The 101628-nt window shown below is 45.4% G+C and overlaps 3 protein-coding genes across 6 annotated transcripts; 1 reads left to right on the forward strand and 2 right to left on the reverse strand.

Annotated features, from left to right (window-relative positions):
• Positions 1 to 33555: 33555 nt before the first annotated feature.
• AGTR2 (angiotensin II receptor type 2) lies at positions 33556 to 36756 on the reverse strand. Its single transcript, XM_084213151.1, has 2 exons — positions 36660 to 36756; positions 33556 to 35059 (listed from the first exon to the last, which is right to left on the reverse strand). The coding sequence occupies exon 2, from the start codon at positions 34984 to 34986 to the stop codon at positions 33868 to 33870; it is 1119 nt and encodes a 372-aa protein (XP_084069277.1). The 5' UTR covers positions 34987 to 35059; positions 36660 to 36756; the 3' UTR covers positions 33556 to 33867.
• Positions 36757 to 44431: 7675 nt separating this feature from the next.
• On the forward strand, positions 44432 to 45709 carry LOC311157908 (uncharacterized protein; the record flags this gene model as incomplete). Its single annotated transcript, XM_084212958.1, has 1 exon — positions 44432 to 45709. One exon carries the CDS (start codon positions 44432 to 44434, stop codon positions 45707 to 45709), a length of 1278 nt encoding a protein of 425 aa, XP_084069084.1.
• Positions 45710 to 48503: 2794 nt separating this feature from the next.
• Positions 48504 to 98093, reverse strand: PLS3 (plastin 3). 4 transcript variants are annotated; one of them, XM_084213124.1, is made up of 16 exons: positions 98055 to 98093; positions 68755 to 68841; positions 62035 to 62198; positions 59646 to 59775; positions 59082 to 59214; positions 57698 to 57779; positions 56897 to 57062; positions 55676 to 55818; positions 54251 to 54346; positions 53537 to 53732; positions 52810 to 52888; positions 52528 to 52642; positions 52275 to 52408; positions 51320 to 51443; positions 50630 to 50754; positions 48504 to 49812 (listed from the first exon to the last, which is right to left on the reverse strand). In XM_084213124.1, the coding sequence occupies exons 2-16, from the start codon at positions 68819 to 68821 to the stop codon at positions 49680 to 49682; spliced, it is 1887 nt and encodes a 628-aa protein (XP_084069250.1). In that variant the 5' UTR covers positions 68822 to 68841; positions 98055 to 98093; the 3' UTR covers positions 48504 to 49679. The 4 variants fall into 4 exon arrangements, with proteins under 4 accessions (XP_084069250.1, XP_084069253.1, XP_084069252.1 ...); XM_084213127.1 differs by lacking the exon at positions 98055 to 98093 and adding an exon at positions 97459 to 97477; XM_084213126.1 differs by lacking the exon at positions 98055 to 98093 and adding an exon at positions 91567 to 91585.
• Between the last annotated feature and the right edge of the window lie 3535 nt (positions 98094 to 101628).

Consider the following 101628-nt stretch of genomic DNA (forward strand, 5'->3'; position numbering starts at 1 on the left):
TCAAACCCTGACCCTCACCTGAGCAACTCACCCCGCTGCTCCCTGTGCCTCCCCGCGGAGGCACTGCCTGCCTGCCTCACCTATGTTCACTGCCCCGGAGACCTCGTTCCACTCCTGCTTGCGCCACAAGGGGGTTAAACACCACGGAAACTTCAGCATCTGAACACAACTTTCAGGTACAGACACAGAAAGGGCCAGTCATAAGGGTTAAGTCATCTGTAGGAGAGGAACTTGAGTAGAAAGCACTCCCCACTCCAACCACAAGGGTGGCTGTGGCATTTCACCCTTTATGGGAAGGGATGTCATAGAGACCTTCCCCAGGCATTCCATAACACAGAGGACACTGCTCAGAGCACACTCTGCGTACAGACATAAGGAGACACAGGTTGTCTGGTTGCTTAATTGCTCTCCCCTATTTAGAAATGGTCTTTTCCATGGCTCTTTCAGATCCACACCTTGACAAATACCTTTTGTGTCCAAATTAGTGGGACTTTTTGTTTAGCAAAGTGCTACCCAGTGTGTCTCAATGTAGCCACAACTAAGAGGTACACCAGGACTGTGTGGGACAACATCTGAAAGTGGGGAGGTAAAATAAGATTGTATTTTATCACCCTGTGCAGCAGATTCTCAAGGACAGTTATATTTTAGATACGGGAAAGATGCCAGTATACTCTTAACTTTGGAAGAAAAAGCAAGTTCAGGTGCAGTGTCCTGACAGGACACAGGCTTTGGGAGAAAATAATAAATAAAAATTAAAGAAAACACTCCTATACAGGCTCTCTGCAGTGAGCAGTGGAGAAACTAGTATCTCCAGAGAGGATACTGGAGATATCCTCCGATAGGAGCCTGAGGCAGGGCTGTATTTCTCCTGTTAGCTCTGCAGCTGAACAGCACAGCAGCACCACTGCATTCACTAGGGGCTGAGTCCATCAGGTTGATCCTTGAAGGCTGGTTCCTCACAGCTGGGATAGCCACCCACCAGCCAAGCACCATGCCAGCCAGTCACCCCTGGAATGTCACAGCTATGAATACAGAATTATCAGCCAGCAAACCAGAGCCAGTCTGGCTCTACCACAGATGAGATATCCCATCTCCTGACCAGCAGCCTAACTGACGTCATCTTTCTAGTTTGGAAAGCACCCCTGGATTACTATCAATGCCATTTACTGAACCTTCTGTTAATCCAATGGAGAGAAAAAATATTTTTAAAATAAGTTAATCTCAACATGCTGAGAATACAGCAAACAGTTCTGACATTTCCTAGGAGCAGTGAGATACCCGTGTTTTCCATTTGGTTGCACCAGTGCTATTATCAGATGTTGGGTATTGCCCTTAGCTAACACAAACAGCTCTGGTGATACAGCAGATTGTGTTTTATGTGCTTATTTAAGAATATGATGCGTAAATTCTGTTCTTAACCTCTATCTTCTGTGATAGCAATGCTTACTAATATTGGCACTAACATTGACACACACATCCAAAACTGATTCAGCAGACAAAGCTGGGGCTCATTTACCTCTCCCCTTCCCAACTGGTGTGAGCTAAAGACCAGAAAACCCACTTTGCAAATCACTTCAGAATGCACTAAATCCTAGCAGGCCTACACACACTGACCAACCAACAACAACAAAAAACCCCATGTTGGCCTTCAGGATCTGAGGAAGATGATCTAAATCATTTAACTGTCTATCAACAGCATGTAATTACTCTCATCCAGAACTCAACTGACAATGTTACACTCTTTAGAGGAGAGGATCAGACAGACAGGACTGCTATAAACTGACAGCTGAAGCAAGGCAGAAAGCTTAGAATGTTGGCTCCTGCAGCTGCAGGAATTACCCTCTCCTCTGCAGCTGAACAGAACCCAGCCCTACAGTTCAATTTAAATTAAGGCTTTCTGCCTAAGAAAGCCTTAACCTTGATTTAAAAACAAAGTGATTAAAAGTGAGACGATTTCCTTGGTGTTGAACTTAGACCAAACCTTTACCACTAACTTTAAAAAAAAAAAAATCAATCATTGGTCTAGTAGCCCATGAAAGCAAGGCAGCATTCTCCATCTGGTGAGAAATGTCTTATTTCACTGTGAGCCTGCTGTAAGCAAGGTGGAAGTGTATCTACAAGAGGGCATGTCAAGAAGTGGCCCTTCTGCTTAGAAGGCAGAATGGAGGGGTGAAGATGGTGCTGTCAAGGACAAATTACAAAGGCAACAGTTTCTGAAATGGCCATCTGTGACTTCAGAGAGGCACCTGTGGAAGCAGACAGGGTTTGTAGCAAAACACAGTCTGGGAATTACTTGCTGAAGAGGCCTCGTGCCAATACTGGCTTGCCTGGCTCTAATGGTTCATCCAACTGTTTGTGCAAAGGTAGGAAACAAATTTTCCTTCCAATGCTGCCAATCCCTTCAGGGTGAGGAGGTTTTGCTCATGGGAAAAGGAGTTGACCTATTATATATCCTTCCTGGAATATTGTTTTTTAAATCAGTTTTTGCTTTTCTTCATAACTGGCATGTTTATTGCTGCTGCTCAACAGGCCACCACACATTTACTCAATATGGATCTCGAGCCACAAATTTGTTTTCATTAAATGGAAATCTTGAAAAAATTTGATTCAGAAAAACATCGAAAGTTTTCAGTACTGTGGGATAAGTCTGGCTCACTAACATAACAGTAATTCATTCTACTATGAATTACGTAATCATATTAAAGACCTGTATTGGCAAAATCACAATGAGGTGCTTAATCCAATTTTCTCCAACTTCAGGACTTTTGGATTCATCTCTATAACCACCTCAGAGGTGACAAAAGCAACAAGGTCACTCCTACTTGCCTCTATGGAGAGTCTGCTATCACAACCCAAAAGAAGCAGCTGAAACCTCGCTCATTTATCTCCTTACAATGGAACAGTTGCAAAAGTGCTACAAGTGCAAAATGCTTAAGCCTTCGAAGTCATGCTCATAGTATGGGTGGAGACTTGAAACTATATGGAGAGCAAATTTGCCCTCAGGCCTTTTCAGCAGGTTGCAACCTGCAAATCATTAGTGTTATATGCAGTAATCAAGTTAGTGATGGGGAAGTTTTACATATGCGCGTAGAAAAAACTTATAAGACAGAAATAAATTTAAATATACCAATAAAACTGAAAGGTTCTGCAGAACTGCTTTTCTACAACACTGAGCTTGGAAGATTTTGTTGTCCCAGTGACTCAAGAGGAAGCCACAGGTCTCCAACCACAAAATTAATGAAGGTGTTTTCATGACTCTTGGCAAGATTGACAGTTGTGTATCTATGGGAAATTAATCTCCACTTTAGTTAATTTTATTCAAGAGTTGGAATGTGCTCCTCAATCACTTCACCCTCTGACCAAAACTCCAGGATAACATGGTCTTTCTTGTAGTACTGCCTCTCTCCAGTCCCTGAGAGCTCAGTCTGTCAGAGATTACTGAAGCTGACATACAGGAAAAAAAAGGTTGTTCCCAAACACAGGGCTCCATACAGAATAAGGAGAAAAGCAACCAAGAAAGATTAAATGTTGATAAAGGTTGAAGATGTTCAAATCACACAACCATCTCTGCTGAAATCCAGACTTGCATTAGAGTTACCAGAGCACAGTGAACAACAGCATTTGCAGCCCAGGGCTCCTCATTCCCCCAGTTCTGCTTTGGCTTCTGGCACACAGCATCTGAGTTTTCCATGAATCATTGCAGCCTTGTGCCAAACAAATGTCCAAGCCTTTCCAAGGTGCATCAGGCAGGTGTCACTCTACCTGCCCCCTCCCTGACCACCCTAGAGGCAGGTTCCAAACACGTTCAACTCGTCTTTGAGCAACCGAAAGGCTCTGTAAACACAAAACCTCGGGTATCACATGAGGGAGGACGTAACAACAGATACAACGCAGAAAAGGGGAGAGATAAAGTATGGGAAAATGAAAAACTGGAAGCATGCAATTATCAAAACTTAATGATCAGGGAGCGCAGAGGTGTCAGAGTGTAATGACTTTTCTATTAGGAAATATTTCAGAGGTGGGGCCAGTAGAAACTAAGGAGTCATTTTTAATTGAGTAAAACAAAGCCTAGGAATGAGTACGGGAGTAATTTACAAATATGCTGTACTGAGTTCATCAATCATTAACAGTTTCATTTTTAAATTCTTCCCCAGCATCAAGTGCCAATATTTCTGGAGTTCAGCACAGCCAAGAGATGCTGGTAGGTGGTTTAGGTGGTTTCTCTTCCCCAGCTCCCCAGTTCTATACTTTCTTGCTAATTGCTTAAAAAAAAAAAAAAAAAAAAAGCTTTTCACAGAAGATAACATAAATGCATAATCTTGAGAAGCTTTTGACTAACAGAAAGGCTTTGAAATACAGGTATTGGCTATCACACAGCAAAAAGAAGACCTTTCAGCTCAGTCCTTTCCTTGAGGTAATTTTACATATTGACATGCAGTCTTGCTATGTGATAGCCAAGAGAATTATCTTTGTGATTGTCCTTCTTCACAAAAGAACAAAAGCCGGGCTGTTAGTCCTGCCTGATATCTTTGGAATGGAAATACCTCCATCAACACTTTCCTCTGTGTGATTCCTGTTCCTGCAGGTCAGCAATTACTCTCAGAAAGAGCCTCATCCAAGTCACTGGGGCTTCTCACGTTAAGAAGAAACAATCTCGTATCAAGTAGTAATGCCATAAATGTCATAGTAATGCCATAAAGTCACCTGCTGCAACATGATTCTGAGTCCAAAACGAAAAAGCAAGATTTGCTAGAACATTAGAACAATTACTTAGCTGAGCATTTTCACAATTTGGAAAAAAAAAAGAAGTTAAATACTAGAGATATTTATATTATTCCTTCTGCTATCTGGATCTCCTACAACTCTTTTCATCATTAGACTTAGAAATCCTTTCTAAAAGAAACTGGTCTTTTTACCTTGTCTCAAGGATGGTAGCAGAGGTAGGGCTCAAGTATTTAATACAGCACAAGTTTTGCAGAGAGCATGGGAAGTGCAGCAGTCACAAGCATTAGACCCTGTCATTTCTTTAGCTTCACCACAGGACATGCTCTCCTCTAAAATCAGGGGGTGCATTTGCATTCCCCTTAAGCAGGGAAGAAAGCTGACCACCCCAAAATAATCCCTAACTGACTGGGAAGAAAAGCTTCGACAAGAAACACCCTAAGTTATTTTACCACCCACAACACTCACCCTGGTTGCCACAAATCTGGTCACTCCCCTGACATTCCTTTCCAGGCCCTCAGGCTCTCCTGAACAGGCATCCTCAGAGCCCAGACCATCCTCTTCTCCTGCAGTATCAGTATACCTGACCCCAAAGGGCCAGAGAATGGCTGGGAGGAAGGGATGGAAGGCAACTCCCTGCTTCCCATGGCCCTGCCATTAGCAAGGCAGCAGTGGCAACACCTGCTCTGGGGTGGATCCTCTCAGCACACTCTCACCTGACCCAGCAGCCAAAGAAAAGCCATTTTCTAATGAAACGCTGATTTTAACCAAGCCTCTCAGAGCTCCCAGCACTGAGGAGTTTCTGGACTTTCCCTGACTTCCTGTGCCTAAACTTGGGGCCCACAGATTTTGAATTTATTAGGCAGCATCTCAGCATGAGGCTTCTAGGATTACAGTTTTGGATTAGTGTTCCACAGAATTGCCACTTTAATTGATTTGGGGGAAGGGCTGAAGTCTCTGTCAGACTGCAAGGGGTCTCAGTATAGAAAGGTGAGGGACTGAGAACTGTCCTGATGTGAAGTCTCAGTGCAGCTGTACCTCTGAAAGGTGAATTGCTAAAATTATTAGTATACCCAAAGGCAGCAACCTGCTTCCACTAGGTTACAGCTGCTCTGTAGTGCCAAGGCTGCCCACTCTACAAATGTTTTACTCCAGAGGATAAAAAAAATACGCTCCACTTTCCTGAAAGATGAAGGCTAATGTATGAAATTTTACACTGTTATTTTTTTGTTCTCAAAGGACCTGCACTTTCTGTGGCTGGTTTTAATGTTCAAGTGAAAAAAAGTACTATGAAGACATGTTTGGGGTTTTTTTCCTCAAAGCTGGGACAATTATAGAAAGGCTGATATCTGGTGTATCAACATTTGGCACCCATCTGGACACCTCTGGATTGTGAAGCTTTGCAAACTTTTTATACAGTCATGAGTTTCTTTGCATAATCTTGGTCTGGCAGTTTTATAATCTCCTACACTCCTCCTTATAAACTTCTCCTTGACTGGCAAACAAGGGAGTAAAGTTTGAACAGGAGTGCAGGAAGGCAAAGCAAGGAAGTGCACTGACGTCCTTCCATGAGATGAAGCAAGACCCAAGAAGCTGTGTTTATGCACTTGGCAGGGAACACCAGGACAAGCCAAAAACAGTGGATTGAGCAGTCCCTGGAAAGGTACCAATAAACTGTGATGGACAGCAAATACTGATCCAAAGGGGGCTGGCTGTGAGAAATGCTCTGCTTTATGGTGGCAGTCTGGGTGTGCTGGCTGTACAATGGTCTCTTTCTTACCCCCAAAGGCTCACCTTCTCTCTGTTGGTTTGGTTTTGGTTTTTAATGGAGACTTGCAAAAGCCAAAGGAGAGAATCAGATTTTCTGTCCATTATGGGAAGTCTCCAGGACTGTTCCACACAGCACAGAGCACTTAAAACTGCTTTTAGGACCATGTAGAAAAATGCCCTACAGATTTATTGCTGAGTCATGGTACCCAGTGAGAAGTTAAAAATAATGGCAAGCCCCGTTTGAAGAACGGCTACTTCAAACCCAAGAAATGTGCACAGAGATTGTATTTGTTTGCATATCCAGATACATGCTCTGCAGCCATGCCTCCCACAGAGTATTTGCCCTGTTTTAGCAGCCTGAGGCATGCAGTTAAAACACATCATATTTCCAGGCTTCTGAGAAGAGAGGACCCGCCTTGATTAAAGAATTTAATCAAGTAATGTGACTAGGTGATTTAGTCAAAGCAGATCCTGTCCTACTGACATCATGTAACATGATAATTCTCCCAGCTGCACAGTGTAGCACCTGGAAAAATTCCCAGGAAACATCTCTCTGTTATTCCACCCAATCCCAAGCACTTCTGAGCTGATAATTCAAGGCTTAGTACAATCACCCCAGAGCTGTTGAAGTAGGGAGAAAATCTGAAGTAGTAATTTTTAATTTTCATTTAAAAAATCAATGGTTTATGTCCAAACCACAAGATTCTGTTTATTGATCGTCACTTTGCAGAATTTCATTAACTAAGCACATATCACTTCCTTCTACAGATGTTTCAAGGTAGCATTTCATTCAGGACATTCTGGTGGTAGATATTAACCAAAAGGTAAATTTACAGCATTCTTTCCAGTGGTGCTTGTAGTGCCAGCAATTGTCCAGTTTGTGGAAGAAATGCCAGCCATGCTTATACAAGTTTCTGTGGTAATGAAACAATCCTGTGAGGCAGGGCTTTGTTAGTTATGTGAAAATTTGCTTTCACTTTGAAATGAGGGGTTCCTTTGCTGTTGTTATTTTTTATTTGCTCCCTGGAAAGTGAATGTTGATGCTGGAATATGGTTGCATTCAGAAGGAATTGTTCAGGGTGCAGCTTAGTCACCTCTATTCTGATACATGTGCATGGAAACAGAACAAAACTTGCCTGAATCTGAATCTTCCTAGAGTATAAATCATGGTTGTCTTCTTTACTGGGACACTGAGGGATGGTCCCAGGTCTGTCTGCAGCATTGAGGTGACACTGACACGAAACTGGGCACTGGTAGTAAAAGGGACAACACATGGACACGAGTCCTTCCAGCAAGGGCTTAATATTGGCTGCCTTCTTTTTCTGGTGTTTCAATGCTTCCCATGTCTTGGCTTTTGCCCATTTACAGTGTGGCTTTACAGGCTAAATGACACAGCTTTGTGTCCTTCCTTTTAGTGCCCTTCCTAGCTAAGTGAATGTTGAAGCAGAGGAGGAAACATCGTGGTAGAAAGCAAAGCCAGACAAGAGAGCTGTGTTTACTCCCCTGCTTAACTAAGAAGACAATCACATTTTTTCTTAACATTCAAATTTCATGCACTTGGGACTTACCCTGGGTGTATACACCTGAAACACTAAATAAATAGATTTTTTTCTTTTTTAACCTCAACAAGATTACAAGGAGGTTGATAGTGCTGTAAAAGAAACATTTTCCCATCAAAGACTAAAATACTACTGGTGATAGGAGTTTAGTCAGAAATCCTGGTACATTTATCTTGACTGTTTGCTAAGGCTTTCCAGGGCTCACTTTGCAATGAATATTCTTTCTCCAAGGGCATGCATTGGCTGATGAAGTGGATGTGGATGGTGGAGAAGAAACTGAAACCTAGAGAAGAGTTCCATCTGCCAGCTAGCAAACAGATTTACTGCTATGCTGCTAGCTGTTTATATAAAGATTGAGGTCAGGTCCTTCCCTATTTGCCTAAACCAAGGGCAGATAACATCTCTACTAGTTTGAATATTTCAAGCACAATATTTAATGACATGGACACTTGTTTTAGGCCTTTCCTTTTGAAAGATAATGATGGCAAACACGAGAACACAATCACCACATGTCACTCTGAGCAAGGTCAGGAGATTCACAGGCACACTAAGGTCACAAATGATAAAACAGTCTGCAAATTGCTAACTTGCTAGCTTTGCTCCAAAATAGAAAGGATATTTGCCAACTTGGCACCCGGTTCTTCTTTACCAAAAGACTATATCAAGCATTCCTATTACAGGGTCAGGAAAAAGGAAGTAAATAGTTCTATAAAAATTTGTTAAAATGGATGATCTGCAAGGGTCTATCCTAGTTGTCTTCTTTAGTAGGAAGGGTCACTGTGGTGTCAGCAGGCACAAAGCAGGAGTTAGGAGACAATCCAATGTTCTGTAGCCTCATTCCATTCCTTTCAAAGTGACCAAACCTCAATTTAACCTGTCAAGGTTTTCCACCCACTACTGCAGATAGAGCATTTCCACAGTCTGACGCCTCTGAAGACAAAATGTACCTTTAACAACTGTACTTTGGTTTAATTCACTTTATTTTCCTCCTTTACTTTTCCCCACTTCTCCCCTTTCCTTCTGTCTTTCCTCTTGCCCTTTTCTACTGAGACCTGTCATATCTCTTCTCACTCTGGCATTTCTAAGGTAAATAAACCAAACTCCTCTAGCCACACCTTAGTTCCTCTGGTGATTCTGACATCCCTTTTCTGCACAGTCTGGATTAAGTCTCCAGTGTGGATTAAGCTCCTTTGAACATGGGTAACCACAGGCAGGGACAAAGAGCAGGGAGGCCAAGAGTGCAAACTTTGAAGACAACCTAAGCATCCTGTTTACAGGAGAACCCAAACAGAGGAGGTATTCTATTCTATTCTATTCTATTCTATTCTATTCTATTCTATTCTATTCTATTCTATTCTATTCTATTCTATTCCATCCTCCAGCCATTTGAAAAGCTGTTGATCCTAGCAAGGTGATAAAGTAGAACCAGTAAGTCTAAAGTCTTTATCAGCTTAATACATTTATTTATTAAGGTGTTTCTTTGGTTACTGTTTGAAGGTAGTTCCTTACTGGAAACAGAACAAACAACTAGTTTTGCAGAGGATTAGATCATATTAGTCTGTTTTATAAAGAGAAAAGTATTTAGGAGGAAGTCACTGGAGGTGAGATGTCTTTTTTAAATGGTAAACTCAATAGAACTGACTTTCCAAAGAACTAACTCATCTCAAATTCAACAAAATGTTTGTATTTTTTAAATTCAGACATTAAAAAAAAATAAAGGGAAAAATACTGTAACATAGTTTTTAAACTTTTATTTGCAAAATATCTTTTAAATTTTTTTGTAATTGCCTTTTTTTTCCTTTCAACTTAACCTGAGCATTTATATGACAACAGGCTCAGAAAGAGAACAACTCAGGCAATAATGCATCTCTAGTCCAGACTCCTGCCTATCAGGTGAACAGGTTTTTGCCTTTTTTATTTGAAATTAAGTAAAGAGGAGGGAAATCTAGGCTGAAGCAAAAAGTCAGGTTTTGCTTTACACTGAAACTATTTTTAACTTCAGAAGACAGAAGACAGGAGAAATAGCTTATCCTCATCTCAGAGTGAGCAGAGGCAATCAGAGGTGGCCTGTTTTAATATTGTCACAGCAAACATTTCTGCTAAAAGTCCTGAGATCTGTTTTACTGAACCTGTAGTAGAGGAAATGAGATTCCTGAATGAGAGAAATTGAGAAAAAACTTCCAAAAAATCAATACCAAAGCAAAAGCTGCTGGAGATGAGGGAAAGAAAAAGAAAATTAAATAGAACAAATCTTCTAACACCCTGAAATAATTTAAAGCTATAGAAAAAAAATTAAAACACGTCTTTGACAGCCATAGAGAAGCAATTCAGTAGGAAAAGGCAGGGACAAGTCATTAATATTTCTGAAGCCCAGAGGTGCAGTTTGGATATATCCTGGTATATCACAGGCTCAGCAGGCAGAAAGCAGTACACAGGTCATCTCCTCATGGCCCCTGAAGCAGAAATTCTTGCCTGACTAATGCCAGAAAAGAGAAGATACTTTTCTTCTGAGTAAAAATAAAAAAAACCAAACCCAGTAAAGACCTGTAGCATTTCCTCCACTCAGCTCTTCTGCTGAGGTGACATTTGAGATGACATGGGCATCCAAAGACTTGAGAGCAGGCTTTAGAACAAGGACTCACAGCTGCCATTGCTCCAGAGTCAATGTTGTGCATCCCATGCTTAAACAATATGGTAGATTCATCACACACTCAAATGTTGTGATGACACTATGAAACCTTACAATAATGAAATAATAACTCTGTGATGTCATCCAAACCCTTCAGCTGTCTGTCTGCAACTCTCTCTCGCTGAGTCAATTGGCTGTGTCTGCCTCACTGGATTGAAATGTACTTCTAAGTCTCTTTTATCTGGTCACAATACCTGAATTCTCACCATTACTGAAATCTGCTAGGCTCTAAATTCTTGGTCACACTTATTTTGTGCCGTGAATGAAGAAGAATTTGCAAATGAAGTAGAAAAAGTGTGGGGGAGGTGTGTGTTGACTATTTCCTTTTCTCTTTGAGAAATGCCTTTGCATCTGTTCTTGTTTTTTCCAGTTTGGACCACCTGATATATAACCCAGACACAATTTAACCAACATACACAAAACCTAAGCCACATGCAATCACAACAGAAATTCCAATTTCACAGCAGGATGGTGAGAAAGAGACAAAGTTCAAGCTTGATTGTAGAAAAAGGATAGCAAGCACAACTTGTTTGTTTACTATCACTATCTCCATTCCTCACCCCTCTGCTGAGATGCTGAGCTTAGCCTGTCTACAAGCCAAGCTGAGATGAGCCTTGGAGCCTGAGTTGGCCACGTTGGTCAAAGACACTCAGATGACCTCCAAGCTCTTTCTAAAAATATCTACTTCTTCCTCTTCCATAAGCTCCATGACAATTGTTTTCTTTAGGAGGCTCACTCATGTTTACAGTTGCTGAAGAAACCAAGATGTGTTAAGAGGACTGAAACCCACAGGGCTGGTTTTGCTGATGACAGGACCGGTTTCCTCCTCCTTCTCCTTGGCCAAGTTTTCAAACCCCAGCAATGATCTGGGACCTCCTTGGACAGGCAGCTTGAAACACCTTGCAGTGGAGCCTGATGAATGTGCTCTCTGCCAAGGCAGCACCTGCACATGGGAAGCACCTCAGCACTGGGAACAATGGCTCTTGGCTCTGCTGAGGGGCAAATTCAGAGCCAAGAACTGAGAATTTATTGAGAATAAAGCTGTTTATTCAATAGCAACATTTGAGTACTGGAGCAAACTCCCATGTGCACCGGTTTAGTTGTGTCTATTGGACAAAGCATTTAGATAAAATGCCAGTACAGCCTAAAAATTATGTGGAGCAATCCACAGCCAAGCACCTTTCTATATATTTTATTCTTCCTGTCCCCCTTCAGCTCTTTTTATGGCAAAACACTTGGAAACCATCAGAGGTAGAGTCTCACTCAGTGAAGAAAACTTCCTTTTTAGATAAACTTTTCTCTCTTGTTTATACAGGTAAGATAGAAGTTGGATAGCAATGGACTTCTAGTTTGCTTAAAGTAGTAGTCAAAGGGTGTTTACAGCTTTTGTAAAAGAATGTGCTTATTTTATACTTGTATTTATTCAAAATGAGAAATTATCATCCATTTCCTTGTATTAGCATTTTATTTTTTTCCAATAAATTCTATTCCTTAGATTCTGTTTTGAAAAACTCAAATAATTTCATGTTTCTGTGCCTACTCTATTTTCTGTGGATTAGACTATTTAGACCAAGAAGGAAATGTCAAGCTTGTTCTAATTCTTTGTTAAACTACACCATCATCTGTCAGGTGGATGCCTGATATAATATAGATATAATACAGATATAATAGCCATTTTCTTTTTTATTTGCAGTATATTCACATCACAGGACTTCTGTATGAGCAAAAAGAGTAATCGTAGACCAGGTAGAAAACTGGATTCCAAAAGGCTACATAAAATTCCTTTTATTTCCCAAATGGGACACAGTAGGTTCCTATGGAAGTTGCAGATTAGTTTAGGATAATCATGTCTATTTTCACAAATCCTACTAAATGAACCTTATGAAGACATGTTAATTGCTTTAAATATTGCAGGAACCTCCTGCCAAGCTATGCCAAATCTTGTAGGTTGCAATGTCTTTTCCGTGTTCTTCCAAACTCTGACTCTGTCAGCAAGTCCTGAACAGAGGAAAACTTAAAAGCCTCCTGTGTTGCAGGTCCATGTTGAGCTAAAGGAATCCTAGTTGGAAGGGACCCATAAGGATGGAGTCCCACTCCCTGCTCTTCACAGGACTATCTAAAGCTATCCCAAATGACCAAGAATGTTTTCCAGACACTCCTTGAACTCTGACAGGCTTGGTGCCATGGCCACATCCCACTGTGGAGCCTGTTACAGTGACCAACCACTCTTACAGTGAAGAAGCTTCTCCCATGTCTAATCAGAACTTCCCCTGACACAGCTTCACCCCATTTCCTCCTCCTTTGCTGGTCCCCAGAGAGAGGAGATCAGCAGCCCCCCCTCCTCTGCCCTCCCTGAACAACCTGCAGCCTGTGGTGAGGTCCCTTCTCTTCTCCAAGCTGAACAAACCTGGTGAGCTCAGACACTCCTCCAAGTCTTGCCCTTGAGACTTTTCACCCTCTTGGTTGCCCTCCTTGGAACATGCTCTATAATTTGATGTTCTTCTTACAAAGAAGCATCAAACTGCACATGGGACTCGGGAAGGGGCTGCACAGAGCAGCACAGAGCAGAGCAGGACAATCCCCTCCCTGGAATGGCTGCTGATGCTGGGGCTGATTCACCACGGGACATGGTTGACAAATGCAGCTTGCCATCAACCCAAGCACCCAGTACAGTTCTCATGAGTTAAAATACTCAGAACAGCCTGAGGAGCAGGGATGCCTGGTTGGAATTGTCCATTTCAAGGTGCCACAAGGTCTATTTTGTCGTGCTCACCATTCCATGTAACAAGAGGGAACACCAACAGGCAAACCCTGAATGCAGCAAACCCTCTTTGCCCAGAGTCCCAGAAACACACACATGAGGTGAAACCCTGCGAGGTGTAAATGTAGGAGGCTTCAACAGCTGTCATGGAGCTGTGCAAAGAGGCAACTCCCCGATACTGCCAATTGTCCTACTCTGCTTCTCTTTACTGCCTGGTTTGTTTCAAAGTTGTGAGGTTTATTTTTTCAAACTTTCCTTAAAGTTACTTGGTCTGGCATTGAGGAAGGTAATTTATTTACATAGAAGGGGCTGGAGTTTAAACACAAAGATGACTCAAGATAACCTTCCCTTCTCTGTTTTACCCAAAAGGAATTTACTGAAAGCCTTTATCAAACCCTCTCCTCCCTCAGACCTGGGAGCAGGAAGAGGCATAAATGGATTAGTGCATGTTTCACCTGCAGCAGTCACCCAGTACAGGCCAAACAGTGAAAAGTTCAAGAAAGTAGGTAACATTGTCACCTCACGAGGGTCTGGGGACCAGGTCAGTTGTGAAACACACTAACAGCATGGGGCGGCCCAGCCTTGAAACAAAAAGCTGAAAACAAGATTTAGTCTGACACCACAAGGAGAGGAAGCACTGGAGCTCAATCAGGAGGAATGTGTTGTGTTGCAAACTGCAGGGATTTATTGCAATTCCCACTTCCAGTAAAATCCCCAGATAAGTGGGGATCAGGGGGCTGGCTCTCTCCCCGTCCTTGGCACGAGAGGCAGCTCTTGGCTCTCCAGTTCTTCTGCTGAAGCCTCTCCTGTAGCTCTGGGTGTGCTGTGGTTTAACTCCAGCCAAGTACCACAGGACACTCAGGTCACTCCCTCACCAGCACAATGGGGGAGAGAACTGGAAGGGTAAAAGGTAGGAAAATCAGGGGGTGAAAAGAAGACAGTTTAATGGGGAAAGCAAAAGCCACGCACACAGGCAAAGCAAAACAATAAATTAATTCACTCTTTCCCATGGGCAGGCAGGAGTTCAGCCACATCCCTGAAAGCAAGGCCCCAACACACAGAACCATGACCTGGGAAGACAAATGCCATCACTCCCAATGTCCTTCCTTCCTTCCTTCCTTCCTTCCCTTCCTTCCCTTCCCTTCCCTTCCCTTCCCTTCCCTTCCCTTCCCTTCCCTTCCCTTCCCTTCCCTTCCCTTCCCTTCCCTTCCCTTCCCTTCCCTTCCCTTCCCTTCCCTTCCCTTCCCTTCCCTTCCCTTCCCTTCCCTTCCCTTCCCTTCCCTTCCCTTCCCACTTTCTATACTGAGTGTGACATCATGGGTCTTCTTTCTGCAATAAAGAACAGTGTCATTACAACAACTACAACTGCAGAGGGTCATTATTTCATCTGTTCAGAGACACAACCTCACCAGGGCAAGGATAAGGTAGAAATAAATGTGGAAGTGCATACATCCCTCGCAGCTCGTTTTGTGTGTATTTAGCACTCCAGTACAAACTTGCTGCTTGTTCTCTGTAGCTCAGTTGTATTCACTGCTTGCTGAACTTTTCTTCAAAAATGGGCAAAAAGCTCATGGCTAAATTAGGGTCAAAAGAGATTACAGTGGTGAGATTTAGATTCAACTTTATGTAACTGGAAGCTCACATCAGCATTCCAAGTCTGAAAGCAAGACTCGAAATTTTCATTTTGGATTCTGCTCAAAAGAATCTTGGCAATCTCACAAATAAATAAAATTTTGACAACATTATGAGCATCATTAAAAACTTGATTCTTTTTCTACAGCTGTCTCTCTGCCAACTGCCTGAAGTTAAATGCCCAGAGTCAACAGGAACATGCTGAAAGAACTGCAAGAAATAGCAACTTTGTTTATTCAAACAGGATCTAATTGGTATTTTCTGAAGATTGAAGATAAGGAAATATCAAATTCCCTAACTTTCCATCAGCCTAGAAAGTCCTGTGTATTTATGGAAACCACACACATACAAGGTAGGATTCTGACTTGGGCAATGTGGGATTTCACCTGTTGTTTGGGTATATCTTTCTTGCAATTTCCTCCTCTTCAGATAGGAGGAAGCTCCTGTATTGCTTTATACAAGGATTTATGTCCTACAGCTTGTGCTCCCTCCAGCAGCCTCCTCTTCCCACAGAGCACGGCCTTAAAGACATGCAATGTCCTTCCATAAGTGCCAGCAGCAGGGCTCAACAATTTTTCACTTTGTTTTGGTCTCTCCTTCATTTACTGCCCTTGCCATGACCTGATCTGTCCCTAGGATTTACCACAATTAAAACATATTTGTTTTTGTAAGTAACAACATTAGCTTAACTACTGATGCTAGAAAGAGGCTCTGCATTAAAAATAACATGCCTAAAATCATACTGAACACAAAGGATCTTGGAAGCCACGTGGTTTGGAATACACACACCACAGAGCTTTTCCTTTACAGGTGCCTGGATTTGGCTGCTTTGGCAGTGAGTGCCCAGCAGCTGCTGCCTGTGAGTGCTGAGGAGTTGGCACCTGTTGGAGGAAATTCAGCATTACACATTCTGTTATCTTGCCCATGAAGCAGTCACCCCTCTCCCTTTATTTGCATAGATAAAAACTTTCCATGCATGTGCCTCTGCATTGTCCTAAACACTGCCCTGTAAACCTGACCCATACCAAGGTGGCAGACAGAGCCTGTGAGTGTGACAAATGCTGCTCACACCAGACAGCTCCTGGCCATGGCAGGGATCCCTGGAAGGAAAGCAGCCAGCAGGCCATGACTAACAGAGAAGCAAGAATTGAATGTGAATCATCATCTTCCAAAGTATCAAAGCCAAAGCAATGTTGGGTGGCAGATACACACACATTGATACAGACTGCTGTACTTCCCTTGCCAGAGCAACACAAAGTTCACTTATTCTTCTTTCATAAGCAACCAACACTGGTAATTCCTGCTGGAAAGTACACTTGGTGGGCCCTCTCCTACAGCAGCTCCCTCTCTGTGGCAGTGCTGTCCATCCTGCTCTTCACCTGTGCTGCTCCTGCCCACCACAACACCTGTGTGCTTGTACGGCTGGAAAGTGTGGGCAGCAGGAGCAGGTTCCCCCAGGAGCACAGGGGCTGCAGGGATCTGCAGGAGCAGGTTCCCACAGGAGCACAGGGGCAGCAGGGATCTGCAGGAGCAGGTTCCACAGGGGCTGCAGGGCTGCCTGGCAGAGTTCAGTCAGCTCCTCAGGGAGGGGCACCCATTCTTGTACCATCTATCATCACCATTACCTTGGCATTCAGGTCAAGGTTAGCTTCAATCCTCTCTTACTAAATGCAGCAGTATCAGCTGCAGGAGTTTGGGTTTTTAAAGTTCTGTTTCTGCTTCTGATATTGGCTTTGTTGGTGCTGCACATAACATAGCATGAACTCAAATGGTAATGGAAATACAAAGATAGTTTGTTTGAAGCACTGTAAAAACCTTATGAGATCACACAAACACGTTGTGTAAACAAAAATAAATGTCTTGTATAAGCTGCTACAGCACTCTTAATCAGGAAGCTTTCATTGCTGTCAATCTTAGTCATTACCTTCATTGTTAATTATTACCCTCCCAAATTTTATTCCATATGATTCTTAAGATTGAGGCATTCTGACTGAGACAATCTTTGAAGCCAACACCACAATATGGAAACCTCTGAGAGAAGTGTCTGTCTATAACAAAAAGTACATGGAGGTCAGCCCAATTAGCCAGGTAAAACTCCTTGTGCATCGTGGCCAACTTAATGGGTAAAGGCTCCATCTGCTCCTAGTAACTTCAATTTTAATATTTTGTCCTAATACAAAGTTACTGCTCCATATTATTTGTAAAATGTATTAAATGTAAGACAGATGAAAATTCTGAGGATTTAGTAAAGCTTCAGAATGATATTTCACTTTGGCTGAGGTCACAGGAATCTAAAGTAGGAAATGGGAGTGGACATTGACTCTAGACAATGAACAATTTGTTCAAGTAAGCATTTAGAATTTGTGAAAACTCTTACATATTGTGCAAAACACTAATGGAAAACCCTTCATCCTGTGGTGCAATATCCACACTTCTGCCTAGGTCTTACATGCACAGAGATCTTTTAGTTGCTGGTTACAGCAGCCTCTGCCCACGCTCCAGCTCTCAGACTGAAGTGCACTTTGCCACTGAGTGCTTGCTCTTCACGTAGATGGTGTCATGATTTGTATGTTGTGAAGACATTTTGTACTCATTATTAATACAGAAGGATTCCTGTACTTTGAACATCATCTGAAAGACCATCTGTATAGTTTTCAGTATTAAATAATGCGCAAAAAATAAATCCATTGATGTTCCAAAGTTTTCTGAGAACAGAATTTATGATTGCTTATGTACAATGCTCCCTTCTCCTCTTGGAAGTACTCCAACAAATACCTAGATCCATGAGGATGGCTGTCAGGACTTCAAAACCCTTCTTGGGGACTGCACATACAGGAAACATTAGAAGCTTCCTCATTCTCTAAAGAAATGAAATGTTTTGGAAAGGCTGGTTTAGCTGAACAACAGCAAGGAAACAAGGTCAAGCTCAGAAATGGAGGCACCAGACAAATTCAGAGCTCTGAACTGCAAGCCAGATCTATGACTGAATTTCAATCTGCCTTAGGTAAAATGCCATGTCCTTCCTCAGAACTGGTCAATTAGATTAGAAATCTGGTAGGGAATCATATTTGATGATGAATTTTGTAGGAAGCCATGTACACAGTCTTAAGCAGAAAGCAGATTAAACAAAACTGAAGGTCACTACTGGCTATTTACAGTGCTGCATTGATATCAGCTGGTAGGGAGAATTTGGTTTGCCTTTTGGCAAGGAAATGCTTCTAAAGGTTATGACAGACTATCACAGAGAGATTGTGAAGTTTGGGGAGTGAGCAAGGGGAGAGATTCTGGGAAAGGAAGAAAGAAAAGACTGGAAGTAACTGCCAGGTCAGAACAACTTATTCTCTTGGGAATTTTATTTCCCCACTGTAGTAATAACCTGACCTGATTCAGTGGAAATTGTTTCAAGGCTAGGGAAAGGCAAACAAAAGCACGCATCAGAAAGCTGCAAACAGAACTGACACTGCAGGATCAGGATTTCATCACCTCCAGGAAAAGACAGTCTGAACATTCCCCACGGGGAATACCAAAACAGCCTCCCTTGCCCTACAGGCACATGACTGGACCCAAGGCAATTGCAGGGGAGAAACCAATCTTCTGCCCTTCCAGTAAGGGGCACAGACAGCCCCCAGTGATGCCATGCCCACAGCAGTTCTCAAGGATGAAATCAGAAACTACTTGAAAAATAATTGGCAGTTGCCAAATTAAATACTCAGAATGTTCTATTTGTTTCATAACTTTATGTTTGTTTCTACCATATTGCCATGGAAAGCTGTGGCATTTTCATTAGATCTCTCTAATTCTAAGTTCCTACAAAAATTATTTGCCACAGAGTCTTAGGAATAATGAAAAAAACTCACCAGTCTCATTCTTTCAATTGCTGTTAGATCTAGCTGGAAATTCACCCCCAGAGCAATTCTCCAAAGGAGCAGTAACTTGGTAGTGTTGTGCAAGGGTTTTTGGCAACATTAAATTTGTATCTGTTCTCTACAGAAATATTTTATTTTGACTTCAAAGAATTCAATGTTAATCTTTCTTTTAGTCCAATAGAACTAACAATTTTGGGTTTAACACTGCTGAAAAAGTCATAAAATGCCTTGACCTAGTAAAATTATCTTTATCTTGATCATTTAGAAGTAAAATGCATTAGAAAAAATTAATTGTAGTAAATAAAAAAAAGGTCAGCTTTTCATAATGATTCCAAAGAAAAGAATTCTTAGAACTTCTAGTCAGAGAAATGTTCATCTTTTTATTACATTGTAAAAGCAGGTGAGATGGATGGAATTACTGGCATCGTTTCACTTTCTCATGGCTCATAGTACATTCTTACAAATTGTAAATCAGAGACCATGTAGCTTGCCAGACACTGCAGGGAACTGGAAGCTGCAAACATCCATCCTGAGTGTGACACAGACTCACTGCTGCTCACCTCCCATCCTCCTGCTCGCCCACCGCTCTCAGGGAGCCTGTGGGAGGCTGGGATTTGCCTGGAATGCAGACACCTGGCTCAAGAGGGCAATTTCATCTTTCTTTTCCCTCCTATATGGGAACTGGGAGGACTACTAAGCTACAAATCTAACCTAAGACAATCCCTGCAGAGCATTTTGTAGTGCAGAGCAACTCAAGACCTTGCACCTCTTTGATTTATCAATAGGAGTAATACAGGATTAAAGATCTTGAGTGATTATTCAGAAAAGCTGTGTACAGAGGTGTGTTCCTCAGTCCTGAGAGCTGATGTGCCTCAGCAGAGGCAGAGCCCAGAGCCCTTGCTGCCACATCCCCTCCAGGAGCTGAGTGCAGTGAAGAGAGAGGCAGGGGTTCATCATAGGACCAAAATCTGTAACCCCTTCCCCTTCCTTCTTCCCTCACCCACCAGCCACCCTGCTCTGGATTTTGGGGGCAGATCCCCCATCAGCTGTGGGGTGCTGGCCTGTGTTTGCAGAGCATTGTCTGAAAGCAAAGCCTGACCAGCTGCTGTTCCCTGATGGCTGCTGGAGGATCACACCAGGGCTAAAAACACCAAGAACACGTCCTGGGGGAATGACTGTGGACCCCACTGCCCTGGAAGACAACAAAGCTGAGCTTCAGGCAGCCTCTCAGAAGCTGATAGCAGACACAGACCGACTGGGGAGGAGCACCAATAACACAAGAAACTACTTTAATCTTTTGTTAAATTATCATACCACAGGGTGCAATTAGGTCTTAGGACAGTGTAGGCTCTAAGGGCTGTACTTGTGTGTGGGAGAGGGGTGATTTTCTCCCTCCCAAAATTCATGTGCACGTTCCTCAGCTCCACTGACCTCCCTGAAAGGGTGGAGAAAAGTGAGGAGGACTTCACCAAAAGATACAGGTGTAGTAGAAAGCAAGGGCAAGACTGAGAATTCCTCCTTCTTCCAGACCCCTATCCCACCATATTCACCCCTGTTAGGCTTCCCCTATGGCTCTGCATTTCAGGAAGGTTAAAACCCCCCAGCCTGGAGCCCACCCACACAGGGTGGGCATCTGAAGCCTTGTGCCTGTTCCAGTTTGGCACAGTGAGTTCCCAGAGCCATCTCCCCACTGCGGTGAGAAGAGCACAGACAACTTTCCCCCTGTGTAGGAAAGTCCTTCCCTCAAAGGCTTCTCCCCTCAAACTGACTGATTAACACCCCTGGGAGCTTCTTTGACTCCTACATGGAGTAGTTAGGAAGAAATGCTCCCACTCATCTGGGGCTGCTCTGGAATCTGACCAGAGTGGTGCCTGATTTCCCAACACCCGTTCTCAAGTGGTGCTGGAGACCTGCCAGCTCTGCACGATGCCCCAGCCTGGCTGCAGAGGGTCACCCCTCCAGCAGGAACACCTGGCAGGGGTTTGGTTTGTAATTCCTTGCCTTGTGGTTACTCTCTGCTCCAGCTGGATCTTCCCAAGGTAGTCCTGATCCAGAGAAGGAGCAAAACTGTTGCTCAATAGGGAGAGTTTTGGGAGTGTTGTGAGATAAAGCTTCCAAGAAATTGGGAGGAAGTTAGGAATGCTTTGATTGCCAGATTAAAAACAAACACTGAGCAGCCCCTCTCCCTCCCTCCCTCCATTCAAAGGTAAATACAACATCAGCCTTTCCCCCCATCCCTCATGTGCTCCCAGCAAGTTCCTGTCCCATCCAAAAAACAGCAGTAAAACCTCTGACCTGCTGCCTAGTGGGAGAAAGAAGAGGAAGCAACATCACTGACTTTGCTGAGTGGTGTCCCAAGGCACATAACTGAGAATTAGAGAAATACCTGTTTGGAGGATTAAGACCCACAGCAAAAAGTTTAAAGGATTACACTGAAATAATACCTGACCAGTTCTTTAGGAGGCACTACACAGATTATTTGTGTCATAATTTTTGAGGGTAGTTTTCTGTGCAGTCTGTGCAGAGACCCAGAGGAACATTCACAGTTACACCTACTCAAATAGTTGCTTTTTATGACTCACAGAAGAAGTTTAGAAGGCTATTATAATAAAAAAAAAAAAAAAAGAGCTGACCTGTAGAAAGCTATTAGATCAAAAATCTTGGATAAACACCGCTCTGTTTCCTACATCAGGCAGTGATCAAGAAGAAAACTAAAACACAGAAAGACAATTAGGATGAACTAAAGAAAGATCCTCTGGGGAGGTGTCTTCTTCTCCAGTACAGAGGCTGGGACAAATTTAGAAACAGGCATAACTACTGGATGGTTGATTTCGTACTTTCCTTGGATTTTTCTCAGTGCAGTAAAGAAATGTATTTGCCAAAAAGTAAGAAAATTCTAACTGCAAATATTCTGTTTTATAAGGCCTTTCTTTAGGTGTTGAAAGTTGGAGAAAGAGGGTTTGATACTGGAGGCCAGAGGTGCCTTGGCAGCCCACCACACCCTTTCTTCTCAAAGAAGATTTACGGGCTTTACTGGTATTACCAAGCATTCCAACTGCAAGGAACTGGATTTTCTGAAGCTGAAATGGAAGAAGAAGCTGAAGGAAAGGGAGAAGCCACAGCTCTCAGTTTTGTAAATCAAGTGGCAAAGTCCAGCAAGTGAAGGAGGTGATGTGTTTTTTTATTTAAAGGAGTACAAGGCAGGGCTCCTGTATTATACCCTGTAACAGGTACATGTGCCAGCCCAGTGCTGCTCTCATCATCTGTGGGGTGGGGTTTCAGGGAAGGAGGAGGACAAGGTAAACAAATTTGGGAGAAACTCACTGTAAACAACCAGCTCTCAGGTCTGACCATATGCAGCTTGTGGCATTGAAAGTTAAAATCACTCAGGGAAACATGGTTTTTATCAGAAGGAAAACAAAAACAAAAGTTCTACAGAAACCAAGAAAAGCCAGGAAAAAGAAAGTAACCATGCCACAGGAGACAAAAGATAAATAAAATCAGGCAGCAAATCTAACTTCAGGTCTGAGGAATGCAGCACTAAAGTTCTGTGATTGCTGTGAACCAAGTAGAGATGGCCAGAGATTTGCCAAAGAGAAAAGGCAAGCTTAAAAAAAGAGGAGTAAAACCAACAATGACAAACAGGTTCAGATCTGAAGCACTGACCTGACAGCTTTGGTAGGCTGCACAAAAGGGAGAAAAGGGAATGCAAAGATTTGGCTTCTTCTGTCTTCCATCAGGAGTTATTGCAGTGGATGATACTAATGGGCAGCATTAGATTTCTCAATATTAGCTTTACTTTGTGTTGCAAGTGGCAAAAGAAAAATCTGATAGTATGGTGTTAAACAGAATCTTACAGAAGAATGTTCCCACTTGGCTGAAATATGCCATTTTTGTCTGTGTGTGTTCCCTCTACGTGCAATTTTTATCTGTATTATTTCTTCAGTTTTGGAAAGTTAAGACATTAGTACCAGGGAATTTTGAAGCTTATCAGAAAAGCTCTAGAGCATTCCTTCAGTTCTTGTATCTTAGGGGTTTTTGAACGTTTCCTCAGTTGCACAAGACAGAAAACACTGGAGGATTCTGCAGGCAGAAATTAGAACTGCTGATAAATCTACCACATGGTATTTATTTACCCAAGTAATTGCTTTGCTTCAGACAGGAAAGAGAGCAGGTTTTGTACAGGTACCAGAGAGAGATGTGGCAAATTTGCTTCTTGGGTCCATATGTACAGGAAAGAGAACACCAGTGTTCAGTTGCCCCAGTGCTCATTGCAGTGTCAAACACACCATTTGTAGACTCTGACTATAGTGCATTATTCCTGGATTGTGTTTTGGAAGGGGACAGGAAGATGAAGTCTGCTGCTCCCTTCAGAGCTGACAAACCTCCAAGGAGATTTCCTGACAGATAAAGATCAGCAGCACAAACGATTTGTTTACCTGAAGTATATTGACCTCCATGTAGCGAATATTTTTCTTCCCCATGATCAACCCAACTGGTTTGTAAATGATACTGGTATCAGTGGCTCCTGGGTGGAGGCAGTGCTGTGTAGACATGGAAGGATCAGCAGTGGTGCCTATGACACCTTCTGACTTAGGAGTGAGTGAGTTTGTGTGTGCAGTTCCTGTCACCTGCCCTTTTGTTTGCAGCCTGTTCGAATCACGCTCCCCCGCGGACGTCATGGTTTCCCAGTCTGATGGAAAACACAGCTCTGTGGTTTGGCACCCCTTGCCCACCATCCCTGCAGACCAGTGGACTCCTTCCACAAAGAATAATTATAAAAAACAGCCTTATAGTACTCTCTCAGTCTTGCACTTCCATAGAATTTCTTTTTTTTTTTTTAGGATTCCTATATCCAAATAGTTAGAAAAAACACAACCTGGCTGAAGTTGGACTGTGTAGGAGATAAGAGTAGTCAATTATAAACATTATAAATATCCCTCTTATCTTAAAATACTGGAATTTCAGATATTAGTGAAACCCTTAAGCTTCCCCTAGCCTGTGTGAACCATCGTCTTCAAGAATAGAACATGTATACAAGAGCACACCTGGGATAGACTTGATATTATGGGCTAGATTACTGGGAGGCATTAAAACCCAGCTCCAAGGACTTCTGTCCCTATTAACTTTTGACTAACTTTGTTTTTTATTTGCTGCAATCTAACTGTTTTGCTCTGGAATTTATTACCCACATAGATGCCAGACTGAGTTGGAGCTTCTACTGAAATATGTAAAAGAGCTGGAATTGCCACATGAAACTGCCACACTTTCCAAACATAATAAATAATTCACTTAGGAATAAAATCATATCCATGTTTATAGATTTTGTCACAATGAGTCCTCTAAATATAGCTTTTTCTCTGAAGTTATGCAACTTTAAAAAGTATTACTATTTTTGCTGTTACATTGCTATCCCCATCTAATCTGGTACACAACAATTTATGCCTGCAGCAAAATGCCTCAAACACAGAGCAAAGCTGATTTCATCAATATGCAATCTTACTTGTAATCTTACCTTATCTTCTGACTTACCCTGTACTTCTATGTAAATTTTTTTTTTGTTGAGAAGCCTTGTACAGCAGAACCCCATTCTTATTATGCTGCACAACAAATTAAACTGGCCTACTGGAATTCCATGTCACCAGGGCATGCACTGATGCCACAGTGCTGTCCCATCATGGGACTGTCCCCTGTGCTTGCAGAAATTACTGAAGCATTGATGTGCATAGTGAATATTTGTAGGGAATTTTCATGATAATGCTTGCATAAACTGATACAGGGTGCACAGAAACATTGATTTTGGACACCTCCTTTTCTGGATGTTTCAAAGAAGATACTCAGGACCTAATCTGGAAAGTACTAAACTTACAGAAGGTTCCAGCCCTCAGTGACTGATGAGTGAAACTAAGCACCAAAATATGACAAATCTAAAATTTAAGAACTTTGTGCTAGCCATCTTTATGGACAACACTGTGGCTCAGAAGAGGAAATGGAAAAGTGATTTTTCTCCTCTCAAGGAAATAGTTTCATGTGGTGTAATGCCTCATGTCAGATACAAATGGGGATTTACTTCTTACATGGAACTCTGTACAGTAGATTCACCTTTGAAAGCAAAGAGTGAAACTGGAGCTCTGATTGAAGACTAGAGCATGCAATACCAGCATTTAACAGAGATGCCTGATACATGCCTTGGGGGATTATTCATGCCATCTACCTTAGTTGTTCAAGTATGATAAGCACAGTCTCCTAGGAGAACATTTCCTCCTGCAGACAGTGCATGACAAGCCAGGTGTCAGGTAAGACAACAAAGAGACCTCAGGTCAAAACCCCACCAGTTTGGAGCCTCCTCCAAACTGACCCCCATGCTCTCATAAAAGTCAGTGCAGAAAGAGGAGCAATGCCAGCAAATCATTCACATTTATAACAAACTGCAGGGGTACCTTTTCCAACACTGAATATAAAGCAGAGATCCTGCAGGGCCAGAGGGATCTCTGCAGCCCACTGGGGTTTTCTGTGGTGCCCCAGCAGCTGGTCTGGCACCAGCAGTGAGGGTTCATGAACATCTCTCTGGCTGCCCTGCACCCCTTGCTCAGCTGGGACAGAGTTCTGTGGGGCAGTGGGGTGTTCACAAGTGGGTCAGGTTAATCACCAGTGGCACTGTTTTCTGAGGGCTATGTGAACTTCCAGGAGCTGAAAGACTCACTTTTTATGGCAAGCACTGGATCCACCTGTAAAACAGACACAATGAATTTTTAAAGTATGGCTAATTGAGATCTGATTCTTAATGTCTAACAATTTTGTTTTTTAAAAAAAAACCTTCCACAAAAAGTATTATTATTGCATTGAAGTTGTTTTCATACCTTCCAAGCAGATAGTCTTCTACAGCAGTCTGTAATTCAGCACTAGGTGGCCTCTTTCTTCTTTCAGAGAAGGTCTGATACATCATTATATCACATAATGACTTAACCAAAAGTAAAAAACATTAGGCAAATCTAAAGAACTTTGTTCAGAAGGATTTTAAGACAAATACTCCAAAACTGATCATTGTTTCCTAACTGGAATGCATTCAATGTAACTCAGAATACAGAACTGACTCTCTGTAACTTGGCTTGCAGCTTAAGCCTTGAGCAATGTTTTATCCACACAGGATACACATAATATTTTATTCCTGGAAAAAAAAGCCCAACAAAACGTGCCTTCATCCAACTCATAGATGCAAGAGCATACGGGGGGAAGAGGATGTGAAGATAAAATAATTACACCTTTCTACTCAGCTTAGGTTTTGCCAGGTGAGAGCCAAAGCAGCAGTCACAGCTTCACCCCCCTGCTCTGAACAAAGCTCTTGCACTCCAACACAGTGTGCTCTTTCTGCCAAGTGGTCTGCAAAAGCAGAAAACTGATGAATCACAGAGCATTTAAGAGACTCATGGGATGGGATTGGGGTTTCTAATGCAGAGACCAGCATAATTGTTTAATTGGAGCATTTAGCTTTCTTGAAGAGGCTAACAAGGAAATGAGCATTGCCTACAGCAAGAGAGCACTCTGGCAAAATGGCCTCGGGAAAGGGGTTCTTAATTTGCCTTTCAGAATTTCCCAACCACCAAAAGCACAATCACTTCATTGCAAAATCACTGTGCTTCTGCAGGATAAGCTTTGTGCTAAACAAATGCTTGTAGCAGTATGGGCGATTAGGTGAGATCATATGAGGAAATAAAATATGTTTTGCCATGGTGTGGCTGAGCAGTGACTTCCTCCATCAGTAGAAATGGGGATAATTTGTTTACAGGGCAGGTAAACGCTTCTTGCCAGGCAAAGAATGAAGAGTGGAGCCTGTAGAGCTAGTAAATGTGAGCCAGCAGAAGGGTGATTTATGTCAGGCTGCTTCTCTGGGGAGTTCTGTGGACATCCCCATGAAAAGGAAAGTTGTGACTTCTTTTGGTCGCCACATGAAGGTGAGCACAAGGCTGTCTATCCCTGCTGTGCTGCTCTGCCTCCTCTGCTCCTTTGGAGTATTTTTCTTCTCAAACAAGTAACAGGAAGGGTTTAAGACCCCAGTGAAGTTGAAGAGATTTCCTCTACGTATTGTCATTAAATATTTGATCTGAGACAGAGAGGAAGCAAGGCCAAAGGAAATGCTCTGTGTGACAGCTTTAGATGTCAGCTGCCAGCATTGCCCCAGTTTATTCTGGGTTCAGCTGGTCTGAACACAACACAACAAAGATTATAGGACAGGCACAGGTGGCATCACAAACATATCAAAGACTTATGACAGGATCCACAGTTGGAGGGAGCTCTGGGACGAGCCTCTCAATTCTTCGTGTGTCTCCAACTCGGCTCACCGTGTCACCAGTGTTGCAACAAGTCCTCAGCACTGTCACCTGCCCTGCCACCCAAGGAGAACCTGTGAACATTCCTCAGTAATTATTCAGAGGCTTTCAACAGACCCTCCTGCTGAATCCACCCTGTTCATTCCACCTGAATCTCTGACATTTTTTAAAACGTGGAATTTTTTTTTGATGGCATGCCTTACAAGAGTCTTGCTTAACCCAAGTGCTGTCTTTGCAATCAAGGACATCATTTCCCACCCAGCTTGGGTATGGATAAAATCTGCTCCTGCCTTCAGCGTCAAGACTGCTCTGGCTACTACTTCAGCTCAGTCAGCTACAGAGTAGCCCAACATTACCAACTTTTTGTTCTCATTACTTGTTTGTGTTCCTCATTCATCCTAAAGTTACCTGCAAAGTATCAAACATCAGAATTAAAATAACTAGAAAAGCAGTTTGTTGTGTCATAGTTCAGATTCATGTGTGACTCAGAACTGAAGGAATAAACATTCCTAACTCCTATTGGTAATTTCTTTTTCGGGTGTTCCAGTGAGTGAAAGAAAAGTCTCTCTGCATTCCTGCAGGGGAGGAAGATCAACATAAAATCAAATGAAAGACTGTCAGATCCCAGGCTGAGTGCCAGTGAAGTCCACAGGGCTTTACCCAGTTAATACAGCATATTTAGTGTCATACTATAAAGCCTTTTTTACTTAGACTTGTCCTTGAAAACAACTCCCTTGGGTTGTATAATTTCCATAGTAAAAGCCCATATATACTGAGTTACAGCAGTCTAGTAGCACAGATTCAAAAGAAAAATTAATCTTTTCACTATTAAACATGTCGATTATATTATGAAGTCTGTCTTGGTCTGGAAGTACATTCTTAAGCAGACTTTGTCAAACATTTTTGCTGCACACTGAATGCACATGGAGGAATCCTTCTGCAAAGAAGCACAACCACTTTGAAGAACAAATTCTGCACACTGTACTTATCTAACAGCCTTTTAGAATTTCCCAACCACCCAAATGCTGAGCAGCATTACTAACAGCAGACAGCTAATACAGTAAACAAGGACACTCAGCACTTTATAATAAAAAGGAATTCATAAGCACAACAGTAGAAATATGTATAGAGAGACAAATTGCAGAGTCCTTTCCTTGGGAGAAACCTGGCTGTGATTAGTGGAGGTGTTTGCAGGGTGAGATGGAGCACAGGAGCACCATAAGATCCATTTCACTACGTGTAAAACTCCCCAAAGCACTCACCGGAGCAAGTCAAAAACCACAAAGCAACGCTGCTCAGCATCTACTGAGAAAACTTACCCTGCTCCCCTGCAAGTGAAGGCCTTAAATAGTTGTATGTCACATAAACATCACCTCTTGGAGTGCTCCATTTTCTCCAGAGACTGGGTGCTCACTACATATTTTCCACCCTGCCATGACACATCTGCGTGCCTAGCGCGAGCTGCGTTCATCGTGTTCACTTTCCTGCCATTGCGAAAGAGCCGATGTTTGGACGCTGTCCTGACTGCTCCTGCAGATGTTTTTTGCTGTGCTTGTAGAAGGAGGCTGTGCTCTGGGTATGGCACTGCACCCTGGCCCGTGGGGCATCCCAGAGGGCACAAAGGGACAAGTTTAAGGCACAGACAAGTTACTTCAGAGTTCAGGGCCGTGCCTGCAGCACAGCAAACAGCTCTACATGCATGTGCCTCCTCCAGGATGAATGAACTGCAGTGTGTGTGGGCAGAGAGATTCAGAGCAGGGAATGCAGAACACACAGTAAAACCCAAGTTTAAACAGTAATAATTAAATGCTGGTTCTGTCTCCTCGTGGATGTATTATATGAACGTGACATCTTTTTATTCCGTTGCATGCAAGCTCTCCCACACATTGTTCAAGAGTAATTGTATCTCACATATCCATTACATCTCTGTCTAAATGCATTTAATGATTTTACCATTTCCCTTCCTGTTAGAAAGACTTCTTACAGTTGTTTCAAGGAAAGTGTGATTTCTAGAGACAGCCTTGTCTCTGTTCCATTTTAGCTGTCTGTCATGTAGAATTGACAGCTGTGTCAGATAAATCCCATTTGCACTATTGCAGGTGTTGATTTTCTTATTTAAATTTACAATAGTAGAAGCCAAAAATCGCACTGGATCCTGGCTTCCCATAACTGCTTGTCTTACAAGGATGAAGCAGAGCTTTGTGATTTTATGTTTGCTTGCTCCAAAGAGCTACTGGTTGTCAGAAGGGAATAAGGGGCAAGTTCAGATGTCCTTCATGAAATTAATGTCATGATGGTCATCCACTTCCATATCCCTCTGCTTTGCCCCTTGAAGTGCTTTGAGGATTAACTGAGTTCTATGCAGAGCTTACAGTGTCAAATCCAGGCTCTGCCTCAGCTGAAGAGGAAGTGGAAAGTAAACATTTGAAAGAGGCAATGAGAGAGGTTGGCTTGCTCCCTATCCTGGGACACGCTGATTTCAATAAACAAATCTCAATTTTTACCCATTTTTATCATTATTTCTTCTTTCCCATTTTGGTTCTAATGACAGCTGGCACACAGGAGGGAGCATCCTCTCTCAGACAGGTGCCTCACTGGATGCTCTGCCACGGCCGTGGCGATGGGATGTCCACTGCACCCAAACCAGAGGAAATGGGATGTTGAAGGCAGCAGCCTGGGCTCCTTCTGTAGACAGGTATCTCACAAGACAAAGCCATGGGAGACTCAAACCCTTCCTGGCAGAGCCCATGGGCCACAGGAACAAGCCCCTCTCTTGGACCCACCAGATCCTGCAGCAGGCAGATGTGAGCAAAGCACATCCAGGACCTTGTGGAATGGAGCAGCCCTTCCCAACAACAGCAGTCATTTTCCTCCATGGGAAGGAGATTTCAGATGAGATCAGCAAGGCTGCCAGCTTGGAGCAAAGGCTTCCAGAGCACCTCAATCCCCGTGCCTCAGGTTTCCTGCATTCCTGCCAGGACCACTCAGAATACCCAAAAAGCCTCATTTTCATCGGGAAACATGAGAAACTCCCTTGCTCCCTGGCACCTCCTCACCCTTCAGCCAGGACCAGGGGAGGTGTGAAGGGAAGCCAAGTTGTGGCAGTCAGCTACAGAGTGGCAAGATGATATTCCTGCTCAGAACCTGGCAGGAACTGCCAGAACTCTTGTGCTGAGTGGGTGCCAGCACAAGATTCAGGCCATGTTGAGTCCTCAGGGAGAACATGCTGTACCAAACACTTCTTATTGTATATCTTACATAAACAAAACATTTAGCTCACCACCCAGCACTAGCTCCTAATAAAAAAGCCAGGGGCTTTCTCTGTTGAGTACACTGAAGTTGTGTAGTCAAGTCAGCTCAGGGACACACACGGGACGCTCAAAGTGGTCTGAGCAATCAACTAGAGCTAAAAAAGGAAGCCACAAAGAGGTTTTGCTGAGCAAATACATCAGAGACAGACGGACCCATGGAACCATCCTTCCATCTCTCTTTGGGGAACGACCATCTAACAGGTGCAAAGTGCCCCAGGACGTTTCCCTCTCCAAACCCATCAGAATTTCCATATGGTCCATGACAAAACACCCCTTCCACAGCAGGCTCTCCTCTCCACTGACACTGCTGCACCACAGCACAGCCAAAACCCAGCGGTTGCTCACAAATTCATCTTTCTGCACTTGCAGAGCGCACACCCCAGAGGGATCAGACACTCTCCCAAAGTCCCTGCCAAAAGTGTGAGTGGCTCCCAAAGTCCAGGTGGGTGCTGTGGGATGGCCAGGCTGCCCTGCCCAGGCTTGCACAGCCCAGGAAGGGGCTGCAGGACTCCTGCCTTGGACAGGGGTTTGCATTTTTTAGGAGACCCTAAGGCAACACGGGGCTTGCAAAGGACCTTGCAAATATTGGGGTCTGACTGACAGAGGTTGGAGCCCTGCACAACAGAAAAGCAGCCCTATCAGAAAAATTTTCAAACAGGAGCAAAATTTTCTCTTGAAAGGAAAAAAGAAGTTTCTAAATTGCAAGGAAAAGCCTGCTTAAATTTCCATCCTCATTCTTTTGCTGAAAAGCGTGAAAAAATGAACACAATATGAGGAAACTCTGAAACCCCTCCCACACACACATTTTATTTTAAAAGTCCCTCAAAAATCTCATAAGAACTTGAGTATGATGGAAGAAATTCTTAGCGCTCAACATTAATCAGTTTGCTCTAAAAATAAAGCAAAACCCTTGATACAGAACCTCCCCTGTTTCCCCCCCCGTCTTGAGACAGAATTTTTGGGATGTTTGTTTAACCGCACTGCTCAAATTCATGACCTATTAGAGGTACAAGGCAGATCTAGCAAACAAAAATGTCACACTGGGGTCACTAAGTTTGTCACTCTTGCAGAATATGACATTCAGAGTAGACTTCTTTTGAAACTGCATTTTGAAAGAAAGAATTTTCCTCCCCTCTCAGTTCACCTCATATCTGATACTCTTTTTTTGTTCCCCTGTTTGTAGGAAAGTGACACTGGGTGCAGCTGTCTCAGCCTCTGCAAGTGGTTATCAATCCCTGCCCTCCAGCAGCCAGCCATGAGTTTGTCCCACAACAGTGGGAGAGGCTGCATTGCTTTTCTCTCCTCGGGAAAGCTTTATTCTCATTTTCTCCAGCCTCTCACAGCTGTAAATGCAACTGGATTTCAGATTCCTGTAGTATTTCCCTGCACACCAGGGAAAAGGCACAATCCTTGTTAAACACCGTTGGTTTTTAGCAGGTCCCACCTGACATGCAGCCTGTCCTGCTCTCAGGACAGGCACAGCTGTAGCACAGGAGCTCAGGTGGTGCAGTCAGCTTTTGATTTGAGATTCCAAAGACATCAATTGATGTCCCACTTGTGTTCTTTACTGACCTGTATTGCAGCAAAGGTAAAAAGCTTCCACAACCTCTCATTATCCCTCTGAGCTTGCTGCCTTGAGCACCTGGTGATTTTCTAAGTGTGCTGGTTTGTTTTGTTGTGGCAGAACTGCTTTGCTGTCCCCATTGCTAAGCAATTAACAATTTATCCTTCCAGAAATATCCAACGCCCCAGACACTATTAACTCCTCGGAACATTTTCAACAAAAACATTCCAGGGGAGCTGCCTGAGTAACTCTGCCACTTTCAGGGATAAGCATCTCTCCAGCCACATACCCCACTAGAGAACACCAGAGGAGGACAGGGAGAAGGGGTTACTTATGGTCAGGCCCTGTTCTGCCAAGTTCTGCACCAACTTTTCATCTCACATCACTCTGGGACTGACACATTTCTTGTAAGATCCAGTGAAGAAACTTACCCCTACCTACCAGAGGAGTGAACCTGCACCAGGTTCCCATGGTTTCCAGCCAGCTGGGACTTCCAAGGGGGCTGGCTTGACCCCGGATCAAAACTGTGAACTCAAGCTTCAAGAGCAACTCTGATATCAGAGACAATTCACTGAAACTAAAGATCTTTGGTCACTCACCCTGGGGAAACCTGCGGGCCATGGTAAAAGGTGCTAACAGACCCCTCTTTTAGACTGAGCCTACCAAAGGGCCCAAGAGGACCAGGACCTCTCCAGCAAAATGAAATTTCAAATAAACATCAAAAGCAACCTCAAAATAGAATCAGTATTTCCCAAATACTTTTTTTCTCATTCATTCTTTCAGTTAAAATGAGTAAACTCACACCATGGTTTTGCTTCTGGGTGACAAGACGGAGTCACTCAGGATTTCTGTATGCAGCACTCCAAATTCACATTAGGAATTGACATTTCAAATGCAAAAGGTGCACACAATCAGCACGAAGGCTGCTGGACAGTGTGTGGGGCTCAGCATGCTCACGTAGCAGTGGGACACTGCATGTTCACTTCCTGCAGCATTTTGTCACAAGTGACCACGCTGAATCAAGGAAAGGACCATCTGGCCTATGGACATGTTACCTGCTATGAGAAAGGTATAAAAATGTGCACTTTTTGGTTTTACTTTCCCACAAGAATACCCTCCCACCTTCAGCACTCTGCAGAGCCACGTCTCCACAGATTGTCAGGATCCCAGGCTGAAGCAAGCTGGAAGTATATTTGATGCATTTTACATACATCTCTAGCCATTTATTTAAAAAAAAATTAAAATATACAAAATAAATGTCAAAATATTTTCTTACAGGTAGGTACAGAAGTATCTGCACTGCTTTATTTACACATTCTCTAGTGAGAATCTCTTTTAGAAAATCAGTTTAGGGTATAATACTCAGCACCTATGCAATTGTAGCTATGGTGTAATGGTCCTTCAGTATATTTAGACTTCTGGTGTTTCACATAACATTTGCTTGATCGCAGCCATACAAAAAGCTGATTTTATAGTGCCATCAATATAGTTATTTGTCAGAACCTTCCCTCTGTGTGAAACTTGAGTTCTTGTTGTGAAAAAGAAGGAGGAATAAATCCCCGTGTATGACAAAAACGGCGAATGAATGGGCACAAAACAAAGGGAAGAGGAGAAAGGAATGTCACAACTGCAGGGACATCCAGCTGCACTGACATCACCCCAGAGCCTACAGGAAGGACTCAGGCTCCCCTTCTTTGCCCACGGGGGTTTCAGGCTCTCGGAAGCAGCTGCCCCTCCTGGCAGAGGAGCTCTCGCGGTGGCTGCTGAGCTGGTGGACCCTCCTCTTGAACAGGCGGTGCAGCTTCTCCTGGAACTGGTTGCCAATGAAGCAGTACAGCAGGGGGTTGGTGCAGCTGTTGGCGAAGGCCATGCAGATGCTGAAGGGCAGCGCCGTGTCGATGAGCCCCACCACCTCGCAGCTGGCAATGACCTCCATGTGAGCCAGAGCGTTCAGGAACGTCAGGACGTGGAAGGGCAGCCAGGAGATCAGGAAGGCCATGACAACAGCGGCCACCAGCTTCAGCACCTTGTCCCTCTTCTGCCTGCTCTTCCCAAACTGCTGTGCTTTAAGCAAGTGCCTCCTGATCCAGATGTAGCAGGTGGTGATCACTGCCAAGGGGATGAAGAAGCCCAGGGTGTTTTTCAGGAAGGCTGTTGCCGCAGACCACTGTGCATAGTTCTCATAAGGAAAGGCCATAATGCAAGCGTTGACCTCCAAGCTTTCAACGTAGTAAGTGTCTCTGAAATAAAAAGTTGGGAGGGAGGACAAGCAGGCAAGGCCCCACACCACCAAAGCTACAAAATAGGCTTGTTGTGGAGTTCTCCTCTGGGAGTGAATGGGGTGGACAATGGCGTGGTACCTGTCCACGCTCATGCACGTGATGAAAAAGATACTTGCAAACATATTCAGACACAGGACAGAGCTGGAGATCTTGCACATGAGAGACCCAAAGAGCCAGTTGTATCCCTGAGCGTAGTAGGTGGCCCAGAAGGGGAGGGTGGCCAGGCACAGCAGGTCTGCCATGGCCAGGTTGAAAATGTAGATATTAGCAACTGTCTTGGGGCCAGTGTGACGACAGAGCACCACAACCACCACGCTGTTGCCAACCAAGCCAAGAACAAAAACTGCAGAGAAGAGGGCTGGAATCAGTGAAAACTGGTAATCTGAAGAGGTAAGGGGGCAGGGAGGGGAGGAGTGCGGCACAGCTGATGAGTTTGTCAGCGCTGTAGACAGGACTTGGAGACTTTCCCCGGTGGTGACAACCAGGGAGTAATTGCTCTGCATGTTGGTGCTGGTGGAAAGGGAGTTTCTTCAGGAAATTCATGGGCTGGCAGCACTTTCCTATCCCATTGCTCACCTGCAGATCAGAAACCGTGTGTTAGACGAGCACTCTGCAGCCGTCTTAGCTCTGAAATCACACAGACACGATAAAATAAAAACCATTTGAAGCTATATCAGTAAGCTGAGTGCTGAAATACCAGGCAGCCCTGCTGAACTCCTTACCTCCATCCCACTGACAGAACACAATTAGCCCCTGGGACGTCACAGCACTTTTTAATTAGCCTGGCAGAGAAGAGAGCAGCTGGGGTTTATCTGTGATTACAGATGGTGCTTTCTGTGGCCAGCAGAGCAGAAGGATTATGGACTCAGGAGCTGCAGACACTTTGGGAGCTTCTGTGACCCAAAGGCCACGCTGAAGCTCCTCATGATCCTTTTCCCAGTTTTCTCATGCTATTTTCAGCACTCTGAGCAGTTAAAATAATATAAAAAGGCAGATGTGAAAGCAGCCATTTAAAAGGACTATTAGGAAAGCAAGCTGTGATTTTTTTTTTCCCAATTCACAGGGCTGGACACAAAGACACTGAAGGGTCTTTGCAAAATGTCATTCACTGTCAGTGTCCTTCTGACACATATCTGCATCTCCTTCCCTTATGATAGCTTTAATCAGAGCAGTAAAAGAGATCATTTCAATGTGGACACAAGCAATCAACTCAGTCCTTGCAGGAACTGGATTTAACAGTACTATGTGCCATTCATTTAGAAATATCAGAACTGGATTTCAGTAGGGGAAAATGTAGCTATAAACCAGCTAAAATAAGAGAGTTAATTGACAGGTCTGTCTTTGTTGCATTTCAACAGCTTGTGTCTGCACTCTGAGCAGGACATTTTGCAAACTTTAAGACTTTCTAAGCCACTGAAGAAGATGTCATACCCAAGTATTTTATTTTACATACTAGAAAGAGGAAATTAATTTTTAATTAAGTTTTCATGGAACCAGTCAGGCATTTAAAAATTCTTAAGGAACCCTAAAAATAACAGAACTTTTCACCAAAACAGATCTGGGTAATGATCTCTCATTGAACAGAAGGCAAGTGATCATTTCAAACATATTTTTCTGTATCGACAGTTTAAGGTACAGTAGCTTATCACTTGCTCATTGCAAAATACTCAATATGCTACTTTGGATACACTAACAAAAATTTTATTTTAAATATATTGTCTCAACAATTAAAATTCAGCAGGGGAATTTCTGCAGAGTGCTGGTATTTGAAGTCACAAATAGTTGATCATAAACCCATGCTCTGTATTCAAATGGGTCCTAAACCAAATGAAAGCTTTTATGTTTTACACAAATATTCAGAGAGGGTCTGGAGTCCCGTTTCACCCTTATGTCCTGAGCCCTTCACTTTAACACATAGAATCTGAAATCTCAGAATCAACCACAAAGCATTAGATACCCCCTGGCTCCAGCAGAGCGACCACACCAGAATTATTTGTAGTGCATTACAGAGAACAAGGTTTCATTGACAAACACCCTCCCCTCCTCTGGCCATGAACAAGTGGCTCCTGAGGATCTGCTCTGAGCTGCTCCTTCCTCCTCTCACTGCAGGCACGAGACATTCCAGCACAAATGGAACCAATGGAAATTATGTTCTAGCAGCAGATAGAAAACCTACCTCTCAAGCCTCCAGAATTCCGTGCTCCTTTTTTCCCTTTTCCTCCTGGTGAGTATTGCCACCAGCAATCTGCTCTCTCATATCTTCCCTTTTCCACTGGGAGACTTTAACCTACATAACTCCAGAACTGAAGTATGAATGCCTGCCAGCTTCTTTTCCTTTTGGAAGCAAAACAGTTTGAGAACCCCCCTTTCCAAGGCCACGTGAGCACATGCAGTAAATCAGGAGAGAGCAACAAGACAGCCAGAAAAAAAGGAAAAAAAAATAAAAAGGAAATGAAGCAAGCAAGAAAAAGGAAATTCACACAAATATCCCTGTGGTTTTCTACCGCAGCTCTTGGGCCAGGAGGATACACCCACACTTTGAGCCCCTCTCTGCCCTCCACATGCACACACAACATGTGGGAGCCTCCCTGAAAGGATTTGTGCATCCCTGGGGGCAGTGGGGCTCCCTGCAGTCCGTGGAGCCCTAGCACTGACTAACACATTTGAGAATGAAATAGGCTGTTGGTCCTGGCAGAATTGGCTACAATGTGAACACAGAGAGACAGAAAGTGCAGGAACATCACTGCATTCACCCCAGCACTGCCTGGGTGAGGGGCTGATCCCATCCCCCGGTTGGAATGGGAAAGCACTGCCCTACTGCTGGCAAAGACATGCACACTGCTGGGGCAGCAGGACAAACCAGGACAAACCAGGACAAACCAGGACAAACCAGGCAGCAGGACATGGCTGAGAGCAGGCTGGTTCTGAGGCTGCACTGGGGTAGGACATGACAAAATGAGCTCATGCCAACTCCCATTCCCACTACACAGAGTTTTTACATCTGCTCCTTCGTTGTCTCACGTGCCGTGCCTGGCCCCAGCCTCCTCTCCATGGAAGGAGCTCCAAGGGGGCTCCTGGAGGATAGCAATAGGGCAAAGGAAGCACCCAGAGGCTTAAACACTTTGCCCTGATGCCTGAGTGTGATCTCTCCAACAGCTGCCCATCTGCTGGGGGCACGTGTGCTGTGCTCCCCAGCAAGGCTCATGTGCCAAACAGAAAGAACCACTGGAGCCCCTGGCAGTTACACTTCCCTTTGTCCCTGGCCAGCACTGGACCCGAGCCCATCCCATCCTCTGAACACCAGCACAGCCCTGGGGTGAGGTGTATCCACCCCCAGTCCTGCCCTTGCTCCAGGACTGTGCAGCACACCAGGGACAGCAGGCATCACCAGCTCTGCTGATACCAGAGTGACCCAGAGGAGAGCTGGAGAACAGCCTTTTAACAGCATCTTCAGGGGAACCAAGGGCTGGGCAGGCTGTGGAGAACTGTCTCACCAGTTTCACCAGAGCCCAGCTGTGTCTTTGACCAGAGAAAGCTTCAGAGAGTGTTGAGAAAACTTATCAGCAAACTCCTATACACCCATCCCCTGGAGGTGAGTGCTACATTCAAGGCAGAGAGAAGTCCTTGGCAGCTTTTGTCTTTATCTGCACCATAATTCAAAGTCCAGTTCTTAGCATTCTCTGTGCTAAAAGGAGACTGAGTTATTTAAAGAAAGGGAATCCCACACAGAATATCTATTTACCACAGTGCAACTGCACAGATTTACTGCTTCAAGGACATGATGACAAAACAGTCCATGGTCAGGACTCAGGCTGCAAGCACACAGAAGAAAGTCGTGAGTCCTGCTGCAAAGGAGCAGAGATGCCCCTTCTGCCACCAATTTCCCCTGCACAGACCCTGCCTGGGGTCTGCAGGGCTGCTGACCCACTGGTGAGTGGCCTGAGATGCCAGCACTTGCTCTGAGCCATATTTATTAATTTTTTTGATAACGAGATGTGCCAGGACACCCTCAGCCAGGAGTCTCTGCTGCTAGTTGCACACAAACCATTGGTAAAAGGTTTTGCTCCATTCCTCAGCAAACACCCAGTGAAGGAAAAATGCACAAGAATGTTTATTTTTCAAAAATAACAAATACTAGCTGTTTAGACTTAAATATAAAGTTTTTATTTCCACACAACTTTTGATCCCTACAGATACTGACCGTGTTTATTCTGCTTTCCCCACGGAACTGAGACTTTAACAGACAAGAAATGGTCCTGATGGACACAGTGCAATGGGGGTCATAGCTCAGGCTGCCCAGTGGCAAATCCTGCTCCTGTTCTTTCCCCTGCCAATGCTCAGTGCATCTGATTCCTTACCTGATCCCAAGTCCTCACTGCAAAGCTGTAGAAGCTTGAGGTGTCTGGGGGTTGAATTTGGAGAAGGATTTCGAGTACATCTTTGACATCAACTAAAAGAATTTACAGTTCAAGAGGAGCAAGAAATTTGCTGCAGGCCCACATACAGCCCTGAGTTTGTCTTTCTATCTTCAAGCCTATGCACCTAAAGAGGTAAAAAGTCACCAGAAGTCTTTAAAAAAACCCAAACCAAAAAACCCCAAACCACCACCACCCACAACTCAAAGAGCACCTTCTGATCAACTGTCCAAATAAAAGGGAAAGGATCCACGCACTCCAAGCCCTAGGTCTTGGATTTTGCAGGGAAGTGCTGCCACTGTCAGGGATGGAATATTCCAAACAAGCAGCCTGACAGTGCCAGCAGGATGTCAGGGCCACCTCTTGAGGCTAAACCTTGCCAGCCTGCCAAAGGCTCCAAGTAATGTGAGACCCAGATGCAAACTGTACCCATGAGCTTGATTTCTTCCTTTTGGAGAAAGCAAGAGGGAAAAAAATCTTTTATAAATGTGCTCCCCAGGATGCATAACCCAACACAGATCACTGTGGCTGTGTTTGGTGCTGATTCACAGCAGGATCCCCTGACTCCCTGGGGCCAGGGCTGGCAGCAGGAGTTGGGGATCCAGCACCAGCTGCCAGGGCAGTGACGATTTTCATTGAGCCAGACCCTGGGATCAGCTCAGTTGGATGGAGCATGGTGCTAATAATGCCAAGACTGCAGGTTTGATCCCTGCATGGGCTGGGAGAGCTGGACTTGATGATCCTTGTGGGTCCCTCTGAGCCCAGAATATTCTGGGGTGTGCTGTGCCAAACATTCCAGCATTCCATAAACTTTTCTAAGCATTCCTCCTTCCTGCATTTGTTTATTTAAGGGTTTCTTTAGGGATTCATTGCTCAGTCCTGCAAGTAAGACTGGGGAATCTAGCTCACCCTTCCCCAGCCCCAGAGCACTCCTTCAGAGAGGCTGAATGCTTGCATCCTTTCTGGGCACTCAGGGCAGGGAGCAGGTGTGAGCACTGACCTCGAAGGCTGAGGCAGTGAGTGCCATTCCCATCCAGCACCCATGGCTCTTGCTGGGCCAGTTCTGGGTCCAAGCACTGCCTCAGGTACCTCTGAAGCATGTTCAGTTCTGGCAGTGGCTGTCTGCAAACCCGGTGTTTTGGCCAAGAGGGAGAGCTGACAGCATCCTCTAAGGCAGGACCTCGGTCAGTGTTCCCCTCTCCCTGCTGGAGCCATGATTTCACATGGCAGAACTCAGCTTTTTAAAGTGCTGCTTTTTCACAGCACAGCAGCACAGCAGTGGCCACAAGGGCCACCCAGTCAGGGCCCATCAGACACTCTGAGAGAACAGACCTTCTGTGCTGGAAGAGGTCAGTCTTGGAGCAGTTCAGTGAGTGTGACAGAGACATTTGGGAGGGAAGAGGGATGCCCTTCCCACCTTCAGCATGCAGAAAACTTATCCAAAGCATTTATTTTATGAGAGATGTTTGTGTCCAGCCAACAGCACTGCCAAGATTGAGGTTATCCTCCATGACATTGTTTGTTCAAATTATTGGCTGTAAGCATTTTACAAGCTACTAAAAGAAGTAAAGAAAACAAGCAGATAAGTGATTTTGAAAACAAGCTGCACCCGTTGCTATTAAAGGCAGGAAGTGCACACACCCTGGCACCACTGCCTGTTCTTGGGGCATGCCTGCTCTTGCTGAAGACAGCAGGACTTGGTCAAAACTCCATCCCTGGGAGCTGCACAGCTCCCAGCCATGCCCCCAACACACACAGACCACCAGACTCCAGGGCTTGCCAAAAACAGGCACAGAGCCTTCGTGGCCATAGCAGCATCAGTGGCAGAGCAGCATTTCAGCAGCTGAGACCACAGCAGGAACCCACAGTCAGCTTTCATAATTCATCATCACAGGTAATTTTCTCCTCACTTCTCTCAAACCAGTTGCTGTGATGAGCAGCAGAAGTCAAGACATTTGTGCCCAGATCTTGTGGGAGAGAGTTCCCTCCTGTCTAACTTCTGCTTTATTTGAATTAATAGAGTTGTCTATAGCCTGGCATTTAAAGGATGTGGGAGAATGCTTCACATTTCTCTTTAGGGTCTCGAGATGGTATTTAGGAAGGGTTAGGACCCTGTAGAAATTTTTGTAGAGTTGCAAAGGGACCAAAGGGTCTCTTTCCAGAGATCTTTTAAAAATAAAAATCTTCCTCCCTTTGCTATTTTGAACTATAACCACTGTAAACAGCTTTCCCACTTTTTAAGTGTTTTTACTAGAAATTCCTCTTATGTTCCAAGAATACTGAGATACACACAAAGGAGAGTTCACCAGCTAGAAAAAGCTTTGGGGGTGTCAGATTATTCCTGACATTTGCATATTCCACATTATTTAATCAATCTTTTAACCAAGAAAGCTATTAAATGATTCTACTAATTCCAACTTTTCCCAACAAAAAGTTTAAAGAATGCAAACCTCGCTCTTTTAACTTATTAGACCAGCAAGACCATCCCAAAGTAGAAGTTTTGACTACTGCCTCAATCTTCTAAAGAGAATTCATCTCCTTAAAATCTACAGTATTAGGCAAGGCTCTTGACATCAGCTACAAACAATTTCTGAAGGGGATGAGCTGGTCTATAAATCCCAGATGTCAGATAAATCAGTGACTGAAAAAAAAGACAAGAACACAACCATGGTCATGTGGTGGGCGGAATACATTTTAACAGAAGACCTGCAGCGGTTCAGCTTTTCCACTAAAGCTGGGTGGATGAGCCACCTCAGCCAAAACACATGATGCACTCCAGAAACCCTCCAAGCAGATGGAGGGAGACAACCAGAGTCCCTGCACGTGGAGCACAAAGAGCTGAGCCTGGAAAAGAGAACCCAAGAGCAGGATGCTAATATTTGAACAGACCATAAAGGGAAAGTTTGCTAAAAGGGTAGGTGGAGAAAAAACTCGTGTGTCAGTTCTCAAGGAGCACATCCTTACCTTGTCTGTGCAGCACCTGGCGTGGCAGTGACTGAAGCAGAGATGCTCAGGAAGCTGGAGCAGTGCTGAGCACAGGAGCACTGTGCTCTGCAGCACACACAGGACATTCCTGTGGCCGCTCTCTTGAGCAGCACTCAGCCCCCAGCAAAGGTTTAGCTCTCCACAGTGCTGGGTGTTGGCATACCACTGCACTGCTTCCAGCCCAAGGGCAGCTGCAGCCTGGGCTGCCACTGGTAAGGTTGGGCAGCCACAGCCAAAATCCTCTCGAGGCAGCTGCCACCCCACCTCCATGCTTTGTGGAATCCTTACAGGGAAAAATGGAATTGCCAAAGCTGTGACAAGGTGTAAAAGTCTGGTCACTTTGATACCTATGGGTTTCCTTGGCCCTGTAGGCTCTAAAGCAAGGAAACATTCTGCAGCTGCAGGGTCCTGTTCCACCACAGTGTTTGAGTCCAGTTAAGCAACATCTGGCAGCAATGAGCTCCAAGAGCTGCGTGCTTCTGGTCTGAAAATTTCCAATATGAAATCAAGGAGAGCTACACTACAGAGAGCACTGGGCTTTACAAAGAGCTAGACCACGGTAACACTGCTGGAATTACAACCTGAATTACAGCCAGAAATAAACCCTGTGTAGAATGAAAGGGACACCAGAGCAAGAGATCCATCTTTTTCAGCCTGAGCTACAAACGTCAGCTAAAGGCAAAAGCATTCCCCAGCACACATTGCAGCTCACTTGTTCTGCACAGAGATCAGCAGAAACCTGCCTCCTTCAGAGGGTTGCACTGACAAAGTCATGGAGGGATGGATATTCCCAGCTGTGCTGCATCAGGAGGCAAGAGAAGCCATGGAGACCCCAGCAGCAGGACACCCCTCCAAGGTGATGTCCTTGAAGGAGCAGTTCCAGCTGAGCCAGGAACCCAGAAAACAGATTCACCCACCCAAACCCTTGGCCTGACCCCAGACACAACCAGCTGGATGGGGTGAGCAGTGCACATTTCCACCTTCCTCTGGGGCTCCCAGGACCAGCCCCTGGGCACGGTGCCAGCACTGCTGCTCATGGTGGAAACCGGAGTTTGGCCCCCAGTAACACTGCACCAAAGCCTGTCTAACTAAATAAATGATGTTGTTTACAGCTGGAAGATGGTCTCCATTGCACAACGTGATCATCCTGGCCAAGCTTCCAGGGAGAAGCTGTTCTTCAGGGGATTGTTGCTTGAAAAAATGAAGAAGAAAACAGAACTAGTTGAAGCCAACATAGTGATTTAACAGCACAGGAAATATAATCTGCTTCTGCTGAGGAAAAAACAGAGCTGCAAACTTGTCCAGGTCACACTTACTGTTGGGCATACTGTATATTTGGGGGTTTAGCCACTGTCTGGAGAGAGCTGGCAGAACTGGGAAGAGAAAGAAAACCCAACCTGTAAAAAATGAAAAAAAGAAAAAAGCTGAGCCAGACCAAGAAATTAAGAGCAGGGAAATGCACTGGAAGGCAAGGGGCTGACAAAGGTGCTTCAAGAACATCAGAACACATGAGAACTCCAGCAGAAAGAAATGGAAAAGAAAAATTTAGAGTGGCAAAAACAAGAGCAGCAATTGTGTCACTAATGACCCATCAGCTGCAAGTCCAGGGTCTGGTCCTCCTGCAGAATGATCAGTCTGGAGATTGCTGATCCCTGACTGTGGAGTTCATCAGTCAGGCCCCCAAATGCACTTTCCCACTGCACCGTGGATATAGAATAAAGAACAGGGCAGGGCAAGGACACAGATTTTTAAGGACCCAAGCCCAGCTCCAGTTGCTCAGTGGCCTCTTCAGACCTGCCCTAGGAAGGACAGTGTGCCCTTGGGCTGCTCCACATTTCAACCACAGGGTTCATTTTTCACCCTTCATAGATGGCTCAGGGCTCATCCCGAGAACTGCCACTGCCAGGACACAGCACTCCCCTGTGCTTTCCCAGAGAAAAATGTCAGAGAAATGTCTCTCATGTCAGAGAACATGAGGCTTGCACAGCTCCTGGCAGTCTCCCACTTCACTGCAGGGGAGTGACAGCCATCACCAGGGGAAATCCCTGAGCCTGGGGCATCTGTCAGTGTGTGCAGCCTTTGTCAGGGTGAGAGCCCTCACCTCACACCTGGATGGCAGAGCCCCCTTCCACTGCTTTTGCTGAAGCCCTAGCTGGAGAAAATCACAAAAATTCCTCCCAGAAAAGTTTTTTTGAGCCAAGCAGACTCTGAGAATGGACATAAGCCATGGGCAGGAGTCTCTCAAGTCTGTTACCTGTTGCTGTTTGCAGAGGGCAGGAGGTGAGAAAAACCACTGTCAGAGCATGATCCTGGGCTGAGAAGTCTCCCTGCCTCTCAGGGCAGCACTTAATCAGCTCTGACGTGCCCAAACACTTAATCCCCACGGGGCTGCAGCAGGAGGAACCAGCTGATTTATTTTCACTGTGCACGGTCCAACCAACCTTGCCCTGCCTGTGGTTCACCTGCCCAAAAGGTACATGCTCTTTCTCTTGCCTCCTTCTCTGCTGACCATCAGGTATTAGATGCTGTGGCTGATGTGTGGCTGGTCATGTTCTCTCTCGTTATATTTATATTTACTTGTGCAGCAAGGGCTGGGCTGAGTATGAATGTCTCCAATTCATGCCCAAGCATGTGCAAATGTACACCTGAAGAGACCATCCTCTGCAACAGAGCTGGACTGAAAACCCTACCTGCAGAAATAGCACCATCCACCATCTCTCTAAACCTCTCCAACAATTATTTGCGGATTCTCAACTCCAACACCTTCAGAAACCTGACTTTCCTTCACAGCCTCTGGCTAGATGGGAACAACCTGACCTTCCTGACCCCAGGAACTTTCCATGCTCTCAGCAGGCTGCAAGAGCTGCACCTCAGCAGGAACTCACGCCTCACCTACCTGCACGCAAACACTTTCAGAGGACTCTTAAATCTCATCAGCCTGGATTTGTCCCACTGCAACATCTTCGAAATCCACCCACTTCTATTTTCACACTTGCCTTCTTTAGAAAGGCTTGATTTAGCCTCCAATAACATGAGGTACGTCCCACAAGCCTTTAGGAACCTCTCCAGCCTCACGAGGCTTTCCCTGGAGGGCAACCACATAGAAGCCATCGGCAGAGATTCCCTGAAGGACCTGGAAACCCTGAACGATCTCAATCTCAGGAAGAATCGGATATGGATCATCCAAAATGGGGCTTTCTCAAAGCTTCTCAGACTGGGCATGTTAAATTTAGGCCACAACTTCATCACTGATTTGCCTAATCAGCTTTTTGAAGGATTGATCCAGCTCAAGACCATGCACCTTGAAGCCAACAGAATCACTGCCGTCGACTGCACCTTCCGGCAGCTGCTCAACTTGAGAAACTTGTACCTGAACAACAACCAGATCTCCTCCATCTCAGACTCTGCTTTTCTGTACCTGAACAAGCTGCACTTCCTCCACCTGAGCAGGAACAACCTCAGCTCGCTGCCCGTGCGCCTGTTCTCCTCCCTGCCCGGGCTGAGGTACGTGTTCCTGTCCCACAACCCCTGGAGCTGCGACTGCGGCGCGCTCTGGCTCCGGCGCCGGACGGCCGCGCTCATCCAGGGGCTGGACTGCGCCTTCCCGGGCCCTGCCAACAGCACAGCGCCCCAGCAGCCCCTCCCCGGGCTCTGGGGGGACTGCCCCGTGCCCCTGGAGCTGCCCACCGAGGACAGGTGCAGGGGGGCTGGCACCAGCGTGGCCCCCAGGCCCCCCGCCCTGCCCGGCCAGCTGATCCTGCTGGCGCTCGCCTGCCACGCGTGGTACAGTGAGAGGGGATGGGGCACCCTGCTGGCCCCCTTCTGATGGGGGTTGGGGTATAAAGTGGAGGCAGCTTATTTGTTTTCTTGAAATTTGTCTATGAACGATGTTTTTGGCGGCAGATGGATTTTATATGCAAATAAAGAAATTTCATTATATAGGAATGTATTATTTCCTTTATGGGCTATACTCTAATCTGAAATGCTAAAATCAAAATTCAATGCAAATGCTCAAATTGGCAAGTTCAGGGCTGGGGCTTGTGCTGGTGGTGTGGGACAGGGAAGCACGTTCCCCTCTGCCCTCCCCATTTCCCAACTGACCACGGCCAGCTGGGACCTCCCTGGGAGGGGCTGCCTCCCTGTGCCCAGCCCACACTGGGCATATTGTGAGTACTGCTGAAATAGGAATCAACTGCACGTGCTCCAGGACAACTGGAGTCCTTAGAAAAGGCCCATCAGCATCACTGTGAGCACGTGGTACCTTCCCACCGTGGGCACATGGAGATCTCTGCTGCTGGACTGTAAGGCAGTGCTGGAGGTGTGGGCAAAGCCACCACCATGTAAAACATCACTCAGGTGTTCCTCACAGCACTGAACCTCAGCTAATGTGGCTCTGCATTTACCCCTGCAGGGAGGCTGTTTGTCTCAGGGATGGTCTGTAGTAGCTGAGTTTCCCTGCATGCTGTTAAGGAGCTCTGTCACAGCACAATTCCAGTGCCACATCCCCAGTCTGCCTCCCTTCAGCTGCTGGGAGACACAGATCAGCCTCCTCTGTCCTCCCAAATGGAATTTTCCATTTGTGCAGGTATATTAAAAGCCCTTATCCAATGTTTACTGGGTGCTCACAGAAGGAAGCAAAGGAATGTGTGCCAGACACACCACATTTGTCCCTGTCCTTAGAGGAATTATCCCAAGCTGATAAGAGGTAAGAGAGAAATAAACCCCTGTTTAGGGCTGAAAACACACAAACCTGCATAATTTGACATGGGAAATCTGCCATGGAGTGCAGAGCAGGCCCAACCTGTGCTGTTACACCAGGGAAGGGACAAAGTGGGGCTCCACAAAACCACACATGCTGCACCTCATTATATTTGTGGTTAGGTTTGTGCAAAGCATTTAACGGTCAATACAATAAATTTTTGCCTACATTGTCTGAGCTGTTTCATCATCTTCACTTTCCTCAGCTTCACATACTTTGAGAAGTGGTGGGAAAATACTCCAGCTGGTTTCTTGCTTTTGCATTACTCTCTATCAAGCTCCAGTAGAAAAAGGCAGAAGCAAAAAAGCAAGCAAAGTCCACCTCAGCAATTTCTTAAGTCCCTAAAATATTCAATTTTTTCCATTGAATAATACAAACTGCTGAAAAATTTATAGGGACAAGAACCTTGCCTTCTCTGAACACTTTGAGAAAACATTCCTTCCACTATTACACCACCACCTCATTAAAGAGTAACAGGAACACAACAAAATTGCTTCCTCTGTGCCATGATAAAAAGTCATACAACTATTTAACAAGTTATACACAGTATGCTCAGGGAAAACATGTGGCCACATTTTTAATCCACAAAAAATGAAACTTGCAAGGAATACAAGAAGAAGGCCAGAAAACACAGGTCCTGAAGAGTCAGTCAAGACCTTAAGATGAAGGATAAGGGCAACATGCACCCAACAAGGGCAGCAGCAAGTCCAACTGTTTAAAAAAAAAAAAGCTGACACCATTAAAAAAAAACCTTGCAAACAAAAAAGCATGTAATTGAAGAAGCAAAACGAAGTATAAATACTAACAACTAATTTATTAATAAAGAGCGAGAAGAGTTGCAGGAAGAAGGAAATGTGCTGAAGTTTACATCTCCTTGATGTGATGTAAAAATTTGAGGTGTGTTTGACAAAACAAACTATTTTAAATCCTGCTTGTTAAGAGTGCTCACTGGAGAGAAAGCACTGGGTTTGTCCTGATTGGCTGCACTGGACCTTCAGTGTGAGAGATCCACTTTACTTGGCCCCCAAACTTCTCTTTCTTAAATGCCTCCAGCACAAGGAGATGCTTTCCCATTCTGTATTTGTCAAAGTACCCATTTCCCCCCTTTAACCTGGTACCAGAGGCAAGAGACAAGACAGTACAGATGCACATGGCCACTTCCAAAGTCCAAGAATTTTGACTGTAATCACACCACACCCCCAGCCAGTGCCATAAATCACCAGAGCAGTTTCAGTGGGGTGGCTGTGACTCTACTTACGGTCTATCGCTCCATCTTGAGTGAAAACATGCAACTTCCTGTGGGAAGCTTTGTTAACATACTTTTCTTGTAAAAAAAATTGTCCCAGTGGAAAGTTTCCAGCCAGCTCTGCACAAGGCTTCATGCAGGGAATCACTGGGGTGGCTTTCTGAGCCCCCAGATCCAGAGCAGGGAGCACTCCCAGCTGGTGCCACCCCTGCAGATGGCAGGGCTCCTGCTCCTCTCCTCCCAGCTGCCCCAAACCCTCTTCAGCTCCCTGGCAAATCCCTCCTTTTCACCTGCCCTTTCTTCATCTCCTACACACAGGAAAATTAACTCCCTTTCCCTAAATTAGTGATACAAATAGTCATACAAATGTTAACCTCTGAAGCCCCCAAGGCACAACAGCACAGAAGCTGCTGCTTCAAACAAACTTTGCTTTCCAGGGACCTTTCCCTGCTGTGCTGCCAGCAGCACCAACCCCTCAGCATGCTCTGAAGGACCAGTACCTGGCAGCAGATTCACACCAGGCCAGCAGGGATGAAGCCTGTGTGTGGCACCAGCTGCAGCTGAAGACAGGCTGCCATGCTGGGTCAGAGCAAATAAGGAGAGAAGCGTGTATTTAAATGTTTTTATTTCAACTGATGCTTTGCCACCATATTACATCATTTTGAATAGCTTGGAATAGCAATATGATCTCAAAATATAGCAAACAGCTTGCCAAAGCAAGAGAATATGAAATCCTATGGATACAGCATCTTCCTTCTTTGGCGACAATGCTTCCTTCCATTTATCTCTAAAAATAATTTTCTATTCCAGCACATTTGCTGTTCACTTTATTGAACCCAGCTGTTTATACCATTTGCCTCCTCCCTGCACAAAACCTCTCCACAATGTAGTATGGTTTTGTATCTAACAGCATTTTAAATAAAAAAAGTTATAGTTTTCATGCAGATTTTTGTAAAAATTATTTTCTAGGTGCACAGAACTGAACCAAGATGCATACAAAAATGCATTCACTTCCATTCTCAGGTGTAACCGTGCCATCAGCAACATGATCACATGTTACTGCAAGAGGTCCAAGGATGGTGGTATTATCATATGCAGTATAACCTTAAAAAACAAACAAACAAACAAAAAAAAACCCCTTTTTATAAGCAGCAAGAGAAAAAACTGCCATGCTTTATTTGTAAAGTAATCAAAATAGTTAGATGTACAAAAAAGCACCATGTACAAAGAATACCAGAGGAAGTACATCTTCCTAATTACACATTTCTCATTTAGCATTGCGAGCTGGCCTGCAGGTCCCAACTTGTACTGTAGATTTATTTGCAAAATTAAGAATATGGTCAAACCTAAAATATGCTTGGACTGTATGATAGAAATTAAAGTGGACTGCAGATAGAAATTAGATTTGTTTCCATTACAACTTATACCAACCACCATATAGCCCTCAAGGGTGTAAAACCACACATCAAGTATTTGAGAAATAATGGAGTGAAAACAGCTCCAGAGCAATATTGCAAGATGCAGGTCTGCTATGAATGCATTTCTGTGAGCTCTTGATAAGTTAAACTTTCCTTTGGGAAAAGAGCACGTCTGTTGGTTATAACTCCTCCCCCTGAGAATTTTAATAAATTTGTCTTGCAAAGCAAAACAAAGTCCTTTGAACTTCAACAGTTCCAAGGCCAACAGCATTTCAACGTGGTCACAGCCCATCTGCTACTCATGCACCCAGGGTGGCAGGTTGGGTTTTTGTTGCATTTTGGTTTTTTTTTTTCTTTACGTGGATCATCCCTTTTATACTCGCTTCATTCCTCTGCCCATCAAGCAGGCAAACACGGTCATGACCATCTTTGGCTTCACTTCCACAAGATCCTCTGGGAGAGCATAAACTCTGGCACCAATTCTTCTTGCCATGGACACAGCATACCTATTCACCACGGAAAAATAAGGCGGTCAGCACTGAGACTGCTACCAGTAAATGGCAAGTCAAATCCTGCCCCACCCAACACAATTTCACCTATTCTTTATTAAGATTTAAGATGTGGGACAGTTTATTCACACCACATCCTTCTGCTTTACAAGTTTTTCTCATTTTTTGCTGTTTTCCTTTTCCATAGTAAAGTGTTTTTAATGTGCAAATTGACCTTTGAATGTCAAGTCTACTTTACTGACAGTTAAAGAATCTTAATTAATATTTGTTAGGGCTAATAGCATATATAATGAAGGATTAATCATGTAACACTTCCTTTTCTGTTTGCTCCTTATGAATAACAAAGTGAGACTATTATCTGCCAGAAATTTTGCTGTCATTCTGCCACTGCAGAACAGTCACAGAACACACATTTCAAAGGCATGCTTTAATATGCATACTTTAAACTTGACAATCTGTGATGATTCAACAAGACATAAGACATACAAAGGTTCAATTTCAAAACTCTGAGCCGCCAGGTGAACGCTTCAAATGCCTGAACAAACAGGTGAGAAATGGAGTTTCAGTGGTAATAAGAACTGCTGGAGCTGCTCTGCATTTCTCTCAGCGAGCCAGAGCTCAGCCAACTGCTCCCTCCAGCGTCACGGGCAAGGACAGCAGCTCCATTTCAAAAGTGCTGCCTGTGTAAAAAGTACTGTGCTAAAAGAGACTGAAAACCACAGCAATAAACTGGTCAAAACACCTGCAGCTTGAGGCCAGCACACTGAATGTGCACCCTTTCAGTGCCAAACAGCTTTTGAGAGAACAAACTTACTTAGCGTTATTTTGCTTGTCATCTTCTGATAGGTGACCAGTCTTTACTAGGTCATAGTTGATACAGCCAGGCTGGATGGCATCGATTAAATCCACAACTGCCAAGCTTGTGCTGATAGTCTTGTCCTAGAGAATACAGGGACAGAGAAGTAAAGATGAGTGCCCATAACTCTCACCTTAATTCAGCTGCTCTGCAACATGCAGCCAAAGAAGTTTTAAACAAGCCTTTTCAAAGCAGCACTGTTAGTGACTATTCCCAGGTGGACCAGAGGGAAAACCAAACTGCTGCCTCAGCTTTGGTGATGATAAAATACTATTATTCCAATTTACTGCAAGTGCTCTGGCAATCCAAAGAAGTAATCTTTGTGCAGGCATCAGCTCTGCCCTGCCAAGCACAGCCCAAGGCACAATGCTCACCTCCAAATGCACACCAGCTCCAGCCCCTTTGCTTGCCAGCACCTCACCTCCCATCTCTGCCCCAGATCCTGCCCACCCCCCTCCTCAGGCACTATTCCCCACTATGGGCAGTCCTAAACATTCTCCTGTCTTGTAACTTGAAGCCACTCAGTTCCCAGCACAGTTGAATCCTGCCCTGTTTAAACCCTTTCTAAGATGCCCCTGCTGTTCCTCCAGCTGAAGAAAAAATTTTTGGGCACTTATCTCCTTTTTTAGGCAAGAAGGGAACCTGTACCTTGAAGTTCTGGATGGAGGTGGACTTGCCAGCTTCTTTCAGGGTCTGGTTTACCCAGCTGACTATAATGTCATCGTTGGCTTTCTGACCATCACCCAGGTCCTCGAGGACATTCAGTGTGTACCTGAGAACCAGCAGAGAGAACAAGGTTAGGCACAGAGCCAGGACAAAGCCACGCAGCCAGGATGCAACATGAGCCATGGCAGCTTGGAAAGCCTTTACATAGTCTCAGCTCTGGGTTTGGGTTTTTTTTTTAAACTCCTTTAGGAAAAAGAAAGAACCATGTATCTTATCTGAAGTGTGATTTCTGTTAAAGCATTAATCTTTCTAGCATTTCGTGTCCTTTAATAGGAGCTCAAAAAATTGCCTCGGCTCATGACACTTGTTAAACTATTTTATCATTGAGCATTTGCTCCATACCTAAAAGGTATGAATTTCCTCAGGAGCTGGCATTCAGACCTCCAATGTCAAATTAGGAGCTACCATGCACCTTTTTTCCAGACATATATTTGCATAATCTTACAATTCTTCAGAACTAGGTAACAGGAAGATCAATTTTATCTGTTATTAAGTTTCTTCTTTCCCCCACTCCAATGCAAAAAAAATCTATAAAGCAGTCCCAGAACGTTTCCCTCTCAATTTCCAATTAAAAATCAGAACATAAAAGTTGTGTAATGTTACTGCTCAGGGTTTCTGCTTGTGGACCAGACTTGAGCAGGTGAGAGAGGTGATCCCTGTCACAGGATGATCAACAGGGTGTCCAGAGGTGTCTGCTCCAGCCTCTCATGTGCAGCTCTATCACAGTTTTGTCCAGGTGTGTCTCAGCCACCCCCCAAAGGACAGAGGTTTTACAATCATTCTGGGTGACCTGTTCCAGGTACTGCAATGCTCTCGTGGAAGAAACTTCCCAAATCCTGTACATTCACAAGTTTCACATGTTTGAAAGGGGTCCTACCTTCTCATCAACTGCCAGACCAAGGCCAGTGTCAGCGTTGGGTTTCCATCATTCAGATCCTGCCCTCCAATGCCAACCAGGGAGAATTTAGCTGGATGCTTTCCCAAGTCTACAGCGTAGTTACAGTTTTCCAGCTACACAGGACAAGAGTTTAAACAGCAAAATCACTCACAAACACCCACACTTGACTGGAAGTCTCGAACAGGAAGTTTTAGTGTCCATGGCTTCCTTTAAAGTCTTTTGACATGTTTACCTTTTTCATATTTGCTCCAAGTTTTGGGTATGGAGGCTTGTTAACCTTATTCCAGTCAACAGGAACTTTGATCTTCTCATATAATTGCAGTATTACCAGTGCATCTTGGAGATCACTAAAGTGGAAAACACGGATTAAGTCGAACGCTCCGAGAATTGAGTGCACTCTGACTTTGTCACATCATGAATAATTACTATTCTTTACAAGTGTTTGCAATTTCAACAACAACAATAAAAAGAAGAAAAAAAAAAAGGCTGTGTCTCCCAAGAGCCTAAAGCTTACCCATAGAGGTGATTTACGTGGGGGTTCACACCCAGGGAGTTCATCCAGTTGCGGAAGGTCCGTTCCTCACGTGTCTCTCCTACATGATGGAAAACAGGTTCATTGCAAATTCTGCAAGTTCAAAGCTGAGCAGGGATTTCCATCCTGCAAGGCAGGGAGCTTTGAGCAGCAGAGCTCACCAGGAGGTTTGAAGCAGAGAAAGAGTATTTTTTTTTTTCTACTATAATTTTTTTCAAAGAAAGAGGGTGACCATGCTATCTAGTCTTAGATGTCATTTTGATTTCCTCAGGCCTCAGAAAAGCCTTTTGCACTTTCTGCAAGAAAAAGGAGCAGAAAGGTCTTTCACATGGGTGTTAGCTAACTGCTGTCACAGCCTAGTCACAGTTGTGCCATCAGTTAGCATTCCCATGCACATCTCACTGCATTTCTGAGGTTTTCTTGCCCACCACAGGAAATGGCAAAACCAAACTCCCCAGCATGGTGAGTGATGGGATGCTGGCAGTGTGCCTGCAGGTTCAGGCTCCACAACAGGGTCAGAGCAGCTGAACAGGCTGCCAGGTGCCCTTCTCATCTGCCCCAAATGAGTAAACAACCAGTGCAGCACTGAAGCCTCAAATCATAGGTGTTACTCCAACAGAGATACTTCTGCAGGGCACAGCCTCCCGTGACACAACTGTTTACTTTACTGTCCCCTCCTGCTCATTTTGTGACTGATAAGGGCCATCACCTTCCAAGAGGGTCCAGTCGATGTCCTGGTTCTCAGGCTTGGTAAGTGCTGGGTACTTGTTGAACAGGTTGGCCACGAAGGCCAGGTTCAGTTTGGGGTTGCCACTGACCACGTCAGCCGGCGTGACGAACTGCCGGCAGCCCAGCCGATCTGCCTGCTGCAGCATGAACTCTGCCCTGCGCAAGTCATCCTTCTCCTGCAGGGATGACATGGACAGCAGCTGTCATGGAACACACTGGGATACACCACACAGCAGATGGGAAGCTCCTGAGCACTGTCTGGAGCAATGTCACCAGTCCACGTTTGGCATCAGTCGCCAGCTGGGTGAAGGGATGAGGCACACACACCAACCCCTGCTGCTGTGCCACTGTCACGGCTGGTCTTGCTATTTTTCTTAGCATTTTCTTAGCCTTCTTTTCTTTCCAAGCTCACATGCTGTCAAATTTTAACGCTTTTGGGACTTAGTGGCTCAAAAGAAGTCAATATGCTCCCCAATGGAGCAAGCCCACAGAGGATTTCTCAATCGTCTCTGTTAATTGACCAGGCTGGCAGCAAGCACTCATTGAGCACACACCTGAGGTGTGCACATGGTCACTGACACTGTACACCCTCTAGAAATTAAGATACCAGGTTACCCAGATGTCATGGGGCAATGACAGGGTACAGGGAGCTCAGGATTCTACAGGACGAGGACATGACAGCCTGAATACTTACATTGAAACCCGACATGTTAATATCAATCTGAGGCTCTCCTTCTTTCTGCCCTTTGGGGGCAATTTGATTGAGGAGGTGGAAATAGGCTCTGGAATCCTGAAATGAATGAAAAAGAAAATTCAGCTCTCCTGCACAGCAGTGACTACACCATAACAATTCACTTCAAGCTCATTTTTAGCAAGTCACCATGCATAATTGGCTTATGTACCTTTACTGAATTGCCAAAATCTGTAAGCTTAAAAGAGAGCACAATGGTAGAAATCCAGGCAGCAGGAAAGGAAACAAAGGCAAAAGGTTAGAAATATTTAAGATGACAATTATGTGGTTTGGCTGTTTGAAAGCTGCCTTTGCTACAAGCTCTGCAGTGGCTGGAGGAGGCAGCGACCCCATGCTGCTCACACTCATGGCCCCCAGATGCCCCAAGGCAGCCATTCCTACTGCCACAGCAATGATGAAAATGGCTCAGTGAAGACAAATTCCAAGCAAAAAGCTGATTATGAAGATGTCTGAATGTTTTCTTCTGTGCCTGTGCATGAGCTAGAACAGCTTAGAGGAGAGAGGCCAGGGATGGTGACAAACAGGAGGAGCCAAGAGCTGTAGTGATTATCTATCAACTATATGTTTTTAGTCCTCAGCACTAAGGAGGACCTCAGCACATCATGGCAGCCTAGGGGGATGCACCAGAGAAGCCAACAGCTATCAGCAAAGCTGTAAGTAATTTTGCAGTTGGAAATAAGAGTGACCATGCACACAACAGGTCAGATCTATGATCCTCACACACCTCAATTATCTTTTTTTTTCCTATCTCAATGTTCTTTCTCCTACTTGAAACTGCTGGCCATGTGAATAAGCTCCAGAAAACTGCTGAGACTAATGTCCAGATGCCCCACACTGATCCACAGTCCCCTTCCTCCATTTCTCACCAGTGCTCCCACACACATGTGAAAAGCAGCTTTAGGAGTCCCCACTCCCATTCCTACTAAGCCCAGGGTGAAGAGTAAGAGCTCTTGTCTGCCTTCCTCTCTCCAGCCCATGACACTTTAGATGAAATGCCATCACCTGCCAAGAGTGTGTGGAAGTCTCACTCTCCAGTGAAGCATTTCCCCCTGCTATCTCCATCAAAATATGGATTAAGGACATTTGAAAACATATAAGCAATACCAGTTTCATAGCTGATTAAAACACACAACAGCAGCACTGGAGGAAACAGACAGTTCAACCCTGGGCTCACCCTCATGGCAAAAGAGACCAGCACTGCAGGACCTCAAATGCAACATCCAAACCCCCCCTGGCAAGACCACTCAGTGAGTTAGGGTCAAGAAAGGTCCTGCCTGAGGATCAAAGGCCTCATTTGCACATGCAAACACATCCCTGTCCAGCTCCCAGTCTTTTCCCAGGCACTGCAAACCAGGAGAGCTTTGGTACCTTGATATCTAAGCTGAAGTTAGTGATTTTTTGCCAGCCTGCGTTCTCCAGGTGGAAGTTGGCCCATCTTAGGAGCAGCTCTTCTGGGGATAGCTTCATAAGGTCCTCCAGATTTTCACCATCACGAAGTAAGGCAGCCAGTGCTACAAGAAAAAGGATTGTGAGGGAAGAGTCAAACCTGGAGGCCAGAATTTGAGCTGCAGCAAGATTTCAGGGGGGTACAATACCAACTACTGATTATGTCAAAATATTCTGGGTATTAGCAGAGTTTTCCTGAGTTGGTTGTTACACAGGAGTATAAATGATCTAGAAATATATGTGTAAAAGAGTATTTTCCCTTTTCTTATGTAACAAAATTCTCTGGACTTTATGTGCTGTCTTTTAAGCTGATGACAGGAAGCTAAATGCAAATGCACTTCTATGTCAATGAAAAATGCTTCCAAGCAGTTTCATAAGCACCATTTAAAAAACCCAGAGGAGCCAAGATAAGCACCCTTTCAGCTGGCCAGTGCTTCCTTTGCCATGAATTTTCAATCTAAACCAAACAATGTCAACACTTCATGATGGGGAAGCATAAATAAAAGACACTGAAGCCCTTCCATCATCTGGATGCTCTGATAGCACATGCAGGAATATCAGAGCTCTTCAGATGATTTGAAAAAGTTTAAATTCTGGAGGCTGTCATGCAGGACCAGGTGAGCACAGGGAGAGACCTGCAGCATCAGTCTCTCACCACCAAGGACAAAGTGAGAGCTCAAGCTGCTCCACTGACAGTAGCAAGGAAAATTTTAGAACCAAATAACTACCACAGAGCTGAAGCCCCCTTTTTAATTTTTTTTTGAGAAAGCTGTGCAGTTGTCTATAAACCTAACAGGACCCAAGCAGCTTTTGCCACATCCCAACACCACAGGAGCCTGCAGCTGGAGCAGCCTAGGGCATCACCAAGCAGTGTGAGCCCAGGTTCAAGCCAAGCTGCATCTTGACTTACAGGCTGGTGCTCAGCCAGCTCTGCAAGGCTGATCCCCATCAGCAGGCTGGCAGAGCCCACCTGCATGACCCTGCTGCACAGCTACCACCAGGCTGGAGAACATTCCTTCAGCTGGGCACACAGCCCGGTGATCCTCCTTCCGCAGAGAGGAGGGAGGGCAGGGGCAGGGCTGGGGCTGGCAGCACAAGCCAGGTGTGTCCATGCTGCAGGGGAATCACCCAGGATTTCATTACCTTCATTTCTGCTGAGCTCGATGTCAGCAAAGAGGCCGATCTTGATGACCTGCCAGAGCAGCCCCAGGACCAGGTGGGGCTTCCCTTCCCTCAAGTCCTCCGCGCCAATGTTGACCACATGGCAGCCGATGGCAGACGCGGAATTCAAGGCCAGGTTCAGGTTCTCCTGCAAGCAGCAGAGCCCAGTCACACACAGCCCAGGGAGAGGCTGCTTTCCCTTTCATCCAGCACCAGCAGAGTGCAGCTTCCCCCCTTGCCCTTGCTCCAGCTCAGAGGAAACACTCCCAGCTGAGGTTTTAAGGGAGCTGTGGTGGCATCAGGCTGAATCAATAAGAACTGAAGCAGGCACCAGGGTTTAATTTCAGCCTCTGGTATTCAGTTTCAGCCTCTGAGTTAACTGCATCTAGTGGCATCAACAAGAATAAGGCTAGAGAAGTGCTAATTTACACACACAGAGGGATCCTCACAAAAACAACCTGCCCTAGTATGAAATGATTCATGGTTAACACCAACATCACGTTGTTTAAAAAAGACAGTGCTGCACCTAATCACCACAGCAGTATCATGTGTGCATGGCATTTCAGCCACTTTACCCATTTTGTCATTAATTCAGCATTCTTTAACCATGCCCACAGAACTGTCAATTATGCATGGTACAAAACTGCATTTAATAATTAAACAGAAGCTATAAAATTTGCTCCTTTCCAACATTCCACAATAATGCCTTGAGCCACCATGCTACATTCATTAATTCTATATTAATATGAATTTCAGAAAATAAAATATAGAAATGCTTTATACCTGAATTATGAATGGTGTGAGTTTCTTCTTATTAATTGCTCTTTCATCAATTGTGTCAGGAACAGAAAGATTGATCATTTTGCTGTTAGGAGGAAAACCAGTGATATTTGAACAACACTTAGTATTTAATCTGAGCAAAACTCAATGCACTGTGACAAAACTCACCACAGCACATTTCCTTTAGCCTGCTTGTTTTTGTGTAATTTTTTTTACATAAAAATCAAGACTGCATAAATCAGAAGTTAATATTTACATTATCAAGAATGTATTTGTAACTAATAGCTAAGCCTGAAACTTTAAACATGTTCCCAGCCACTACTGATCTCAGCTGCTGGAGCAAAAAGAGCACATGAATTATTCACAGTGTAGTCCCTGAACTAGTGAAGACTCATTGCTCTGCTGACATCCACTGCACATTCTAGTAAGACAACAAACTTCCTCCTATTGTAAAGGTTTACTACTTCTGGCAAGAAAACCTGCCCCAAAAAAGAACAAACACTTGGAGAGCTCAGTGGGGAGCATGTGAGCACAATGAATTTTTAATCAACACCAAAAATGGCAAATTTAAACTTTATAGTATGAACTACTTCCTACTCAGTTCACTCTTTGCCTAAAGCCATGAATTACTTGAAACTTGGGAAATAAATAAACTAAAAATATGCATCACAAGCTAAAGTTAAAAAATAAAAGCAGTTAAAGAGATGAGGTAACTCACTTAAACTTACTTTGTGCATTAATACAGAGATCCTGAAATTCCAGGTTGATCCAGTTCTCCACTGTATTATTTCACTTATAATAAAACAAATTAACCTAACCCATAAAACCAACAAAAATCTCATACACAGAAGGCTGCTGGTATTTAGCAGCCCTGGATGCCTTCTGTTCTCAGCATGTAACAGAATAAGTCACCAAACCTACTTAGTGCAGTTATTAAAAAGAACAAGAAGACTCCCAGAAAATCCATTTTTGGGTTAATGCATAATAAGGTCACTAACATTCCCATGGAGAACACTGTCTGCCTAAGCATCCAAGAGAATGGGTCATTTATCACATGTGCCTCTCCTCAAAACACCCAGCACCAGGCTGAGTTTGCACCAGGACAACTCCTGCCCCCACAAAGCTCCTTCTGCCCTCTCAGCAAACTCAGTCTCAAGCCCAAACAAAAGCACTGGATGGAAATATCAGCTGGCACCAAAGCTGAGGCATCACACAATGGCAATGAAAGCCTGAGAGACTGAGCCTCTTTTTATACGTGCAAAATGTTTTGCACACACACCACTCACAAAACCAGCCTAGATCAGGATGAAAATTCCCCACACTGCATTTTCAGGAAGTTATCTTGCTGATTTTTAACTTCTTTAATTCAGGAGCCATCATGACTTACCAGAGCACAATCCCATCTCCCACAGCTTTGAACAGGTCATCTGTATTTGGGTTCATTGGAATAACGTGCCGACAGTCGGGATCATTCTCCAGGGCTTTGTTTATCCAGTTTACAAAGGCATATTTCTCTTCCTCTACGATAACCAATCATAAATTTAATACAGGTTTTTTTCATAACAAAGATTTTCCCAAAAGAAGCAGAGTACAATAGCCCAGGGAAATAACAGCCCCTCTATCATTACCACACATCTTATTAGTCACATGAAGTTTAAAGAAAGAAGATGCTCACAACTATCAGGATATTTCTGGTATTTACTTGCTACTTCACAATCTTATCACACTCAAGTGTGACACAAGGACTTCATCAGCAAGCAAATAAGAACACATTTCACTCACACACTATTAAATTTGCAGCACATAAATTCTGTCCTGCTTTCACCCTGACGTGAGATCACTCAGCTCTCAGAGAACTAGAGCACAGCACACGGCATGGCGTGGTAGAAATGGGCTGGTTTGGGCACAGGACCTCCAAAAACCCCAGAGAAGGGTGAAGGCAGAGTGGTACCTGAGTAGGAGTGCTGGGTGCCCTCGCTGGAGAGCTCGGAGGTGCCCCCAATGGCACAGATTCCCTCCTTCCTGTTGATGGCTCTCCGGAACGTTTTAGCGATATCGCTGCTTTTCACCTCTTGGAAAATCTACAATTGAAAGTGCTCCGTTAGGCAAGAAAAATTCATCTTCATAAGCAAAAAGGACCACAGAAGGAGCTATTTCTTCTCAGCTTTAAAGCAAACTTCACAGTAAAATCAGCAAATGTGAAGGGCCCAGCAGGGGTGTGGTGGTGTTAAATCTGACATGGACAGTGGGCAGAGTCATCCCACTTTCCCAAACACACACTGCAAGTGCCTATTGAAACAGAAGCATTAGGCATGAAGGACCTTGCACAGATTTACCTTTACAAGTAGATTTCAGGAGACCACAAGAAAAAAAAAAAACACGAAACCTTTGCAGTCTGAGCACGGGTAACACATGCAGCAGGTCCTGCAGGGCCAAACTTGAGAAAGCTGTGGTGCAATTTTAACCTTTCTGTGTAAGCCAGATGCTCATGTGACTGTGACTTTAGTTCACACAAAACACTTCACCCACAACCCAAGAAACAATTCTCTTTAAGCATGTAACAGTCAAATCTGCAATAAAGTGTAACAATGAGTGCTCCAAGTAAAGATTCCCCCTTCCTCAAAAGCAGGCTTCACCTAACTGGTGAAACACCCTCTTGTTGGAGGGCAGAAAGATGCTTTAGCACAGAAGACTGCACATGCCATTTGGACAGGTTGGATGCTACTGTTAGTGGCCTCAAGGCCCTACAGAACTGAGCAGCTATTGGTAAAAAACACATTCAGTGGCTGGAAAGCCTACTGTAACTCCCTCAAAACTAAACTAGATTAGTTTCAACCAAGCTGAAAACACAAATGAAATGTGTAGAGGTTCTCTAGACACCACCCAGAAAAGGTCAATGAAACTACAGGGCCAGGGTGCTGGTTGTCACACTGTACCTTCCCTGTCCCCTAAACACAGGGAAGGTGGCAAGTCAAAATGATGATTCAGTGCAGTTATATCATCCCCTGCTGGCATGCAGAGGTTGATCAGGTAAAGCTGACTGAAGAGTCCAAAAGTTGGAGGATTTCTGGTTGGTTGGCTTTAACCACAAGGAGTTTGTTTTAGACCTATTTATTTTAAAATTTCCTGGGTTAACTACCCTATTCTTGAGAATATGTGCTCTAATGCTGAGGTACCACTAAGTCACTTGGTCCCAATGTAAAGACAGTTCATGTCATTCTTGGTATCAAACTCCAGCAAAAATGCTCAGAGCAAGAGCTCAGTTTGTAAAAATCATACAGCTAAGCATTGCTGCTAATGTACACCTCAGCTGCCCCAAGACATTTCGTCTTTACTCTATCATTGGTACCTTTCAAATGTGACAGAAGATATTTATTTATTTCTTCCTTCCTAGTGCAAAGTTAAGAGTCATGGACCAGCTCAAACCAAACGTGCACCCAGCATGCAAGTGTTTACAAACTGCAAACTCCAACTTACTAGTTGACTCCGAACTCAAAAAGTTCAGAGGGTCTGAAAACAATTAAGGAACAGAAAGTGAAGATAAATTAAGAAATATCAAGAAAACTAATTGACATGAAAACAGCTCCCTCAATGTACTGCACATACTTTAATTACTCCTTCAGTCCACAATCAGTCATCAGAGTATCAAAAGGATGATAAACATACATTGAAGGAGTCTTGCACTTTTGTAAAAATTAATAAATGTTTAAATTCTGGCTTATTTCTACTAAAAGAGACTGATCCTCCAACTTGTCCCATCACCTTATTCCTGTTCTTCCCTTTCAAGGCAAGAGATTTGAATTTTCCTAGATTAGCACCTAACACAAATCCAAGTGTGTCTTGAAATGCTCTTTCAACTCTTTAGCAAATACTTGCAGTCCCATTAAACCAAGAAAGGAAATTATACTGATACACAGGGAAAACAAGCATTCATCTGTGTGCCTGGAAAAACTGAATAGCTTCCAGTAAATACTGTAAGCTTGGATCATAGCAAGTCTTTCTTTCCAGTTGTCACATCATGTGGAAACAGTATTTTGGCTCCATTGAAGCTATCACACAGTAAAACCACATGGATTCTTTTTGGTTAGTTGATTGGCTTTTGGTCAAAAACCAACCAATATTTCTCCCCTGTCCAAATCTAAAGGCTGTCAATAACAGCACCAGAGACTGATCATAGACAGATACCTGTACAAAGAGCTGATTTTTACACTGCTAGAATGATCAGTCAAAAGAAAATTAGGATTTGGGTGAGTGGCTGAGAAGTCAGGTTAGACCACTTCTCCTCAGCTTTGTCTAAAAGGGGCCCCCCAGGCTGCTGGCAATTCAGAAATATCACTTACATAGACGAACTCTTCAAAACTAATCTTCCCATCTTTGTTCTTGTCACCATCAATCATGAGCTTCTGGATGATCTCCCTCACTTTGTACCCAGGGAGAGGCAGGCTGGCCTCCTTGAACAGCTCGTGCAACTCGTAGTCACAGATGAACCCATTGCTGTTGAGGTCTGAGGAAGAGAAGAGAAGAGGCAGCAGAAGGTTTTAGAAATGTCTGTACCTGACAGAACTGACCCTCAGCAGAGGGGCAAAAACGTGACACCCCCCCTGCCATGTCCAAGATCTTCATGGAGAGCAACCTGCACACTGGGGACCTCTGAATCCGTGGGCACACCGAAAATACAAGGAGTACATAGTTCAAAGGACACCAGTAGGGACCAAAGGCACACAGTAAATACACACAGCACACCCCCAGGCAGTGCCCCAGCACAAGCCCTGGGAACCCTCCAGCCCTGGCAGCAGCAGCTTTGAAGCAGGACTGACCACAACGACTCTGGGCACATGTGACCAGTCTGGTGTTAAAGTTTCACAACAGAACATCTGTATTTTCATAAACAACCTCCAGAATGTCTCTTTTTATGTCTAAATACCACAGCCCTTGCAAGTTAAAAATGGATGGTCATGAAACACAGCACCTCTTATATTCTGAACTAAAAACACCAAGTCAGCTCTGCTGTTGCATTTTTATCATGCTGTCAATGATGTTCTCCATTTAACATTGAAAGCAAATTGCAGATATTTTATTGCTGCCCAAGAATGCCCTGCCAGGACATTTGCTGTCGCAGTCTATCACCGAGCCACAGCAGCACCATGTGTTTGTGAGATAGTGTCACCTGCTAAAGTGAGGAAGAAAACAAGAATAGAGTGTGACACTGGAGCTTTGCACATCACAGATCCCAACCTCTTTGGGGACATCACCACATCTACTGACCACACATGGCAAATCCAGCATCCCTTCTTCAGGCTAGTGAGGTTTTCCAGCCACTGTGGACAGGCAGGGGTTGGGTGCCCTCTTCCCCAGGCTAACCAGGATGAGCAGAGTGCTGCTCACAGCAGAGCTGGGTCCACAAGCAGACAGAGCATTTGAAGCAGTTGTACAGCTCAGATTCACACCTCAGGACATAAGTGTGACCCTCCAGCCCCATGTTTGGGGAGGCAGGGATTCAGGGCACGTTGTGCTATTTCTGGCTCAGGAACAGGATGCTGAAATCCCTTTGCTGTAGGCAAGTGCTACAGACAGCCCAGGGAAGTTAATTTAGTGCCTCAAGAGCTGCACCAGCCCCAGAATTTGGTTTTCTTCAAGAGGGAATGTCACCAGTGCCACTGGGGTCAGGATTTATGCTTGAAGGGAGATACTTTCAAGACTAAAGAAAACAATCAGGATAGCTCTAAGGTCCGGGGTTATTTTTTTTTTAACCAAATTGTGGAGGTCAATTTACTTTTAATGAGGATTCTGTGGGTTTTAGGTTTTGTTTCACAGCAGTGCTTCAGCAAGCAGCATGTTTGCACCACCACTCCAACCACTGCACCACCAGTCCTCATTTTCCAGATCCATACAGGAATATGGGATTTTAAAATTGTTTTTATCAGTTAGCAAGAAAGTGAAACTGCTCAGTGGCAAATACCTGAAGTAACCAGAGCAAACCTGTACTCCTTCCTACATCCCAGTCTCTTCCTCATCCCATCTCAGACTAAGGAAGAGCATCAATTCCAGTGGAATAATAAATACACCAAACTACTTTATGAAAAGTCAGTGTTTACAATAGTGCTGAGGAAATAAAGTGGTTTGGGGCAATGATTAATGATAAGAATAGGCTGCTCTCTGGCCCTCAATTTTAGAATTTTATTCTGAAATAATACAAGCTTACAAAGGCAAGATTTATTAACAGTCCAGCCTGAGATGTCATGAGCAAACTATTTCCCCTCTAGATAAAAATACTGTAATAGAAGAAGCTGTGATTTATTACTGAATCTAGCTTTACAATATGCATCTTTTCCCCTCCTTACAGCCAGTGAAGAAAATAAGTCAAGAAGGGATTTCCTAATCTCCAGGGCCTATGAACCTAAAATAAAACTTTGCTTTCACCTTCAGCCCGCAGCCAACTCCCTTGCTTTTGCCTGTGCCTGACTGAACCAACCAAAATCCCTCAGCATGCTGCCAAATTAAGCAGGTAAATCCAAAAACATCTGTTCAGCACTTCTTCCAATCAATCCACCACCTAAGTTTTACAGCTACCCAAATGTTACAGTAGATGTAAGCAGCAGGCAAAGGACAGAAAAAATAAGACTTCAAAATATAAATTGTATCCCTGATGGGAACCAGTTTTGATTCAGATTTAATACAGTCTTTCCTCTTGACATGTCTAGGTTAAGCATTCAGAAGTGTTTCTGATTCAGGCTTGCATGTGCTATGTCTGAGCCTATTCAGATGCAGAAGGGATAAAACCTTACATGGTATTTAATGAGGCAGAAACCTCTCAGGAAACTGAGCTCCAAAGTCTGCAACTCCAGTAAGGGACACATGGATAAAAGGATATTAAACCTATTAATATCTTGGTTCTACATATGAAGCCCTGCAGGTCAGGTATGAGGAATTTACTCAACATCTGCCCAGTTTGGTTTCATTCACTCCTGCAATCAGCATCTCCCCAGTCCTCCAGGAGTGCTTAGTTCAAAGATTTACCTTTGCTCACTAAAAAAAGAAAATAAAATAAATAGGAGCCCTGCCATACAAAGAGCCACTGAAATGCACACTCACAAGGGAGCTCACACAGGTCAGCAGCATGGCACAAAGAAAGATTTTGCCCATCAGCAAAGGCTGCACTGGGCTCAAACAGCACAAAATCAAGTATGAAGGACGCACCCTAACTCACTCAAAACCTTTAAATCTCAGGACTCAGGACCTAAGGTCTTGCAACCCTTAACAATATCCCACACACCCACTTGAATGAGCTACTCTTCCATAGTATTTTGGGAGAAAAATTAACCACTGGTTTACTTCACAGAGTAAAAGGGCATCCATCCATGTGCCAGACACTTGGGAGTGGGAATTACAAGTAAATCAGGTCTGTTAGTTTAACTCTAAGACCACACACCAAGTTACTGGTCTTGCACTGAAGATGCTCTCATTTCAAGTTTTAGCTTCTTGGCCACAGAAGAGCAGATTTGAGTGTTAAAACTGCTGGTTTTACCTTAAAGTGGTGCTGGCCTGTGGTTCTGGCTTGGTAGCAGAGTCAAGTAGTGATTGACTAGGAGATGGAAAATGGACCTGTTCTTAACATGTCAACCAGCCTGACATGACAAATAGACCTGTGACCCCTATTCCACAGGGCAGCTGCTTCCCTTCTTACTGTCTCTGTTCCCCTTCTGGCATCAAATGTACAAAGAAGCACTATTAAAAAATTAAATAAATAAACCACCAAAAAAACTCCACCTCTGCAGTACCAGCCAGTTCCAAAACTATTTCCAGCATCACTACAGGCCCTCCATATGGTGCCTTGCAGGATGTCCTGCACCAGGCCCTGACTCCAGACAGAACTCTCTAACAAAATCTGAGCTGGTGTTCAGCAGCTGAAGAGGCTGTCCAAGTAGAAGCCATCCCAAATGAAATCGTTCGGCGCCTGCCCAGGATTACTAATGGAAGAAAGCGAAATTGCTTTAACAGACCAGCTACAGCCTGGATTCATTATAGCCTGCCTGATGGAGAGGAAACTACAGCACATCTGAAGTTTCCTATTTCCACTGAAAGATGCATGTGTGCCAGCGTGCTGAACCTGGGGAAGGTCAGGGCACGAGGCACGGCACCTCTGCCATGCGCAGGTGGCTCGGCAAAGCCGCCACGAATCCCAAAAGCTGCTTCAAGCTCCAGCTCAGCTTCCTCCCAAGGACAAGCACTTAAAATAGCTTAAATAACAGGATGCGAGAGGGGAAAGTAACCCACACGTTTCCTTTTAAGGACATTTGCTCAGCAGGAGCACAGGATCACAGATCCCTACTTGCCCTAAGCAAACGTTTGGGAGCATTGTTTTACCACCTTGCAGGGCCGAACAAAGTGTTCAGCACAGTTATGATTTTTGAGTACTTCATGTTTCCAGAAAAGATGCTTATCTCTGCTTATCTTAGAAGGAGGGAGAATGAAGATAAATAAACAGAGCAAGTTTGTGGATTTTTTTCTGCCACGCCTCCCCTCTGAAGTGCCCCTGTTTGGCCAAGTACCTGTTCCACAGAACAAATTCAGAGATCCAATGAGGTCTGGAGCAACCTGTTCTTCTCCCACTAACCTGTGGGTCACTCAAAGCCTAGACAGTTCCAATGCCCCACTAATTACTGTTTTCAAACATTACAAAGCTTTTTTCCCCCCACTGCTCTTTACCACTTGGATCAGTTCCAGGACAAATAACTGCCTGTAGGATGGTGGGAGCTGCTTCCTATAGCTGGCTTTAGTGATAACCTTCAACACTGGTTTCTCACCTGTGGACTGTTTTAATAAGCAGTGGGATGTCTATGGAACTCATGCCTTTTGCTGGCTGTCAGAGAACAGCACATCAGTTGTATGGGAGAAAGGAAATACCTCCAAGTGGCATGGAAGGCAAGTGGTGACAGAGCACATAGTAACTAACACACCTCACTGCCTTCCAGCATCCCCAGATATCTCAATCCAGTCCAGCTGCAGACAGAAAAGCTGGTCAAACAGACACCTTTAAAGCCCCATCAACCTACCCATCCAGAGCAGCAAGGTGCCCCATGCTGGAGTTAAAGCAGGTCTCCAGGAAGCCCAACCAGCTGTGCACTGGAGCAGGGCACATCTTGGTGAGCAGCAACCACCCTGTGAAAATGTTTCCTCCTTCCTACATCTCCTTCATGACATCCTAGAAGCCAACCAGCTGAGTTTTGCTATAACCATGGCTCTCAGCCGTGTTCCAAATCTTCCAGATAGCTGGGAGATGAAAAGCAGGCTTCACTTTACACAGCAGTCCTAGTGCAGCTTCTGCTCACATTGACTGCAGATGCTGTTAGAAGTTCACAGTGAAAGGCAGTCACCCAGCCAGCGACCAGCTCTACATCCCAGGGCAAACATGGATCCTTTAGGCAAGAATAAAGGGAATGAGAGCATTAAAGACACTCCTGACAGGTGTGTCCCACATGCTTGCGGGCTCTACCATGCCTAAAGCACACAAAACAAGGCAGTTGAAAGGAACTAGCAGATCCTATCTCATTTGTGGGTATGTCCAGGATAATTAGCACATTTCTCATTAACATTAAAGTTCTGACACTGCCTTTATAATTTAAAACCAAACAGGGACCCACATCCTGAGCAGGGTGAGCTGGTTTCCTACAAGAAACCAGGATTTGACTTGTGTTTCTCCATGTTTCCAACCTAATCTTGGTCATTTCCCCCACACTAATGACAAAAAGCCACCACATTCCAGAGAGGTTAATAATTTTAAATGTACCCAAGGACAGAACAGGCTGCCTACATCTCAGCCTTAATGAGACTGCACTAAGAGGCACATTAGACAGAGAGAAACACTATGCTTCCTCCCAAGGAACATCTCCCTCTGTGGCAGGTCATTTCTACCTGCTGCAAAAGTCTTAAGAGCAAGAGAGGAGAGGGAACTCCTTAAAATGCAACTTGCTTCAAGTTCCACCAGGGGTTGCTGGTCCATGGGAATCAGTTGCCTCTGAAATTCGCATTTCTCTTTGCAGGTGGGAAATTCTGAGCAAGTGAGAGCTTTCACAGCCACCCTGCCCTAGAGGGTGGTACCACCCAATACAGATCAGAGGCTACTATGATTTTATAAATATAACCAGTGCTCAAGTGATGCCCATGTCCAGCTAGGAAAACAAAATGCTGGCTCTCGCTGCTTGTGCAACTTGATCCTGGCCAGTGCCAGTCCTGGGTGTGGTTCCCCAGCTGAACCCACTGACCTCAGTCCCCCAGGGCTGTGCTCCAGCGCCCGTCCCACCCCTCCCTGCTGGTTCTCTGACCCGTCAGTGAGCCATATCAAGAAACTGAACCAACAGAAAAACATGTTTTCCATTATGTCAGTTCTTTGCCCATTTCAGCTTCCTGAAGCAGCCTGCCAGAGGCTCCTGTGATGCCAGCACAGGGGGAAAGCTGGGAGGCAGGAGGAGCAGCCCTGGAGGAGGCTGTGCAGCCCCTGGAGCACAGCAGGCTGGGGGAGGTCAGCAGAGCTGGAGCCACCAGAGGGCAATGGAGGTGTGCTCAGCACAAGGCATTGATCATCACCACGAGCTGCTCCGAAACTGGCCTTGCTTACAAGCCCCAAAATGCACCTGCACAAGGCAGAAACGCAGCACCTACACTGCCCATGCACACAGCTCAGCCAGTCTGCCAAACCAACACCACCACAACCAAGCACTCTGCAAGCCCTGAAGTGCTGCCAAGGCCAAAGCAATGCAAAACCTGTTTGGATATTTCTTCTGCCATCAGGAAGCAACAAAGCCCACCCTGGAGCAAGAGTGCAGGGCTGTCTGCCAGTGCTCCCTGATAGCCAGACTGCCTTGTCCCTGCCTTTGTGCACCTTGGCCACAGTGACAAGCCAGAGCAACAAAGCTGCCAAGGGACTCCTTGGCACAGAGACAATCATGAGAGCAGCACAATGGCCACATCCTGCTGGCACTGCTGCTCATCACAGGGGTGGGATAAACCCAATTCAAATGTGCAGCAGACAGGAGCAAGGTGCCCTCCTCAGTGTGACTTACCAACTTTAGCAAAAGCCTCCTTGAGTTCCTCCAGCTCATCTTTGGAGATTTGCATGGTGTTGGCCATCTCATGAATTTAGGGAGTACCTAAAGAGAGAAAAAGAAGGCTGTATGAAACCAGGCTGCATTCAACAACAAGCAGTTTCCAACAGCAGCATAGCAACAATCAGTACCAGTGTCACCACAGTTCCTGGGACCATGTTTATCTTTCCACTAAGAAAACAGATGTGTCAAACTCAGAGAAGGGAAATACACTCTTTAACAAGTCAAAAAGCCCATTAGCCTTGTCAATATTTAGCTCTGTATGTTATTTTATGACTATGGTGTTCTGAACATATTAAGGTACCTGCTGTCAGTGTATTCTGTAGGTCAGAACTCACATCTCCAGAGATTTTCCACGACTTTGAACAAAATCAGAATCCAGTGTCAAAATATTAATGGAAAGTCCACAGCTACCAAACCCAAATAAAAGATTCTGAACAGTATATGGAGAGAGTATTTTGGCACAAAGTAGTATACCTGGTACTGATTACAAAAAGGAAGTAAGTTTGTTCATTTGCAAGAAAACTGTTTGAATCAACACCTACTTGGTTTCTCCAGAGTCAGACTCCCAAAAAACTGCAAGGAACAGGCTGTTTGCATGGCCCCTGTGTCCCTGAATGGCAGAAGCACCATGAGCAAGCACAGAAAAGCAGGCATGAGAAACAGCGAGACCCCAAAACTCCGCTTGGATCAGATCTGCTTGGTGTTTAAGAAACAGAGAGGATGGAGCACAGAGTTCCTCCAATGGAGCACAGAGTTCCTCCACCCATCTGCCATCATGCTCCCTTCCAAGCACTGATGAGATGCCACCCAGCCAGCCTGGACAGGAGGTGCCACCACAGGGATGGGAGAAGGTCAGACACCTACGCACATCCCCATCCCAGACACTCGTGACAGGGCATGGGATGCCCTGGTGGCACCCTGCCCATGGGAGGGCAGTGATTGATGCAACAAGGAACAGAAACACAGGCACTGATAAGCACATTCTAACACCACTGCTAGCTCTAGCTCAGGCTCTGTCATGGGGATTTAGGCAGGCTTGGTGTGACTTCAAATGAGATTTGCATCCCAAGGTTTTCCAGCTCCCACATTGTTCACTACAATCCTGAAGCTGAGAAATAAAAGGTTCCTCCTCTGCCTATGGGAACAGACACAGCTGCCTCCTCCGTTGTAAGCAAAAGGATGAGAGGTGGATTGAGGTTTACAGACTGTCAGAAGCCAGGATCCTGAACAGGCTGGCTCTGGCTCAAGCAACAAGAGGCTCAGTTTAACAAATGCCTGTGCTCTGATTAGCAACCTTCTTTTGTCTGAGACTCCCAGCTGCCTTCACAAGCACTCACACAAGTTTGCCTATAGCTGTTAATATTCATTTTCTGTAACACTTCACTCAGTCTGGAAAGAATGAAGTTGTTAGAGATGAGAGCAATGGGCAGGTGTGGCAGCCTGGGAAAGCAGCTCAGACAGGTGCTCGCAGCAGAGAAACTCAACAAGAGTTGCATCACTGCAGAGACATGAAGGAAAGCACTTCAGACCCCACCTCCCAGCCTTAGCAGGCACAACAAGATATTGAACAGTCAGTAAAAGCCACCAACAGCAAGGCAACAAACTTCATTGGGCTCAAGTAGAAAAAAATGGGGCAGAGGGAGGAATCAGATGCATCAGACTGACAGAGATTAAAAAAATCAATTACAAAAGTAATTTTTTTTACTGTTCAACAGTAAAAAGGCTGATTGACCAAGGCAATGCTACCATGCAGGTCCCTGCAAGATGCAGGAATGCTGTGTGCAGCACTGACTGTCTTGCTTGATGTCCAGTCTGGGATCTGTCTCCATTCCTGGAGCAGCCCCTTCCCCGTGGCACTCCCATGAGAGCCCCAGCCAAGCCTCAGTGCCACCAAAACCTGGCTATTTCCAGGGGATGAAGGAGTTGTTTAGCAAGAAAATCAGCTCTGAGCAAGCTTGTTGCATGATACAAGAGATGGATTTCACAATTGGCAGAAACACTTGGAGAATGCTACCAAGAACAGAGCCAGATTTGGCTATGCAGGCAGGTGGCATGAGCTGCCAGGCAGGAGAGGCTGAGCCACAGACTGAAAATTCAACCAAAGCTCCTCCTCAAGTTCTGCCTTCTTCCTAATTCTCATTTGCACCAATTCATTTTCAAACCATGAGGATTTCCCTTAAAAAGGGATTTCCCAAAGCATCTTACCTAACCACTTAATTGGAATTTAATTTGCTGCTGACTATCTCTAACATCTTTAACACCAAAAGAAGCAGCAAACACCACCATAAGCTGAGAGCTTTTAAAAATGCTGCTCTGCTTGACTTCATCAGGTAAATATTATGCTCTGGATATGCCCTACGGTTGTTTGTATGGGTCTTGACTTAAAATATAAATCTTCCTTCCAGTCCCTAGACTGTTCAGCTCAGTCCATAAAACAGGTTTCCTTCTCAGTTTTTTAATATTACTTCTTCCTTCTGTTTCTCTGCTTGAGAGGAAGGAGGGAGAATTCAAAGCAGCAGAGAAAAAGCAGACACCTGACCTTGTGGGGGCTGTCTGGGAAGGGAAAGGGTGTTATAACAAAACAGTCCATGGAAAGGTCAGTGGGCCACCAAGTTACAGCTCCCAAAGCAGTTGTACAGAGCTTTTCTGCAATGAAGAGGTATTACACCATCACTGGGACACTGGGCTGGGGGGCAGGGGAGCTTTTCTTTTTCTTGTCGTGGGGGGGTTTTTATATTTGTTTGTTTTTAATAGCTGAGTCTAGGGCATTCAGAATCGTGTTTTTCATTCAGTTGCATTTTTAAACAAGAGGCTTTGTCTTGTGGGACATAAAAGGCCCTTTTATCACCCTGGCACAGGGATCACACATCAGCTGCCTCGCTGGGAGCCCTGTGGGGACTCTCCACACTGCTCACGCCTGGCCATGTCACACTCACACTGCAAGAAAGCCTCCACCAGGGTATGACAGGCAGAGACATTCAAACACCCATCTTAGAACTAGAGAAAAGTTTTAGTCTGGTGCTGACAGCCCATGGGTCACTGCATAGATAAACAAAGTGCACAGGGAAACAATCACTGCTCCAGATCCCCCTCCTGCCTTCATCCCTCACCCCAGGGAAGAAAAGCAAGGGCAGCTCTGTCACACGTGGATGCACAAAGGCAGACACTGCAGCTGTTTCTGTCCTCTGAAGACTGCCTGGGACACAGATCAGAGCTGCTCAAGTACAAGGTTCTGGAATATCAACTCCTTCCCTGAGACAGGCTGGATAAAGTTCCTGTGCAAACAGATTTTACAGGTTCTAAACACACTGCAGTCACCGAGCTGGGGTTAGTTTATTTGCAGAACTGCAGCAGGGGCAGGTCAGGGAAAGCTGTCCCAGGGTGTGTTTTGACAGCTGTGAGCCACCTGGGGACAGGCCACTGCAGGGGCTGTCACTGAGGGATGCCTCTGCCGAGGCACTCAGCACTTCCAGCACCAGTGCCAGGAGCTAACCAGGATATTTAGGTGGATTAACTGCTCAGACAGCAACTTAAAAACACTCAAGTACAGAGAAAAATGTTCTCAAGACTCTTCCCCAAGAGGGGAAGCCCTGGAAGCTGCATGCTGGAAGCTCCATTCCACAGAGGACTAGTAGAAAACTGATGAAGGGGGGATATTCAGACATTTGTTCGTCTTGAAAGTTGGCAGATTAATTCAAATTTGAAAGCACATGACAACCAAATATTTCCTGAGAGCCACTTGAACGCTTCCAACAGAAACAGAGCTGGAATTTGCTGCTGATCCAAATGGAAGAATTTACTTTCTTAGCAGCTCAGTGTTACTCTGAAAACTGAGTGCTTCATCCCTTCCAGGCCTGCTTTACTTTAATATCTCTACAATGACTGATTAACAATATCAGCTTGTTTACTCAAACAGGCCAGTGCAGAGACACATTAAAGAGTCAACAAAAAGGTATTAGTACGTCCTATTTCCACCCAATCTAAAAAAAAAAGAAAATCCAAGACAAAAAGTGGGCTAGACCTAGTCTGGAGCAGTGACTCATTCCATGTGCATTCCCCATTTCTGAGGAACCTGTGGTTTTGCTCCCTTGTCATGACAAAAGCTCCTGACATCAGCAGGCAAGTCAGTTAGTATTAGCTAATTAAAAATGCTCAAACCCCACATACCTGTGACCACTACCCCAGCACACATCCTTTGGAATAAGCAGTGGGACAGCCAGGCACTCTGTCCCCTGACAACCACAGCAAGTGCCAGAGGCCCTGGCACGGCTGCCTGGACAATCTGGAGGAAACTCAGTGATTCAGCTGACACAGGATCAGCCCCCAGGCCTCCTGAGGCTCACCTCTTCCCCCTTTTCCTCCCTTTTCTGCAGGTAGGGCTGGTCCCTGCCAAGAAAGAGCCTCGTCACAGAGCGGGTGCCTGTGTGCTCTCCCCTCTTCAGCCTCCCCAGCCCTCTGAAAGCAGCCAGCAGCACTGTGCCCATCCCAGAAGGGCTCTGCAAGCTCCAGAGCTGCCAGGACAGCCCAGAGCAGCCACCCTCAGGACAGTGAGGGAAGAGTCACTGGCACGGGATACACGCCTCAGTTTTCTTTGCATCCCGTCCCAGGTGAGTGGAAGCTGCAGAGGATGCTGAGATTGTCAGACCAACCTCCTGGCACTGCAGGAGCCCTCCTGCACAGCACAGGCCTGGGCCACGCTGCTTTTGGAAATGTTTGCAGGCAGGAGAGGGCACAGACACACCCACTCCATCTCCATCCTCAGCTCTGATGGCTGCTTTTAGTGGTCCAAGCAAAGCCTTTGGGGTTTTACAGACAACAGTCCCAAAACTGACACTGACAGGAGGACATGATGGTGCACAGACTTGGTGTGATGAGTCCTCTGAGGTGAACAGCTTCCAGTGCTTGGGAGGGAGACAGGAAGGCTGAGGGATTGATGGCCTGTAAATGAAAACCTATCATAAAATCCATCCTCTCCTGCTCATCATCAGTTTGTGTGCTCGTCAAACGCTCACCACAGTGTTTTGCTCATCAAATTCCTACAAGACAGCACCCACACCCTGGATGTGGCTGTTAGCAAACACCAAGCTGATGGAAGCACATAAACTTTTAATTGGCAATTACCTTCCAGACAGCCACTGGTCAGAGGTGCTGGCTGAAACCAGACCTTCACAACACTTTGGTGGTAGATGTCATCCTGGTAGGAGCAGAGATCAGGAGATGCTGCCCCATCCAAAGAGGCTCCACCATGGTGGTGCCTAACCCCTTACCATCAGCAGGGTGATGCAGATTCTGAAATCAGTTTGGTGTTGCTCTTTGCACAATTGTGGTTCCTGCACTTACAAACACTGTGGTGCTCCTATCCACTCAGGGAGCTGTTTTCCCTGCCTTGGGAAGAAAGGGGCACACAATGCTCTGAGCAGGCATTGCTTTGTGGTGCCAGATTTGGCTGAGTGGCTGCAGGTCTCATCTGTGGATCTCCCCTTCAGTAAAGTTCTCCCAGCTCATACACATCAGGCTCAACAGCAATGAATCTTCAGCTCTGCTGCCAGGTCTGCAGTGCTTTAACTGTTGAACACCACTTCACTCTAACACCTGCAAAGCCATTACCCAAATCTAGCTTTATTTCTCTTAGTTCAGCTTTTCTTGGCCATGCAAAGCATCAAAAAACTCACCTCAACAGCCAAGACCAACGACATAAATTCAGCTTTAGTTCTGAATTACTTTAAGCTTGTCTGGCTATTTGAATTGACCACCTTACACCACCCAGCTCTCCAGCTCCCTGCCTTTACACACAGAACCTTCTGACTGATCCATGCTGGCTGTGTAGCCCACAGCTGCACCACAGGGAAAGGACACAGGGCTGCAGATAGAGACTCACACTGCACAGGCACCCTTCAGGTCACTTCATCCCAATTCCATATTGAGATTACCTCCAGCTGCTGTTTCTGAAACACCTCTAAAACAGCAGAAGTCCCACCAGCAGGTTTTGCTTTATATTCTTTCAGACTCCTGAAACTGTCATGTTGGGAGAGGCAAGCTCCCTGCTACGCTTGTGATCACCTGGGAGTGGACTGTGAAACTTTGCTCCAGTTGTTGCACAACTCACCACTGCTGCAGGGGAAAAATCTGCCAAATCCATCAGGAGCAGACACACATGTTGGAATTAGTCACTGCTCTTGGCTTGCCAGAGGTTCTCTCCAGCTCTGGAGGCATGTCTCAATGGGGTATCCACCTCCAGACAAGTATGTTCCTCCAGCAAATCCAGGTTAGAAGCTCACTCTCTCCCAGCTGGACCTGCATAGAGTCATGCCAGGTATTTTTCTGAGCAGCACTCGGGTAGATGCCCAGCAGGGATCTGGGCTGCAGAGAGGCAGGGCCACTCCAGCAGTATGGGAACAAATGCAGCAAATCACTATTCCTATGCCTTCTGCACAGACTTTAACCACCACCCCAACGTCCACTGGCAGCCTGGACAACCTGATCCTGCCCCTTTTGCATGCTGGTCCAAGTGTTTTCTCTGCCTTTATGACAGAACCAGATTCACTAGCTTCAATCATCTTAAATCCTTAGTAAAAGCAACTGCTGAGCCATCAGCCAATTTACATGCCTTTGACAGCCCTGCACAGCCAAGGAAGCTCTTGGGGTGTGGTCAGGCCTGGATAATGATCAGCATGATCAGAACTGAACTGCAGCCAGCACCCAGAGAAAACCCAAAATCAGCATCCAACTTGCTCAGAGCATCAAACAGGAATCAGCCCCTTGAAAAAAGCCCAGGAGAGCCATGTCCTCCACAGCAGCATCCAAATTACTGAAAGCTGGGGATATGAACAGAAATTCAAGTACAGTAATCCCTCTGTCTCCCAGATAAGAGAAAACAGACAGAGAGCAAGCAGCTGAGGATGCTTGGTCACATGATACCAAATTGCCCAGAGGCCGGAAGGAAGCACAAGTCAGAAGAACACAAATGCTTCCACTCCAATGCCCATGGAAAGGAAAAGATAAAGCTTCCCCAGACCTCAATGAAATTTCCCCCAACACATCCCTGTCCTCTAAGCCAGAGCTGCCTCTGATGCACACCAAGGGGTAAGATGCAATTCTGGAGCAGAGTGGATGGATGCCCAGTTACTCTCATCTACCAGAAGAAGGCTGAACAGAAACACAAAACTGCTTTGGGACTCCAATGGAAGGGAGAAGCACTAAAAGCTTTCTGCAGACCTCACACTCTTTGAAGGCTCCTGTCATGGAAGACCAGGGCCAAGTGGATGGATGGATGGATGGATGGATGGATGGATGGATGGATGGATGGATGGATGGATGGATGGATGGATGGATGGGTCACAGAGGAGACCAAGGGCGCTCACACACCCCCATCATGCTGCAGGCTCACAGCTACGGCCCACAGACCTTTCTCAAAATGTATTACACGTCTCTACAGAGTACTTATAATCTACAGGGCACAGTAGAAAACAGATAAAATACTGCTCAAGGCACTGATGAATCAATCCTTAAAAGCCTCTTCAACAAATACTCCTACTAAGGTTTGCATTTTGACACACCTCCAGTTTTAGTAGAGCAGCTACTCCAGTGTTAGAGAACATTTGAAATCATAACCCACTAGATTGGTTTAACTAACTTTTGAAATAGTTTGTTCATGTCAGTGGAAACAGCAGAGCAATATTCTCATTACCTAGCTAGTACAACATGGAACAGGTGATCCTTTCAAGATGTCTCAGGAAAGGAAGAGCTGAACACTCATCTACCTGGAACTTGCAAAAGCAAACAACATTCAGGGATTATTTAAACTTAAGTGCAAGAAGGTAAAACTGAGGGGGGCTGAGGTCAGGTGTCGCTAATGGACTGAAACTCAGAAGGCTTCATTTAAATTCCTGGCTCAAACACAGAAAAGTCATGCAAGCCTCTCAGGAAATTCTTGTGTTGATAGTAATACTTATTCTTGCATAGTTCCCAAAAAAAGAGCAGCATTAACACTTCCTTCTGCTTATTCTATACCTTAACCATAAATGTCTTTAAGAAAGGACCAATCTCTTACCCTCTGTTGCAAAAACTTAGCATGCCTCATTTTATGAGGGACTCTCAGAGCAACAGAGTAAAAGACAGTAGGTTCCCTGCCAGCATAAGCAAGGAGGAATGAGGTTCATAAGGCTGAATCTGTGCAAATTTGCATCCCCAGAAGCGACTGGGACCTGCTTGCTGAGACCTGCAGGTTACCCTCAACACACTTTAAGCATATGTCCCTCAATTTCCCAATATTCAGCCCCAAAGGAGCCCAGTTCCTTACAAGGTGGGCTGCAGAGCTGGGCCTGCAGCCTGGTTCAGGAGCAGCTGGATAAAGCCTGCAAAGCCCATGCAGCCCAGAACACTCTCCATCCCCCCAGCAGCTCCAGCTGTGCTCTCAGGCAGCACCCCTGGCAGGTAAAGGGGCTGATATCCAGTGTGCCACGATAATCAAGAAGCATTACTCAGTCTGTTAAACTCCCCCCCCCCACCCAGGTGGGGGAATCAACCAGATCCCTAAATTAAATCACAGCACAGTCACTGCTTATTCAACAGCAGCAAACAAGCTCCTGCAAGCCAAACACCCGGCGTGACGGTGCTGAGCCCTGCCAAGCTGGGCAACGGGGAGTTTCAGCTGCTCATTTGGGCAGGGTGGGTTCTGTGCAACCTTTTAGAAGGTACAGCTGTGGCCAAGCAGTTTGCAAACCGTTCTATCAGCTGAAGGTAAACAGAGCTGTCCGGAAAGAGACAGCCAAGGCTGAAATTCTGGCTGCCCAGATGATAAACATTCAGAGAAATGTGTCAATTAATGTTTTCTTAAATAAGAAACAAAACACTAGAAACTACAAACCGTACCCTAAGTGTTGTAATTATGTTTCAAAAGCATCTTAAACCCCAGGAATTTCAGTAACAGATCTCTCACTAGAAAAAGCTACTGAAAAAAGAAAAACCATTTTCCATTCTTTCCCTGTTGTCTGTGATCTTGTTTAGAAAGCACTTGGGAAGAAGGGAAAGAAGTCAAATTAATTTGTTTCAGAGCAAGAAAGCAACATCAGACTGCAATAAATCAGTGTCACTACAGAGCTGTCCTAGTGGCTTATGAAGTAGGAAAAATCTCTGTAAATTCACCACTTATTTACTGTAGAATAGATGGTGTAGATGCTATCTACTCTTCACAAAATCAGAAACATTAATCTCAAAAATTAATGCAAAATGGCCAGAAGTGAAGGAAAGCTGCTGGCTTTGCCTCCCAGGAGGTTGCAATGACAGTGAAATCACATTTAGTCTAACTGCAGGGTGTTCCCCACACTTCTCTATAATTTAACTTAATATGGGGAGGAGTGATAGGGAGCCAAAGACAGAAGTCACCAGTTCAGGATCAGGCAAGCTCTAGTTCGTGACTCCTGGACTTTGGAGAAGCATTAAAAACCTCCACAAAATGCACTCTCATTTGCAAGTATCAAGGTTAGATAAATGCATCCAGCATCAAGGCTAGGAAAATGCATCAGGCACTCCGGGAGATGAGCACTAACTTCTCCCTAGGTCCCTTCAAGCTGCTTTGCCTCCTCTTCCTCCTCCTTCTCCCTCCGTTTCCCAGCTCAGCCAGTGCCCAATACCCCTAGGACAGATGTTGTGGTTAAAGAGATGTATGCACTGTAAACAGCATGCAACCTCACCACTACTTTGAATTTCTCGAGGGTGTGAGAGTCCTCCAGCTGTAGAAATCATTCTTTAGAGACAGATGCTTTGCAGAATAAATGCAGAGTAAAATATCTCTTCTTAGCCTTTTGGCTAAGAGATAATACATTATCAGTTTAATAAAACATAACTTAGCAAAGCCTTAGAGCAATACATTCAGTACAAACAAAATTGGCATGTGAAAAAGCTTTACTACAAGTATTTTACAGGTGTGCAGACAAATGAAATTTTTGGAACAAAAAATTCAGCATTTCAGTTCAATACTTAAAAGTACTGGTATGCAAGTGCTTTAAGCTAGTAGTGACTACTAAAGTGTTTGGAGACGGTCTGCACTGGCTTCCAGCATCAGGTATAGCCAGAAACCACAGCAAGCAAGATAAACTCCTCTGTTAGGAGATGAAATCCTGCCAGCTGGAATGGCAGGGCAGCATTCAGAGCCCAGCCTCTCCGGGTGAAAGACCCCAAAAAGTCCAGCAGCCACCACAGCCAGCAGCCTACAGCCACTTCCCAAAAGCACTGAGCTCCTCGCACTTTCTGCAAGGCAGAGGTTTAAATATTTAACGCTTTAACCTGCACGTTTAAGCAGTTCTGCTTTGTAAAAGCCTGCAGCAGACTGAGACGGAACAAACCCAGAGTTGGGAAGACACACCCTGAGCGCTCGCCCGAAACACGAAACCCTCGCTGATGCCCGGCCGGGGCAGCGCTCGCTGCTGCTCGCACGCGTTTCTCAGGCGCGCTGAAAAACTCCCAGCTCGGACACATCAGAACCTGAAACTCGCTCTGCCCTCAGCTGTTTCCCTCCATCCACTACAGCAGGAGGAATCGGGACACTTTTAGCGGAGAAAAGCCAAGCAGAACAAGTCTCTGCAGGACGGTCTCTGGCACGGGCCCGCAGCGGCGGGCAGCGCGCACGGCCGGCCCGGCCCGGCCCGGCCCGCCCCGGGACACCTTCCCCGGCATTCCTTACCCTCCTCTCGCCTCCCAGGGACGGCGAATCGCTCCCTCGCCCGGCCCGAAGCGTCTCCCACGCCCCCGGCCCGGAGCTGGGCAGCCAGCATTCCTTCCTTCCTCCCTCCCTCCCCGCCCAGCGATGGGAGGTCGCTTCCCAGGGATGCGGTCATGCCGCGAAGAGATGCGCGACAGCGGCCGAGCATCCCCTGAGCGCGGGGATTCTCCCCGAAACCGGCTCTTGGCACTTGGGACCAGGAAGCGGTAAGATACAGAGCTTTTAGGTAAGCGAACTATTTTTATTAATTAATAAAAAACAAGACACAAACACCCCACCCCCCCCAAAAAAACCTGAACAAAAACCCCTCTAGTGCTCTTTACTCTTTAAAACAAATGGATTTTGATTCGCTAGTTCTCAGCGTGTCCAGTCAAACAGCAAGGCCAAGCTTGTATTTGGCTTTATGTACTTATTTTATGGGTGCCTTTAAATCAACAACAGAAGCTCGCAGAATCTAAGGATCCAGACCTATTTGGCCTTAGTCTGCACTGAAGGAGGATGCTGCCTGCTATCTCACCTCATAGTTCCTCAAAAACAAAAACTAAAAAAATTTTTAAATGGTCTGAATAGATTAGATTAAATGAAATACAGCGCTCAGAGCTGGCCCATACTCTAATATATTGCATTACCTCAGCAATTAATCCTTGTCTGCTCTAGATGAAACAGGAACAGACATCTGCTGCTAGCCAGAAAGACACAAGCAACAGAAACATCATGTACTGTGTGCTGCTGATGCAATGAACAGGAGCAGAATCAATCATCAGAAAGGTTAAGTTGGCTTTCCAAACTATAATCATATATTTCAGAGATTTCTGTTCCTGTTAAGTCAATAATGTTTGAGCATTTCCATAGCTAAAAGGAAAATATGTCATTTACTAATAAACACAATACTTGAATTAATAAAAAATCTGAAGAACTCATGACTGTTCTAAAAATTATGGTCACTGTGGTTGCTGGGTGGTTTTTTTATGTTGTTTCTCTTTAAAAATTACATCAGCCAGGAAAGTGAGTCACTGCCTGGTACCATTTCTTGGGTATCACCTGAAAATTTAGCTTCCAGCTGTAAAGTTTCAAAAGAGGAATAAAACACACCCCAAAAAACAAAACAAAAAACATAACCCCAAACCCACAGCCTGCCAGCTTCCTCAGGATGGTAAACATCATGGAAACCAAAATAGAGGGTTTTATGCCCAGAACTGCAGCTGCAACTTAAAAAGAAAGAAGTTGGATTGGAAAAATACTTCTGCAGTCCACAGAGACCAGGCTGAGTGCACATCAGACCGGGTTTAGGGAAGAGCAACTTCAACTCTGCTCTGACTTGCACCAGCAGCCAGCTTCAGCATCACATCAGCCTCTGGGTGCAGGGAGCCCAACTGGCTGCTCTGACCAAAACCAGGGACTGCATCCAGCCTCTGAAGTCTAGGGGCAATCATGCAACAAAAATGAAAAAACTCATCTCATGAAGTTTAGCGTCTCCACTTTCCATCCTAGATGTGAGTACATTGCACAGCATAAATCCATCTGTAAGGGTTAGTGAGGCTTTGGGGCTTGACAGCTCTGGGAGAGGGCATGCCAGAGCCCAGCTCCCAAAGCAGGTTGTGACTTTCTGTCAGTGGCAGAGCCATGGCACAAGCAGTGTCTGCTCAATGTCTGTCATCTGTGTGGCTGGAACAGCAAGGCAGCACCTGCAGGTGTGCAGGTGGCAGACTGGCACTGCAGAGGGAGATGCCCAAAAGCCACCAGCCCGTCTGTCTTCAGACTTCTGCTTACCCACATTTCTTTTTTCAGCTAAGTGTAAAGCATCCTGCAGGGCTATCAGGTATAATCATTCCCACTGACTGAGAGGGAGAGCACATCCCTGCCCCATCACCAGTAGCACAGGTCCCCAGTGGCTCCACCACCAGGAGTTCAATTCACGCACAGCGCACGTGAAATGCCCATCTCCTCCACTCTCAAAGGATCAGAGATAGCCAGTTCTTCCAGAGCTTTAGGAGCCCTCTGCTCTGTGAACACTCAAAATCCAGTCCTGGCGGTCCAACCTGCAATTACAGTCAAACCTAAAATAGCATCTTGGTGGTGCCAGCACCACTCATCCCCACGTCATGTCCCGAGACTCAGCCCGCCGGGGTGTGGCGTGGCAGGCAGCGAACGCGCAGTTCCCCGGGCACTCCCAGCAGACTTCCTCACACGCCTGGTCTCACACCACTCCCCACACTCTTCCAAAATAGGAATTTTTTTTGGTAGAGCCAGTATAGCAGTGTATTTTCCTCTTCTTCCTGCTTTAAAAAGAGCCTTTTAGGGAAGAAGAAGGTGCCTGAGGTGCTCAGGTGACACATCCGCTCCCCTGCATGGAACATTGTGATGCAGGTTCATGCACAAAGAGAGCTTCCAGCACTGGCAGGATTCCCCCAGCACATCATTGCGCAAGGGGACACATCTCCACAGCTCCAGCTGCCAAGTTTCACTGGGAGGCCACTAATACATATTTGCCCTCCAGAAGGTACTCAGTGATGGCTGTGGGAGTGGCAGCTGCTGCCTTCCAGGTGGCAGGGGAGCAGAAAGGGTAAATTCAGGAGTCATTTTTCACCACAAACCCTCAAGAACAGACCCTTTGGCGAAGTTCTGGGGGAGGAAAGGAGCTCATCCAGTGTGCTGGCCTTTGGCTACAGTGGGCTGTGCAGCCCCACTGCTCTCCCCAGTGAGTCCAGAAGAGGACAACCATCTGCTTCTGGACACCAAGTTTTCCTGTAGTGTTTTCCTCACTAGCACCAAGACACACCATGCTGGTGTTGGAAGCTGCTCAACATAACTGGTGATGACATCCACAGTGACGAACAAGTCCCTGAGCGTGCCACATCTGTCCCAGTGATTTTTGGGATGGGTTTTAACTGCTGGCACTTCTGCCTGCCTGAAATATCTACTTGCTGGGATACAGCCAGCTCCACTGTCAACCACCCTTAGGAGTATAGGACATGCTGGTCCACTCCAGCATCCCCATGCTAGAGAAACCTCCATGCCCAGAGAGGGTCACAGCAGCCTTGGGAGATCCCAGAGCCAACAGAGCATCAGCAGAGCCTGGCAGGCTTTCAGGAGCTGCAAAGGTGGCTCAGTCTCCTGCCTCTGCCTGCACTGGTGCTGCAAATCAAGGGTTTTCAGGAACATCCCCTCTCCTTATAAAAAAAAAAAATTAAAAAGGAAAAAGAGACAGAGAAGGGGGAGAAGTTCAAAAGAGTACCTAACTGAAACAGAAAACCAGTTAAAATAGTCTGCTTCACCAGAGAATAAACACCATGCTCTATGAGCCAGGGCTCTAGACAGCAGAGTGGCCAGCCACCAGCCTGGTTTAGACTGACAGCAGTGACCATTTACCATGGGCAAGATGTTCCCCTCCTCCAGTTCTGTCCACAATCTATTTTAAATGTAAGGATTTTAATGAAGTTGTGAACAGATAGAAAGACTCTCACCTGTGCTTTTTGACACAAATGGAGGGTTTATGCACTTTTTGCTTTCTCCCTCAGTGCCAACCAATGGCAGTGTATATCCCATCAATGTAAACAGCTGTGGAAAGATGTGACAACTGAGGAGCAAGCATTTCACTTAACTGCTCTGTTTATCAGTCTTTCTAAAGAAAAACCAGGTCCATCTTTTCTAGATTTCCCCCTTAAAAGCTTCCTGAGCTGCTCAGATGTCAGCAAGCCTGTCATCTGGAAGAAAGCAAGACATTAGTCAGGCTCATGCTTATTTAATAAAAACCTTGCATATGCAGGAGGGACTGAAAGTTGGTCTTTATTTAAAAATTGCCTGCAAACTCGAGTATGATTTTGCAGTGCAAAACAGATCTGAGGACGTGCCCGATTTACCCTGTGCTCCACCAGTGCTCAGCTTAGCAATTAACCAGCTAATTATTCACAGCTTAGATCAGGGAGCCAAGCAGTCACCACAGAAGTCCACAGGTATGCCCAGATCACCGTGCAAAGGACATTTCATGTCCTGCTATTTCATAAGGAAATCGGGAGGCTCCAACTGATGTCAGCTCCAGGAAATGAGCCACAGGCAGATGATGCCGGAAGCAGGAGGCTTCACATTTAGTACTGAGTCACCCACTTTATTAAATTCAAAAGACAAAAAAGGTGGGTGTGGAGAGGGGATAAGTGGGAAAAAAGTGAACAAGTTATTCTCTGGAGATCAGGGGCCGTGGGGAGTCTAGCATTGGATGAGGGCTTTTTTTGTAAATGGAGAAAGAAATTAAGAGATTACCTGGAAACCCCTTCTGCACATCCACTGGAAAAGCAGTTGCCAGATGAGCTGAACTTCCCAGGGCAGAAGCCAGCACTGAAACCACTGCAGGAGTCTGCAGTGCCTTTGGGATCTCTGCAGCCAGTCCTGCAGCCCTGAGCAGGGCATCACCAGTTCTGAGGCACTGTCCCTTCCTTCTGCTACATCTTTGAGCCAAAGGACAAGCCACTGGAAGGAACTTGGAGTAGGAAATATTTTTAGGCCAGTTTTGCAGCTCCACCTAACCAGTCACGAAGGGCACCTTGCAACAATCACAAAGAAAGCACTTTGGGTGATTACAGCAGCATCAGATGAAGCCTAATGGCTGTTCCTGAAGCATGGGAAGAGGAGCTGCCCTGGCACACCAAAACTGCACCCAGGCAGGGCTGACATCATCCAAAGGCCATCCTGTCCCTTTCCTTCTCCTCAGCATTTCAGCCCTCCCATGCTGGCTGGCTGTGGGGTGAAATGGACACCAGCAGAAGGAAGATGAGGCAGTGGCAGAGGGTCCTCTGTTAGCACAGCATCCCTGTGAGAGCCAGCTCAGGCACCCCACAGCCCAGGCCACTGGAGAAAGAGTGGCACTGGGTCTGCTAGGAGGGACAAACACAGCTTTTCACCTTTCATCTCAGCTGCCAGCTCTGTCCATCACCCAAGTCTGTCCTTGACATCACTTAGGCAATCTGCTCTAGATCACGATCCACCCTCAATCACTACTCAAGGAAATAGTATTTTACACTAGAGCTGCACTGCTGCAGAACACAAGTGACTGTTCACACAATATTTCTGAGCAGGGAAACCACTCTGATCCATTTTCAGCAACACTCATTTTAGACACATCTGCAATTGAGAAGTATACAGCATTCATGTGGGCTGTATCCTCATGGAATGTGTTAATATGGAAAAGCTGCCATTTAATAGGAATGCAGTTCTTAGAACTAAGGTCTTTTAACATACACTAAAGAAAGCTTTAAGAAGCACCAAAAAAACAATTATAATGCAAATGGTTGCACAATGCAAATTACAGGAGTACAGATTTGGTTAGAAGAGGTTCATATTTTCATACCAGTCTGTCACAGGCCTTTGAACTTTCTATCAGTGATAAATACTCTTCAGCCAGAGCAGCAGCAACACCTTTGCAAAGTTATCAGCTACTTGAGCCAGATTTTGCCCCTAAGAAGATTCACTTCTAAATACTGAAACATAAATACTGCTACCAAAGCCAAGCACTGCCAAGCCAAGCTCTCTCTAAAGCCAAACACCAAGGCCATGCCTATAGAGCACCTTATTAGCTTACTAATAAAATAGGTGTGATCTTCAAAATAAAACCACAACAGTTAAAAAGATGTGGTTTGAAAAATAGATCCATGGACTGTAGCAAGGCTGGCAATTATGCAGAACCAGAGGTCAGGAAATACCTTCCACCTTTATGCAAGAAGAGGTTACAGTCACAGCCTGCTCCAGCCACCAAATGGACATTTGGCCAGCTGCTGACCACTGTGCAGACCAGTTTGCTGCACCCACTCCTGGCCAGTGGGAGATTGCCACTGGGTGGCTCCTCAGTCCCACACAGGTGAGCTCCCACTATCAGAGAGGTTCCAGGCACTGCCCAGCCTGGGCAGCAGCACACACACCCAGCCCAGGCAGGCAGGATCTCTGGGCTATCTGGTATTTAATCAGGACATCATCCTGCCAGGGGCACGTGGCTCATCATATTGTACAAGTTCATCTGTGTTGAACTAGTCCAAAATCTCATCTCAAGGGACATTGAAGCTTTTTCTGCTATTTAGCTCATGCACTTGTTGGCTTCCCTCCAACTGCTCTTTTTATCTCAGACCCCAACAGAAAGTCTCCTGTAGGATGTACCCACTGGACAGGGTAACTCCAGGGGCTCCCACAACTACTGCACTCTTTTCAAATATGTAGAAAGGTGGGGCAGAGCTGGATTACCACTCACACACACACTGTAAGCTGTCACCCATAGCCTTCAGGTCCCTAGAGCACAATCTTCACTACACAGCTCATTACACTGTTCATTAGGAAGCCATCTCACATTTTCCAGATCATAAAAATCAGCCACTAGTAGCAGACTGATCTTTGTGCTATGAATCCAGTCTTTGCTTTGATAGCAGATTTCTTCTATTCTCTAGTTTGTTGTTGCTGTTGACTTTAATGCTTAGTATTAAACATTTAATGCTTAGTATTAAAATATTTTAGAATTAGTATTAAAGAAACTCTCATCCTAGAAGTTAACAAAAAAAAAACAAAAACCAAACATCTACAGATCCTACATAAAGCCAAACAAGGCATGGCATTTGATCATTTGATAGAAGGCATGAAGCAACTTTGGAGCTCAGGCAGAAGAGGCAGATCTATAGCTGGGAGCAATGACACCACAAGGTTCAGCGTGGATTGCACCAAAGAGGTGCAAATGCTGAGCAAGAATATCAGCTGTGAGTGTTACACGTGAAAGGGCAATGCACTAAAGAAAGTGCAATGCCTTGCTATGTGCCAAGGTGATATCAAACCCATGCACAGAGCTTTAATTGCTGAAGTGAATCATTGACTGGTGCTGGTTGTAAAGGCTCTTGCAAAACTGAGGGTTTCAAGGACTGTACAGGGCAGAATCTTGCTCCATTTCATGCCTTTCAAAACTCTTTCTATACAGACCTTCAGAACACAGGGAGCAAAGGGACCAACTAAAATAACCCTAAATAACCCAGAAAAAGTGTATATAGTACTTAGAGAAAGGGAAGGAAGGGAGGAATAAAAGTTGTTGCCATTAGTGATGGATCTAACTAATGCAGGCTGGGCACTGCCATTACCATCTGTCCAGCACAGCTACAGGAACTTCTGGGAGCTCCTTAGCTGGGCAGAAGCAATGCCAATTTTTCAAGTTTTCAGCAAGAAGTCTGACTATGCTGCTTTTGCTTGAGCATTTGGTTTATATAATACAGTGGCAAGAGCCCAGCTGGAAATCAGATCAACGAGAACATTGCAAAGGGGTGGGCAAAAGAAGGGCAGGAGCAGGATTGCACAGGAACCTCCCATCCATGTCCCCAAGGAAAGCTCAGTCCCAGCCTCAGCCAAACAGTGCAGAAAGGAACAGGCTAAAGTTTAGGTCAGACATTAAGGCTGCTTATTCAAAGTATTTTCAGTCTTCAGAAGGCTTGGTTTCCCCTCTCTCCATATGGAAAGGTGAATTCTGCCTAAGTGAGGATTCAGAAACTTGCTTGTTATTACCAGGAGCACTGAGAAACATGAATGTTTTTGTAGATCTATTTCCATTTGTTCTCTACTGACCTTCAGAATGTTGCTATCTCAGAAACAGTTCTTAAAAGCAAGGGCCAACTTTCTCCCTGAATGCCTGCCCAGTACCAATGACAACAGGGTAACTTTATATACACCCACAACACCCTATGCATTCCCTAAAAGTCCTCACAATCCATTCTTGGAGGCAAAACATTTTGTGCAAAATTCAGGAAAAAACAGCTTAATTGCAATATTGTTTTAGAACTCACTTCCTTTATTTCTGTAACCAGCTGGAGACAAGCACCTTGTTCTGTGCTGGGTCAAGGGAATGTTTAACTACAGGATTTATAGCACAATATATATGTGTATATATCACCACAGCACTGCAGCTGCTCAACAGTTATAGCAGAAAGCAAACACTGGTTCAGCCCAAGGAAAACAGGGATGGGCTGGAATATCAGCCTGCTCACCAACATCCCACTGCAGAGGCTCCAAGGCAGGAGAGCATCCAAGCCAGTCCCTGGGACAAGACTCAGCATCCTGGAATCTCAAAACCACAGCCCAGTTCCAAACCCAAACAACACTCCACAAACCCTTCCTGGCTGATTAGCAGGAAGAAGCACAAGATTGTGATGGCAGCACAAACAAGGAGCCAGAATTGATGATCCTTCAGACCCAGCTGAAGCACTGCTTCACAAAATATGAATGCCAATTACAGGGATGGGTAGCTTGAATTCAAGTTTCCACTTGGTTAGCACTGCACTGGACAGACTGGGAACTTTGGTGCTTGCCCAGCAGTTTCACCTGCACCAAGATCCTCCATGAAAACAGGGACAGAGACTGTGAAAACCACGGGACCTCCTCCAGTTCCTGACCTTCCCAACAGGGCAGAGTCAGAGGCAGCAAGTTCAGTCCTACTGCTGGTGAAAGTAGAGCAAGACACTTTTCTACCTGGTAGTACAGAAGAGAGGGGAAGAGGCAGATCAGCACCTCCCTGTTAGTCTGAGCAGAATCCATGGAGCAGAGGTCCTGGTACCTGGGCTGGGACAGTACCACATGCACCAGCAACATCGCTGAGGCAAAGATCCATACAAGCACCAAAAAAACCCAAATCTGATCAAAAAAGGGACTTTGAGGGAATGAGCACATAGAAAAAAAGGACTTCAGCCATAGTTTTTAGATAACACAACAGGCAAGGAAGAACATTAAAATGGTACACGGGTAACTGTGCAAAGCTGTTTCAGGAACAACCCACTGCACATCACCTTCCATCTAAATCCAGAAAGGATACAAGCTTCTTTTATCCAAGGTCCTCAATCTGAATTTTAAACATCTTGTGTGTTCAGCTCTGGAGAGCCCCTAATTTAATCACTAATATATTGGCAAAAAAAAGCCACACAGATATAATGCAGAATCACATGCCTTCCTATTTGCTTTAAATTATAGAAATACCTTTCACATGTCAACTTTCAGAAAAAAAAAAAAGCAAGATAAAACAAAGGGGATTTTTTCTATAGCTTCATTTCCCACCACCTCAAAGAGACAACAATTTCAGTAGCAATCTGAGAGGACGTCCCCAGGACTCTGCAATCAATTCTTTCTGTTTTCCCCCTGGCAAGACAGTCTCCCCATCATTTGGACACAAGGCAGCAGAAGCAGCTCTAGCACACAGAACTCCAGCAGAAGCACAAAACTAACAGGACATAGGCCAGGGGCAGGATTAGCCACAGCATCTGAGCCACAGCCCCATTCTGCAGCTGGTATGGCAAACTCTGATAGAAGCCAGCAGCATTTCTGATGTTACTCAGCCTGTCTCATCCACCACATCATCAGATCTTCCTTATGCCTTTCCCCAGATTGGTGTTTTGCAGGTTTTGCCTTGTCTTGACCCGGCCCTGCAATGGGCAGCAACTCACTTTGCCTTGTGTAAGTTCCTGTATTTATACCATTTTTTTAAAAAGTCTAGCTAGCATATTTTCAATTAAAAAAATTTGTAAAGACCTAACAGAAGGAGTCAGTTTTTCCACTTTAAAAATTTGAGATACGAATAAATAGCCCCTTGACTCTCAAAGTAAAAAGCATGCAACCGAGCTAGACAAAGGCTGAAAGCTCATCCCTAGACTTTGGGAGAAATAAAATCCTTCTAGTGTCCTTCTACAGACAGTTTCATGACTGTTTAAAAAGATTTTATGAGACAATACAATATTTCACATTTTCAAGTTTTTTTTACAGTCTGCTCTAGAATGGAATTACCAGAAACAGAAGAGGCCAAGGCAGAGTCTACAAAAGCTGAAGAGAAGGCAGCATTTTCTCTGATTACAGAGAGACCTTTGATCACCAAGGTCACATAAACCCAGCACACAGAGCACGCCAGTCATTAACAGCCATGGAACAGGCACTGGGCAGAGTCTGCTGCCCTCCTCCCATCACACTCCCCTGCTCATTTATCCCAGCCCTGCCCTAAACAGCCATAAAGGAATTGCCAGGCAGCACCGCCTGCTTCCAGATCCTGGGTCAGCTGCACCCTGCCTTTCCTCAGAGCAACCCATTCCCTACCACCCTGCAAAAGCACTCCCTGCCCCACCAAGCATGGCCAAGGACAGAGGAAAACAGATGAAACACAAGAAGTCAACACTTGAGGTGCACGAGGCAGAGGACAGATGCTCAGGGCAAGGACACACTCAGATCTTCCCTCTGCCATCCCATGCCAAGCACTCAGACTTGCCTAAGAAGCTTGGGTTGGAGGCCTGGCTTTGCCAAGAGGCAGTGGGGGAATGAGATCAGCACACCAGATCCTGGCAGGCCTCTTGCCCTCAGTGTTTTTTCTGTTTTATACAAGGAGGGAGGCGTGTGCAGCTCAGGTCTGGATGGACAGGGCTGAGCTGGAGGCTGTGGGGCAGTCTCCTGGCCACTGGACATTCCTAAAGTGGCAGCCTAATGCATAGGCTGTGGACTAGAGTTTACAATTGTTTCAGGTCCTTCAAGATGCACAGCTAAACTTTGATCAGCATCTCTGATAACTATGTGGCTGGCTGTCAGACATCTGGCTCTACACCTTTCCAACACTGGTCACCTTAGCACTTCTGCATTAATTAGCAGCAAACAGATTTTCTGAGGTATTCTATAGCTGAAGGGCTTCCTGTGGCTGCCAATACCCCAGAAACCAAGACATAGATGTGTTGTGTACAGTTTTCAGCCTGATGAAAAGGAAGACTATTTTTATTCCAAGCCTACGTAGGGTGGGGCTCAGTCTCCAACCAGGCCAAAAAGCCACTATAATCCACAAGACCAATGCCTGGCAATCTTTGCTTGCAGGCTGATGTCTGTTCTATTTTGGGGATGGGAGGAATTTAGAATAAAAAGATATATAAATTAAAAACAAAGGAGGCTATGAAAAGTGAATAGAGGGAAGGGCCAGACTTATCCTGTGTATTTTGGTCTAAAGAACAGGGCTCTAAAAGAATACAAATCAAAATTACTCTATTTTCCATTTCCCACAACAGTTTACAATTTATAACATGGGCTGAGGAGAGTACAGCCCCAGTACATTTTTCACAGGAGGAAAAGCCAATCCATGGCTCCTTGCACAGCAGTGAGACCCTTGGGAGGACGAGGCAGGAAAACAGTCACCAGCCATAGACATCCCACCAGGATCCCATACAGGGTTTCCTATCTCAGACACCAGTACAACAGCTGTTGGGACACCTCACTGTTTTGTGCAGCTGGGACTGCAAAAAAGGCAAAGCAGAGGATTGGAATCTGGCAAGTTTTGCTTATTTAGGGCTTATGGCCACCAGGCAACCAGCCCACTAAAAGCAGAGAATTTTTGTACTCTCAGCACCTAAACTTCAGACATAACACCCCACTAGGTTTTATTTGCTACAGACCCTGTATTAACTTGGCATTAAAGCCAGCCCACCCAGCCCTGTACTTTGCCAATCAGCCCCACATTCCTCGCAGTGCACTGGTCACTTGTCTAAAAGCAGATACAGACACAGATACAAATACAGCCTCTCCCACTGTCTTCAGGTGCCCCTTTAGCACCCAGCCATGAACTGTGGAACACCTGCCTAGGCATCAGCATCTCTACAGCTCCTCTTCACCTGGCCAGGGCTGGATCATTAACCCAGCTACAGAAGTCTGCAATTAATTCTCTTGGTAGAATGCAGGAAGGGCAGGACAAAGAGATGTACACAGGGATAAGTGGAGGACCAACAAGGATGAACCTCAAGCACTGCTATCATCACTTTGGTCACAGACTTCTTTAGAAAAAAGGCCAATTTCTAAACAACATTGTGAAGTTTAACCCAAACATTCAAAGCATAGCAGCAAAACTGGATGTTGAACACCTCAATACATGATTATCAAAAACTTCATCCTTCCTTGTTCTACACATAAGTAACCTCATTAACTCCCTCCTCTCTCATGGACAACACTAAGGGCAGTATGTGATGAGGAAACAGTGAATGAGACAGTTAAGTCTATTGTCAACTTTAAAAAGAAAAAACAAAAAAGCTTACTTAAAACATCAGTAATTAGTCCTCCTGCAGAGACACTACACTTTATCTTCTCTTGAAGATCACAGTAATAGTCTCTCTTCCCAGCTATTCAGTGGGGACTCCCAGCAGCATCTGTGAGCTGTCACTCTTTTTACAGGAACAAAAAACCTACTGAAGCGGCAGGAAAAACAGCTGTAAGCATTTCAGAGAAGGAAATGAGACAAGGAGACTGGTTAGAAGCATATGGCCCATATGGATTGACATGAGCAATCTGCAGCAGTCCTAACCAGAGCTTCCCCTTTCAGACAGTTATCCTGCTCCCCACATCCTCAGATGCATGTCAAATCAATCATTATTTTATTTCCTCCATACCAACTCCCAAATGTTACTGGTGCACAGGCCACCACAGCCCATGGGGACAGCCTGGATGTTGTAGGAAGAGTCAGTTTGCCCTCGGGGAGGTGCACACTGCCCAGCAGCACAGGGGACACAAGGAAGGGGATCTAAGGCAAGCCCACTGGCCAAGGATGCTGCATTTCATGGGCAGTGGTCACCCTCATGGCCCAGCTGCTGAAAGGCAGAGACAAACCAACAGGAATCAGCTGACAAAACAAACAAAAGGGAAAGAATGACTGTGGATAGCTCCATCTCTGCTGACAGCAGCTCTCCTGAGGGCATGGAAGTCCCCTTTTCATCATCATGCCACTCACAAACCCAGTGCAAAACTAGCTTTAATTACCCCAGGCAGGAACCCACAAACCCAGGCAGGAACCCACAAACCCAGGCAGGGGACCCACAAACCCAGGCAGGGAACCCTAGCTGTCAGAGGAGCACACGTGATATAATTCTTCCAAACAGGCCAGACAGGACCTGCTTATCATCCTTGGCATTTTTAATCTATTACCAAAAAAAGCCAACAGATTTTAGATTCCCAGGAGACCAGTGGATGCCACAGTAACTGAGTGGACTGGCTGGCCACCACGCCTCAGCACCCTGCCCAAGGAAGTCCACACCCCTGATGGGAACAGAGCTGCTGGGAGGAGGCAGAGCAGCCAAGCAAACAGTCCTGGTGACAGGGCAGCTGCTGGTCAGCACTGATGGCAGATGTGCCCACCTCAAGGAAAAGCTCTGTCACCTCCAAATCAAACAGTGTGGCACTAGCAGAGTACAGATATGCACGACTTCTCCTCCCACCCCATTCTCCAGGCCTATCAGGTGGGGACTTCTGTCTCCAGCTCCATCAATTAAGCACATTTGCTTGTTTAGCTGGTACAGGTTGCTCCTTACATGGCTGGCAAGATGTCACAGGAACACACCAAACACCTGAAATCCCAAACAGCTCCCACTGCCCCAGTTGGGCTCTGCAGCCACAAACACACAAGTGCCATCTTTTGGCTATAATCAAATCACCTCTTCAATCAGCAGTTAAAAGAGAGGGCCTGCATCACCCTCCCCAGGCAGCATGTCCCCAGTGTCACAGCACGCCCAGCCCAGGGGTGCCAGTGCCATCTGCCAGGGGAGATGGGCTGGACTGGGCTGCAGCACGGTGAGATGAGGAAGGAGGATTTCTGACAGCCAGAATCCCCTGTCCCCGTGCTGATGGCACAGCCTGGCAATGCCACCCAGGTAAAGCAGAGGAAATCTACACCTTCAGCCCTTCACTTTGGAAGTATTTGCACAAACCAGAAGACTTTTCACAGAGCATTCTGCAGTGCTCCAGGTGGATCTCACAACACATGCAAAGGTGCTATCCAAGTCTCCCCTTCAGAGAAACTTGACCTAGAAGCAGGAAGGATATCCAGGGCAGGAAACACTGGCGAGGACAGCACAGGCTTGACCCATCACCTACAACTTCAGCACTGAAGAGCACAAAGTAGGCAGCTGCTAAGACTGAAGCTGAACTAATGCTGCTGTGTCTACACACCACCCACCTCATCCTTACTCCCTGCACAGACCACACTGGAAATACCTATTTTTAATTCAATAAACCCAAGAGAGACAGCACACCCACAGGCACACAGGCACACTCAAACCCCTGTGTACAGAGCAGGGGACACAACAGTAGACCATTCCTGACCAGCAGTCACACAGCTGAAAGTGATTCCAGCAGCCCAGTCCCTGTCAGCTGAGCTGCTGCTGCTCAGGGGACCTCCAGGATGCCCCCTGAGCATCATTTCCCGCAGCCACAGCACCCAGAGCCCGATGTTGGACCATCACACAACTGCCTGCAGCCTTCACACTTCCCACCTACTCACCCAGCAGCAGCAAGAGCAGCAGGTACCTCTGGGTTAGAAAAGAGCTTTAATGGTGCAAGCAGGGGCAGCTGATTCTGCACAGGAGTCTGAGCAACACTCTGGGATGGTCACAGGGTAAACAGCCCTTTCATGCCCTCCTCTGCCAGCAGTGCTGTGGGCAGAGCTCTGCCAAGACATCACCCACCACAAACACAACCACTGCTGCTTGTGCAACAACCCAATTCCCAAAGTGCCAACAGGAATGTGCGTGCAAAGATGTCAACAGATGCCTATCAAGGGGCTTGGGGGCCAGGGGTAGGTGATGTTGTGACATTTGTTACAGTAACCCAACAAATTAATTCAAGGTTTAATTCAACCTTGCATCACCCTCATTACAAGAGCTGGTCTCAGTTTTGCAACATGCTTGAAAAAAAACAAAAGATATTCAGGAATGATTTGCTTTGTGTATGCATTAAGGCTATTTGGTAAACTTTTAAAATTCAATATCCACCTTTCACACAATTGCTGGTAGGGGTTTCTGGATTTATGTTTGGCTTTTTTGATATAATTAGCAACTGTAATTACGTCATGAGCTCAATGTCCAAAAAAGATACACAGATCACTAAATGCACAGTAGAATTTAGTCCAAAAAGTGCTGAGCATCCAAATACCAACAATTGGTTGATAAATATTAACATAAAATGTTGTGGCTATTCCCAATTTGACAAGAAACTTAAAAGAAAGTTAAAAATTAATATCTGTTATTGCATCAGGCAGGTTGATAGCTTGTCAGTCACATGTTTAAACAGCTGGCCTGAAGAGATGTGAATGTTGTTTTTATGCTGAACTACTGCTCTAATATAGGTGGAGGAAGAGCAATATTCAAAGCCCGAACAAAACATCAACTTAAACCATGTTTCTTTTGCTGCTTAGTGCTACTTGTTGGTACACAGATAAAAACCAAGTAGCAGCCGCATGAATTCCACCTGTCCAACGCTCTGCACAGCAACACTGTAGCAGCTGCATCTCCCTTTCCTTTCCCACTCTCTGCGAGCAGAGGCACCGCACATCCCTGCACAGGGTTAAACTGCCTCCCAACGCGGCAGGTCAAGAGCTGCCCTGGTCAGCACCACTAGGAGAGCCAGGACTGTGCTTTGCTGGTGGCTCTGTACAAACCCTGTGCTGGAATTATACAAGCAGGCTGGATGCTGCTTTTCCATCACCTCCTCTGCCACAAGCAATTCACAGGCAAGGAAATCAAGCTAACAGGGACAAATGTCCTCAGAGAATTCCAATCCACATCTCTCAGTTTTATGAAGCAAAGAGATGCAAAACATTGTCACTTAAAAAAAACAAACAAACCCCAACCACAAACAAGAAATACCCCGTACTGATATAAAGCAGAACTTACTTGGTCTTTGGCTCTGCTGAAAACATGGCCCCTTTGTGTTTCACCACCTATTATTTAATGCTGTGTAAAATAAGATTACCAAGAACATTATCTATGTGTTGGGAAGCGTCACCAAATAAATTAGCACTACTTAAAATATCACCACGAAGACAACCTCAGGTATGAAATGAGCTACTGATCACATCATCTACTTAGATAAGGAAGCACGTTACAGTATCTATGATGGGCACACCCTCCCTAAACACAGTGCCAATCATGTAAAAGAAAAGCATTTTTCTTCTCCCAATGCACTATATTAAATGTTATCAATAATGCAACTGCCATACTGAAGCTCCAAGTGGAGCACTGGCAGTTTCACCACACAAAAAGTGCAGATAAAGTGGCTCACAAGGCACACAGATCACTCAGATCACCAGAAGCTGCTTAAGCACAGCTACTGAATTAACTGTCCCTAGCATCCCTTCCAATCAATCACTGAGCAGCACTCTCCTTTGCTTCCCCAAAGTCAGAAAAACTGTGTTTCCATTTCTCCAAAGCCACTGAAGGCATTGCACTAGAAAGCCAAGTAAACACAGGAAAGAGTTACTAGAAGATCCCGCATGAGTGGATCCAGCACAAACTCATTTAACAAGACTGCAATTCCTTCACTCACCATCTTAATCTCACAACAATTGAAACCCAGAGCAGAGAAGTCAGCAAGGGAGCCCCAGGGGAAGGGCTTCCTCTGCATTTATCCAAATACCTAATGAAGTCATCAGTCCCCAGAGCCCTGTCCACTGTAAAGCTCATCTAGCCAAAAGTGGTAAATAGGTTTCTGGAGTTTGGGGCATTCTAAACCTGTGGAGACGCTTGTGTATTTTACAGGAGGGGAAACTTCATCAGATTAACTTTGATAAGAGAACAAAGACCCTGATGAAACACAATTCTTTATATCTATCACTGAATAACTCAGTTTAATAATCACATTATGATCTCTTAGCTCAGACAAAGAATGAGTAATTCATCTTTCACAAGCAAAAAATTCCTTCAAAGGAGCTTGGTTACAACCAAGCAACATCCTCAAATTGTTAAACTGTTGGCAAGATTAACAGGCTATGATAACAACAACATTTGGAAAAGGTTTCATTTAACAAATTATTTTATTAGTTTCTTTTTTAAGAGTTATTTAGATGGAAACAAACAGATTTGGAATTTTAAGTCTCTGTGTGCGCACACACTCCACATAAGGCCATCAAACACCCCCAGGGCAGGATCAGCTGCAGAATATTGCACCCAGGGGACTGGACTTGTGTCCACTAATCCCCCTGAATCACTGCTCTCCACTCACAAACTACCAGCAGCTCCTCTTTGCACAAGATTTCTTTTCAAAACAGATTGAATTTCTATACATCATTATGCACAGTGCTAGCACATGCTGATCTCGGTAACTATTCCCTCTTTATATCCAGGTTCCAGCTGTTGCCTTTAAAGTTACTCTGAGCAAGACTCCCAGCATTAAGGAGTTTTGCTTCTCAGGTTACCAGGCTCACTAGAGAAGTCACAAGTGCTACTGGCTGAACAATGGCTCCAAGTTGTCATGCAAAAGCAATTTACTTGAGATATCTATTATCTTTTATAGTTGCTTCTACAGATTGACCAAAAACAGGAAGCCCAGCTCTCACATTCCACTGGAATTGTGTAACAGCAATAACAACCTCAAAGGCTGATTCAATGGTATTTGCTCAGATCTATACCAGCAGGTCTCCTAAGAAATCAGTGAGTCCAAGGGATGCCCTGCTTGAAGGTAAGGATGCTCTTACAGAGCAGGCACATGCAGCCTGTCCCAAGGAAGCATTAACTGGAGGTCGGTTCCCATGCACATGTTTCACCACAATTTCTACTCAGAAAAACTTACAACTGGAGCACAGTCACGCCTGCAGAGTTGTTACCCTCTGTGAGCACTGGGACTTGATGTTATCCATTACAGTATTTCCAGACAGCATCAGGGTGCCCCAGCAAAGGAAAGTTTGAAGCTCTAAGTCCTGAAAAATTCCCTGCTCTTCCTTTTCCCTTCCCAGGCTCTCAACAAGAAGCCATTGTTAGGGAGAGTAGGGTGACACTTCCTCTCCCAGTACAAATTAGAGATGTATAAAAATAAACCCACACAGCTGTCCCACGACTTCACTTTATTTCACCCCCCTTCAATTAGATGAGAAGTCGTTCCCATTTCCTCACACTCTCTGCTTTGGGAATACTACCCTGCACAAAAGATAAAAGTGAAATACAAACCGAACCCCTTTTCAGTGCCGCTCTGCGGGAACCCGCAGCGGGAAGCGGCACCTCCCCGCCCCTCGGCCGGGTTCTGCTCCTACCAACTCTCACAAAGCCCCGAGTCTGCCTCAGCCGGGGCTCCATCCCAGCGGAGCCGAGCCCCGGCCGCGGGCAGCGCATCCCCTGGGCCGGGCCCGCCCCGGCTCAGCCCGGGGGTGAAGTTTTCCAGGGGGATGAATCAGACAAGTGCCTTTTCATCGCCGCGGGGAGCTGGGAGCGGCGGCAGCAGCGCGCCCGGCGGACACGTCCCCCGCGTCCCGCCGGCACCGCCGCGCTCCGGGCTCCGCGCCCGCCCGGCTCCGCGCCCGCCCCGCCGCCCCACGGCCCCGGGAACCCCGGGGACACGCCTGCTCGGCAGCGGAGCCGAGCGGCAGCGAAGGCAGGGCCGGGCCGGGCCCGGCGGAGCCGCCGGGGCCGGTCGGTGTCCCCCCGCCGCCGCCGCCGCTGCCGAGGGCGGGATGCTCCGCGCGGGCTGGCGCCCGTCCAGCGGCGGAGCGAGCGCCGCAACTTTCCGCGAGTTGGAGCCGCGCCGGAGGAGCCCCGGGAGCACTCACCGTCCGTGCCGCTCCGAGCCGTCCCGCCGCAGCCGCCCCGCCCGCTGCCCGCGCTCGGCGCGCCCCGGCCCCGCCGCCGCCCCGGCCCCATTGGACCGCCCGCCCGCGCATCACCGTGCCCCGCGCTGCGAGTGGGCGGCCGCGGAGTCACTCAGGGCAGGGCTCAGGCTCGGCACGCCCCGTCCTCGTCCCTGCCGCCGTCGGGCTGCTCTGCCGTGCCCGAACCCCGCCGTTCCCTGCCTTCATCCCCTTTGCACGCGTCCATCCTCACGCTCTGCGTGTATTCCCAATCCCGCGCACGCCTCACTCCTGCCCGGCGAGCATCCCTCATTCTTCTCCTGTGCGCGACTCTCCCCCAAGCTGGCGTCCTTTCTTCCCTACAGGCATCCCCTCCTTCTGTGCTGTCCCTCCTCCCCCTGCAAGACTGTCCTGTCTCCCATGCACAGGCAGCCCCGGCTGCCTCAGCCCTGCCACGCAGACAGAGGAGCTCTGGGCTTCTCTTGCCAATTCCCCTTGTCCCCCAGGAACAACCCTGCGGGCTGATGCTGAGGATGTCCAGGGAAGGCTGGCGCTGGCGGGCGCATTGGGCACGGAGCTTCCCGCAGAGCCAAGGGCAGAGCCAGGGCTCAGTGGAGTGCAGGTGCCTGTGCCTTGCACCCTGTTATTCTGTGCTCCTGGACAGAGAGCGTTGCCATGGCCTTTCCCCACGCAGCTTCCAGCTATCCAATTTGGGATAGGTGACCTCATAACTGTCCTAATTTCTACATTTTCTACGCAGATATTCACACATTGCTAGAAGGGTTCAGGAAATCAAGGGCCTTGGGGACGCTTTTGCGTAAAAGTGGTGGAGAACAGAAGTTAATCCAAATAGGCCTTGAGCAGAGAAAGAAAAAGCAGACACCTGCTGTGGGAAGAGGGAGGTGAGTGGAGAGAAGGAGATGGGGCCAGACCTGCCCTTCAGACCTGGGCCAGAAGAAGGGGAAGTTGTTTCCCCAAATGGGAACCTTCACACTCTTGGCCAATGCTGGCACATCCCGTATGACCAGGAGAAAACAAGGGTTCAGATATTAATGTCTTCTTCTGGTTTTAGGAGAAAAGCAAATATGCATACAGGCACCAAAAATCCTTTCCAGGCCAGAAAGATGAGACATCCCCATGCATGGATGTGAGAACAGCACAAAGTAATAAATTTATATAACAACCAGGAACACTAATGGAAGGCGCTGACTCTAGTATAATGTAAAAATACATCTCATATTTTGCTGTTTAACTATTTCCACCAGTGTCAGAAAAATTAAGATTGCCAAAAGGTGACAGTTACCTAACAGACTATTAACAGATAAGGCACACACCAGCATTAGATCATTCTTTCTCTGCTCTTTCAAACTTAAATAAATGTAGGACATATTTAACTCGAACTGCCCAGTGAAATTGATTGCAATGAGTACTTAGTTCTCTGTGTTGGCAATGTTACAGGTGCACATTTCTGCATCTGAACTGCATAGTCCTATGTAATGAATTTTTATATGAATTATTTACAGAAAGGCTGTCAGTCTGATCATTATAACATAAGGCAAAACACATTTTGTTGTCAAAACTGCCAGGAAAATTCATTTTGCAGTGTTTTTTCCAAAGCTACAAAATGACACGGTCTCATAAAGTTGTCCCACATGATGGAAGCGACATGGCTCACAGTGGGAGTTCCCTCATCACATTAGCAGGAGCAGCTTCCTGAGAAAAATCAGACTCTCTTCCCATCATTCTTTTATTCTTTTTATACAGTTGGATTTCTCATTGGATATCAGAAACTCTTACATATTCATCAGTTTGTTAGGCTGGGTCTTGGAGATAGGAGTGGTAATTTTAGACATTTAAAAGATTAGTTCAATTTTACGCTCCGTGGTGGCAGTTCTGTGTTTAGATTAGACCAGTGCTTCACAGTGCATTACAAACACAACAGAGCTGGGAATATTTCTGATTCTGATTCTGGATTTTAGCAAAAAAATTATACATTGGTTTTCTTCTTGTCCCCTTCTGCTAGCATGCCAACATAAAACAACAGGAGACATGAAATCATCTTTGTGAATCTTGACTATTCAGAAAATGCAGATTACACATTTCCGTGCTCTGCTTTTGTCCAAACCAGTGGTGTGAAACAGGCAACTCTTTGTTCTCTAAATGAGGGAGTAAAGTATTAAACATATTGAACATTTACCAGTTGCCTCTTCATTAGGATTTCCCCACATCTTCTTGCACAAAGAAGGTTGAGCTATAGTAGACACATCCATTCATTCAGCTACAACCACTGCTTAATACCCTGACACAGTCATCAAGCTTGGTTTAATATTTTTATTATGTACTCAATGCAATTGCCATATTCTGAGTGAGATGTCAAATGCAGAGTTTCATTTACACATAATTAGTGAACACCTTGTTTGCAAAAGCACACAACTGCACGTTCTTGGGTGATTGTTTCTGGTTTAAAACACTCTAACACAGATATTGGTTTCCCTTTCTCAGGGGTTTGTGAAAGAGTGGACAAACTTCTTCAAGATCACCTGACAGCAGGCAATCAGATTCTTATTTCACTGCATCCAGAGTGGTGTAACTGGTGAAAGTTGAAATTATGCCAAAGGTCCCAGGGGAAAACCAGTCCCCTTAAGAAATGTCCCAAGGAGACTTTAAACAGAGACTAAAACCCAGGGTGGATCTGGAATATTGGTGTTGGCCAATTCCTGAAATTGTATTTGGGACATTTTTAAAAATTTAAAAGTTAGAAATTAAAAATAAAAATTTAAAATTTAGAAAATGACAAAGAGAACTGTTTGCACAGAGGGACTTTCCAAACAGTTCCATGAGAACAGAGGACTTGGGGCCAGACAGGAGACAGGTATTTCCAACCTGACTTACAACAGGACTAGTGTTCTTTAGTATGACTTTTAAATGAAGTTATAGTGAAATATTCTTGTAGAAAATATGCAGACAGAGGATTCTGACTTCACCAACTACTAGCACATAGTAAGAATTTAGGAGGAAGGAAATAGGCATATTTTTTGAAGATTTGTTTAAACAGTGCTTCATAAATTCTCTTCTTCAGCAGAGTGCAGTGAATTTAACAGGTGTTGGAAAATGCCCTGGCTACAGAGCCACAATGGGAGGAGACTGCCTGTTGGATTTTTTAATTTGTAGGGATATGGACTTCTATAAAAGCAGTTTATTGCCATAATAATCAGCAGGCAGATGGAGGGTTAGCCCTGTGTCCAGCATGACTTTGTTACTGATCCCAGTGGAAGCTGGATGGGCCCTTAAGAGACTTTGCCACTGTCAGGTTAATGTTAGTGTGACTCTGTGCCTGGAGAACTGAAATGAATTTTTACTATCTCTGTTGAAATGTAAGCTTCTTGTCAGGCAGCTTAGCAATGCTTCTCCTGTACTGCTTTTCCATTGTATCAAAGTTAATTCATTGCTCTTGTCTGGGTTATTGAACAATGCTGACATGCCATGGCAAAGATAGCTACCCTAAGATAAAGATCATCAGAGGCTGTAAGGGAGGGGTGGTGGCAATCAGGAGGGA

This window comes from Fringilla coelebs (assembly GCF_963513975.1).
Source record: "Fringilla coelebs genome assembly, chromosome: 11".
Taxonomy (NCBI): Eukaryota; Metazoa; Chordata; class Aves; order Passeriformes; family Fringillidae; genus Fringilla; species Fringilla coelebs.

Excerpts from the sequence above, each read along its gene's own strand:
- AGTR2 (XM_084213151.1), bottom strand. The coding sequence starts at position 34,986 with ATGCAGAGCAATTACTCCCTGGTTGTCACCACCGGGGAAAGTCTCCAA.
- PLS3 (XM_084213124.1), bottom strand. The coding sequence starts at position 68,821 with ATGGCCAACACCATGCAAATCTCCAAAGATGAGCTGGAGGAACTCAAG. Across the intron at positions 59,215-59,645 it reads CACCCAGCACTCCTACTCAG|AGGAAGAGAAATATGCCTTT; the intron begins GTACCACTCTGC and ends TGGTTATCGTAG. Across the intron at positions 55,819-56,896 it reads CGAGCTCAGCAGAAATGAAG|CACTGGCTGCCTTACTTCGT; the intron begins GTAATGAAATCC and ends TTTTTCTTGTAG.